This window comes from Zymoseptoria tritici, chromosome 20 (assembly GCF_000219625.1).
Source record: "Zymoseptoria tritici IPO323 chromosome 20, whole genome shotgun sequence".
Lineage (NCBI taxonomy): Eukaryota > Fungi > Ascomycota > Dothideomycetes > Mycosphaerellales > Mycosphaerellaceae > Zymoseptoria > Zymoseptoria tritici.
This window is the reverse complement of record NC_018199.1, coordinates 297,439-437,731: the sequence shown is the minus strand read 5'-3', so window position 1 is coordinate 437,731 and position 140,293 is coordinate 297,439. Positions and strand designations below refer to the sequence as shown.

General features: G+C 50.2%; 21 protein-coding genes across 21 annotated transcripts; 11 read left to right on the top strand and 10 right to left on the bottom strand.

Moving 5' to 3' along the window:
* Positions 1–3,060: 3,060 nt before the first annotated feature.
* Positions 3,061–3,891, bottom strand: MYCGRDRAFT_98069 (uncharacterized protein; the record flags this gene model as incomplete). Its single annotated transcript, XM_003846895.1, has 3 exons — positions 3,061–3,098; positions 3,160–3,660; positions 3,720–3,891. 3 exons carry the CDS (start codon positions 3,889–3,891, stop codon positions 3,061–3,063), a joined length of 711 nt encoding a protein of 236 aa, XP_003846943.1.
* Positions 3,892–26,076: 22,185 nt separating this feature from the next.
* Positions 26,077–26,655, bottom strand: MYCGRDRAFT_83270 (uncharacterized protein; the record flags this gene model as incomplete). Its single annotated transcript, XM_003846894.1, has 1 exon — positions 26,077–26,655. A coding segment is annotated over one exon (160 nt), but the record flags the coding sequence as incomplete, so codon positions are not given.
* Positions 26,656–35,610: 8,955 nt separating this feature from the next.
* On the top strand, positions 35,611–37,645 carry MYCGRDRAFT_98067 (uncharacterized protein; the record flags this gene model as incomplete). Its single annotated transcript, XM_003846899.1, has 6 exons — positions 35,611–35,626; positions 35,690–35,853; positions 35,963–35,968; positions 36,026–36,076; positions 36,420–36,529; positions 37,273–37,645. 6 exons carry the CDS (start codon positions 35,611–35,613, stop codon positions 37,643–37,645), a joined length of 720 nt encoding a protein of 239 aa, XP_003846947.1.
* A 331-nt stretch (positions 37,646–37,976) lies between these two features.
* MYCGRDRAFT_111803 (uncharacterized protein) lies at positions 37,977–39,482 on the top strand (the record flags this gene model as incomplete). The annotated part of the gene is made up of 1 exon (XM_003846900.1): positions 37,977–39,482. One exon carries the CDS (start codon positions 38,289–38,291, stop codon positions 39,480–39,482), a length of 1,194 nt encoding a protein of 397 aa, XP_003846948.1.
* A 982-nt stretch (positions 39,483–40,464) lies between these two features.
* MYCGRDRAFT_98065 (uncharacterized protein) lies at positions 40,465–41,702 on the bottom strand (the record flags this gene model as incomplete). The annotated part of the gene is made up of 4 exons (XM_003846893.1): positions 40,465–40,924; positions 40,981–41,037; positions 41,091–41,606; positions 41,665–41,702. The coding sequence occupies 4 exons, from the start codon at positions 41,700–41,702 to the stop codon at positions 40,465–40,467; spliced, it is 1,071 nt and encodes a 356-aa protein (XP_003846941.1).
* Positions 41,703–49,595: 7,893 nt separating this feature from the next.
* Positions 49,596–51,458, top strand: MYCGRDRAFT_98064 (uncharacterized protein; the record flags this gene model as incomplete). Its single annotated transcript, XM_003846901.1, has 2 exons — positions 49,596–49,857; positions 50,122–51,458. 2 exons carry the CDS (start codon positions 49,596–49,598, stop codon positions 51,456–51,458), a joined length of 1,599 nt encoding a protein of 532 aa, XP_003846949.1.
* A 1,149-nt stretch (positions 51,459–52,607) lies between these two features.
* MYCGRDRAFT_98063 (uncharacterized protein) lies at positions 52,608–53,330 on the bottom strand (the record flags this gene model as incomplete). The annotated part of the gene is made up of 2 exons (XM_003846892.1): positions 52,608–52,623; positions 52,825–53,330. The coding sequence occupies 2 exons, from the start codon at positions 53,328–53,330 to the stop codon at positions 52,608–52,610; spliced, it is 522 nt and encodes a 173-aa protein (XP_003846940.1).
* Positions 53,331–53,624: 294 nt separating this feature from the next.
* On the top strand, positions 53,625–59,166 carry MYCGRDRAFT_98062 (uncharacterized protein; the record flags this gene model as incomplete). The annotated part of the gene is made up of 10 exons (XM_003846902.1): positions 53,625–53,631; positions 53,693–54,051; positions 54,225–54,435; positions 54,569–55,221; positions 55,524–55,601; positions 56,242–56,395; positions 57,177–57,229; positions 57,320–58,302; positions 58,401–58,402; positions 58,922–59,166. The coding sequence occupies 10 exons, from the start codon at positions 53,625–53,627 to the stop codon at positions 59,164–59,166; spliced, it is 2,745 nt and encodes a 914-aa protein (XP_003846950.1).
* Positions 59,167–71,166: 12,000 nt separating this feature from the next.
* On the top strand, positions 71,167–71,570 carry MYCGRDRAFT_106705 (uncharacterized protein; the record flags this gene model as incomplete). The annotated part of the gene is made up of 1 exon (XM_003846903.1): positions 71,167–71,570. The coding sequence occupies one exon, from the start codon at positions 71,189–71,191 to the stop codon at positions 71,357–71,359; it is 171 nt and encodes a 56-aa protein (XP_003846951.1).
* Positions 71,571–71,847: 277 nt separating this feature from the next.
* On the top strand, positions 71,848–72,705 carry MYCGRDRAFT_98061 (uncharacterized protein; the record flags this gene model as incomplete). Its single annotated transcript, XM_003846904.1, has 1 exon — positions 71,848–72,705. The coding sequence occupies one exon, from the start codon at positions 71,848–71,850 to the stop codon at positions 72,703–72,705; it is 858 nt and encodes a 285-aa protein (XP_003846952.1).
* A 2,148-nt stretch (positions 72,706–74,853) lies between these two features.
* Positions 74,854–75,378, top strand: MYCGRDRAFT_98060 (uncharacterized protein; the record flags this gene model as incomplete). The annotated part of the gene is made up of 2 exons (XM_003846905.1): positions 74,854–74,903; positions 74,973–75,378. 2 exons carry the CDS (start codon positions 74,854–74,856, stop codon positions 75,376–75,378), a joined length of 456 nt encoding a protein of 151 aa, XP_003846953.1.
* Positions 75,379–75,875: 497 nt separating this feature from the next.
* On the bottom strand, positions 75,876–77,057 carry MYCGRDRAFT_98059 (uncharacterized protein; the record flags this gene model as incomplete). The annotated part of the gene is made up of 1 exon (XM_003846891.1): positions 75,876–77,057. One exon carries the CDS (start codon positions 77,055–77,057, stop codon positions 75,876–75,878), a length of 1,182 nt encoding a protein of 393 aa, XP_003846939.1.
* A 6,776-nt stretch (positions 77,058–83,833) lies between these two features.
* Positions 83,834–84,462, top strand: MYCGRDRAFT_98058 (uncharacterized protein; the record flags this gene model as incomplete). Its single annotated transcript, XM_003846906.1, has 3 exons — positions 83,834–83,946; positions 84,117–84,126; positions 84,190–84,462. 3 exons carry the CDS (start codon positions 83,834–83,836, stop codon positions 84,460–84,462), a joined length of 396 nt encoding a protein of 131 aa, XP_003846954.1.
* A 3,779-nt stretch (positions 84,463–88,241) lies between these two features.
* On the bottom strand, positions 88,242–89,714 carry MYCGRDRAFT_98057 (uncharacterized protein; the record flags this gene model as incomplete). The annotated part of the gene is made up of 1 exon (XM_003846890.1): positions 88,242–89,714. One exon carries the CDS (start codon positions 89,712–89,714, stop codon positions 88,242–88,244), a length of 1,473 nt encoding a protein of 490 aa, XP_003846938.1.
* Positions 89,715–90,145: 431 nt separating this feature from the next.
* On the top strand, positions 90,146–91,951 carry MYCGRDRAFT_98056 (uncharacterized protein; the record flags this gene model as incomplete). Its single annotated transcript, XM_003846907.1, has 1 exon — positions 90,146–91,951. One exon carries the CDS (start codon positions 90,146–90,148, stop codon positions 91,949–91,951), a length of 1,806 nt encoding a protein of 601 aa, XP_003846955.1.
* Positions 91,952–92,589: 638 nt separating this feature from the next.
* On the bottom strand, positions 92,590–94,621 carry MYCGRDRAFT_98055 (uncharacterized protein; the record flags this gene model as incomplete). The annotated part of the gene is made up of 3 exons (XM_003846889.1): positions 92,590–93,832; positions 93,909–94,021; positions 94,394–94,621. 3 exons carry the CDS (start codon positions 94,619–94,621, stop codon positions 92,590–92,592), a joined length of 1,584 nt encoding a protein of 527 aa, XP_003846937.1.
* A 737-nt stretch (positions 94,622–95,358) lies between these two features.
* On the bottom strand, positions 95,359–95,772 carry MYCGRDRAFT_98054 (uncharacterized protein; the record flags this gene model as incomplete). Its single annotated transcript, XM_003846888.1, has 1 exon — positions 95,359–95,772. The coding sequence occupies one exon, from the start codon at positions 95,770–95,772 to the stop codon at positions 95,359–95,361; it is 414 nt and encodes a 137-aa protein (XP_003846936.1).
* Positions 95,773–99,216: 3,444 nt separating this feature from the next.
* MYCGRDRAFT_98052 (uncharacterized protein) lies at positions 99,217–99,597 on the top strand (the record flags this gene model as incomplete). Its single annotated transcript, XM_003846908.1, has 1 exon — positions 99,217–99,597. One exon carries the CDS (start codon positions 99,217–99,219, stop codon positions 99,595–99,597), a length of 381 nt encoding a protein of 126 aa, XP_003846956.1.
* A 2,060-nt stretch (positions 99,598–101,657) lies between these two features.
* Positions 101,658–102,902, top strand: MYCGRDRAFT_98051 (uncharacterized protein; the record flags this gene model as incomplete). The annotated part of the gene is made up of 2 exons (XM_003846909.1): positions 101,658–102,202; positions 102,269–102,902. The coding sequence occupies 2 exons, from the start codon at positions 101,658–101,660 to the stop codon at positions 102,900–102,902; spliced, it is 1,179 nt and encodes a 392-aa protein (XP_003846957.1).
* Positions 102,903–104,141: 1,239 nt separating this feature from the next.
* On the bottom strand, positions 104,142–105,242 carry MYCGRDRAFT_98050 (uncharacterized protein; the record flags this gene model as incomplete). Its single annotated transcript, XM_003846887.1, has 3 exons — positions 104,142–104,333; positions 104,624–104,967; positions 105,056–105,242. The coding sequence occupies 3 exons, from the start codon at positions 105,240–105,242 to the stop codon at positions 104,142–104,144; spliced, it is 723 nt and encodes a 240-aa protein (XP_003846935.1).
* A 2,738-nt stretch (positions 105,243–107,980) lies between these two features.
* MYCGRDRAFT_98049 (uncharacterized protein) lies at positions 107,981–109,208 on the bottom strand (the record flags this gene model as incomplete). Its single annotated transcript, XM_003846886.1, has 3 exons — positions 107,981–108,470; positions 108,536–109,102; positions 109,171–109,208. 3 exons carry the CDS (start codon positions 109,206–109,208, stop codon positions 107,981–107,983), a joined length of 1,095 nt encoding a protein of 364 aa, XP_003846934.1.
* Positions 109,209–140,293: the final 31,085 nt, after the last annotated feature.

Genomic DNA, 140,293 nt, shown 5'->3' with positions numbered 1-140,293 from the left:
TCTTCGCTTCTAGGGTAAATATGGAGAGATGATGGTGTTGGTCGATCCACGGGAAAGTTCAAGCGACGTACTTCGGTTTGAACACTGGTCCAGGTGTCTGCTCACGGCGAGGCCGACAGAGACTGGTGAAGCGAGGAAATCATGTGCAGTTGGTGCCACGATGAAGTGAGACGGTGTAGTGCCGATTGTCGTGGCAGTATTAGGTGGTCCGGCCACAGTTGCTGGGACTGGCGGTCGCTGTCGACAGTGACAAGTCCAGCGCCGTGAAAAAGATCTCAGTTGAACGCGATGGGTTCATCGCATCCGTTGATCGTGCCAATACAGAATGATGCGTTTTGTATACCCCCGAAAGTCGTCGTAGCGCCCGGCAATGATCCAGTTGGAGTTTGGGATGAACTCTTGAACGTCTGATCACGATGTGACATGGTCTTGACTCGATCTCCAGCAATGGCACATGCTGTCTTGGACTGCTCGCTGCGCGTTCGCTGCAGCAGCCATGCGAGCTCGATCGGGTTTCCACTGACTTCTGTCTTCTGACTCTTCACGCGATCATGCGCGGCCACCAGTATGGGCGTAAGCTGGGTTTGATCGAGGGTTGCGTGGCGTCAAGCGTGAGGCGTCAAAGACTCTGTGGGACCGTGCGCGATCCTGACGGTTTTTCAGTTGTGTGCTGCGGAGGACGTAGCGTTGCTTTACTGATCGTTGAACGACTGTCGAGCCGGGAACGGCAACTGCAGCGCTGCAGGGCGAGAAGCTGACGGCGAGAAGTTGCTGCGAGACACGAGCGCCTGGTAAGTCGGGAGCTCAGTTCCAGGTTGATGGTGGTCGTGCGTAGGCTGGTGAGCAAGCCGGGGTCGAAGGCGACATCACCAGGGTTGCTGCTTTCTCTGCTAAACGTCAGCTACGTCGGGGTGAGATGCGAAGCAGCGAGAAGGGGATGATTACCATGGCAAACACCAACAAATCTGCAGGTGTGTCTGTCGAAGAGGAAGCCGCGTTTGTTGGGAGCAGGGCCTGCGTTGGAGCAAAAGCTGGTTTTCGTGGTTGTTGATGAAGTCGGTTGTGACATCCTGCTGTTTGTGGTGCCATCCCGGTCTTCTTCGTCCCTTCGTAATTGTAGAGTCCAAGGGGCAGGGCGTGAACATTGTCGATGGTAAATTGCTCGCGGATTGTCCGGGACATCGGCCAGCGCAGCATCGTAGAGGCGGTGTCGTTGACCGATGAGGCCGTAGGAGTGGTGTTGAGGACTTGCGAAAACAACAGGCGGTAGATGGTAGCTCGTTGGCGGGTCGAGGTGGAGCGGGCATGGTAGACCTCTGTGTGAAATAGTTAGTACCAGACAAGCGAGATGATCTCAAGCGGAGATGGGCCAAACCACAGGTGCAGAGAACAGTGAGCTCGAGCTGGCCTGACAGGCTGGTCTCCGCGATGGTCCGGTGAGTGGCGGATCGATGCTCACTACTGTGTCCCGAGTCTGAGGTGTCCCGAGTCGAGACCAGTGTCCAACTGCCGAACTTCACCATACGACAGCTTCTGCTCCGTGAGGAGTGAGTGTATCTGCAAGCTTTTGACGGCGAGCTGGTGCGAAGCGTGGACTGGAGCCTCAAACCAAACGACAGCTAGTGTCTTGCCGCTCCTTTGCAGGGGATGGCATGGTATCGAAGCAGCCGAACTTCACCATACGACGACCTCCCGGAACAAGTGTCCATAAGCGAGAGTTCGCGAGGAGGTGTCTTACTGCGAACAGCATGGTAGGAAGCGTGGGCTTTGTTGACGGTGGGCGGCACCGGTGTCGAAGCTTCATCAACGACCATCTTCAGAGCAACAATCTTCGGTCCACCTGACCGTCATGGCTCCCATGAAGGACGTCTTCCAGCTCGAAGAACTGTTTGATCGAGAAGCAGCCGGACTTCACCATACAACACTCTCCCGGGAATGTACCCATGAGCCAAAGTAGGCGAGGAGATGTCTTACTACTCGGAGAGCAGCATGGTAGGAAGCGTGGGCTTTGTTGACGGTGGGTGGCACCGGTGTCGAGTTTCTCAGCGACCATCTTCAGAGCAACAATCTTCAGTCCACCTGACCGTCATGGCTCCCATGAAGGACGTCTTCCAGCTCAAAAGAACTGTCTGATAGGAAACAGCCGGACTTCACCCAACGACATCGAGGTGTCTTGCTGCTCGGAGAGCCGCACGGGTATGGAAGCATGGGCGTTGTCGTCCGAACGGGTGATGTGGCGGCATCTCGAGGGCGGGTGATGCGGTGGCATCTCGAAGGCGGTCGTGTGGAGGTGGTCGTGGAGATGTGATGGTGCGAAGGTGATCCGATCGTGCGAAGGTGGTCGTCCACGTGTGTGAATGCTCCGGCGAGCTGCAAAGGTTCAGAATGGGTGAAGGGAGTTGCTCGAGCAGACTCGAATGGAAGGCGGAGGTGAGGATTGATGGGTGCATGAATGTGTGATGTGTGATGCGGGATACTGATGAGTTATGTGATGAGGATCAGTGATGGAGGTTGTTGATGAGGATCAGTGATGGAGGTTGTTGATGAGGATCAGTGATGGAGGTTGTTGATGAGGATCAGTGACGGAGGTTGTTGATGAGGCTTGGCTTGGCTTGGAGGAAGGCAGTCGTGATGGAGGCAGTCGCAAAACAAAACAAACCGACGCGTAGCACTCACCTCACATTGCACTCACACAGCTGTGACTTCCCTGTCGACTCGGCTTTCCTTCCGACTGAACAATGCTCCTGAACTGGTCCCTTTCTTCCGATTTCGGGATGATTCTCCCTCTCGCGTCGATTACTACACAAACCAGCGATGTTCCGTTCGTGTCAAGCAGAGTGGAGCGGCCGCGTCCTACAAAGGAAAGTCATAACTGATTGAATTCGTTTGGGTCCAAGCAGAGCAGTTGCTGTTATCTTTCATACGGCAGATCCCAGTGGAAGCCGCCGAATGTCATGCTGCAAGCGTACTCTGCTATATTGGCTTCTCGCCGCCCGTTGTGAATGTCCGCGCGTCACATCACATCTCACATCTCGCATCTCACATGCACATTCCTTCTGTTCACTCTTCCTTGTCAGAATCGCACATCACGCATGTCTCTGGTTCGAGCTGTTAGTCGAGCATGATCGTCTTGAGGCGTCCGATAAGGGATAAACTCACGTTCATGGCGTTCCTTCTTCACCACAGTCCAGCCATTACTCTCCTCGCTATTTGCATCGGTGTACTCGCTATCATCCTCATGCTCTGATGTGTCGCCTCCCTTTTCAGTGGTGTAGTGCGTGCTGTCGACTTGGTCAAGGCGTTTGACGGATGTTGCATCAGCTTGGCGAGTCTTGTAGCTGGCTCCGAAGAAATCCGTTGCGAAAGTGATTTTGAAGTCGATGAAGTCGGTCGATGTCTTTGCCACGCCGGCGCAGGCTTGGCTGAGAGAAGCTTTGCAAGTGGTGAGCCCAGCGCTCAACAGAGCGATCGAGGGAGCAGCGGTTTGTAGGATGAAGTCGATGAAGGGTTTCGAAGTTCGGAGGACGGCAGCTTTGCAGGATGTGAATTCAGCGCTCAAAGACGCCAGTGCGAGCGCAGCGATACGCATGATGAAGTCGGTGGCGGCGTGGACATGAGAGCGGGTCGATGCGGAGAGCGTGCGCACTCGCGTGAAGCACGCTGCAGGTGTCAGTCAGTGTCAGAAGACGCAGAGTGAAGAGGTGAGACGAGATCCATACCCTCGCGAATGTTGGTGTCGGTCATTCCGGCGGCGATCGTGAGCAGGCTCATGACTGTGAGCGAGACACAAAACGCCAGCAAGGCGTCGTGAGTGGGTGGCAGTGGCGGGCATGGCGGAGGTGGCGGCATGCGCGAGACGCAGAAGCTCTGGACGAAGCTTGGGGAGTGCATGGTGGGTGTTGAAAGTCCGGAGACGACTGATGGCGGACGATGATGTTGAGATGGAGGATGAGTCCCGATCTGCGGTGGTGAGCTTGGAGAGTTGGTGACTCCGCACGGAAGGGAAAGAATGGAAGCTGGACGGGAAGCTGGAGGGCAAGAAGGCTAGCGCGCTTGGCACGTATTTCTCAAGAAGTGACGGGATCACCTTGACAGGCTGACGGATATGGGGTTTTGTCATGTGTGAAGTGATGAAGTGAAAGCGTCGGAGATCATGTGTTGGTCGAGAACGAATGGAGTGGACTTACTCCCTTCTTTTCCACCCGTGTCCCGCGCAAGTCGATGCCTTCCAGGAGATTCGCAGCAGCCTCATCCACAAGTCTTCCGCGTATTCGGATTCCGAGAGAACTCTCACCCCAACCGCTTCTTCCCATTTGTCCATGAGCCACATACGAGGTCGCACGAGACCGACTGTGCAGCGATTCGAAGATTCGTGCAGCAGCGCGGTGATGACCAGTACGACGACCAACACCATTGCGCACCGCGAGCACCCCGGAAGAAACCTGCACTTGATTGTGATGAGCTGGATCGCTTTATCTGGCAGACGCGAACCGAGTCGCGAACCGCGAACCGCGAACCACCGATCGTGCGGCCTGGGCTGGCGAGCAACGGGAAATCGAGCAACCGAAGAAACACAACAAGACTGGCCAGCGGTCAAGTTCAAGGCTTCCAATGCATGAACTGAGTGGATTGACGAATGCCTGGAGGATAATGACACACCGGGATATCAGCTGCGAGCAGGAGTCGATTGGACGTCGGGAAAGATGCACGCAACAACGAGATCTGAAGTGAATGATCTCATTTGTACAATACCGTGGAATGCGAGCAAAGACGCACGCTACGGCTCTGCATCCTGTTCGGTTCACCTCACCCCATTCCAAGGCTCCTCAGTGACAATTCCGTGCTCATTCATGCTTCTGCTCGGCCACAATTTGTGAATGCCCACAGGTACGACTACTTTCCGCATAACCCACCTGCAATGTTCCGAAAGATCAGGGAAAAGTACTGGATATCACAAAGTCCCTTCACTTCTTTTCTTCTTCTTCTTCTTCTTCTTGAGAACCATACACTCGTCTCCTTGATCAGAGATCCTTCTTGTCTCTCGGAGTGTGTTTAGCGAGCGCGGCGGTGGCCATGATGGTCAGAACTGGGTCTGAAATGACAATGTAGGGCCAGGCAGTCGTGCTCGTGCTCAGGCGAGAGCTTGTACGAGGGCGCATCGAGCACCGTATGCTACCTCGGCGTGAGTCGGCAGGACGGAGTTCCTGTCACTTGATGAGCGCGGCGAGTGGAACAATGATGTACCGATGAGCGGCGAGGTTGCTGGAGACTGTGACGGCGTTGCAGGCCTCGAGATCTGGCTTCGAGCTGCTGGAAAGCGCGCGGACGGCGGAGCAGAGCATTACCGTGAGGTGAGGTCTGCTCAAGCTGGTGAGTTTTCTTGCTTCGTCGTTCTGGAGATGGTGGTGGGTTAGCCGTGCCATCGTTGTCAGAGGTGGGAAAGCTCTTGTCGATTTCGCTGCTCGACAGCGGTGAGGTGATGACAGCGGTGAGTTGGTGGCAGCGTGGTAGGCTATAGTAGGTGGTCAGTCAGCGGGTTGAGGTCGGCGCCTTCGTGCGTACATGCGCCACGGCATATCGGTATTCTATCGAGAGGCATCCCAGCAGAGATCATAGAGGATGTCGATGATGGATGTTTGCGAGTAACATTTTTCATGCTTAGTAAGCGAGTCTTGCAAGGCACCCGACCTCCCGTCCTGTTAGTCTCAGAAGCACAGACCCTCTTGGCAAGCACTAACCTCTTCGAGCGCCTCGCCTGAGAGGGTCTGAGGGCCTAGTAGCGTTTTTGGGTGATGCTATGTAGCGCCGCGACATCGAAAATTCAAAACTACTTTTATCGCATAATTGAGGTATGTATAAGAAGCTGCATGTCGATCTAATTATACTACTGTAAAAATTATGCTATAATTCCATTGCTGTCGTGCGTAGTAGGGGTATTAGTTTCCAACTAGTATCGTAGCTAGATTCTTATGCCAAAAGCTTAAAATTACTATGCCTGTGTCTATTGCGCCCCTATATCCGTCGCTAGTACTATGTTATTTGTCCGCCATAGCAAGACGCTGCCGCGCGCGTTCCTCCTTAGCCTTAATCGCTGCCGCCCTACTCTGCTAATCCGCTAGGTTCTACTTCGTTAATAGCGGTTAATAAGCTCTTAGTCGTCGGCTAGAGCGACTGCGTACACTCGACTAAGTTGCTACAGTCTCGACATAGGGATGCTATCCCGTATTGCGATAAGTCGACGGCGCTATGCTGCGAGGCGCTAGCCGCGTTATAAACGGGTTGTTAACTTAGGCAGGCTATAGATTCCGGGTCGTCCGCCTAGTATCTCTAGTATTACGTCCGTTATCTAGCCTTATCCCTAGCCTCCCCTCTACGCGCTGTCCTAAACGTAATTCTTGTGTCTTATCTATGTAGTAGTAGTTAGAGCTTCCTATATAGTATCCTAAGCCTCCGTATCGCGACTAATTGCGGTTGTCGGATAGGCGCCGTACTAGAAGATCGTATGCGGATTCGAAGTCTTGTTCTTACGCTATACGCTTGTCCTACCGCTACGCCTAGCGCTCTTCTTCTAAGTAGTTCCGGAAGGCGCGCAACTTTCGTAGACCTTACTTCGGGTGGCGGTTAACACTACGATAGACTAACTAGTCGTCTAAGGAGAAGCATATAGTATCTGGCGAATGTTAGTATAGTTCGGATGTTTGCCTAGGCAGCTAAGGCATGCTTATTAGTCTCGCTTAATAGTTGTTAATGTTAGTGTTCGAGAGAAGTCTTAGGGGCTCTTACGGGGTTGTTTTATATACTATTCGGTCGCCTGGCTACGCGGCGCAACGTTAGCATCTCGTTAGTGAATTCTGTTAGCTACTAATTGCTATTCGTATATAGCTGTCGACTTATCTACGTTGCCGGCCTTTATCTAATAAATAGTTATGCTAAAGTGCTATAAGAATAGCAATCGCCTCGCGTGTTCTATAATCTTACGGCGAACTCTATTGTCATATAGTAATGTTTAATAAAAGGGAGCCTTACGTTTGCTAGAGCACTAGTAAATAAGACAGTTCGGGTTATAAAGGCACTAGGGTTGTATTAAAAAGGACTTAACTATAAGCATGCTTTTAACCTGTAGGGCTATCCTGTTAATAGGTAGAATTAGATAGCGATGTTAGGACTTGTAGTCCACCGCCGTCCGCGTTATGTCTCGTCTCTACTCCTATCTTATATAGGAGTCGCGATGCGTAAAATCTAATGCTCGCTTAGCAATCGCTCTACCCGTAGGGCCATCCTAACGACGGGCTAAGTTCGATGCTGCTCTGCTAAAGTCGTAGCGCGATGCTAGTAAATGTAATAAAAGTACTGAAATCTAAGTCAAAACATCCGCATACTCCGTAGTGCCCTCTTATTATCCGCACCTGTCGCTCCGTTTCTTAGCGGTCGCAGTAGCAACCGCCCTAGCTAGACTCGCGGCGCTTCTACTTTCCTACCTTAGTAGACGTGTTAGTAAGGTCCTAGGTCGTGTCGTCCTTACCGAGATCCTTTATGCGTGTGTCCTAATCCCGAGGCTTGTATGCTCGACGAGCTAGTGCCTCCGCTATACGAGGCTTTACTATACTTAATAGCGCAACTAAGCGGCTACTACGGCTACGGAACCTGTCGAACATCCCTATCGCTCTAGTCCGGGGTTCCGGTTCTACGCTGGGATCCGGGCTGAAACCTAAGCCTAAGTTTATGTCCGAGAAAATACTACCCTTCTTCTTCTTGCTAGGTGTCTTATCTACCTTCGAACTAACTATCCTGCCGTCCTTAAAGGGGGGACGGCTAGACGTCTAGATCCCCTCGAGATCCTTATCTAAGTCCTCCCGTACAAACTCTAGCGAGAGTTAGGAAGTCTTCTTAGAGCGGCGACGACGTCGGCGGCTTACTAGCTAATCGTCTACCTCTATCTCGTCCGCCTGGGGCTGCTAGGTAGTGCTCTATAAGCGGGTAATGCGGCGCTAATTACGCGCGAAGTCTTTAGGCTCCCTCCTTAGTTCCTCTAGCTCCTCCTCTATCCTACTAGTTGTCCTCCGAGGCGTCTTCTTCTTCGGACTTGTAGTCTTTATTCTTAGCCTCGAAATGCCTAATCCTATCGACTAAGCATCTCCAGTATCGGACTTAGATAAGTTCCAGAGCTCTTAATTACGTAGTATCGACCGATACTCCTCTACTCCGTCCTTTAATACGCTCTTAATCCGTCTAACGTATACAGTAGCATCGTCGTTCCGGCTAAAGGTAAAGGGAACGCTTAGTATACCTACTATGCGGTTAGTTACCCGGATAGAGTCGTCTAAGGTAGGATAGGTAACGGAGTCTAGGATACTAGCACTATCGTCGAAGATCTCGCTAATGCGCACTTGCTAGGTAACTCTGTTTAGCAATAACAACGGCTAAGTTTCTTCTCGCTTGCTACCTTTGCTCGCACGCGATACGCGCTTCTTTACCGGGACTATGCTAATGCTGCATAAGTAGTAACTACTATTAAGTAGGCAGTTCGTGTAGGCGCCGCCGAAGAGGAGAGATTTGCTGTCTAGCGCGGGAAACGTAAAGCAGCCGTTAACTAGGCCTTTCGCGTCTGAAGATAGTCCGTATTAGTTACAGCTACGTTAACCTACCTTATCGTCTAGCTCGCCTATTTTATTTGTACCCTTTATAAAGCTAGCTAGGATAGCACTAAGCTTCGTAGCGCTTCCCTATAGGTTAACGTTTATGTCGCTACGCAGACGGTCCTTAATTTCCTACGGGCTAATAAGCCTCGCCTAGCTTGCTAAAGAATCTAGGATAGACTCTAGTTCGCTGTAAGGGCGACTATTTGCATAAGTCGACAGGATAAACTCTCTGCATTTTTGTACCGCCGCTCTATCCTCCTATAATAGAGCCTAGTAAAGCTTTCTAATAAACTCCGCGATGCTCTCCTTCGTATGCTCGACTTGCTTATAGCCGAACTAATACTTCTATAGCTACCTTATAACGGCCTTATACTCCTCCTAGTCTGTTCCGGATAGCGTATTGCCCTAGCTCGCTAGGCGCTCAAGACCGTCGCGGATAATCTTCGCGCGTTTTCCTAGAGTCTCGGACATTTCGGTAGTGCTATAGTCTCGTTAGTCTTTAGATTATAAATCGCGGTAAATGTTAGGAAGTTATGAGCTTACAATAGCTGCTTCTGATAAGGCAGCGTAGTTACGAATAGTAGCCTGCTCGACGCAAGCGGACGATAGCGGATAGTGTAGCGGATAGTGTAATAGATAGTGTAATAGATAATGTAGTAGATAATGTAAGGAAGGCAGAAGGGGAAGGAGGTTAATAAAGGATGGAGAAAGAAGATTAAGAAACGAGGTTAGTAGGGCTATAGATATACGTAGGTTGCCCTCTGTGCAGCCAGTATAATTACCGCTTTCGAGTCGGCTAGTTAGTACGTTAGCTAGCTCGTAAATTCACTACGCGGCCCCTCCTGCGCGTATGACAGCGCGTGATAGGTTTGCTGTCGCGCCTTGTACGTAGGTATTTAGGGAGCACGATATTACTTATCGTCGCGGTTAGGTTACATAGTTTACTAGGCTTACTTTAGCAGTAAGATCTCAGCCGTAAAGTCGGTTATATGGCTTATTAGCCTCGCTCCGGTAGTAAGGACTTAGCAGTAACTTTGGCTATTCTAGTAGTACTAGGAATTATAAGGTGTGCGGTATAGCCGGATCTAAGATTTATTCCGGTCTACGGTTCAGACCTCGTCTTATGGCTCCTCTTATGTTTACAAGCCTCGAGGCTATGTTAGACTCCTTAGTCCGTGTATATATACTAGGCCCGCCTACTTTAGCGTAGGCATAATGTAAGTCCTGGACTCCGGCGTTACAGCAGCTTAGATAATAAGTATAATACGGATGAAGAAGCTGCGCTCCTATTTATGACACTACTAGGTTTACGCAACACCTGAGTAATGTAAGGCGATGGCCAATAGGGATACTAAGGTTTAATTCGAAGAATGTATCTGGCAACTTGCTGTCGACCTGCAGGGCTATCCTAACGACAGGTGCGAACGGACCTTTAATAACGGGCTTGTAGTCTATTGCTGATTAGCATGTCGTGTTAGAGCGACTGCCGTTCGTAAAATCTAAGGCGCAATACGCTAAACAAATGCTAAGAAGCGGTCGCTAGTCCTATAGGGCTATCCTAACGACAGGACGGCAGTATAGCAGCTACGTAGGTAATAAAGCAAAACGCGAATCTAAAATAGCAGTGTAGGCGCTATAAATTAAGCAAGCTCTAGTGTCTTAGTGTAGCTATCTAACTACCGCTTACGGCGGCGATTACTCTTGTCTACTTTGTTGCTCCTACTAGGCCTTATAGTGCCCGTAGGCACGGACTCTATAGTAACGTCTCGGTCCCCTCCGGCGTCGACTATCTCCTCGTCTAAAATTTGTCGCGGCTTGTAGACCCTCCGCCTAGGCGGCTGCGAGGCGCGAGGCTAGGAAGGCTAGGTTACTATGCGACTCTTATTGCGACTGCTTAGCAAGCTGCTAAAGATGTTGCTTATTATTAAAGCTTGCTTCTTCGCTAGCGTAGTCTCCGGCTCGGGGCTGCTAAACAGGTCGGTAAGTGCTAGTTTCTTCCTTCCGGATTTCCGGGCCGAAGGGACGACTAGATCGTCTTTATCTTTAACGTCTATTTCTCCGAAGCTGCCGGGCAAATTCTTTCGATCCGAGCGGCGCCTAGAACGGTCCTCGTCGACAGGAACCCTCCTGCCTTAAGTTAGTCGCTCTAATCTCGTGCTCCTATACTGCTTACGCTCTCGGACCTTAGCCTTCAGTATGCTAAACACTAGTATAGAGTCTTTAGATCCGGATAAGGACACCTGTCTCTCCTCGGCCGCGGCTATCTTAGTTTGGTCTCGAGCTATAGCGGCATTCCTAATAGCAGTCCGACATGCTTCTGTAGTCTTAGCCGCTGCGCTTTCTATCCGACCGACGTAAGCCTCCGTAGTATCGTACTAGCTAAAGACGAATGGAATGTTAAGTGTACCTACTATATAGTCTTCTCGTAGGATAGAGTCGTTCGAAGTAGGATAGCTGACGGCATTTAGGACACTATCTCCGTCGAAGATGTCTGCAATGTTAACTTCGGCTAGGACGCGTCTAAGTAATGCTAATAGCGGATCGTTGCGCCGTCTAGTCGACGTATTAGCCGTGTTTTTAGATGCTAGCCTGTCGTAAACTCGCGATAACTTCCTTCTGCTAATACTGCATCCCTTCTTATTGCCGTCTAGCAGGCAGTTAGTATACGCGCCCGACTAGAGCTTAGACAAACTATCCGGCGCCGGGAATGTGTAGCAGCCTTTAACGAAGCCTTTCTGGTCATCGTATAGACCGCATTAGTCGCAGCCGCATTAACTATCCTTCTCCTCCGGCTCGCCTATGCGCTCGGCACCTACTATAAAGCTAGCTAGGATCGTAGAAAGCGAAGTAGTGCTTGCATACGGGTAGAAATCGTTGCGGCCGCGCATACGCGCAGCGATCTTGTCCCGGGGAATAAGCTTCGCCTAGTCGGCTCGGCTGTCGAGGAGAAGCATAAGTTCGGTGTGCGGTCTGCTAGAGGCGTATAACCTAGGTATAAATCTCTTAAGTAGATCTAGTATAGCACTATCCTCCTATATAAGGACGCTATAAAGCTTAACGATAAACGCTGTTACTTCGAGCTCTAATATCCGTATTTTTGGCTAGCTGAACTAGTTCGCCTATATCTAGATGCATGCCGCGTTGTACTAGTCTTAATTAGTGCCTAGTAGGGCTTCGCCAAAGTCGGCTAGTCGCTAGAGACCCGAGAGGTTTCTGCCGCTCGTAGGAGTGCTTATAGTAAGCTAGTATTCGAGTTCGCGTACGTTCGCGAAGGTAGGTAATAGAAGAGATAGTTAATTAGTAGATAAAGTAGACAAGAGAGTAGATAAGGAAGTGGATAATAAAGTAGAGTCGAGATGTTATTAGTAGATAGAAGAGTTCCGAGTAATAATGTCGATAGGGCGGTAGATATACTAGGAGGCACCTGTGTAGTTAACACAATTAATGCCCGTAAATTTCGGTGAATTAGCTAACGATAGCAGGCGCATAACAGCGCCCTGCTACACCCGGTTTACTCCTGTATAGCACGTAGCGACTAGCGAAGTAACTAACATTACTCTACCTCGCCTTGTTGTAAAAGCTCTAATTCGTATCCGTCTATCGGATCCTAGGATAACATAATAAGTCTAGGTGTTAGGTCGGTCGCTACCGCTCGTTGTAAGTAAGGGTCCGTCCTTAGGTCCGGAAGCTCTATGCTAACAGATAATAAGGGCTAGTCGGCCTGTACAATCTGTTGTCCTTTAACTACTACGTTCTTATTAAAGCGTTCTAGACGGCTAACATTCTTAACTAGAGTTACTAGGTTCTTAACACCTATAGCATATAGGTCTATAGCGTAAAACTAGGCTACTACGTTAGGATCCGGATCGACTTCTTTGGTCTTTAACGTCTCGTCCTAGTATGCCGCTGCGACGGCATGTACCTCTTTAACTAATTTTAGGGACGTGTGCTTTATGTTTGTAGACTCCCCGAAGCTAGCCTCTATAACCTCTCGTAGATAGCTAGTATACGTTGCTAAGAGGGTTGCCTCTTCTAGCTAATTCTCGACGTCGAATGTCCTATTGCGGCGGCTGCTAATAAGAGTCTTTAGGTATCGATTAAGGAACTCGTTTGCCCGGTTAATCTCGAACTAACTATCCTCGGCACCCGCTATGTTTACGAACCCGTTCGCTAGTATCGCTCTTTGCAGCACCGGATCTAACGCCTTAGAATCGGTTAGCTATTTTATCTACAGCATAATAAAAGCATAATTCTTGTAGCTGCGTATATAGAAGATTAGGATACAGCGGTTGACGACTCGACGCAGTAGGCTAATGTCCGCATATTTAATAGCCCGGCTGAGCATATAATACGTCTCGACGATATGTAGGAATCGGACATAGTTTCTCCGCTCTTCGTTTCTATCGATCCGGGCAGCTGCCTTTTTAGTCGCCTTTGCCTTCTTCCCCTGCTGCTTCTTCGAGGAGTACGAATTCTTTGCCTTCTAGGTGTTAGCTTTAATAGCATCGGGTTCTAGGCGACGAGCAGACGGCAAGAACACCTTCTTGTACACCTTTCCGACTAGACCTATAAAGCCGTCGGCTAACAGCGCCTAGATGTAGTTAGATATAACATGCCTCTTAGGAACTACCGGGTCGATTTCTTCGTATACGAATGCTAGCACCCTTGCATTAAAGCTGTCGAGTGTTAGTCGTTCTAGATAGCTATGCGGCGCGTGAAATAATAGACATATCTTCCGCTCTATTATCTCCCGGTGTACCAGGAGTAACGATTTAGCCCGGTAGCCCTCTCTGCTGTTAAAATTGTTCTCGATTGCCTGTATTAGATATATCTTAAGGTAGAAGAGCCTAGGTAATAGCAGTACCTATTATATGCGGTTAAAATCGTCCTTATTCTCCCGGGACTCCTTCAGCTACGTCTGTATGTTGCTTACGGAGAGCTGATCGCCGTATATTAGTAGAATATACCTAGAGGGGTTATACGCACTGCCCGTAAAGTCTTCGACTAGCCGTCGAACACGCAGAACGTCGTCCTTAGCACGTTCTCCGTCCGTAGGTAGTCGATTGCGAGTGCTAGGGGGCTAGTCTCGACTAGTAGGAGGCGGATTCCGTAGCGTGGGGAGGCGGTTCTACGAGGTAGGCGGCTAGTATTGTAAGCTAGGAGGCTAACTCTGTAAGGTAGGCGGCTAGTACTATAAGCTAGGAGGCTAACTCTGCGAGGTAGGCGGCTGATATTGCGAGCTAGGAGGCTAACTCTGCGAGGTAGGCGGCTAGTATTATAAGCTAGGAGGGCAGCTTTGCGAGGTAGGCGGCTGATATTGTAAGCTAGGAGGGCAGCTTTGCGAGGTAGGCGGCTAATGTTGCGAGGAGGGGGGCTAAATTTGTGTGCCGGGACGATAGTTATTAGCTATAGGCGACTAATTTAGAGGAGCGGGCACTTAGGTCTGCCTAGTAGAGGGCTAGGTCTAAGTAGTAGGAGGGCGTTCGTAGCAGTCGAAATTACTAGGGCGGTAGATCTAGTCCGCGTTCTATCCTTTAACGGCCTGTTCGTATAATTCCCTAAGCTTAAGTTGCTCCTCTAGTATATTCTCTATAACGTTATAAGTGCCTTTGGTCGTGCCCTCTTGTTCGTAGATTAGATTTATAGTAGTACTAATAGTTTTCTGCTTTACTATGCGATTAAAAGCCGGGAATTAAGGGAAGCCCTTTACTTTAGTCTAGTCGATGCCGTTAGGGTTAGCTTCGCTACCGGTAGCGGTATCTCTACTAATACTAGGGTCCTAGCTAATATTCTTCTTCTTCTTCGGTTTCTTTTTTAAAACAGAATCGTTAGATTCGACACCGAATGCCTGTGCAACGTCGGCTAGATACACCCTTGCTATAGCGCTTGCGATTAAGTAGAGTAAGATCGCCTTCTGCTAAGCGTCGTGCCGGTTACCCGGGCTATCTAGGATGTCTTGTAGCTAAAGCGGCCTGTCCTCTCGGAATAGTTCTTTCTTTAGGCCTAAGCGTAGCACCTCGATGCTCTTAAACTATTTTGCGGTAGTAATATGTTTTAGGACGTCCCGCCTGCCGAAGCTATGCTAGCCGACGCGGGCAAAGTAGTCTAGGTTGTCGAATATACTATAGGTAAGGTTAGACCGGCCGAATGCCTTAATGCGACTAGCAGCTAGGTCGTGGAGCATCCGGTTGCAACGGTATATACTCTTCGGGTATCCGTATATACCTAGTCTAGCCAGGACCGCAAGAACGCGACGTTTGACACCTTAACTCTACAGGTACACTCCTAACTGCATAGCGAACTAGTTCCCGGATCGAGGATGTCTTATGCGCAGAAGTATACTAGAAATAAGACTAATGCGGCGGAGTATTAACTTAGAGAGATCCTAAGTTGCCGGCAAGCCTAAGAGCTCCTTCACGAGAGCCTAAATAGATAGGACGTACTAACCTATAGCTGCTACCGCGTCTCTGTAATCCAGTTCTTCTGCGGGCAGTTTTCTGTCCTAAGACCCGAATTCCTATATAGACTTAGCAATAGAACCTATACGTGCTAATATTGCTTACCTTCCGTCCCTTTAGATCCTCGAGCTCTTTCGCTAGACTCGTAGCACTTAGCTACTTACTATTAGACATATGTAGTGCGATGCACTCTACTACTTTATCCTCCTACAGAATCCGTGCTAACTTTGCCGCCCTAGTAGCCGCCCGCTCGCCCTAGTTAGGTGTGTTCTATTCTTTCTTAGTCGTTATATAAAGCGTTAGGAAGTCCTCGAACGACAGGTGCTGCCCGCGAATGGTCTGTAGTATAAAGTCTACTTTCTCGCGAGCGGACTTCGAGTCGCTATACTAGTTGTTCCCTCTCTTCCTCCTAGTCGGCTTAGGTTTCGTCTGCTAGCTAGCTTTGGTCGTAGGTGGCGGCGAGCCCTCGGGCGAATTAGATAGCGACTAGGGGGCAGGTAGACGAGGACTACGCATACAGCGAGAACTAGAAGCTAACTATTGTTAATCTATATTGTAAGATATTAATATTAACTTAGCTTAAGATAAGGTCGACGACAGTGTTAACTAATGTTAACTAAGAGCCTAGTAGCTAAAAATACACTTATAACTTAGCATTCTTAGCAAAACAAACTACCTAGCGCCGACTACCTCTTCTCTCTATTTAGCTTATCTACATAACTATTAATCTACCCGAGTCGATGCTGCTAATAAACCCCGTTTACGACCCGCTTCCTACCTCGAGATGTTTCTATAGTTATAGGCGACTAGGCTGCTTCGGAGGATGCTAGAGAAACAGGAGTAGGCGCACGAGAGCCTCGACGATTAGGATCCAATTCTGTGCCGAATCTGCGCACCGGCAAGGCTCGGGCGACAATAGGACTAGAAGCCGCGCTCTTGCCCTTCCGAGAGCCTACCGCCGTAGGGCTAGGAACTGCCGTAGGAGGTAGAGGCTAGGCGCTAGCAGACAGGCCGGGAGCAGGCAGAGGAGGAGCTTTCGCCTTCCCTCGGCGGCGCTTAGAACTAGTAACGACTAAGGAGGTAGGCGATACTAGGGAGGGTGTACGAGCAAGGACCGAACGAGCACTGCTAGTAGTAAAGGCGACAATACGAGGGTCCGGAGCACTAGCAGACCTTACTTCCTAAGAGGCTGCGAAACAATCCCGTTCTCGACTAGAAGAGGCCTCTTCTCGTCGGAGCTGCTAGCGCTAGCGCTCCTCCTAGCGCTCCCTCTCCCGACCCTCGCGCTTAGTCGCAAGCTCCTATAGCCGCTAGGCTTTAATAGACTCCGCGACCTTACGTAGGGTCGACAACTGTAGTGCTAGCATGTCGCACAACTTAGAAGAGACTACGAAGTCGACACCTATATAGAGTCCCTAGATCCGGCTATAGCTAAAATCGGGTAGCGCGTCCTCTACACCGTACGCTTTAGCAAGGTAGTTAACTACATACGAAGGCAGTAGAGACCTAGGAACTCCCGGAAAGACGGCGTTGCTATAGTATAACTAAGCGGCTCCGGACTCCTATTTAATCAGACTATCGCGGATCGACTTAAGGTATAGCTGGGTAATACTTGCCGCCGTACGAGTACCCAGATTAGTCGCCTATTCGAGCACATAATCCGAAGGCAGAGCGGACGCCGGCGAGCAGATATCGCAACAGACACATCCTGCTACTAGCCTAGGTACCTCGGAAAACAACTTAAGTGCCGCAACGCGGCGACAAGACGGTAGAAAGGACGTGCTGCTCGGCGGACAAGCGTTAACAAACTTCTAGACACATCTATCTATCTTGTCGCGCTTCTGCTAATTTGTTAGTTTACCCTTCTTTTTCTTCGACTAGCTAACCTAAAGAGGCTTATCGACATCTGAACTAGCATCTAATAGGTAATCTATGTTAGCGTTAGAGCTCGTAGGCGTTGCGGTATCGTCGTCTGCTTAGCTCTGCTATCTCGTAGGGACCTAAGAGTCCGGCGGCCTTTGCACAACCCGATTACTAAGCATCCACGGATTATGCAGGAACATAAACGAACTAGCTCCCCATTTTCGACTGTCTCGGACTGCGCGGCTAGCACGCTAGATAATAGTACGCATAGTGCCGTTTATAGCTAGTCGGTACTGCACAATACGTTTGATGTTAGGTAAGTTAACCCCTAGGCTAAGCGCCTTAGTAGCTAGAAGGATGCGGATGCGGGAGTTAGGCTTCTAGAACTCTCGGATAACATTTGCCTAAGTCCTCCTTACGGTCCTGCCGTAGTAAGTCCTTACGAGCTAGTGTACTTCGTCCGAACTTAGCTAACTAGGATACCTTACTTAGATATAGGCCCGGAGACTAGTAGCAGCGGCATAGATGCCGGCACGGCTGTTAATAAAGACGACTGTCTTCTCCACGCTCTAAGGTCTGGCAACGCCGTCCGGGCCGACTAGGTCTGCGAGCAGATACCGAAGCGCCCGCTAGTTTATTAGCATCCTGTCCGGAATAGCACAATACCGTATCGATATCTCCGGCCGATCGATCGGATCGCGAATAAGCTAAGTGTTCGGGTCGAACCCGGCCGCCTCCTAACATTTGAGTAGAGTAGACGCATTAAGCGTCGCAGAGCAGCCGTAAAACTTTACCCGCTCGTGAAGTATAGTCCGGAGGTTCTTTAGCTAGGTATACTATTTCCGGAATCCTCCTCCCTTAATGCCCTACTAGTAGACGAGATAAAACTCATCGTAGACGAGTATTCCCAGCCTTTTCCGCATGTCGGTCCTTGTTATAAGCTTCCGGAACTAGGACTGCATAGCTATCTCTAGAGACAACATTAAGTAGGTGCACCTGCTAGAATACAGGAGTTTCTAGTCGTCCGCCGTAGCACTAGCCTTCGTATTATATGTTAGTGCAACTAGCTTACCTCCTATGCCTTCGATCCTTTTAAACTGTTCCCTGCTAATCTAGTTTAAGGGCAAGATTAGGATCGACATCTTGTTGCGGATAATAGGCTACACCTAGAAGACGAGGCTCTTGCCTACGGACGTAGCAGCGATCTAGACAAGATCTCGGTTGTTAAATAGCAGCTAGTAGAGTGCCCGGACCTGCGGCGGGCGAGCGTAGTAGGGAAGGAGGAGTCGCACCGCCTGCTAAACTAAATGCATCTACTAAGCGGTAGTTATAGGTAGCCCGCTGTCGACGGGGACAGGCTCGTCGATCGCCTGGTTAATTGCATTGCGTACCTAAAGAAACGCCTGCCGGCGCGACAGCACAAATAGACTACTAACTATGTCTTTAGGTATCTCGAGGGTTGGCTTGCCGTTAGCGCCTACCGGACTAAGCTAGGTAGAACGTACGGCTTCCGGGTTAGTGTTTTGCCGCTATATATTATGTAGCGCCTAAAGCACGACCTTCTCTATACCTGCGTTGTTAACCTCTACTAGCGTACGCAACAGAGCGGCGGTTATCTTAGCTACCTATTCGCGTCGCCTGGCGAAATAGATCCTTATATCCCCTTTACCTAGGACCTTCTATATAGACAAATCTTCCTCGGACGCCTTAACGGATGCTTGTAGACTACCCTAAAGCCCTTCTGCATCGTCGAAGTTACTAGGTACGTCCAAAAGCCCGCTATTACTACCGTCGTCGTCGCCTAGGCACCTATCGAACTAGTTGAGCAGGGCAGCTATACGCTCGATATCTATATTAGGAGACTACTCTTGCGATCGATTTTCCTTAACGACCGACGTCCCTGTACTGTTCTTATCTTGTCCGGTGCTGCTAGTACTAAAGCTGCTCGAGATATCGCTAGCGTAAGATCGGGGATTAGCGACCTTTAGTTGTCTACAGCGGGCCTTCGGGGGAGCTATTAGAGAATCGGGGACTGTAACTTTGTAGAGGGAGCGCGTGCGGTTCTGGTAGATATAGTTTTGTTAGCATTGGTCGCCAACTGCGACCTCTAATAGAGCTCGCGTCCTACTATATAAACGCGTCGTTAAGATGCGAGGTACGCGAGCTCTATTAGAGGTCGCTACTAAGGAGGTATAGACAAATAGATAGTAGGAGGTTGTTCAGCAGGTCTAGTTATACAAAGTTATAGTGTCCGAAATTTGAATATTATACCTAGTGTCGCTATCGTCGCTACTAGCCGTTATTAATGCTACACTGTATGTTAGTGGTGTTTATATACTAATGCTGCGCTCTATTACGAAAAAAGCGCGTCTAGACCCTCAGACCACCTACAGTAGGGCCAGCTGCTTGCAGCTAATAGGCCCGTTAAGCGAGGTGGTCTGAGCGCCTGAGACTACCGTCCTGTCGCCTTGCATTTTGATCAACGCAATCATCTCCTCTATCTACCTACCTTGGGTATATACCCTACTGTCGTGCGCTCCGTCTACCCAGCTCGCTCCAGCGAAATGGAAGTTCGGCCTATTGCCTGCACACTCCTAACAGCTTTTGTCCGTCCGAGTGCCTGGATTGAACGAGCAGAGCATCTCTCCCACGGAACGCAGAATGTTGCCGACCTTGCCGTAGGCGGACCATAAATATATTCCTCAACGCCTTGCTTCTCGTCCAGATCAAGAGCTTGGAAAACGGGAAAGAACGCGCACCACCAACATACTGCTATTGCTCCCAGCTGAACGAATCGCACACGAGGGCATATACCAACGTGCTCAACAATTATGTTCTTCCCATTCTGAACGAGTGTCAAGCATATCAGTCCAGCAAAATGGCCGGGCCTCAACGATCTTGACTTCGAGAGCGATCGCCCTTGGACGCTTCTGGACTCGATCGTCATGCACCAGCTTCGATGGCTTGTTGCGAGGAGCCGGGGACTCGATGGCATTGAAATCAATCCTGTCAGATCTGACCGAGATGTTGTCAGATCCGACCGAGATGTTGTCAGATCTGACCAGTCGCCAGAACAGAAAGGTCAACATGGTGGCTCCTGCTGGAGGCGTTGGCGGAAAGATCTGGTGCCGACACTCAGAACGAGAAACACCAATGACACCGACGACAACAACAAGTGCTGCTTTTTAGGCCCGTTGCGTTGGTCACTGCTACCAGCATCCCTCGGTTTGCAGCATCATTTGTAGCCGATTTCCGCTCCGCAACGAGCTCCTCGTTCAACGGCATGCCCCCTTTTTCTGCACGATCTATGGCTATGGCACCACTCCGTACACTTGGTGTCAGCCTTCACATGGCGAGATCGTTGCTTTTGTGCATCACAGCCTGATCGACATCCACAAACAAGTCGTTGCGATTGTGTTGGCAGACGCAATAATTAAATGGATTGCCGGGCTCCTCGTCGCGATGGCCGTCACCAATTGGCCAATGCATCTTGCTCTTCCGATTGAGTGAGCGGCTCCGGCTCTGTCGTCTCAAGCCTATTCCTCTCAGGTTTATGCTGTTGTCCAACCTCTCTTGCCGGTGGTCATAATGGCGTCGTGGAAGACTGTTGCTAGATGGCATCAACAGAAAGGTGGTTGCGGCGAGGCGTACTGCCGAGCTCTGTCGTCCACGGCAATGCCCGTGAGTGCTTATCCACCATCTTCAACCATCGCCGACATGGCCAGATGGTTCTCTTTGACTGCTTTTTCGTCACTCTTGCCCTTCGCATAGGTGAAGTATTGCGACACATCATAGCCGTTGTGCTTGTCCACGCCACTTGCCCATCCAGATCGAAACCATCTCAACCTCGATCAAATTCCACCTCTGGCTGACTGCTTGAGTTGTAGAAGCCAAGGACTACCCTGCGAAGATCTCCTCGCTATTTCTGCTGTTGCAACACCTGCTCTCGCTGCCCTCCGGACGAGATAATCCAGGATCAGAAGCAAGTAATCAACTTCAGCCGATCACTCTGGAATCGCGAGGCGGCTCAGACCGAGCCGCTACACGCAGAGAGATTCGTCGCGACCCTGACCCTGAATCTCATCTTTGGAGCCATCTGTGAGAACGGATCGCGATGGACTCCCACGATCTTTTGAACAGGATGGCTACTGGAACGTGCCGCGCCTGGACATGATCGGGCTCTTGATCGTGGATGACACCGCAGCAAGAGCATGTTGCAGCGCGTGAGGGACTACAAGGATATCCTCGCCGACAGGAAGGGCAGTCGAATACATGCGCCGGGCACGCCAACAATGCCTAGACCGACTGGTCGAGTCTGCCAACTCTGACATCAATCGCGGGACCCAACCCTGTCAGCGGCAGCCGTCCCTCGCGCTATATCACGCTCCCAGTCTCACTCATCATTTCATTGGTTATCCAACAATCGACCGGGTATCGATCAAACAACATTCAGCCACTTACCATCATCACTCAACGCACGACGATCGGACGATTACGATCAAGACCTCCACTTCGAATTCAACGACAAGTAAATCCAACGACAAGTCCTAGAACTACGAACATCTCCCTGGATTTCTCACTTCGGTCTCACCACGCCGCTGCTCGATACGAGTCAAACTTGCTCGAGCCACCCGCAATTGTCAAGTGAAGACGCTGCTAACCCGCTCGTGGCCAAAGTAGAAACCGATCGATGGACGTGGGGTTTGGAGGAGAATTTCGGTGAGTGCGCGCAGGACGGCGGAGAGAAAGGTGTGGCTGCGGAAGATCAGTCAGCGGCCGAAGTGTGAGGGAGAGGACGGTATGTGGACGTACGGAAGTGTGATGATAGAGGCGGAGTCGCGAGAGTAAGATTGGTGTAGAGTGTCAGTTTGAGGACGACGAGCTGTTTGTTGGCAAGACTTGGGCTTGGAGGAAAGATCAGGGACATAGCCGCCAACAAGGAACGTCACCGTTCTTGACACCGATCAACACCGAGACCCGGCAGAGACCAACCTTCAGTTCTGCAATTTGCGCAGACAAGACTTCAGAACCATTGGGATGACCGACAGCAAGGCCGGAAGCACCCACCTCAGCGACAATGAAGCAGAATACATCACATCCACGCTGAGAACGCCTTGCACGCCACGACAGTGAATGCGTCACTCCAGGAGGCGATTGCAAGGCACCCGTCCGCTCACAATCTCAGCGCGCTTGCCGCGATAGAACACTAGTGTACAGGATGTAGACCGGAATACTCCACTGTTCCAAGGCGACCAAATCATTGTCATACCTTTCGACCTCTGTCCCTCTTCGGAACGAGAACTCTTCCGGATTCGAGTGCTACGGCTGGTCTATAATGGCCTCCAAGACGTCTTGCCATTGGACCAGGCCATCTCCTTCCCATGTCCATATCACAGTCCGGAAAACACCTACTACACACGACCTGTATCGTGGACGGATACAGCCACAGCTAGTAGGCGACTCCCTTTGAATATCGTCCCCAACGCCATCAATTCGCCCTTCCACACCCCGAAACGAACAAGCGCACGCGAGGCACAGGCCGGCGACCAGCGCGACACGTATAGACAGCATAGACAGCTATTGATCAGGCAATAATTCGTCGATGTGATGAATAAGACAAGCATGTGGACCTGCGGAGGAGGAGGAGAGCGGTGTCGCCGTTGTGCTTCAGGACAAGCCCGAGAAGCCTCTTGGAAAGCGCCTGCCCCGGTCAAATACACACATCACTCTCCGGAACTACCACGACATTCATACCACATATATAGACGTGACGACGGAACCCATAGCGATCAGGAGACACTATTTTCGCCACTGTGCCCGATGCTATGAATGGGCTGTTCTACACTCTCGCTACTACTAGAAGCAACAAGCGCGCGCGAGCACAGGCCGGCGACCAGCGCGACACGTACGGACAGCCACCCAGCAAGAAGCAAGTCTTCGAGCTATACGATGCCGGAGATGAAAATGCGGACCTACGGAGGAGGAGTGGTGTCGCCGTTGTGCTTCAGGACACGCCCGATGAGCCTCTTAGAAAACGCCTTGCCCGGCTACAACCCACGTCCTTTAAGAAGAAGCTCGCAGCCGTGCGTGAAAAGAAGCTATTGCCGCAGGACAAGCCCGACGAGCCTTTTGGAAGACGCCTGCCCCGGTCACGACCCACGTCCTTTGAGAAGAAGCTCGCAGCCGTGCGTGAAAAGAAGCCATTGCCGCAGGACAAGCCCGACGAGCCTTTTGGAAGACGCCTGCCCCGGTCACGACCCACGTCCTTTAAGAAGAAGCTCGCAGCCGTGCGTGAGAAGGAGCCATTGCCGCAGGACAAGCCCGAGGAGCCTCCTGGAAACCGCCTGGCTCGATCAGATCCTACGGCCTTCGAGAAGAAGCTATTTCCGCACAACAAGCCCGAGGAGCCCTTTGGAAACCGCCTGGTCCAGTCGAAGCCATTGCCGCAGGACAAGTCAGAGCAGACCCTTCGGAAGCCGCCGTGCCCGACTACAACCCACGGTCTTTGCAGAAAGCTGGCAGCCGTGCGTAAGAAGGAGCTATTGCCGCAGACGCAGAACGAGCGTACACATAAGCAAGACAATCTGGAATCGATTCCGACAATGACATAGACAGCAAGACGATCTAGAATCCATCCGGCAATAGAACTAGCAGAGACACTGCAAGCGCCAGAGGTGCATATGCCGACATCGATAATGTCTGCGGTTTTAGACGTCGTCGGGTTCTGAATGGTCTTCCGGCTTGGACTAATAAGAAGATTCTTTCCCAAGGCGGTACTCCATTTCTCAATAACCTGCAATGTCGACGGGGAGTCGTGTCGGGACCAAGGGGATACTTTGACGAGCCCTGAGCCGTATACTCCGACGTGTTAATTGGCTCGGGAGGCAAGGCGTAAAAGGAGGCGGCAATAGAGGTAGGAGAAGCACTGCGAGTTCCCGTGCATGCTCACGACGTTGGACGGGCTATGACTTGAGTAAGACAGTCAAACGGCGGCATACGCCTCTGCACCGTTGAGAGGGTGCCGAAAGCGGGACGGAATTCATCTTCAACCACGCTTTACGGGAGAAAGGTACAATTTCCGCAGGCTTGTCAACGACTCGCTCCCACAGTTTGTTACAGATCATTAGCTGACTTCAAAAAGCTTAGCGCTGACATTACCGGATCCAGCAGTTCGAAGTCCGGCTACCTTACGTGTCTCCTTGCGTGAATTCCGGATGCGATGTCTTCAAGACCGATTTCCAAGCAGCTCGTGCCCAATCCCATCTTACGAAGCAGCCTCGCGGGCTGCCTAGTTCTCGAGCTGCAATGGAGCAATCGCAAAGCACGTCGACCTCGCCGGACATGCCATATTGTCTATCGCAGAAAAACAACCTCGGAAGACCTGGGTGATGTCCCAGATAAGTCGCCAATAGTGACGGGAATAGCAAAGAGCGATTCCAAGCATTTGCATTGTGAGTTGCAGAGCTTCGCCTCAAAAAACGGCTAATGTTGACGAATGCCTCCTTGATCTCCTTCCAGGGGGGCTGTTCCCGCGAGCAAGACGATCGAGAAACACCTTAACGTCCGTCTTTGACTTGTCTCGCTCCTCGTAGGCCTTCTTACCTGTAATCTCTCGAGCTGTGCAGATGCATCATCGGCAACGATTGATCCTAGAACTTCACGGGCAGGCTGCTCACGCAATATTCTCTCTACAGCCATCGAAAGACCACGCTCCCATGCATAACTGCAAACCCCTCCGAACAGGTACGCGTTATAGAGAGCATTCAATAGCAAACGGGCATAGTTTTCGGGTAGGGATAAGCCACCCACACCAATATTTCTACTCTTGTACGGGCTTCTCTTGCAGCAGCAGAATAGCCGTTAATCGTTGCTAGGGCGGTAATTTACCCGTGCTCGGTCGAGGTTTACTATTAGGCGAGAGAAGAGAAGTTCTTGTCCCCGTCGATGACCTGCACGCCATGTTCGGAATTCCCTTGGAGCGGATCGTCCCTTGCAGCAGCAGCAAAGCGGTCGTTCATCGTTGCTGGGGCGGCACCTTGCTAGGAGCCTACTCTCGGTCGAGATTTGCGGTTCGGTGAGTGAGAGGAGAGGAGAGAGCTAGCCGTAGTCTAACTTTCCGACTTCGTCCGCTCCATCTCATTACGCAGGCGTTGGAGGACATTGTGCTGTGTCGCATAGTCCTCGGTCGAGATTTGCTGGTGGGTGTACGAAGAGAGCTAGAGATCATTATGCTGTGTCGCGTAAGGTAGTCCTCGGCTGACATTAGCTTTCTGGTCACGAGCGATTGGCGCCGGTGGTAGTTAAGACGGAAGAGATCGTGTTCTACGAGCGTATGTTCTCCGGGTATGCCTGGTCTGGTACTGACTTGATCCATGACTGCGTTCGGAAGTCGTATTGTGGTTTGGATGAAGCCGTCCATGTCTCGTCTGTCGGGACGGGAGTGACGGATCGCTGGCGGTGCTCTGAAGCAGAGACTTTTATCTCGCGGCTTCCTGTCCGGTAACTACGAAGTAGTAGTAGTAGTAGGGGTTAAGAGAGGTAAGAATTGGGAGTCAAGAGACGTGGTGGTCATGGAGAGACGGCGGTGTTGCAGATCTACATCGCCTACTTTCCTAGTCCCCGACCATCGTTTCCTTTATAATTGTCGCCCATCGCATTCGTATTCTATCTCGGTTTACTGCTCCACCGCCTTGCTTCACCGTCTTCTCCGCCCCTTATATGACGGAACAGTCCTCATCGACCTGTTCGCAGGCCAAGCCGGTGCGATACCTGGTGTCCTCAACCATCGCATCGCTGCGCCGAGCAATGTCGACTTGCTCTTGCTGTTCTCCTTCGGCCTGCTCGTCTCGTCCCGAGCCAGCGGTCTTCTTCACTTGCCATCGACATCCTCTTCTTGATCTTCTTCCCGGTGGGAAAGTTCATGTTAAGCTGAATAGTCCGCCGCCGAGGAACCTTAGCCCTGCCTTACGCCGAGTCGCCTCTACGTTATCATCCAAATCCGTAGATAGCAGTTAATCGAATTTAATGGAGGTACGGGGAAGATCGGCAGACATGTTCAGCCGAATCGCGTGGATAATTGTACACGGCGAAAGCCGCTAGTGCACTCCATCTACGCTATATCGCCCTATAACCGCGGAGGGAAATTGGTCGAGGAGGTAGATTAGTCGAGGAGGAGGAGGGAGGTAATGGAGGTAGGACGGCAAGATAGGTGCCCGTTGGTGCTTCTGTAGTAAAGTTTCCGGTATAGAATACTTCTTGACAGTTAAAACTCCATCTCGGGATACCTAGTCTGCGCTATGCTGCCATAGCCGTCGAGAGAGATTGGTCGCGGAGGTGCCGGAGATGGAGTCGAGTTTCCGGTATAGCATGCTTGCTCGACGGCCAGACCTCCATTTCGGGATGCTGCCATGGCCGCTGAATCTTGGTCGAGGAGGAGGTAATAGAGGTAGGACGATATGGAGTTATCAGGGACGTGGATGGGCCGAAAAGCAGGAGAGGTAGCGGGCTGGTCCGTATGTCTGGAAGTAAGGTAGCTGTAACAAAGCTTGCTTCGGACTCAGTGGAGGATATTGGCGGATCAGTAGCAACGTCGACGACGGGATCTTTCGCGTGGCTGTAGGCTTTCGGCATGCTTGCTTTGAAAGCGACGACTGGATTTGGTGCGTCTAGTACGACGTGATCGCCCGATAGTGGTGGTAAATAATGGCAGTCGGGGGCGTGTGAGCATAGGGAGGATTATCGCATCGAGAGACGGGGAGCGTAAAGACGAGCAAGTCCAATCGGAGCGAGCTTTTGCTGGCGATGGAGACCTGATTAGGCTTCCTTATGGCCGAGGCACGAGTCACCAGCTCCCGTCGTCCACTTCCCTTTATGATCAAGCTGGCCGCCTGCTCACCGTCATCGTAGGCGAAAGCCACTGCCCCATGAGCACTGATTCTTCTTCTTTCGCTTCAAACCGTTACCTATGCCGGGCGAATGCGACGGCCTTTGCATGACCCTAATTGTGCTGATGTGACACTGCTCGGCTGTGTACATGTCCTGCTATTTATTCTCCATATCCATGTCTCTCCGTGCCTTCCTCTTTATCTTCATCATCATCCCGTGTCACTTTTTTCCTTCACGACTGATTCCGAATGAGTGTGGTCGATGGTGTGACTGTCAAACTCGGGTCGCATTGGCGTAGCTGTTGGCGTTTAGTGTGTGCGACTAGAGGCTGTTACTGTCGCTCTCTTCGTCGCTCGGTGAAGGTGGGTCAGAGTGCTGCCGGCTGATTGTGTGCGAGAGGGGCTAGCGTTGTCGACTTCAACCTTCTGTGCGGATAGATGAGCGTCCTACCGGCCGATTGTGTGCGAGGAGAGGCTAGCGTTGTCGACTTTATCCTTCTATGCGGATGGATAAGCGTCCTGCCGGCCGAAGGTGCACGACTCTCGACTTCATCATTCGGTGCAAATGAATGTGAGCTAGCCGTATTGCATACCTTACCGAGGAAGAGTGTCGCTGCTGCTGTACTGCGTCAAGGTGGTCGGGTGGAGAATGCGGCTCTGCGGACTCGAGGGCTCCCGTCGCTGATCGTAGCCGCTTAGTCATAACACGTGTGTACCTGGCCCGGGCTTCTCGTTGCATGATGGCGGACAATAATATGCATCCAATGCTCCACCGACGTCGCCATTTGCGGTGTGGCCGCAGGGATTGTAAAAGCGGTCAGCGACTGCATCTTCTCCCCTGAATCTCTGATGAGATCTGAAGGTAACTTGGTCGACAGGATCGCAGTCTACCTTACTCCGCAGCAATCGGCCCTGCTCCCTCAAATTTCCACGCCAAAGTCAAGGTCAGGCTCTTCAGCAACCACTCGCAGTCAGTCAACGCCGCCGCCTTCATGACCGAGCCGAGACATTTTCCACGACGACCGTACGTCCGATGAGATCAACCGCACCCCGACCTCCGACGAGACCGCCCTCGCCAGTCCTACGATCATCGCCCTTTGCCTCGTTGCCCCAATCAACGGCCCTAAAAGCTCACCCGGTTGCCGAATGAAGCTTGAGGGATGGCGACGATTTGGAGACACGATTACGATCGACCGTGAGGAGGAAATCGAGCTCGCGTTGAGAGAGGAAGGAGATTGAGCGCCTTAGAGGCAGGCGGGCGACTGGAGAATGAGCGCGCAGCCCGAGATCTTGGAGAAATTCGCGAGAAAAGGACGAACAACACAAAGATCTTACCCCCATACCACGCCCCGAGCGAGTTAGGCAGAGTGTTTTCTCGAACGACAAGCCCTACCTTCCGTGGAACAGCACTATCATACCAGGCATGAAGCCGAAGCCCACTGCACGAGAAGCATACTGGGACCACACCGCTGGATAGCAGAGATGCGAGCAGTGAGGAAAGGTATTCACGAGTGGAGGTTCTTGCAGGCGGGTCGCAGATTATGAGACTATAATGTTTCGAGACCTCCTCGCTTCCCGCCAAAACCTGCGCTCCCTTGCTTTTACGTCGTTCCACGCGCCTCGATGGAATTGGATGCGCCGTGCGAGTTACACGTCATCATTGGCAACTTCAACGTCTCCCTCCACAACACACGCACTGCAGTTTTCTTCTCTGCGAGTTCTCACAGCTCTCTTTGCCATACTACAATTCTCCTGAGAATCCTCCTCTGCTCGATTCGATCGGATCCGCCTTGGCTGTCCAGTGGCCTCGGCTTCTCTAACAGGTTTCCTAAAATCTACACCGAGGATGGAGAGGACTCAGCACGCTCAGGCGAGCCCTCTCAAAGATCCATATGGGACCAACAACATGTCCGGGCCGTATCTATCGAGCGCGTACGTGGAGCGGTGGGCAGACGGAGTGTTCTGCCTTGCTGTCGTTGATGTCTTCGACGGCGATACCTCACCGCTCCTGTTGGAGGATTTCCCGCGGCCTCCAACAGCAGATCCTGGCAACGTGCACGCCCCTCGCAAAACCTCCCGCGTTCAGCCGAGTCCGCTCAGGGCACCACGCATGACTGGCCCCACTGTCCCTCCGTCCGACCCTACACCTTCGTCGGCCCCCACGCCATCCGCCAATCGTCGACACCGACACCAACAACGTGAGCCTTCTCACCCGACCCTACCAATGTCTATCCCGGTCCCTCGCCCGATCTACCCGCCACAGATCACTACAACAACCCACGATTGCGAAGGTTGCGAAAGCCGCGCAACCTATGGTGGTTGTGACAGAGGTATCGTCACGTCGAACATGGGAGAGACAGCGAGGCGGGTGGAAAGAAGTCCACTAAGCTGACATTTTCTGTATCTGCAGATCGATCGAGTGAACGTGCCCGGATCAGCTACGCACCAGCTGGAAGTACGGGCCGTCCCAGTCAGTTTTGGCCAACCTGTGAACTGGTCATGTCGGAGGAGACTCCAGGTCCGGCTGGACTACAATAGATGTTTTCTGGAATGCGACGAGGTTGGAACAAGTCGAAGACGAGCAGCGTGGGTTGTTGAAGTTGGCTGGAACATTGCCGGAGATGCAGAGGAGTGAGATAGATCTGAGGTCCACATTGGTCTGTGGAGGCCACAGTCCAATTCACGATGACCAGAGTCGAGCAAACCATTCAAACGTCGATCAATTTTGAGCAAACCCATCCCATCTCGAGATGTGCAAAGATGATTCATCAATTAGCGCAGCATTCTCCGCCGAACACAAGTCCGCGTACGAGAACCTACATCTTCGGCAACGCGACGTCTCACATGGAAGAGCCCTGTTCTCTTCGACAGAAGGCAGCCGACTACACAAGTCGAGGTTGTATTATGTTACCTACGCCGTTATCCCCTCGTCACACAACCCAACAGCAACAGTCACAACCACTACGCACGCCTTTAGCAGAATCCGCATTCACCGATCACGACTCCCGTTCGCGGCGACCTGGCACCGAGTGGGCCTTTACTTTGTGGCCAACTACGACCTCTTCGTAAGACTCGAGCACCGTAACGGTACTATTAAGACCCCGTGCAGAGCGCCGTTTCCGATATCCCTCGCTCGCACCGATTCATCGAGTGGCCGCGCGGATCCACCCTCGTCTACCTTCACTAACCGCTAACAGCGCCAAGCACGACCTCGTCATGAGTCTCGAGCACCTGACGTTCCGCTCACAGCGCCACCAAGACTCCGTACGGTCGTTTACGACATTCCTTCGCATTCGGGTCACCGGCAGCCAGCGTTAAACTTCGCACTGACTTCTCGAGCGTCGGCGTGGGTTCGATTACCCTTGCTAACCGCCAACGGCGTCACCAAGACTCCGTATAGAGCGCCAGCCAACGGAAACACGACATGCCTCGCACAACCGGCAACAGTGCCAGTGCCAGCGATGAACTTCGTACCGATTTCTCGCGGCGCGCAATCGACTATCCTTACTACCCGTCAACAGCGCCATTACGACCCTATGCAGAGCGCCATCGGGACCCCAGCACGCCGCGACGGTCATGACTACTATCATGAATTCCCTCCCGGCGAACTTGAAACCGGTTTCGCGAGCGCCAGCGCGCATTCGCCTACCCAAACCAACCGCCAACAGCGTCTTGATGGCGTTCGCCAGGAAGACTATGCACAGTCAAAGGACGGAAACGGACATACGATAAATCGAAACAGGAAGCGTAAGTGAAAAGCGCAAGAAGAAAGCGAAGAGAGATACGTCCGGTTTATTCGTCCTACGAAAGAGACTACGTCGAGAAGTGCTGGCAAGAAGAGTAGCATTCTGGAGGTTTGCATACCGCAGCGGACAGATAGTCCCATCCATTTCTCGTCGATCTCTCTCGATTGCTGGCTTGACTGTTCACCGTACTGTAGCGGCCGGCGTCACTTCCGTAGAGACCGGGGATATTACCGAACTCTATGGACGCTGTTACAGAGCAGTACGACAGCTTGGCCGTGGCCTTACGAATGCAATGTAATGACTGGCGATGCAGAAACCGCTCCATAAGCCGAGGGCGATATGCAGAGCCTGTCTAAGGAGCCTCTACAAGAATCAGGACTTTGTAGAGTTTCCGGTCATTCAACAACATCCGCCGGATTTGCCAGACTCACTACCTGCCTGCAAGGTTTCGGACTGAACCGCCCAGGTCTCTTCTGAAGCAACGAGTGGAAGAGACTCTCGAGCGCTCCAGCCGTCGCGCAAGCCAAAGCAACACTTTGACGGCCTTGCAACAAAAGCATGCGATATCTACACATTGCCGCGCCGCATACTCGGAGCCCTCTGCCGCGGCTTACAGCAAACGAGCCCTCTGCTGTCCCTGTCCCTCAATCCAAGGAAGAAGCATTAGCAGACCCGCATGGCACATGATAGCGTTGCGACCAAGAGGTGAATACACACAAGAACAATCAACCGTACCTGGCAGGACGTTCTGCGGGGGGTCAACACGGGACGGTAAAAACGAATGTGTTGCGCGGCGCGTTGGGGTCTTTGCAAGTCAAGACTCATGCACGCAATGAATATTAGCCGCTTCATGCTTGATGGGCGTTGAAGAAAGGCTGCATACAACGCGAAGGCGTGGACCCACACGGATACATATGCATATCCGTTGTCAAGTCAATGACACCGAGAGCTCTCTTCGTCATGGCCACGGAGCAGGATCCAAAAAATGTAATCAATACGACATCAATTCTACGTTCCTCTAGAGCGCTGATGAATACGTTGAGATGCCTCATGAATGATGAACATAGCAATCTGCCCAAGAATCGCGCTCCATCGTCTTGGGTACAAGGCCGTAAAGGCCGACCAAAAACACCAGACGCCTTCTAAGAACTACGCCGACTTCTTCTCTACCGCCTGCTTCATCCCTTCCTTACACTTTGCAAGCGCTTCCAACTTCTGTCTCGACTTCTCAATCTCCGGGCTTAGCTCGTGCACAAGTTCATGCGCTCCTCAAGGCTACCCGCTATGCATAACTAAACGCGTGACAATCTTAGACCCTGACCTTGCCTACATGTCTCTCCTCATATTAGAGCGAGGAGAAGGAGAGTGTACAAAGGGAGAAAGCATTTTATTCGGGTGCTGAGTAGCCGGAGGAGAGGTACTGTGCTGTTTTGGTTGTCGTACCATGGCTGCTACTCTTAAGATAACGATGTCAACCTCAGCGCCCAGTCCGAAGCTTTTCGGCTAGCTTGTTCCCTTATCGTTGAACTCCCGGCGCAGGTTCTCCTGCAACTCCGCTATGCCGCCGGCTAAGGTAAAACATAAGCGTATGCCAGGAAGTGCAGAGGGTCGAGAGTGCACATCTGCTAAGCGCGACGAGGACGCCGATACTGCTCCCATACGCAAAAGCCGTGTGGGGTGTAGAGGTACCTAAAGTAGGGGCGGAGGGTGTAGGCCGAGATGGAAGCTGGCGCCGCTGCGGAGCAGCTGCTTAGCGACCACGAGCACTGTATGCTTGCGCGGATTTTTTTTAAAAGGTCGACCCAGAATGCACGATCACCGAGAACTTGAACGGCTCCATACGCAGCCCTCTAAATACCGTAAGGGCCGTCGTGGTACCGATCAGAATGGTAGCGGAGGGCTCAGGTCTCGTCTTGTCCTGAATACGCCAAACCAGATGTCTCGGTTGAAGCATCGGTGCAGAGTCTGAAGGAGGAACACAAAAGCCCGGCGAAGAGCATAGCCCAACTGTCGTGTTCGTCGTCGTCTTCGTTGGCGGCTCCGTCTTGATTGATGTCGACGGCTCCGTCCTGGGAGGACATCCTGAGACATAGTCAGCACATGAAACGAAGGCAGCGCGCCGGTCAATGTACCGTCTTCGACATAGATGTCTGCTCCATGATCGCGTACTGGAGAAGCAAGAATCTAATTGTCAAAGACGTGGTGGAAGTGAAGTGATGTGCTAAAAAAGGTGAGAGGGCGTACAGCTAAAGGTGGGATAATTTTAGAGTGCAAACGGTATCGGTAAAGCATATCTCACGAGCTTTCGGAAGGGGCGCATGAAAAGAACGAGAGGTAGGATTGAAAATGTGAGGTGATAGGATACGAGCAGCAAAACACATGCCCTTAACTTGGGTATTCGGGTATTCCGAGAGCAATTCGTCGAAATGGAGAATCTCGTGCCCAAGCTTGACAATTCTCCGTGTTCGCTGCTCGCTCGTGCGGCGTGCAGGCCATCGGTGGCAGTAGGCGGAAGGGACAGGGAGACAGGGAGGAGGGCCGTCGCGGTGGACGATGTACACATCTCGACTGTAAAAAGAGTCTGTCGACACCAGTACGTACGTAGCACTCTAACAATGCACGCTGCATTCGCCCAGTGTCAGCCGCGCTCTCCAGTTCCTTCAAAGAGCTAAAGTCGAAACGCGGACAGTGTAGGTAGCCTTCAGCGACTCCAGTTCCGCCCTGTGTGGTCGGTGGTTTGCCAGACATACTCCTGGTGATTGGAATGCACGCTCCACACCGGGAGGTATGCTGAAAAGTACGAGGGTGCTGGGCAGCGAGCAATCTCTGTGTGTCAAGAGTTCAGAGTTCGCCAGAGATTTTCAAGTCCCATCCCGAGCGCGTGATGAAGGATCACAGCAGCAGGTAAAGCCCGAGGAGGACCTTCTGTGGCTGCCGCCGTCGGATGCAGTCCAATGTTGTCCTAGCCCGGCCAGCTCGGCAGTATAGAGGGGTATGAGCTGGGGAGATCAGCGCCTCAACGACAAGCTGCCGCTTTGTGGCCTCCAATCAAGGACGCTGAACTGTCGAGATTGATGTACGAGCGCTCTCAGCACCTCTGCTATCGTATGCTTCCAAGACTTCGATGATGATGTCCGCGGTCGGCACCCTTAGTAGGCCATTAACGCTGGCGAAGACGTGTCAGATCCTACGCTGGGGCAGAGTGTGCAAAAATGCCGAGTTCAAGCAATTTCTATGCTCTTTGCCCTGCGTCCTTGGCCAGGTCTCCGTTCTTCGTGCGATCTTGTTGAGTTTCTCCACGCCACTATGGGAGAACGGAGAGCGATTGATCGAAGGGCGTGGCTGTTGAGGATGTGGTTACGCAAGACCTGAGGTTGAAAAGGGTCAGTCGTGGCCATGAGTTCGCTGATTAGCGTTCTTACCACGGATGCAACCTACCCGCGTTGGGAAGAATCCATTGGCTTTTCCATCCCTCTACTTGGTGGTGATGAGAGCAAGCATCGCAATGAAGCATACACAAGCAACTTAAAGCGTAGTACAGCCTAGGCAGTGTTCTTTGCCGGCACAAATGAATGTGTCTAATCGACGACAGACTGTCGTGTACGGAGCTGTTTCGTCATTTGCAAGCCGCTGTGTCGCTCGTGCTCGAAATGCTGGCGCAAGGACCGACTCGGCTGACTGTAATTATAGCAGCCCTGAGATCTGACCTCAGCTTTGTGTCGGTCTTCGCTTGAAGCGTGAGTAGGTTTATGGCAAGATCGTATCGAGGGCGGAGCGTCTTATGAAGTGTGATACTGTCCTCTATTTGGTCGTATGTTGTGCGCTTCTCGTCGAAGCCTGACGCATGAAAGTCTGCAGGAAGTGTGCCGGTGACGACAAGGGTGATCTCGACGGAAAGGTATTGCAACAGCTCGTGGCGGTGAAGTCACGCAGATCTCGAACTTGGTGCACTTAGCAGAGACGCCACTGCGAAGAGATGACATAAGTGCGAGGAGTACGCTCGAGGTTAGTCTTAGATGAGACACCGGGGTGTCGGAAGCCAAAGGACAACCCATAGCGAGTTTGACTTGGACATTGTGACACCTCTTAAGCTGCATTAGCAGACGCTGCTTGAAGCTAAGCGGACAGCGATGTTCCTGACGGTCCGAGTTAGCGTGCATGGCAGTCGTAGAGGCATCGCGGGTGGCGTATGACAGAGCAGCTGCGTTGCTGCCGACGGTCCCGCGGGTGTAGGTCGAGCTGCTGGGAGGATGGTGCTCGGCCTGGACATTAAGTAGGCCCGACGCACAACGATCGCCCCGACACGTGGCTCATCGCCATCGCAGAGCATGGTGCCGATAAAGGCGGCTTGAAGGGTCCTCGATGCAGCGTCGATAATGCTCGATGAGAGTTTGCTCTCCGAGGTCTTTAGTGTTGATCACTACCTCCAGGAGCGCTTGCTCTGCCGTCGTCGTTCCGGCCGCATGTTCTTCCTCGACTCCGTCCTCTGGGCTTCCAATCCTGCCATCGATTAGCTGTGAGTAGAGTCGTTTGCTTCTCATCGTCAGTGAGCTTCAACTCATAACATCGCAAGTTGGCGCCACAGGTTTGTATAGCGCCAACCTCGCCCTTCGAACTGCAAGCTTCGAAACGGCACATCATCGCACCCACACGCCTTCACGAGTGACTCATACGCGGCCCTCAAGACATCCGCATCGTCGGCACTCCTCCTACGTCTGGTGTACGGACTGGACACGCACTCGATGACGGAAGCAGCCTCGTACCGTTTCTGTAGCAAAAGAGTGATCGTAGCTGTACATCTTCTTGCGTAGCTGCATGATTTGTCAATAACCCCCAAAACGTGATTTCTTACCGATCCGACCACGATGAGGCAAGAAGACTACGTAAAAGTAGGCGGAGCGCAATCGGGGGGAGAGAAGGTAAAGCAGGTAGTATATCACCTCGGAAACAGAAGTGTAAGGGAAAAGAGACAACTTGCCTCTTGTCGGAGACTCTGACAAAACCAACCATCAACACCAACATGGTCCACGAACGAGGTAAGCATTCGATCCTGGCACGTTTGTTCATTCGACCGACGAATTGCTAACACAACCTCTTAGTCGCACCAAGCAGCGCACAGCGCAAAACCTGTATGAAACGTCAGCTATCGTTTGTCGCACGGGACGTCCCTCTGACAGTTGTGCTTACGCAGCTCAAACTCTTTATCAAAAGCCGAGCGAAAGCGCTCGTAAGCAGCGCGCCTCCGAAGACTCGGTCGCCGCCGGTATGTTTTCCGTTCAAGCAAGCAAGGCAGCGTTGAAAGTTTCTGACGTACGTTTGACCTAGACTACGCCAAAGCAATGTGCGAAGCACAGCTGCTGCGCGAGACGCAGCAAATGGTGAGTAAATTTCATGTTGGTCTTGATACAGATCCACGGCTGACAATTGTCTTGTAGACGGACCAGGAGCTCTGCTCCGCCCAACTCCTCCGCGAGTTGGAAGAATCAGTATGTCGGTTCCTGCTCGTTCGTATGCACCCAATCTCTGACACCTGCTTCGTAGCTCAAATAAATCAACAACGACATTTTTCTCTCTCTTCGTGTATACCGTGCATGTCTGTTCAGCCGTCTCCCTCGTGACAGTTTCCGCAATAATCTTCGTACCGTCTCTCGCCGGTTATCGTTCCAAGGATGGCCTTTCCGTGAGTTAGCTAGACCTCGGCGGCGGAGATGGCGGTGTAGATGTTGGAGCAGGTAGATCCGCAAGACACGGCTCGGACAATGCGAACCGGAGCTTGGTGGGATATGGCCAGAGTGGCGGCGGAGGAGTAATCGACTATCGTAGTCCCAGACCGAGTCTGTCGCCGGGAAGGGTGAAAAATGGGTGGTGTTGAAGGTGAAGCCACGCCCTGGATCGAGGAAGCTGGCGGAGATGCCTCCATCTCGCAGCGCAGCCTATTCGTGAGTGATACGGTGGAGAGACCGGTGACTGTCTATCGACTGCGACTGTCTTTACTGAAGGAGTTTCCCTAACTGCGGAGATGGCTATCGCACAATAGGGCACTCCAGAAAAGCGCACTTCGTATCCCGTACCGGTTGTCAACGTATACATATGCCGCATCATTTCCTTCTGTTGATGGGTAGAGAGAGGATGCATATCCGGGTGTCGCAAGGGAGTGCTCCGGTAATCTTCGACACCTCGACGCAAGACAGTCAAGCAACCATCGTTGTTTTCGGCACCAGCAGCAGAGATAGTAATTAGCCAGTTGTGAAGGAGGTCTCTGGCCGGAGGGCTGATCAACTGCGAGCCGGTTGCTGTCGAGGCTGATTGAGCGAAGATTTCTGTCGATTATACGTCGCTTGGGGACACATTCGTGGTGGACGAGTCCGACATGTCGCGCTTGAGGCTCTCCTGCGTGTCGGCGGCGGTGTGGTGCGGATTTGCTGTGGCGTTTGTAAGGACAATCTGAGCGCAGTGTTAGTACGGATGAGAGCGTTGAATGCGCGTGTTCGGACAACAAGCATACGAATCGCGACGACTCGGAATGCTCGGGCTTGCCGAAAGAATGGAAGTGGGAAGCATGTTGATGTTGCTGGCTTCACCTTCACCTTCCTCGACGTGGCTTCACCTTCACCTTCCTCGACGTGGGCGTCAGAACTTGACGCTGCCTCACCACATGACTGCTCAGTGCCCTTTGCAATAGGTGTGTGTTGGAACGTGTTTTCACCGGAGAGCATGAGATCTTCAAGATCCTCGGTCGAGTCGTTGAGATGGCCGAAAGAAGTGATGGGAGAAACGTCGTTGACAGTGGGTTTCTCTTTATCGTGGCCCTATGGGAGCTCAAACCTATTCGTGCCATATCCCCGGGACCGCTCGAGATGATCTTCCTGAGCCAGTCCTTGAAGCTGGCCGTAGGCGTGTTGTTGGAGCTCCAATTCCTGCGACTCATCCTCCTGTGCCTTTTCGAGCATATTGCCATTGCCATCCTCACTGTATTCTACACCTTCGTCCTCGCCCTTGGCTTCCACCTTGCGCCGCTTGCATTCCCATCTCTCCTCGTGGCCTGCGCGCCTTGAGGGCTATCTGCATGGTTTGTTTGCGACGGCTCCGCCTCGACAAGATCTTCCAGTTCCAGCTTTTGCACCTTCCCGGCCGAGATCGCTTCTGAGACGGCGCGTGATGGCCGCCAATAGATGGACGCTGTATTCTGATGAGGTCGTTGTCGGCGGTGGAGAGTCAGCATCTGTGAGTGTGTCGCACACCTCGCTGCAGTCGTCCATCTTCTTCCGAATTCTTTTTTCCCGAGTACCTCAGGTTGAATGCGGGAGCACCCGCTGGAATATGACGTACTTCCAAAACCTACACCTTCACTCCCGTCCCTTGATAAGTCCACCGCGCGAAAGCAGCACGAGGAGGAAGGGGAGGCGGGATTCGAGCATGGAAGAGGAGGACGGCGACGACGATGCACGGTGGTGGATCGGAGGGAACTTGTATGGCGATCCGGTATGAAGGACAGCATCTCCCAACCCGGATCGTCTCCCGCCTTCCATCACCATTCAATTCACCACGATCAACAATCACCGAAAACCCGTCTTGGAAGCTTCGGTGGAGCCGTCTTCCTTTGTTCACACGCGGCTCGACCTGGTCGCAGAGGAGGTGAGCCAACTTGATCGATGGCAGTCTCACTTCCCATCATCATAGGCGTTTCCTTCCATCGTAATGGCCGACCCATCCGACATTCCACCACGATACCGCAGCTGGCGAGAAGAGCTCAACACACGAGAGATGGAGCTGGAAACTTGGCATTCTGAGCTTGACGAGCGGCAACGGAGATGTGACTTGGACAAGAGAAGTTTGCACCTTCAACTCCTCGAACAGGCCGAGCTCGCTGCCGACCTGACCGCTAGGGAAGAGTTCTTGAATATGCAGACGGCAGAATTGGGAAAGCAGCAAGAATACGTTCGACAAGAGCAGCGCGCCCTAAGCAAGGCGCAGGATCTGCTGTTTCACGAGAGAGGTTCTCTGGCTGAGCAAGACAGGATGCTTGCGAGACAGCAGGTAGAGATTAATCGTCGCGCAACGGATCTGGACAAACGGCAAAGGTCAACGGAGACGTTGATGGTACGATTGAGGGAGGACGAGAAGCTTGTTCAAGAAGGTATTGCAGAACTCCGAGGACTTGAGCGGGAGGTTGCTGAGCGCACAGCCGCTTGTGCGCGCCGGGAAGCAGATGTCCACCAGGCTCAAGCGGACGCTCGACAGTTTCTCCAGAGATCGCGATCCGAGTTGGCTAGAGTCGAAGCGAGGGACATGGCCGAGGATGCCCAGAGTCGAAGTTCTGCTGGATGGCGAAGCCCTGCTAGCTCGGAGGAGCAGGGTTGGGACAGTTCGGAGGAGTCCAGCGAGGTCGGCTCTTTTCGCCGTCCTCGCAACCTGGCCCGGGAGATGCCACCGAGTGAAGCGAGCGACTCGCCGCATGGGCCGCTTGTCCGCATTACGGGTACGCCTGAGAACGAGGAGGACCCTGCCGATGGCTCCGATGCCTACGAATCCGATGATCGATGCCCAAAGGACACTCCATCCCGCTTTGTAACTGCAGCACAACTTGTCGCGTTGTGGCAGCAGACTCCTCTCCTCATCAACCGCAAGATCCGCCGCAGCAGCATCTGGCCGGCCATGCGACATTGCGCGCGGCACTACCAACGTAGCTGGCGTGTTGACCGGCCAGCTCTGCCGAATACACTCCCTCCCATGCCGGTGGTAGGGAGTAGCATCAACCTTGACGATATGACCGTGGAGACTGAAGAAGCGTTCGATCGGTGGTGGGTCGAGATGGGTCGGGCGGACCAGCAGGATATGGCGGCGGAACGACGGCTCTTGGCGCGGTATGAGGAGATGTGTAAAGCTGGATAAGTGTCGCATTTCACGGAGCTGATGTGGCAAGACTTTGGGGGCAAGTGAAGCCTTCACGAAGGCGAATACGGAGTGGATTGACATGGCACTGACGGAAAAGGTTGGATCATCAGACGGGCCCAAAAGGACGACGAGAGAAGGGAGAGGGAGGGGAGGAGCAGGAACGAAAACTTTCATTCGAACCACTCAACGAGCTTCAACAAAGCTGGAGGATATGCCGGTCTTGATTTATTGCTAAACCAAGTTTCATCCACACTCTTGTTTTTCAACCGTGTGCACATCGGTCGGCGCTCCATGAACACCTTCTCCCTCACACCAAAATGATAGCCTATCCTCCGTCGTCAGCCTCTCCAACTGAAAAACAGAAAAGTCGTCCAGTGCGGTGGTGGTCGTTGGTCTCCTTGTCGACAATATGTCTTGCTGCTCTATGCAGCAATATAAAACGTTCATATCAAGGTGTCGTCAACAAAGATTCTTACTATGACGAGGCTATTGATAGTATGAATATTTTTCGATAGCACCCTTGCGACACCCCCGCGGCGAAGAGCTGCGGTATAGTTCTAGCCCCACTTCCCCGGATTCAGCCCCATATATAGTTCTACTGGACCCTTTTTATAAATCATTTTCTTCATCGCCGTCGTCCTTTATGCACCCTACACTTGAACAATCGTCTATACATACCTTATGAACACTAATAGTTAAACAGGCGCAATGTCTACGCAGTTAAGCAGTGGTGGAAACGGCATAGGTTGAGCGGGATAGTTTAATAGAAGTGTTATTTTCTAACCTATGGCCAGCCATGTTGTCCCAAAATCTGCATTCTGTTTATACCAACAGAAGAAAATGTTGCCAAACCACATTGAGCCGCCGAAACAAAAGCAAAAAAAAAAACAAAAGAAACAAGTTTCAAGCGAGTGGCGAGACCAATAGTCTTCTCCTCCGAACAAGAATCCCAAAATCCCAACACCATCAACCACACCCCTTATACCTTCAATTCCTTTACAGTTTGATGAAGCTGCGCAGTCATCTTGATGCACTCGATTCCTCCCTTCTCCACGGCATCCAGACGATCCTCATGCTCATTGATCTTGTCTTCGTGATCCTTGAGCTTGTCGTCGTGTCCGTTGATCGCGATGGCCGATTGGTGCAAATATTTCTGGTGCATAGCACTGCATTCGAGGAGCTGGGCGACTTTCTCGTTGTATTTGTCCAATATGGATTGAATGGAAGAGTTCATCTCGGCGCGAGATACCCCATTGCCGGTGTCGGTGTCGGTGTCGGTGTCGGTGGAGGTGGCGGGGATGGAATTCTTCTTGGTGACTGGCTTAGTGTAGATGGCGTCGGTGTGGACATTCTGTACATCAACCCTCTTCACACTCTCCTCCTCATTCTCCTCATCAACATAAGATGAACGGTAATTCTGAGTGGCAGATGGCGACGATCTATTCAATGTCAGTGTGTATGCTTAGTGGAGGGGATGGGATTGTAGTAGTCTTACTTCTTCTTCTCCATGGTGGGAGTGTTGATGATTTTTGCGCTCTGGATCTGAGGGAATCTGTAAATCGATATCAGCATACATTCTAGTAATGTGTAGTCAAGTAAACTTACTTGAACAACCCAACATCTTCGACATTGTTGTTAAACACACCCTCCCTCGCCAGCGATGCAATTGTGAGATGAATGGTCTTGTTTGAAGATGGTCGGGTCTCGCCCACGCTCTTGTATTTGGGAATGGAGATGTGGGTATCGACAAATCGCATGACCCTCCTCAGACACTCATGCGCAATGGCCCGGCCAAACGAAATGGGGATGTTGAGTTCGACCATCAGCTCGCGCAGTTGAGAGGGGAGTGGCGGACATTCCTTGGCGACGCCATATTTCTTGGCCCAAGTCCGGATTTGATCTGGAATGGGCGACTTCTTCCAGCTAATAACGCTGGGGCAGCCGTCTTTGGCGGTAGCTTGGCCGGCGAAGAATCCAAGGTTCAAATTGGCGAGAATCGGGAAGTAAAGCTTGGATGGGAGGAGTTGAGGCTCAGGGATTTCGGTGTCTTCAGGAAGGGCTGGGTCGTTGATGATAGCGAAACCCATCTTCCTATAGTAAGGATCGAGGCTTGAATCACACCTAACCAAATGGGGATGTTAGCATTGGGGTTTTTTTGCAGGTCTTGTTGGTGCCGTACCAGGAGAGAGGGACCACGATCTTGCCGTCGAAGCTCATGTTGGAGGAGATGCGTTGTTTGAGATGAGGGACAGGGAAAGATGGCGGAACTCAGGAGTCGAATGAACGTCTGCGATTGAAATGTTTGGACCAGAATCGGAATTGATGTGGCTGTTGTAAAGAGGATAGAGGAAGAAGAGTTGAAGTCAAGGAGATTTTATAGTGAAGTAGCCATGGAAAGAGATCAAGGGTCGTCGATTTCCGGTCGTTCATCTGGGCTCTTCCAGTTGGGGTGGTCCAGTTGGGGTCGTCCATTTGGGGTCGTCCATTTCCGGTCGTTCATCTGGGCTCGTCCAGTTGGGGTCTCAATCCAGGGTCGTTCGTTTGGGCTCGTGCATCTGGGGTCTCAATTTCGGGTCGTTAATTATGTGTGGAAGTTGCAATTGAATGAAGAGATGCGGATCTTTTCGTGTGTAACAATTTTGATCGATCCGTCTGACCTCAACCTCAAGATGCATGTGTCAGGCTGTATTACAACGCGGAGTGTCGTCTCAGAGACCAGCCGCAATTCCCCTTGGTGTCCATGTGTCTTAGTTCGAGCCGATCAGAGCTCTGGCAAGGAGAGCAAGGTGCTCATATCCCACTGATCACCAAACATAGTTTCCCTTTCCATGCAGGCCATCGCCCACGCCGACAATGGTGTCAAGACAATGGTCTCAAGCGCGCGCGAGAGGGACCAGCTCGGAAGAGATCAATGGTGCGGTGCAGGTTGGCCCCCCACGAATTGCAAGTGTAGATGAAGGTGAGTTTGCTGAAGTGTAGTGTAGATGAGTGAGAGTTGGATGAAGGAGATTTGGACGCGTCGATCTGATTGGTTCGGAGCCAAGTTCCGCCAACGTATGAGAACTACACGTGATCAATCCAGAAGGGCTTAGGTTCGGGTTTAAATAGGCTTCATCACACTTTATTAGCAGTCTCGAGTGAGGAGTGTTTCTGCCATGCCTCCTGCGGATGACACGAGCTCTGCCATGGTCTCACATGGATCCATTGAACACGACTGTGGAATGTGAGTATCATACATACATATAAGCGACCTCTCGCACTGTCAATCCTAATGAGGATTCGGTCTCTTCCATGCTGCTTCTTGCGTCCTTAGCTTTCCTGGACCGTTGCCTTGCTGCAGCCCGGTGCTCTCATCCGGTTCATCGTCCAACTCATCAAACAAGAGCAGATCCCAACCGTGTGGAGGTACTCAGCAAGTCATCTTGGATGTTGGAAGTCATGGACAAGGCGAGGGAACCGGAGCTGGGTCGAGTGATCGAGTGATCGAGCACCGGGCAGCTTTGTTTTGGAAAAGAACGCATCCCCGAGAAGGAGGTGGTCTGTTCGAGCCTCACCTTAACCCCGGATCTATCCAAGCAAGCAGTCTCGACATGGACTTACGTTTGCTACACTTTTTCCTTTGTCCCCAAGTATGGTTTTGTAGAATCGCAAGCTTGTTGCTTTCAACTCCTTCCGATTCCGACCACGACACACGATTGCATCTGTCCGTACCTGTTCTCCTCATCACACGATTCCGAGATCGGCTGCGGAGATGGAGACAACGATGGCGGGAACGGCAGCTGCGGGAGGAACACTATCCGACGAGGAGGAGAGGGTTTGCCCGAAATGCCACAATGCCAAACCGGTACAGGATTTCGCGAGCCTGCGCGGCCAGAAGGATAACAAGAGGTGTCGAGCGTGCCAACCCGGTGAGTCCAGCTCTTCTCTCCGCCCATCTCACTCATGAATTATCGCCAAGGTCCGAGCTAATCTTTTCCCGTTCTCCCCAGGTCGTCGAACTTCTCAAAGCGTCCGGAAGGTCTCTTCAGATGCGGGCGTTGTCTCTTCGCCTGCTACAACGCAAGTGGAGGGGGCACACGAGCTGCAGGAGCTACCTACCATCCCTGCAAACGTTTCTCCACAGCGCCGGAGACCTCGTCGTTGCGACGACACCCGCAGGCCCGACGAGGAGAGCATTGTCGCCCAGTTGAACGAGTACATTGCACGTGTTCGTACTCCGGCTCGCGAGGTGGCATATTACGTGCTGGTGTTCGTCGTGGCGGTGGTTCTCTGTTGGAAGTTTCTGTGACGAGGGTTTGAGATGAGACACATCGCCGAATCGTTGCAACATAAACGGGAGAGTGGTCGAGAACGTGGAGGAAGGAGGAGTGATGAGTGGGAAGAGAACAGCGACCGGGTTGGGTGTTAGGGCGTCGATCGAACAGCTATTCGTCAGCAGTCCGCTGCACGAGTCCGGGAAAGAGGGTTCATGCTTTGGAAATTGAGGAATCACACGCTCCGATGCAGTATCTTTCTCGTTGGATTTTGTGATGCACGCTTGTAGCGTTCCCTTTCCCATCGTGGTGGCTGGGCAGCGCCGCAGCGGATCATGGCGATGTGCTAACCGCAAGCTCTGCGCCCGTGGAGCTCGTCCTTTCTGATACCCAATGATCGGCAATGCACAATACAAAGAGCTGGCTTCCAGGACTATTACACTGCATCGATGTGGACGCAACGCTCCCGTCATTGCGGGCGCACTGGAGAGGACCGGCAGGCGTGAGAGAGGCAAGAGCCGAAGGAGCCGAAGGAGCCTGATAGCAGGATTGCTCTGCCATGTAGCGAAGTTTGCGATGTCGGATCCGACGGGATCTGTATCACGCATGCAGATTCGTTCGGTCGATGCCAGGTTTGGGCGCCGTAATTGACACACCCAGTTTGTCCGCGAACGCGAGATAACAGAGCTGGCAAAGAGGACATTTTCCTTCAGATCATGGATCTTAGTTAGAGAGGCACGGTCGATGATGCGGAGACTGAGACCGCGAGCCGTAGGCGAAGACCCGCCATTCGTTCGGCTCCTTTGAGAGCGGCGGCAATGGAGGAGGCGTTTGAGATCTGCTGCTGCGGAAGAGACTGAGTGACCTGCTTGGCTGCCTTTCAGGTAATGGGGAAAGAGTTTGGGCGGTCAAGCAGGAGGCTAAAAAGGAAGACTTGTCCTTCGAATCTCTGAAGGTGACGGTGATGGAGGAGGCGTTTGGGAACGATGTAGCAGTTGTGGAAGGTATAGTTCGAGACAGGCCCAAGCTTGCTAAGAAGATGTTGTCTCGCGGCTGACTGCAAGACGAACGGGGCGTTGGCGTTGACGTGGGCGAGAAGTGTCGAGTTCTTACCTCGATGCACATATTCGGTCGAGGCAGTTCAGGCCTGAGACAAAACGCTCAGGCACCGGCAATGTCGACTGGCGAGCGACGAATGTCAAGGCACATTCCGATTCGGTACGGAAGTCGTGGACGAGAGTGATCCGCTGGCTCATTGCCCCAAGATGCCGGTGAAGCCTGCTGTGTCGGTTACGTCGCCGAGGAAAAAGGAGCCAGAAGTGCAGGACTGGTTCAAGGGCGAGATATGGCAATTGCTTGGGTGGTAGATTCTGTTGAAGGAGGGTACAGTGGTGATGTGGGGAATCGATGGCTTGCGAAGGAGACTCTAACAAACGAAATTGAACCCCCGTCTGTACTCCACTGGCGAATACAGGAAGCCGGCGCAGCATAGAAAGTGAGAGTAGGAGAAGAAGTCCGCCCACCATCGGAAGTTACTCAATCTTCTTGAGAGACGTCTCCTTGGCCACATTCTCGTACGTGCTCCACCACGACATCATCTTTGAAAGGGAGTCCCTCCACGAACTAGCAAGCTTGATTGTTCCGGACCAAAGCAAGCTCTGCAAAGGCCGGCCTTGTGCTAAGCTCTTGATCTTTCAGCGAGCGATCCCAGCGGCCTGGTCAGATGAGTAGAGGTGCCGAGCGAAGATACTGAGCTCTACAATGATGAGAGCGGAGCGTTCGATGGTACCGGATGTACAATCTTGCAGACGTTCGCGTGGACTTGTCGGCACCAGCGAGTTTCAGCCGGTCAGGGCATTCGTTCCAGCCATCACCTATCACAGTACTGCTGCCGGCAATGATTATAGTCGTCAAGCTGACTGAAAGGAGATCCCAGTCAGGGGTTGAGCCTGTCGCGCTTCACTCGACCATGCTGGGCCTGGAACCGGATTGGTTGGATCAGCATCGTCAAGGCTAGTAGGTGTGATCTCAGAGCCACTCGCGGTGCAATCATAGGAGCTGCAGCGCCCTGATATCCTCCGCGCCTCACAAAACGTCTCCTGACTTTCGATTCGCTCTCCAAAGCTGACAATTCATCACCCACCTGTTACTTGTTGGATGTTTCCTGTGGACGCTCGTTGAAACATACCGATCTCGTCAGCGCTCGTCGTCTTCTCTCCATTCTTGTGTACTCTCTTCATTCCTCCGGTCTGCTTGTTGAGACTCTTCAATGCCGCTTCCTTGGCTTCCACGACCTTTCCCATTTCAAATCGTCGGCCAGGTCCTCGGCATCGGCGTACACGGCTTCTCATTGCGCTGGCTGAGCTTCGTTTCGGCGAAATTGCTGTAGCTTAACGCCGGTTTGCATGTGCTCGCATATTCCTCTTGTCTCTGGTATTGAGTAGCACGACATGTCCACCAACGTCGTCTTGCAGTTCGACCTGGCGAGATGTTCATCTCAGTGGTGTTCAACTCCTACGAGTACTCTGCTGTGATATTCGCCTGGATCCGCATCTTCCTCTTCGCCTTCGTCGCCCTTCTTAGCTACCTGTTCTCGAATTCTCCGGCCCAGCGTACTTCTTTGAGGTCTGTCTGTGCGAAGCTGTGTGTTGTGTCGGGAGCGATATAGACAGAGGGTCCGATTGCAGAAGCTCCGGAACGTGTAGTCAAACGGCGATGGTGAAGGCTGCTGGCGGCAGTAGTCGTCGTCTCAAGGATTTTTCTTCTCGGCGGAGAAACGGTCGGGGTTTGGTGACGATGCAGTGGACAATTGCAATGAGAAGCGTGTGGGCAAATCCGAGCATGCGGTCGGGGTTGAATGTTCACGATTTTGGTGCTCGGAGCGGTCCCGTTCGATAGTGTCCTCGTCAAAGGGTAACTCGAGTGCACCAATCTGGTAGGCTCCTTCGGCTGTAGTTCTAGCCAGGCGCTAGACTTATTTAAGCCAGTGCAGCCGGCGAGAACCCCGCTCTGCGGAATTGCCATACTGCAACTTACGGTACACGTAAAAGTCACTTACCTTAGGTTGCAATGTTGTTATTCCCCACTTCACCACCACACCCGCGACACTTCTCGACGACAACTGTCGACAAATCCAGGATCCCTCTTCCCTCCCCGTCCCGTTTTCGACTCTGATGTCCCACTTGGAACATCTCCGCCTGGTCCGACGACGCTAAGAAAACACGCTTCCTGTCGAGCAACGAGCAAGCGACGACGGTCCCGACACCACTTTTCGCGACAGCGATCGTGCCTGGGCGGCCTCGGAGCGAACAGCAAGATCGGTATCTGCTACCAGTAACCGCAAAACGTGACAAACGGCGGCCTCGCCAAGGTCAACCGCCCCGTGTGCAATTGCGTCTTCTCCAACGCCACTGCCATTGCTCAGGCCTGGTCCATTCTCCCACAAGTTCGACCTCATGTGCAGCAAGTCCACAAGTTCAACCTCATGGACAGCAAGGGCGCTGTCATTCACTAATACTCTGTCGGTGAGGGTGTAGAGGAGAGCGAGTTCTCCGGGACTCGCGAGGACTTGGCTGCGCTCGAGTCCGATCACGAGGAGGTTGGAGTGCTACAACGCCTATGACACCGCGTAGCTAATATCAGCATAGAAAGCTATGCAACGCCCAACAAAGCAACATCCAGAGAGCCTCCCACTACACCGAACGAACGATTCAGTCGCAATTCAAGGCACCAAATCGAGCATGCATGGAAAAGAGGACAGCATCAGCACATACACGCGAATTGAGCGGAGATCAAATTTCATACCGGGCTGTACATCACGAGTGACCTCGGTGGCTTTCTGAAAGAGGCGAGTTCGTTAAGTCATATCTGTTTGGCCATGGAGGATATCCCTGCCCTCGACATAAAGTCTGGAATTCGTGCAGATCTCTCTGCTCGAAGGCGCAAGTTGTCCACGTTTACCGATCTCGAATCGAGAAGTCAGCGCTGACATACTCGATTCTGCCGTGTCAAAACTTCCCAGGCACAGTTTCTTCTATGCGATACCTAGCAGATGCTTAGCTCATTCTCCGAATAGCAAAGTAAGTTTTGTACCTCAATCTTCGACTCTGAAGCTCAGGTATGTATGCATAACTATCTGCATGGCGTGGAAGTTCTCCTGCCATCCCGAATCCTACCCCTGACCCTGACTTTGACTTTGCCCTTTACATTGCCCGTCACATTGCCTTTATCACCAACGATTCCCGCCTTCTTTCCTTTAGAATTCCTTTTCTTTTCTCACCTACATCACCACCCCGTTACTTACTCACTGGTGGACGATGCAAGACTTCTCCCCTACCTCATTCCGATCACATTCAGCCGCCGCAGCCCACAACCCACACAGCCTCGCCTTCCACGATCCTACCAGTAGCCTTACTTAGTGAGTGCCAACACCAGGCTTTTCGACAGCCGGATAGATACGCAGATAGATCGAGACCGACGGCTCGCTTCCAACCGACCGTCAACCCGCACTCGCCAGCACGCACCATTGGCACCAACACAATCATCTCATTGCTGAGAAAGTGTTACTCTGCACCAGCCGATCAGACAGCACGACGGAAGACGTCGCCACCTCAGCAAGTCCTTCGTCCAAACCCCTCCCTTGCACGACGCAATTCCGAACGCCGCTACCGGACTTCGACCGGGAGGACCAGTGCAGGTACAAGAGTCCCCTCATTGAAAAGCTCTTACCTAACACGAAGCCATTGGAGCTCCCGACTCGATGGTGTACCGCCCGCTTAGCGACTTCAGCCTTTGGCCCGACCTACCAAAGACTGAAATTCCGAAGAGAGATCCAGCTCAGTTGAGGACGAGAGGTGAGCATTGTGGCCGGGATATTGGAAGCCATTTCTCCCACTTCCCTTGCACCCATCCGTTCCAAGCCGATGTTGGGCTTCAAGGACGCACTCGACCAGTTGGGGCGGGTCGTCTGCGTGCGACGTCTATTGAAGGGCAGAAGATAGGTTTGGGAAACCCGAAGACATACAGCCTAACATGATCATCGCTTTGCCTGGAAAGGTCCAACATGACCATGAAGCCGTCGAAGACGTTAGACGAGATGGCTATCGCGAAGCCCACCGACACTGGGTCGACTGCCAACAAATCTGCTATCAATCGGAACGAGTAATCGAAAGCCCTTTCCGACTACTCGCCTGCTTACGCCCAGGTTTGAGCAGACGAACTGAAAGGCTACAGAGGCGACGACGAAGGCGAAGACGTCCTACTTCGGGAATTCGACAGCGTCATCACCCTGCGCTTTGTACATATCGCTCGTCGCTATTACCGAGTGGGTTGCTCATACCAATTGGATAGCTCAGTAAGGCCTTTGGACTGGCTCAGACAGGTCGGCAACGTGCACCCAGAGCCGAGCGCGGAAAAGTCATTCACACTGACAGTGCATGAAAATGGAGTTGCTTTTGAACAAGGAGTTCGCCGCGCAACTTGCACACCTCGACAAGAAGTTCAACCTCCAAACGGCGGTGGCGGCGGCGCATGATGTGGACTTTGGACTGGAGTGCACCCGGAAAAGGAAGCGCTAGGACTCTGGCACAAGGTTCGACACGTGCTTCCTATTTTCATTGTCAACGAGACTCGTGCTGATAGCTTTTCGCATGGCAGCATTCGACTGCTAGAGACCATGCTCAGATGTCTCCAGAGCAGTACTCCGACTGCACCCCGTGACAGTTTACTATAATCCTTCGGAATGTATCGTGCCGACGTACTTGTTAGCATTCCACAACGCTAGCTAGTTTTCGTCTATGCAGGCAAAGGTAGGGTTCCGTGTTTGTCGTGCTTCTTCTCCTTCGTTGGTAGTAAGAACATGGCACGAACGAGAGCAATGGTCGCGGCCGCGGCGCGGACCACCAACGGGGAGAATACTTCGCCTCCTCCATCAAGTCATGGCAGCTCCTCATTCTCACCATCCTCGACGTCCACATCAACATATACTTCTTCATCTTTCTCGTCATCGTCGGGATCAGATCCTGACGACGAGAACGATCCCGCCGACGAGGACGATCCCGACGACGAGGACGATCCCGACGACGAGGACGATCCCGACGACGACGGCAGGGGTGAGAGAGGTGCGTGTTTCTGCTGCTGTATCATAATCGGTGTAGTTGCAATCATCTGCCTCATCTTCTCCATCTTCGTCATCTGGCACGCTGGTCTGCTTTTTCTACCCTCTGGACCTGCGACGGCTCCTCGGGTTTCGCCATCACAAATCTGGTCCCCGCCCTGTGCATACCTTCCGACCGTGGACAAGCTGGTCGCCATCTATGCTCGCGCCTCTAACGAGGAACCAAGCCACATCACCCGAGCTGACTTCTTCTTGGTGGACCCCAAAGAGAGCGACGCGATTGAACCTGCCCTCCAAAGCCTCTACGCCCTTGGATCTGCTCACCTTGGGCCGCTCGATTTGAACCTCCGCCGTATTGTTCGCGACACATTTACAGACTTGGATAAGTTGAACGATACGATTGCGGGCCCCTTCTCTCATCGCTCCGTCGCCCTGTGGCCGCACGCTGCGCTGCACAAATTTGATCAATGCAACGAGGCCACTGCATTCGACTGGGCCTCGGTATTCACATTTCTCAAGCGGTACATAGATTGTCAGTTCTTCTACCGCGCTCATCCCCTCGCCTGGGCAGTGGATATGCTCCGCACATGGAACCGCTCGATCGACCACCACCTCCGACGTTACTCCCCCGAAATCCCCCTGGTCGTCCTCTCTACCCATGTTGAACCCCGCCAACGTCTGCTCCATGAAACAGTCTCACAACTCGCACCAATCCTTGATGCGAATCCCTCGTACCTCTCCGACCCTTCCATGACTGCTCTCCTTGTCCACCTCCGCCGCATCGAGTTTCGCCTAATTCTGTACGCCGCCACCCTCACCGTGGCCGCCGCCGAGCTCGAAGGCTACACCTCCTTCCTTACGCACCTCCGCTCCCGGTCCACAAAGGACTTCACATCCAATCTCGCTTCAGACCCAACATCTGAATCCTTCGATCGACTCACTCTCGCCAGCCGCGAAGTCGTGATCCTCCGCCGGATAACTTCCGTCTGGCAACCCGCCATCATCAGCCACTTCCACGAATTTGATCGCCACACGACCCGTGAAATCCGGAGACTCGCCATTCGACGCTTCCAGCTCGAGACGTGGCAGCACTGCGCTCGGCCCTCGAGGCAGCTGGTCCAAGTTTCACCGCATGTCCGCGGCAGCCGAAGCGGAAACGACGATTTCATCGCAGAATGGTACGCGGCGGGCTCCTGGATCCCACCAGCGGTCGACCTAATACATCCCAGGGAGAAGGAGTCATTGTTGGGGTGGCCGGGGGTGCTAGACACTTCAAGGATGAGTTCGAGGACGAGGAAAGAGTGGGAGAAGAAGCGAAGTCGTGGTGGTAGGGAAGAGGGACGAGGGGTGGGTCCGATGGTTGTGCCGGAGGAGTGGAAGGAGAGGAGATGTGTAGCGTTCGAGTGGGCACCGAAGCGGGATCTGGGAGGCAATTGGGTCGGTACGTGGAGCGAGGAGGAGGGAATTTTGGAAGAGAAGCAGGAGGTGGAAGAGAAAGAGGTGAGTAAGAAAAAGAAGCAGGAGGAGGAGAATTGGGAGGAGGAGAATTTGGAGGAGAAAAAGACTATGGTCTGGTGTGACAATTTCAAAGTCGCCTATACGTGAACGCCCAATGGATCGGTAGGTGTTCGCCTTTTCATCTTCCTCCTGTAACCAGAGCACATCCGTCCTGTCAATTTTCCAAGATCAACTCTTCTCGACAAGGCTTCGTGAGACCTATGCATCCATGCTAGTCCTCGCCAACCGGATCCAAGTCAGCGATGAAAAGCTCTAGAGCACTACGCACTCTTCACAAATGCCTCAGGGCTTTCCGCGCAAGACGACCTACTAGCTGCCTACGGTGTAGTAGCGGCCGCGACTCTCCCCAGGCGGTGTATGCAGCGGGCCCAAGTCACGGTGGGGAGGAACTCACATGAATATCCATTGGCTGTTCTGGTTACACGACCGGGCTCAACCCTTATTCTCCGATTCATCATGGTTGCCGACGGACGGGCGAACAAACATCTGGCTGGAAAAAGCACTCGACAAAATCCCGTATACGAGCTGCCAGTGTCCGCTGTAAGGTTTCAATCCCGTCGAGATCAACGCAAAAGTGCATACAGACAGACAGTATGTCCGTTTCAGTTCCCTCGGCTGAGCTTCCCGAGGAACTGCTACTTGCGTTCGGCAAGCTGGCTGAGTCCCACACCGATCAGACCATCGTGCAGGACCGAAAGTCTATCAAATAAGAGAGAGAACAGTCCGTCAAGGGAGAACAGTCCGTCGAGGGAGAACAATCCGTCGAGGGAGAACAATCCGTCAAGCGAGAACAACAATCCGCCTCGCAAACCTCATCCACCCCCACCGAGATTCTCGACCACACCCTCGATACCCTCATCCATCACTCCTCCAGCCCATTCCTCCGGACCGGATGGTACTTTGCCCACCGCCACGACCTGGATCGTGTGCGCGAGCTCGGATCAACGGAGCTGCGGAATGGGAAGATGGTGCAGGAACTGCGGCTGAAGGATGTTCAGATGTTGCGAGCAGCGGGCGATGGCAGGGTAGATGGAGTAGGCATCGTATACCTGGATGCGGGAGTACAGAGAGAGGTGGATGAGGAGGTGGCATTGGGAGAAGGGGTGGACCTGGAAGAGAGGCGACGCCGGCTGAGAAGCTTGAAGGCGTGACTGACGACTGCCTGTAAAATACGGCAGAAGCGCTCGATCGATGGGTTTGTTTTCTCGCATTCACAGTATTCACGGCATTTCAGGTTCACGGTGTCCAAACACTACGCATCCAACGCAGTTCATGCAATCCTCCTGAATGATCCGAGTACAGTATCTGGAATCTTGAAACGGACACCCCGCCCTCCACACCCAACCAACCAGCAGCTTCGTCTCTTCAGGTCCTTCCTTCAAGCATTTCGTGTATCCTAACCAAACCCTTCCTTCACTGAGACCGGAACAGACTCTTCCAGAGCCCGACATACCAATTCTCATCGCTTCCGCTTCCGCCTCTACGTCCCTTCGTCCCATTACCGTGTGTCGCATCTGCAACCTCTGCAGCGGGCGTTGATCCGGATTTCTCGACCGGCATCCCTCCAGTAGTATGCTCGGCGCTGGTCTCCCGCCGGTGATTGTTCAACTTCCGGATCTTGTTGGGCCGAGCAGTTGCCGCCGTGTCTCCAGTAGGGAAGTGCGGCGAGGACATGGTGAGTGGAGTCGAGGGTTGTGGGTGTGGTTCTGATTTCGGTCGTTGCGACCTCGGGCGAGAGGACGGAGGTCGACGAGACTGCGTTGGACGTCGAGGCAACGGATCGGGGTGGTGTGGTCGAAACTCCCACGCTCCCGAGGCAGAGAGGTAGAAGTGACTGCTGGAGTCGGAGCGAGGGCGGACGGCGTCGGCGCCATCTTGCAGGAGTTGATCTCGTAGCTGCTGATGCATTTCATGTGTGTGGCGGAGGATGCCGTCGATGGAACGACGGGAGGAGGCCATGGCGGTGGTCGGATGGAGTCGTCGGAAGGGTGGATCATGTTCATGTTCATGTTCATCGGGCAGGGCGGGATCAATGATGCACAGCACCATGCAAACAACAACAAACAAATCCAAGCCTTCCATTGCATTCACTCCATGTTGCACAAGGCGGGGCACGGCGGCTTTGCACAGCACTTTGCACACACACACACACACACCGCCTCACAGCACTTCGTGGAAGGACGAGACATATAAAGTCTGTCCTGCTTCTGGACTTTTCCATCTCTCGACTTGCCAAAGTAAGGTACAACAACAATGGTTGGTTCGTCAAACTCATCCCCTCGCTCCGTGAAATCCCTCTTCAATCGACTGACTTGGAACAGCCGTCAACGTCCCTCTCCATTGGCTTCGTCCAGACACCATTTGCCAACGCTATCGCCTCCAGAACTACGCCATCTTGAACGATCCCAGTCGCACTCTGGATGAGAGCCAGCCCGTTCTTCGAGAATCCTCCAGCTCGGAATGCTATTTCGGAAACCTGACTTTTGGAAGCCTGGCCAGACCAGCTGGTCCTGGACCGATTGCATGGAAAGATCTTCCAGAGCTCTCGAGAGACATTATCGCCTTCTGTAACGCCCGCGAGCTCTGCGAGCAACGCATGCCGAATACCTCCGAATCGATGGATCTCGTCCGAGAGTTTGTAGACTTATCGTTCGGCCGAGAGCCAGCACATTTGGTCCTGGTGTGCATCTACCGATTCATCCGCTCGCACATCCGGGTTCCCATGCAAGCGAATAGACATGTTGGAGCCGATGGCCGGGTTGCCGCCGCTACGATGATGGAGTTCTCCAGAAATGGATATTTTGACGATCCGGCCAACGCCTTGGCCGGACGTTCTTCTCGTTGCATCCCGAGGCGGTCAACAACGATGATCATGTCTGGCCCCACGCGTTTGTCGCCCTGCCCACGCCCACCCACCCCACGCACTCCAACTCTACCTTCCGGATCGGCCTCGAAGCCTCCTCCGGTCTCGCCACTTTCGCCATCGACATCACCATCGACATCACCATCGACATCACCATCGACATCACCATCAAGAGAACTTTCTCCGTACTCCACATCGAGGGTGGGTTCTCCATCCTCGCCATCGGAAGAGCTCTTCATCTCGGCTCCTCCCACGCCACAAGTCTCCAGCCCACCAACTGATCAAGCTCGACCTCAATCCTCCGGACCCGACCCAAATGACCGCAATCTCACAGACCACGAGACCCGCTACGCCACGACTATCAATGAAAAATTGCATCATCAGGTCATCCACCTCATCGACCAAATCCGCAGTTTTCGCGACCACGATATCAGCCGTCTGCACACCATCATATCGGAACTCGAGGTACAGACCGAGGGCAACAGTCCACAAGGGCTGTTTTTGCATCTCAAGAACCATACCCTGCCACGCCTCCACCGCATGTACGAAGATGTCATCCACGCGCGGTCCGCCACGACCATCGACCAGGAAGTCGACGACCTCGTCGACAAAATCCGCAGTTTTCGCGACCACGACGCCAGCCGTCTGAACGCCATCATATCGGAACTCAACGTACAGAGCGAGGGCAACACTCTACAAGGGCTGACTTTGTATGTCAAAAACCATACTCTACCACGCCTGCACCGCATGTATGAAGACGTCGTCCACGAGATCTTGCAGGCCCTGCTCCAGCATGAACAAGAACTGGTCGACCGCCAGTGCGACACAGCGTCCCTGATCGAAGAGATCCGCCGCCAAACGACTTCGACGACGAATCCGAACAGTCTGCATCGGAGGCATGAGCGGCTGGAAGCGGGACACGAGTATTTGAGTCAGTCGTTGGCGAATCTCGTGACGCACGATTCGGAGGAGGAGACGTTTCGAGAGGTGTGATGGATGGAGCTTTTTCGGACCGTAATCAAGGCAGGGCACAATTCGGAGGAGGAGGAGGAGGAGCCATTACGGTAGGCGTCGTGGATACAGCTTTGGGCTGTGGACAGGATTCAACGTTTACGAAATTGCCATGCTTGAGTATGCAGCAGAGACTACGCAAAGGTACTTGCTCGTCCGGTCAGAGAGAGAGAGATGGTTGCAGCATAGCTCTTGTATCACAACTCATACCGTTAAACATCTCCCTTGAGCCGTTCGGCAATCACGCGCCGCAAGAGACGTGATACAACGCAATGTAGCCTCCAATGTCCGTCCTCAAGCTCGTTCACCATGCCCGGCAGGGCCATGACGGAGACTCATCCAGACACGAAGAGGTCGTATGTAGACTCGTAGGGTTGCCCATTACTGTACTCGTGCTTCGGCAAACTTCTTGTGCTGTTGCAGACTGTTTGTAGCTTGTGGCTGGAGGTGGAGGAGAGTTTGCTGCTTCGATCCCTCTCTACGTGGGAAAAATGTCACGGTGGTGGGTAGTGTTTGAGGTATTAGAGTGGAGATGTCTTTGAATAGCAGTGGGAGATGTATTTGTAGTGTGTCTACCCAGTCGAACTGTGATATCTCTTCATCCACTCAATGCGACTTCATCTACTCCGTCATTTTGGCCTTTGTCTCACTAAAGTATCCCAAACATATCCATATTCCACAAACCACCACAAGTATATCCAATTCCCAGTCCTCCTCATTTCTGCATGTGTGTCGATTGTTTGCTGAGGGTGGTCGAAGGGGAGTCCAGAAAACGCAGCTGAGAAGAGTGCGAGGTGAAGTGATGTCGGATGATGATGATGGTGATGGTGTGGCGTAAAGAACGCAGGTGATGTGGTCCTCCTCCTTTCAGTGGTCCGTCTGCCGATAATTAGAACTGATCTGGTGAACGAGGACAGCTGATACACACATTCCGATCGCATCTCTCCAACTCGGCAGCGTTCTTGAGGCCTTCCAATACTTGACTGAACCGCGAAGGACCACGAGTCTGCTTCGCGATTCGGAAGGAAGGCGACGATGGAGGGTGTGGCCGCGACACGAGAAGATGAAGTGTTCTCGTCGCCGAGAAGCGAGGCTTGCGTGGTGCTGGCGGGCAGGTCGGCGTTGATGACATGGTTGGTGGAGTTGACTTGTACGTGCTCGTATGGGTGGGTAGTGATGGCGCTCTGCGAGATGGCTTGCGAGGTTTGGATTGACAGTCAAGGAGGGCGATGGAGAGGAGCACCCGACATGACCATTCAGCATTATGACCGAGCATGGCATGGCCCCAATCGGCGTAGGATATTCCTTCACGACCCCATTCGACCCTGGGTCTCCCTTCATATCCCCAATCGGTCTAGGAACTTCCTTTACGACCCCAATCGACCTCGTGTCTCCAATGATATCCCCAAACGGCATTGAATCTCCCCTCAATCCCCAACCGGTGTCGACCAATCTCGGGTATGCCTCATCGTGCCTTGTTATTATTTTGCCGCACGTCCGTGTACATGCGGATTCCCGTCTTGGATCGACATCGGATGGCGTGTACTGGCATCGCGGCGATGCAGTTGAGTCTCGGGAGCTCCTGGCGAGGCGACGAGGTGGCTGGAAGGGGTTTCAATCTTGCCCTGGAGAGACGGGAAAGTTTTCAGCTTGAAGCCTTAGTCATCCGGCGCGGAGGAAAATCCCGCCATCCCGTCCCGCCTCGTTCGCGTCGATTCCGTATCCGTGGTTCGTGCAGGTTTCGGATACCAGTGCATGAACCGTTCCCCAGTAGATCCCCACCCACCTCGCCGGGATGGATAAGGTGAGTTCAGATTAAGGTACTACCGTAGTAGTCTTAGCAGAAAGGCTCATACACTTCCTCTTTCCCAGTTGGGAAATTCCGCTCATCGTAGAGTTTGGACCATCCAAACTATGCTTGGACCTCACAGCTGGGAGGAAACCACCTCGGAGTGTCGAACGAGACCATGGACCGTCAAAGCGCGTGAGGACGGAGTCTGCTGCTCGTTTGTAGCGCGACCTCAAACGGGACGTGCTCGCTCTCCGAAGTAATGATCCAAGCTCCCGTCGGAAGGGAATCGCCACAAGGACGGATGGGGTCGACGGTGATTGCAATGGTGATGATGGCAATTCTGTCAACACACGCGAGCGCGACGTGACGGAGCGTGTCGCCGCAACGATGCAGCGATATGCACCACCACCTCGTCGTCGACAGTTCGACAACGCATACATCAGCATCGTCGTCGTCGTCGTCTCCCATCGATTGAGAATGTCGTCTCTTACCACATCGGCCGATTCGGAGCTTAACCGGAATTTTCAAGACGAATCGTTCAACTGGTGGAGCGCCAATTTCTCCTCTCTGCCTTCGTTCGACTCTTCGTACACGCTGGACGACGACGCCTGGACGAGTCTGGTACAACAAAGCCCAAGCGCCCCGCCATCGGATGGACACTTCGACCAAGACCTCCCAGACGAATCATTCGACGACTGGTCGAGCGCATGCCTCTCTCTGCCTTCCTCCAACTCCTCATACACGCTGGACGACGACACCGTCTGGACGAGTCTGGTACAAAACTCGCATCTCGTTTCCCACCTGCCATCGTCACCACCGCCCATGATACGAGCGAGCACACTCCCGCCCCTCTCTCCCTTCGTCAACACTCCATCCGGACAAATCCATCCGCCTTCACCGCCGCCGATCGAATGGACCTGCATCAACAACAATAACAATCATGGCCATCCACCCATTGTCCCAGCAGCAGGAGGAACCAGACCATGTGCATCGGAGCCCATCAACAACACCCCGACTCTTCACATCTCCCCCTCAGCGGAAGCTCACCAACAGCCCACCGGTGATGGAACCCAGCATTCTCAATCTCCGGCGGCGGCGGCGGCTCGACATACTCAACCACCACAAGTATGCGAGTTTCACGTCTACACCTCAGCGATGATGGCGAAAGTGTACGACAAGATGTGCCGAGGATCGGCAAATGGGAATTTCGTGTTCCAGAGAGAGCTGGATCGACTGAGGAAGAAGGCCGAGGCAGAGGGATATCTGTGAGAGAGAAAAGGGAAGATGGAAGGTAATGCGTCGGGTGGGGGTTGCCGAGTTGGGGAATCGCCATTTGCCCATGTACGTTGTAATGTGAGTGTAGTAGTAAGTCGATCGGATGTCAAGTCTTGTAAAGTAGCTTTGTATTAGTACTTGTCGCAGGACTCTTCATTGGCGTCTAATCTGCTGAAGTCCGAGAGCTGTCTGTACTGATCCAGACGCGGAGAGTCCCCTCCAAGACGCTGCGGATCCACACCCGCACAGCATTCTTCTTCCTCTTTCTTGCACGCTTTGGCAGCGATCGGCTTGGAACACTCTCCTGCACCAACACCGGCGGAGTAATTGGCCCGCTCTACCGCTGATTCGGGCCAAGACCTGTACGATCCCAAACCGGGTCCACAGCGAAGTTAGCTGGGTCAAGTCGGAGAAGCAGGAGGAGCTTGACCTTCGTTAGAGATGGGGCACGAAGAGAGAGGATGACTGCACCGAGTAGCGTGCCAGAAATAGGGCCGGCGTGTAGATACTTACTTGTCCCCTACTACCGCGACCGGCCCGACCTCCAGCCTCAAACACATTTCCAGGCCTTGAAACTTCGATCCCACGATTCCTCAAACCTTCTTGTAGCCTCTCGCGATTTCGGATCGCAAATCCTCGCACCGCCGGTACCTTCTCTCGCTATCCCGCAGACAGTGCAGTGCTTTGCCCCAATGGCCGATCCAGCCACCATGCCACAACGGATTCCTAGCAATGTTGCACTCTCCTCCATCTCCCCGGGTCGCCGAGAAGTCCGCGTTGAGGGTGTCGGTCTGTCAGCGCCATGGAAGAGATCGAAGCGAGAGGTGATCGCGACGCTGTGTTCGCGGGAGTAGATGTAGGGGCCGATGGAGGTGGTTCGCTCGAGATCGAGCCACCGGCGGCTCGTCGTGACTGATGTTGGACGTTGTTGAAGTCGAGCTTTGGAGGAGGCGATGCAAGAGGAGGATGCTGGTTGGTGCTCCCTACAGGCTGATGTTCGTGCCGACTTCCATCGTCCTTGTACTCCTTTAGTTTGTCAATCTGATAGCTGAGAACTGAGACATGTGTTATCTCAAGTTCGAAAGCATCGCCCATCAGCTTGCCGTAGGAGTGTAGGAAACGATTCTACATCGTTTTCATCGCGGTCTCCAGACTTTGAAGCGATTGAGAAGAATGTCGTGTGCAAGAAACTAGGTTCGCTCTCGTAGAAGACACAACGTTGAGGAATCGTGTTTGACGTTGTTGTCGACGACATTCCAAAAAGTGGTGTCTACACAACCGGGTCGTCTCTGTCGGGGAAGGCGGCTGACACTGGGAAGAGCATAGATGGCAAGACGGAGCGGTCAGCCTTTGCGCGAATGTGTGGGTTTGAGATCGAGTAAGTATCATAATGGAGTGGTGTGGCCGACACAGCACACATCCGACTTGGGTCGGATGAGACACTTTGATCGTGCATAGCCAGCACATGTCGGGACGACTCTCCCAAGACGTCCATGTTCTCGCGCTCTGGAAGTTAGTTAAGGCAACCTCCATGCGATCCAGTCTTGTCTCCCAATGAACGCCGAGGAAAGCAAACTCCTTGTGAGATATTAGCGTCCAGAAGCCCGGCTGGCTTGAGATTGGTGGCGAATGCAATCGAAGACACCTTTCTGCTAGACCTTCGATACCCTCCGTGGGAGACGGGAGAATGAGATGGATTGAACTCTATGCAAGGACAAAGCTGCGGACGGCTCTAGACGATGGCTTCTCCTGGCTCTCGGCCATCGTTTCGCTAGTATTGATGTACTCCTTCTGCCTTTCTGTTCTCTGCGCTTCTTGGCGCTTGCCCACCTTGCCGAACCGTCCAGCCGCTCATGTAGCCTTCGTATTCCGTTCTGTATTTCGTGCCAGCCTTTCCTTAATGTGTGCCGTCTTCTCCTGACGTATCTTGCCCTCACTCGTGGTCGACAGTTCATATCGTGGTCGGATAGGCTCGGTGTGTTCGTGTCTGGACAAATGCGATCGCTCGCGTAAGGTAAGGCTGGAGTGATGGTTGTTGTACCGTTCCGGTCAATCAGATGCTATTTTGACGTGCAGAGTGGTCTCGATGGTTTGTCCTGGGGATGTGGATGGATAGCAGCTGATCGGCAACCAAGACGCAGCGTGAGTAGGAGTAGATGTGTTGTGTGCAAGGAGGAAGTTAGAAGGTCGGGAAAGAAGGTGGCGAGCTGGTCGTCTTCGAAGTCGAGGAAGAAGGCGCGCATACCGCACACGCATGGAGGAGTGGCGGTGTCATTGCGGGAGAGTCGAAGAGGGCGGAGAAGACGGTGGTATGGCGCATTGCGTAGTGGAGATGTGTGCGGAGTGCGGGGAGCATACGGACGACTGGTAGAACAATAGCTGCAACAACTCGAAATAGTATACTCCGGTTAATGCATACGCGATACTTCCACACTACTCGGGAAGCCTTCCCGCGCCTTGTACAATATGTATTTAAGTTAAATTGCTATCGTTAGTGACTAATTCCAATTACGGTCTTATGCATTTTAATCCTTTAGGTATATATTTATATATTACTAGCTATCTTACCTTATATATACCTTACTGCTAGTTTACCGCCGCGTTTACTTCGCAATATGTACAATTACGCGATTACTCTAATCGCTACTTAGATAGCTTAGGTAGCCGCGATAGTTACGCGAAGTATTTATCCCTTACGCTTATTACTTAATAATAATTAACTACCTTAATACCTTTCTCTATCCGCTCTTCCTATTTGTTATTAACAACCTTAACTTATACAATCTATACTCCTAAATTAATAATTATAGTAAGCGTTAAAGTCCTAGCGAAGTACCTTATTAAAGTAGATAACGACTAGTTCTTACGCTTTAACGTAAGCGGAGATAACGTAAGTTACTATAGACTTTCTCTTCCGTATTATTAAATCTAATCTTATATAATATAGTTAGAACGTATAGATTTTATCCTAACTCGTATCTAGCGGGATAATATAATAAAGGTAGATAATAGTAGTCGCGTCCTTATTCGCCCTAAGTAGGAGAAATTAATAGAGAAAATCCTTAACTACTAGAACTACGTCGACGCCTTACTTATATAAAGCCGGTTTATATAATCCTTTTTAACTCTTTTACGACCGCTAATAATTATATAGTAGTATAGAGAACTATACTACCGAGCCTACTAGCGCCGAGGACGAGAGCTTAGAGGGGGACGAATACGACCCCTACTATAGTACCCTAAAACTAGAAGCGTAGAAGAAAAATTCGTAGAGTAATTAGTTATAGACGAAGCCCCTAGGGCCTTTCCTAGTATATTTATATATTCTCTACTTATATAATACCTATAGCTAATCGAGAATTAGGCTTATACGAGCTAGAAGGGCTACCTTAATAGCGTATATAGTAACTATATATAGCTTAGTAATAAGCTTCTTTACTAACATAATACCGAGAATATCGTAGCCGAGAAAGCGCGGGCGGAGGCTAAGTAGAAGAAGCGCGCGTAGTCGAGCGATCGTACGGTACGCGTAGCGAACCGAGGCTAAGTAGAGATCGATATAGGAGTCGAGTTTAAAAGCTTAATATAGGGTAGATTAGAAATAGGTTATACTTAAGAAGTATAAGTTTTAGTAAGCAAAAGCGATATCTTTTCTTTTATATAAGTTACGCCTCGATTAACCGGCGGGAGTTTCTATTTAAGGGCGGACTTCTAAGCTTCTCGAGCTCTTCCGAGATTTTCTTTAGGTATATATTTTATTTCGAAGTCGTTAATTTTATTACTTCGCGTCTTATTCTACGCTTATATAATACGATCTTCTTTATCTTCTTTATATATTAAGATTATATAATCGTTTATAATTACTATATCTTTATTAACTTCCTTCTTTAAAATTCGGGATTCTCCTTAATCTTTCTACTAGGATATATATAAAAGAATAGGAAAATGTCCTATCTATAGTATTGCCGGCCTTTACTATAACTTATATAATGCTGTCTACCTATTCGCCGGCAGTCTAAATATTATTTAGTAGGGTTAGAATCCTTACCTAGGTATTATATACTTATTTATTAAACCTCTAAATTTAATTATATAGACCTTATTATTTAGTTACTTACTTCTCTATTTGCGCTTACTAGAATAACTCTTTATAGTTATAAGCCGCTCGTATACTTGTTTACTACTTTATATACTAGTATATATAGCGATACTAGTTACCTATTCTACCTCCTCTTAGATATTACTTAATATCTTTAATACCCTTCGCTATAACACTTTCCTCCGCTCTATCTATATTCTTAACTTATATAATCTATTCTCCTAAATTAATATCTGCTACGACCTAATAATAGTACCCTAATATATAAAGCTAATATATAGTAATAAGATTAATATAACCGAGGATACTATAAGTTGCTACTAGCTTTCCCTCCTATATTATCGAATCTAACCTTATATAATATAGTTAGTAAAGGTAGGCTATAACCTTAACCCCGAACAGCTCGAAGCTGTACGTAAAAAGATAGGTCGCCTTATCGTAATCTAGTTTTTTAGGGAGGAGAGCGATCGAGCTTTTAGCTTTATAAGCCTCGATAACTATAAGAGTAAGATCGATGCTTTACTTATTTAAAGCCGGTTTGTATAATTCTTTTCTACTCGTTTATAGGCCTTAACTAATAATTATATCTAGCGGTACTATCGTCCTAGACGCGAAGGAATACGAGTAGTATAAGAGTTAGCCGGGACCTTTCGAGGTATGTTTAAGTATTCTATATTTATATAATACCTACGGCTAATCGAGAATTAGTATTATATACGCTAGAAGGGCTACTTTTATAACTATTATAGTAACTATAAGTAGCATAATATAGCTAATTCTTACGAGCTCGATAAGCGATTCGAGCCGGTAAAGGACTTACCTCTACTAGCGCCGGAGAGGATAATAAAGTTAGGACGGAAAGTATAAGCTCCGGTACTAGCGCTAGGTATAGCGGAGGACCTAATAGGATTTACGGTAGTAGAGAGACGGAGAAGGGAAAGGAGCTAGGAAAGGCGTAATTCTACTAGGGTATAATAAGCTCGAGTAATATTATATATTTTTCTTTTCTACTTAATAATTTGTATAAGCGGAGAGTACTACTATAAGAGCCTTCGTACTAAGACTTTAGCCTTTACGTATTTCTTTAAGATTTCTATATTAAATAAATTCGATTTTCGAAAGGTTAAGTAGCGAGCTTTACTATCTATTTTTTACTATAAACTTTTATTATTATATAAGTTAAGATTACCGCTTAATTAGGATTTATATTTTTTCTTAAATTTCTATAATTTGTTTTATAATTCTATATATTAGGTATTTTCGACCTTTTATGTCTATATTTTCCTATAATTACGGCCCCTTACTTAAATAGGATCGGTCTATATTCGTCTTCTTATACTTAAGAAATAACCTAAACCCTAACCTTATAAACTTTTACTTAAAGGTAAGCCTTTAATACGTAATATATATTTATACTTATCGATCGTTTGTTCCGATTAGCTTATAAGTATTATATAAGTTAGGAATAGTTACGAAAGCCCTATATAGTAGTTATAACGGCGCTACGTACTCGCTAAGGTAAGTCGGAATGTTCGGTAGCTAGATTACGAGATTTAGATAAGATCGCCGATAAGATGCCTATAAGATATATAACCTATAGCCGTAATTTTAAGCTTATATAATATCTATTAGTTACTTTTTTGTTATTAAATACTAAAATACGTTAATCTACGTTTAATAACTTACTCCTCCGTAAACTAGGCTATAGGTATCTACGCGTTGTTATTATCGACCCTTGTACGACGAGCCTTCCTTATACTATACGCTAGCGGTATATTGTTAAAAATGTTATTAAAACTGCTTACCGGTATAGGTATACTAACCTAAGAAATACTACGTTTATGTCGCTCTAAATATCCTTATCTACTAGATTAGCTAACCTCGGAATTCTACTATATCTAACAAATTAGTAGCTATCGTATAGTACTTTAAGCTTATATAATATACTTACCTTAGGCTCCCCCTACCCGAAGGTACTAAGACTAGCGTTTAAACTAGTTTCTTCCTACTAGAAATGTTAGTATAATCGAATTTTTAGACTATATTTAAAGTACCTACATTAACTATAGATAGGTCTAAAGGTTCCTCTTTCTCTTGTTTAACGCTAGTATTACTAAGATCCTCGGAAATAGGCTCGGTCTTAGGCTTAGATTTAACCTCTTTTTTAACGGGGGTTTTAAACTATCGAGATTTATCTTTACTCGAGCTTACGTCGTTCTATATCTTTTTACGATGTTAGCTTAGCTTATATAATATATAGAGATACCTAAAACAATTTACCCGTTTAGTTTCTATAGCCTTAGCCTTCGCCTAGGCCTTTCTCTTCTCCTTCTTTATCTCCTTTTTGTCCGAATTTTTAGTCCGTTTCTTAAGTTATATAATTTATTAAGACCCTATAGTATAGGTTACTTAAAGTAAATATATAAATATACTGTCCTTTTTTTCTTATCTCGGCTATCTCTTATAATCTTAAGGATACGAAGGAGTATAGTATTACGCTAAGTTCTAAGGCTTATAGAGACTAGGCCGCCCGCTTTAGTATATTTATTCGTAATATATATCCTCGTATTATCGTTATAGTTGTAGTCGCTTATCTAGCTAAAGCTATAATAGAGGGTTTAAATAAATATATCGATATTAGGGAGTTTAACGTCGGGAAAGTCCTACGCGACTAGCGGATCTTAATTAGATAGGATTAGTATTATATAAATTAGGAAAGCTGTAGGGAAAGGTAGGTCTAGATCTAATCTTAGAGTAGAAGAATTACTTACTCTTTTCCTTCTAATTAAACGACGGTATAGCGTCTATATTATCCTTATCGAGCTCGTAGCGGCTAATAAGGACTTATATAATAAGATGTACGCGTCTCCGGCCCTAATTTAAAGCCGCTAATAGTTCTTATTCGCGTAAGGATAGCGGCCTTCCTCTAGTATCGTAAAGAGGACTAAGGGGTCTAGCGGCATTGTCCCTCTCGACTACTAGCTTCCGAGCCTCCTTCGTAATAGTCGATCTATATAGAATTATACTCGAAAAGTAGTCCCTATAGGAGATTCCTAGTATATCCGTATCTTCCGAGTCGTCCGATAGCTTAACTACTTAAGGCCCTTTAAGCTCTACTAATAGTATCGGAGGTAGGATATCGTCTTATATAATAGTAGTCGAGGCGCTAGGAGGTAGTGCCGGGTTCTATTTATAGTAGTATAGATACTTAGGGAGACTATTATAATACTAAGCGTAGACAATTATAGGTGCACCTAGATAAGAGTATACCTAGGTAGAGCGGTTTTTAGGTAGTATTATAAACGATATAGGCTTATATAATAAAGTACGAACATAACTATAACAAAGGTAGTAGATACTAGACTAGATATATATAATAACTACTATAGTAACTAGGAAAAAAACGGTAAGACTAGCTAGTCGCGGGGAGGCGCGTTCCTACGATTCCGGCGGTATATAATTAATTATATAGGCTCGGAATTAAGTTTTTATTAGGTAAAAAGACTCTTAGAAGTCTATCTAATTACCGGGGAATTTTAGATTCCTCTTACCCTAACATAAAGGATTAGTAGTTTCGACCTTAGCGCGGCTATAATCTTCTATAACAGCAGTTTCTTAGCTTATATAATGCCTTTTCCGTCGGTAGCGCGTTTTAAAAATCGACTTCTCTATATATTAAAAAGTAGACAATAGTAGAATAAAAAGGGTCGAAACGAGCGCCTACCGGGTACCCCTAGTATTTATTAGAGACGTAGGGCTACTACTCGGCTAGCTCGCTACTAGGTTAAGAGCTAACTAAATTACGTTAGTATATATACCTCTTTTAGACTCCTTTATTTCTTAGAAATTAGATTGTCGAATAGCGCCTTTACTAGCTTTAGTTTATACGTTCTTTAACGTCGCGAGCTTATATAATAGCTAATAGGGTATTTAATCGTCTTCGTCTTCCTAGTCCTCTACGTAGGCCTAGTAAAACTCTTCGGGTACCGCCTCCTTATCGACTCTATCGCCTTTAAAGTCTAGCTATACTATATCTCTAAAAAGCTCGTTTAGCTCTAGCAATTAATCCTTATCTTCTATATACTCTTTATATAAGTTAAGAACCTTATTACTTATTAACGTAGGCTTCTACTTCCTACTACCGAGTAGGGCTAGTATCTCCTCTAACGAAGCCTACTTGCCGTCTAATAGTTAATAAAGCCTATAACGTAGCCGAGTATACGCGATCTCGTACTCCTCTTTACCTAGTAATTATATAAAGTTCGCCGGCGCTACTCGCCTACTCGGAAAGCCTTCTCTCCGGAGTATATCCTTATAAAACTTAATCGTTATTTTCGGTAGATACTCGTAAATCTCTATTAGTTAGTCCTATTAGTATAGTCTCTACTTATATAATGCATCGGGGTACTATACTCTAGCCCTTAGTCGTCTCGTTTAAGGCCTTAATATACTCGGTATCGATTAGGTCGCCCTAATTTAGCCTCTATAAGTAATTATATAATACGTAAGAGCGGCTAGGTACTACGTACGGGCGGTTCCGTTACCTATAGATCTTATGTTTATTCTATGTCCGGACGAATCCCTATAGTTACTTTCGAATTATTAGTATATAGATAAATTTTATAGAAATGCGATCTATCTTTAATACCTTACTATACTAGCCTTCTTTTACTAGTCTCTAGAAGTAGTCCTAGGCTCCGTTAGTAATTATATAAGCTTAGAATACCGGAATAAGCAAAGGTAGTAGTATATGCCGTTAATAGGCGGCTAGGCTAGAAGCTATACTAGGCGAAATCTCGACTTACTCCCTATTACCCTAGACCTACTCGGGTTATCTATTACTACTAACTCTTAATCCGTACATTCCGTATACTAGTCCTAAAGTAGAAGCATTCTATAAATATAGTCTCTAGTCCTCTTATACGTAGAGTGTACTAGAAGTGCCCGTCTACTAAGAGAAGTATTTCCTTTCCTTTATCGACTCGGATAAGGTAAGGTATTCTCCTATAGTATATAGTAGCCCGACTATACTAAGCGAGTATAGATACTATTATACGAGACGAGGATCTATAATAGATCTATAGGATATACCTCGTTTCCGTATTAATAGCTACGTAGATTTAGAAGCTAAAATCCTCGAGTTTATAATAAGCGTCTATTAACTAGTAAAAGTCGGGTCTAGGTATAGTATACGTTCTACGGCGGCGCGTAAATAACGAGGTACGATTATATAAGCCGATAGGGTCTAGTTCCTTTATATATTTAAAGAGGCGGTCTCTATACGGCTAGTAAGAGGAGTCTTAATATATATATATCGATTTTACTAGACTAACCGACTAAGTAATAGTATTCGGTCTTCTTTTATCGTAAAATAAGCCTAGAGCAGATTACGACCGTATCCTAAGAGCCGACCCTTATCTAACTCCTCCTTAATTATCCTCTTAAACTCCGCCTCCCGCCGGTCTACCTCGCTCTATTTAAGCCTTCTCTTTATACCGAGCTTCTTCCTTATTTATATAAAGGTAGATAAAGGTATATACTAACCCTCCGCCGCTAGGATATCTATAATTATAGTATCTTTAAGGCATTCCTAGTAGAAAAGAATAGCGATTCGGGTTCGAAGGAGAGGATTATTATACCTATCCTCTACGGATTAAGAGCGTCGCGGGTAAGTACTACCTTCCTTAAGTATTATATAGATTGTCCTTTTAGAGGGTTTACGGTTTAACTCGCTATAGGCCTCCTAGAGGGCGGCTATACTAGCGCCGTCGTTATATAATCGGACTAATTCCTCCTAAAGTTTAGGAGGAATAGTATAAGGCTATCCGCTTAGATTTAGTATAGTAAAGGATTATATAAGAGCGGGTATATAGAGGGAACTATGTTACTATAAGAGAGAACGACTCGAAGGGATAGAGGCAATCTTTACATTTAGGTACAGACTAGGGCTAAATATATATAGTAGTAGCTAGTATACGTAAAAAGTAGTTAATATATAATTATATAAGTTAGGGTAATCCGCATAACATACAGAAGTAACTCTAGAAAACTTAAGAAGGTTACGGCGGTAAGGGAACGAGGGAGTTAATTTAGCATACCCGAGTACGAGTTCTTGTAGCTATTGTTCTACCAGTCGTCCGTAGGAGCAGGAAACCCCGCAGCTTGGCAGCGCGACAACCTCGACTTCGACCCCTGCACCACCTCCCGTCCCGCCCGCCTGTCATGCTCTCCTCTCACCCACCTCATCGTCCCACCTTCTCCATCTCGCCAACAAACTCACCCACCATCTCGCCAACAACCTCACCCACCATCTCGCCAACGACCTTACTCGCCATCTCACCGACGACCTATCGAAGTCTCCCCCGAAATCGGATTTCACACCACTATTGAGCTCCTCGACGATCGCAACTCTCCCGCATCGGAGCTGGCAAGTGGCTCCAAAGACGACGACCGCAACATTCGCCGCGACGATCACAATCGCGAGCACGACTACGACGACGACGAGCAACAAGACCCAGCCAACTCAAACCTTTGGACCCTCCACACCGCAGTCTTCATCGCGGCTCCTTCATCGCGATCCGATCGCCAATTCCTTTTCACCATCCTCCGCATCGACGATGACATACCCGTCACGAGGAACTAAACTCGGGCACGCGTTCCATTCCGAACGACGGCGAAAAGATGCGGGATCAGCTCAGTGCTGGAGATACGATCCGTGAGGGAACTGATATATCATGGACATGGCAGGAAAATGGAGCTGCGGTGGCGGGAGAATTGAATCCGGATGCGGTACAATCACGAGGCATACCCTTCAAATGAAGCTATCTTTGCATCGTTGCGTTCAATGCCATACGTGCTTGTTCCTTAATGAGAAAGATCATGCACACGCTCTGTCTGATGGTGAAGAGGAGGTGCGGAGAAGATGGGCCTGAACCTGTGGGTGAACTGAGGGTTGGGATCGAGATGCTGAGAGGATGACTGGGCAGTTTCAATAGTACCGCGATGGATGGGGAGGACGACGGGGAGACGAAGGCAACGGCTGCTGGGTTGAGCTGAGGAGGAGACGAAGTTGCCTCAAGTGCAAACTCCGGCCAGCGGTACCGGTGCCATCCACCAGACTGCGAAGCAGTGGTACCTCCATACTTCACAGACAAAGTGGACAGCGGGAGCGGGGCAGAGCGGAAACGTGGAAGGGAGGACGAGGACACGTGTTGATGACGCACCCGCGGGTCGATCTGCCGACAACCTTGAACAGTTCTACCCCGATACCTTCCATTGCCTCTCCAGTCCAAGACGTCAGTCTTATCAGCTCCGTGGAACCAAATTCATTGATCTTCCAGTGCCATTGATTGGATCTGCACCGACAGATGAATGATGCGCTGCGGTGGATGGTTATGGAGAAGCGGTTGTTTGACCGATCGAAGGTTGGGAGTAAGTCTCCTCCAGAGTGGTCGCATTAGTGAAGAAGACCGGAAGAAGGTGGTGGCGAGGTCACAAAAGAACTGTGCCACTGAGGTCGCCTTGTCCGGCTGGAGCGCCGAGCGACAATGCTGAGATTCATCTTACACCCTTCCACCCTCCCGCCCTTACGGATCCTCTTGTCCAGCAACCTCTGCGGCGCGACGTCTTACATGTGGCCAGACTTGGCCGGCGCATACTAATTTCGCCGTTCTGGCGGCACTCCTCTCTGCCCTTTGTCCTCTTCCCTGGATGGCGGACCAGCTACCTCTTGCACCATACATCGCCATATCAAATCGCCAGCCAGATACTAAGGCACCGCCTTGCAAGAATCCTTTTCTCCAGCGAATTTCATCCTCAACGTTCTAGCTTCCGAGGAAATCCCGGCCTGTGAAGAGCCCAAGGACGTGGGTTCACCTACGGCGATCCAGCACAGTTGTGTGTTTCCGATACGAGTGGCTTCCCGGGAACGGCCCCTGCGCTCAGCTTACCAAGTTGGCTTCAACCTTGACTGCCAGTTTCTCTCGCCCATCCCTCCATAAACCAACAGTCAATCCAAAGTCAATTCCGCTTGCGGGACGGTGAACAAGGGAAAATTACTCTTTTCAAGGAACGATGTGCTTGACGCTGCCATCAACGACAACTTTCTCATCTATTCATTCGACTCCTGCACCCAGCGTCACATTACGAATAATGAGAAGTCTCCTCCAGACGGTTGGACATGAAGAACAAGCACTTCTGGATGATTTCTCGCTGTATCCAAACGATTCACAGCGTTCCATCTGCTCCTTGTTACAATACGGCAGACCTCTTGCCGACTCGGAAGACCATGTTCCAGCACAGTACACCGCGGCTCCTCCTCGTTCTCCTTCTCCTCCTTGCAATGTGGCAGACCTGCCACCAACCTTGGAAATGCGATGTTCCCAGCACAGCAAACGCTGCTCAAACGAGAACCCATGTTCACGGGCGTTCGCCAAGACGGCAATGAAGCTCGGCCGTCCAACATTCAATGCCCATCCAATCGGTATGTATGGAAAGACCATCTCCCTGCCACATTTCTCTACACCCGTCCGTGGTTCCTCTCCACACCTGTTTCATATCAAACCCCTACGACACAGAACGTTTTCTCCGCCGGCTCGATGCAACTCTAAACGGCGGCGCGTGCTTCTACGATGGCGGCTCAATATTTTGTCCCGCGTTAGTTGGTGTGCAGTCGTTGTCGTGCCGTTGCCACTGCTACCGTGAAAGCCTTTGCATTTGGCAGCGCCCTCTTTGCCTCTATTACCGTCAATGCTACGGACCTCACCAAAGATTGCACAATGCTGGAGTACGGCCATTACTACTATAGCAGCGAGCAGGGAATCAGGTATCTCCCAGTGCCCTCTCCTGCACGGTCGTGTACAACCGGTTCTAAGACGCCTGCTCGATTGGTTCCGGCGGCCCAACCTTCCCCTGGCATACGGGAGCATGGAGACGAGACGGAGATGTGACGCATACGGGCACCTGTACCAGGGCGTCGGGGACCACGCGGTGATGCTGCGGCTCGGCCGTGCCAGTTCATCAGTCTGAGGACAAACAGACCTCCCGGGCACGCAAATGGCCGCCGATCATCCAATGCGGGTTCGGACGCTTCGATTACCAGGTGTTGTGCAGAGACCAATGTACATCCAAACCACAGATTGCATTGCCCAAAGCGAAGTGGTTTCCGTGTTTACGTCGCTTGGAATTTCCACCATTGCCTTTTCGATCCATCTGCAATTCCGCGTCGATTACCCATTTATTTTGACCTTTCTTCGCAATTTCACTTCAATCCCCATTCGGCCATGCTGCCTCTTTTCCTTGTACAGCTCTCTTACACTCTTACTCTCATACTACTAATTGATCGCTTCAGCTCTCCCGGGAACACAACGTTCGTCCTCTTTCGTAAAACCAACAGCCATCCTCCTTCAACCACATCTACACCAACCACCAACTCATCATGTCCGCCTCGGACGCCTCGACCTTACCCACAGACGAGAGCATGCTCAAGCACCTCTCATCTTTGGAGTCCAAGCTCTTACCATATCTCGATGCTGCAAACCCGACCTCTCTAGCCCTCACGCATCTCCTCTACACATACGTGAGAAGAGGCACCTGCGTCTGCTGCAACAAGGTCGCCGGACTCCATCACGCGGTGCGGCCGTCCGTCCCATCGATCCATGCATTCGCAAACCTTTCCATTCGTCAGCTGGCGGTGATGTCGAGACGCAAATTGCTCAGCTTGCTGTGTTCCATCGCGCGGGATTGGATGTGCAGAAAGTGTCTTCGTTCGAAATCGATGCCCATCGAACAGAAGAGCATTGCACTCGGATGGGTGAAGGAAACGAGGCGAGTCATCGCCATGCTGGAGAGGAGAGAGTGTTTGCAGCAAGGGAAGCCATGCGTCCGCCACCCCATTGTCGATTTGACCAACACACCACAACCACGACCGGAAGCCGGTCCATGTATGATTTGTATGGACCCTCTGGATGGCCACCGGAGCGAGAAGGCCTGTTTCCAGTGTGGTATGGCGATCCACAAGGAGTGCTTCCGTCAACACCGCGAATTCGAGGATCTGAATCAGCTCGACGCCCCGACGACCGAACGCGAAACTTTGCATCTTCCATGCATCTTCTGTCGCTGCATTGTAGCTTCAGTACCTCGGAGCGAGGCCGGAAAGACATGGTGGGATCGACGCGTGAGAGCATCCGAGGCCGCCGATCGAGAGTTTGCCAGGACGCAGCAGGAAATGTTGGAGACCGATGAGGGGCTCTGGGGAACGCAACATTCGATCAATGAGGTCTTTGAAGATGAATAGTGGGGTTTTGCAGAGTGTAGTGTTCGAGCAATGAGTTGTCTGGAGTCGAAGATTGAGGAAACGCTCATGGTGGACTGTAACTAATATCGAGTTATCGGTGCCTTGGGAAGAAGACGGTGCATCCCTTTTTGGTCACTTTACTTTCTATTCTTTTCAATCGAGGTCCCTTCATCCGTCAACCTTGGGCATGCTTCTATTGCATCCACCGACATCCCTTATATTGCTCTCGTAAGCGTCGCGTCAACAGCCAAAGCGGGAGCACGAATACCACCTGAAACCAGCTCTGTTCTCTCGTTCCATCTTTCCGTGCTTAGTCGAGTTCCTGGCCTTGATAGTTCCGGAGATGTGCGGCTTGCTGGTCGAATGTGACCAGGTTGGTGGCGGCGTCGAGGGAAACGATGTGACGCAACGACGAAGCCCTCATCGTCATCTCTCACACCTTCCGAGGGCTGTCGTTGTCGGTCAGCACGATTGAGGACATGAGAAAGATGCAACGCCGCGGACTCAGCCGTCGACATGCTGTTGAGGTACGGCGAACGTAGATAATCCGAGGAAAGTCGGTGATTAGAAGAGGAGTCCGTGGAAGTTGGAAGGAAAAAGGTCGATGTCGACGTCGGTGGTGGGAGATGTCGTCGATGCACACACTGTTTCACGATCAGAGGATCGACTGGCTCATGGAGACTGCCTATGTGCCTGATGTTCGACATGATCCGCCGGTTCTACGCTTGGGGAGGAGGTGACGGTTTCGCTAACGCCGACAAGTGGCTTCTGCTTGAAGTGGTCCATGTCGTGAAGCACAGAGTCGTCGGTGTCTTCTCCTTGTGAGGCTGCAGTGTCGTGACGACATTCCTGTACAGGCGGGCCAGAGAGTTCCAATTGGTAGACCTATGGTCGGCTTCGAATTCGCTGGACATGCGTCGAGTCCCATGCCCGGGGGTGAGCGGTAGAGTCCAGTCCACATTGGCAGAACCAATTGTGAATAGTTCTATTGAAAACAAACTCCGCTGCGCTGGTCTCTACTCTCTATTCTACATCTGCGGCCCCACTTGGTACGCCCAGTCTCTCCGCGGTCGAGAGCCCATCAATATGGCGCCATCACCCCCATCGAAGACGAGTCCCTCGTCTCCAATTTCTACACGTATCCAATTCTGCGCACTACGACCTCCTCGCCATGCACGGACTACGCACGGCTCACTTTGCCGCTCCACCAGCAGTCTTCACACTCTACCCGAGGTATCGGCTTGCGTCAGCTCCAATCCTCCGCTGTCGGCGCTTCGACAGACCTGTGGAGGGAGAGCCTGAAACGTGAAGGAGTTTGATACTAACAAGGGCGAGCGGTGAGCGACTGAGTTGGAAGAGCTGGGTATTCTCCAGGGTGATTTGAACGAGGCGGGCCAATGTGGACTGGTACATGCAAGATCTGGAGATGCGTACTGGAGGGTTGGCTTAAGCGTTGGGTCCCACACTTTGCATGATGTACGGCAAAGGAATTGTGAGTCGTCAAGCTGACATGCAACGCGGTTGGGTATTGAAATACCGAGTCGCAGTCGAGGGCAATGGACTTGGGATGAGGTAGCGGGAACCTCTGGAATCTATTTCAAGCTGGATGAACGACTTTCTGAAACATCTGATGCGGTTGTTGATCATGAATAAGTTCCCTTCTTCCACCACTGCTGCCTGCGATTCATCGCCATGGGTTGATCTTCCACTTCCGTCTTCAAGTCATCCGGAGAAGCATCACTCGCTCTCCGCTTCAGAACCACCTCAAGCTTGTCCAGGCCAAACCCTCCGCCTCCGTCATCATTTTCAATCATGCTTCTGGCTGGGTGAGCAACTTCCGGGTGGGGTCGGCGCTGCGATCACTTCGTTGCAAGGAAATTGTGAGGTGCACACTTTTAACGAACCCAAAGCTGGGAGCTGCAGGTCCGTTCACGCTCATGCATGCGGGGTCATGACATGTTTAACTCTGAGGAGTGCAAGTGGGCGTGGGCGTGGGCGCGGGAGTGGGAGTGGGAACCTGCGAGACTGACACTGCGACTGGTGGATGAGGGAGTGGGGAGTAGTGCTGGTGGAGGACACGTTCTGGGTGAGTAGTAGAATCACAGGTGGGCCAAGGTTGACCCGAGTGTGCTGTCCGAACACGACATCATGGGCATGAGCATCTCCGTTGAGCGGTCACGACGATTCCTCCGGTACAAGTAAGTCAACTTGAGTGGCATCCTCCATTCACTGCTGCATACACACACACATCTCACACACCATATCAGCATGCCTGTTCCTGTTCCACCAGCCGAGTTGCCCGAGGAGGTACTGGCCGCTTTCCACCAAATGAGCACCGACTCTCCTACTCACCTCGAATTCCACCCCCAGCGAGAGGCCGACCAGCGATCACCCAGCATCAAGCAGGAAGGACATATCGAGCAAGAAGAACCCACCGAGCAAGAAGAGATTATCGCGCAAGAAGCAAACATCAAGCAAGATCCAGAGCGTTACGACGACGACTACCCATCTCCCACCACCCCTCGTCTATCAATCCTCCGCACCACACCCAAGACGGACCGGCTGGTATCTCGCCACCATGGCCGACCTGGATCGCGCACGAAAAACTCGGGCCAACGAAGCTACCCAATGGCCGGATACGGCTGCTACGAGCGAGTGACATTCACACCATGAGGAGGGCAGGGAATCAACGAGTGCGCGGAATCGCCGCGGTGTTCTTCGATGGAGGGTTTGATGGCAAGGAGACAGAGTCGGAGGGCAGCGCGGAGGTGTATGCATAAGTCGCAATGTGCGGCCAGCGCGAGTGTGGGAGTGATCATTGTATGCGTCGAGTTGGGCGCAAGCTTCTTTAATTGCGAGGGAGGCCCTTCGCAAGATGAAGATTTGGGGATGGTGGGACGAGAGCGTCACATGAGGCTCCATGAATTTGTATGTCATTGGAAAAAAGCAACGACTCTTCGCGCTTCTTGCGTCTCTTGCTTCTCAATCCTTAGGATCCCATTCATTCAAGAAAAAGTTCTCTCGCCCGAAACTCTGATCACTGGCCAATTACCTGGCCCACAACCTCCACCAGGGAGAAAAGATTCGCTGCATGGGCACCTTCAACCACGTCGTACCATGACCTTGCTGAACCCTCTACCGACCTTCCCAAAACTCTTGCGGATCCGGCCTTACGGAGCATCTTCACTGCCATCAGCACCGTCATCTCCCTTTTCACCGCTTACGAGCTTGCTAATAGTCGACTCCGCGTTCGGCTGCTGGAACGGAGTCTGGCGATTCTCGTTGTGACTGGTGAACAGGTTGCCAGGGGAGGAGGGAGTCACGCTCGCGGGAGATTTAAAGGCCACCGACTTGCGTGTGGTTCGCTGCGAGGGTAGCGTGGGGTTGAATAATGGCACTACAGCCCCGGCGGACGGAGTTGTAGTGCGAGCCACCCCTTTGTACCAATCCTCGATGGCGAACACGTTCTTGGATGGAGCCTTGACCTCCATCTCGCTGTAGGCTAGCTGCGATAACTGTGTGCTGGGATACTGATCCAGGCTGCGGTGACCTTGGGTCGTGCTTGGACGGTCGGACTCCATCTTACTTTTGGCTGGCAGCGATGACTTTGTGCTGTAATCTAGGCTCCGGTGACCTTGGGTCATGCTTGGACTGTCGGACTCCATCTTACTTTTGGCTGGCCGCGATGACTTTGTGCTGTAATCCAGGCTCCGGTAACCTTGGGTCGTGCTTGGACGGTCGGACTCCATCTTGCTGTTCGCCGGCCGCGGTAGCATCGGGTAGCTTGGCGAAGGAGCACGAAACAAGCTCGACGGCTCTTCTTTGTGCTGAGCACCCACCTCGCGACTCTCATTCTTATTCAGACGGGACGTTGGCGGAGTGTAGTGAGCAGGTTTGCTCGGCTCACTTCCGAAGACATGCATCTTTTTGGATGATACTTCCCGTGGCGGACTGGATGCAGTTCGATCAAGACCGTTCGTTGGAGTAACATGGGAACTGGTCTTTGTCTCGTCCTCCAGCTCAGCCGTCACCGTGAGATTGGGAAACAGTGCGGTAACAGTTTCAAGGGTGCTGGTCTCTTTGCTTCCTTCAACGGCATCCAACACCTCCTTGTAAAGTCGGGTGTTCTCTTTGGGCTCCTTGCGAGGGCGGCCTTGATCAGTGTCCATGACTTGGCTGGATGTCTTTGTCTCGTCCTCCGGCTCAGCCTTCACCGTGAGATTGGGAAACAGTGCGGAAACAGTCTCAAGGGTACTGGTCTCTTTGCTTCCTTCAATGGCATCCAACAACTCCCTGTAAAGTCGGGTGTGCTCTTTGGGCTCCTTGCGAGCGCGGCCTTGATCGGTGTCCATGACTTGGCTGGATGGCAGAGGATTCCTGGTTCTGACCAAGTATGTCGATTTGCGTTCGGTCGCGAAATTTTGGGAAGCCTCTGTCCTTTGATCGATGTCATGTACGGACGACGGGATGGAAGAAGTCATCCACCACCAAATTCGCGGTCAGGAAAGCGTGTTTGCCTCGCGTTACGAGCATGTATGTATGCTCGTTACACAAAGAAACCAGACGTGGTAGCACCTCGCGTCTCTGCAGGTCCCGGACCCCATCCATCTTCTTCGCGGCTGTTCCAGAAATGTTTGCTCTTCCGGCAGCGGTGTGCTTGCCATGGTTGAAAGGGACGCCTCTAAATGTTCCACCACATCAGTGTCCCTCCATTCCTTCCATCGTCAGACTCAGACTCCAATCAGAAAATCCACCACCATGCAGCCGATGCAGCCGCTTCAGCGACTTGTCAGGAACACTTTCCTGATCTTCCTGGCGGTCGCCATTGTGTTTCTGGCCTGTCGAATGAGTGGTATGGGGAGACCAAGCGAGACCCATCACAGCACGCCTTGTCCTTCTGGCTCCATCACCACCGGTACCTTTTCCCGGGCGCAATGTGCCACGAGCACGGACGAGAGAGGACGCGAGTTTCGAATCTATACGACGGCCTCGGTCGTTAAGCCGGTTTGTGCACGTGAGACGGGAGCTGGACATCAACACCTGAAGAGCGCATAACCCAGGGACAGCATATCGACGGAAGAATGCCAGATGGTTTGCATTGCTGAGAGTGTATGTGTTGTGATGGATGCTCTCGGCGAGAAGGTTGGGAGGGACAGGAACGCTGTCTAGGTACCTTGTCCATTATGGAGCAGTCGGATGAATGGATGTATGGATGGATGGATGGATGGATGGGTTGATGAAGCTGGATCTATCTCATGCCCTGTGGATCAGAACCGTAGTCTCAGAAGCACAGACCACTCTCAGCCAGCGAGCACTAACCTCTTCGAGCGCCTCGCCTGAGAGGGTCTGAGGGCCTAAGCCGGATTTTGGGAGATGCAGCGCAGCACGCGACAGCGCAACAACAACGACCTTTTTCAAAAATCCGGCACTGTAACTTTGTAGAGCCGAGTCTTGCGATTCGAACGGCGTATCGCATAGAAAATTTAAGTGTGTTTTGCGTGCCCTAATAGAGCTCGCATTTTCCTGTTTTTCGCCTAACAAATTAGAATTCCGAAGAATTTGCGCGAGCTCTATTACAGCTTTCGTTTAGCGTCGGATTTAAATAATTAATACACCGTTCGAATCGCAAGACTTAGCTCTACAAAGTTACAGTGCCGGATTTTTAATAACTAGTTTCGTTGTTACGTTCTCGTGTTTGGGGCCGAAACGATGCTGCGCTTTATTAAGGTGTAAATTCTATACTAATGCTGCGCTCTATCTCCCAAATTCGGCGTTCGGACCCTCAGACCATGAACAGTAGGCGTCGAAACCGCGCTAACTGGGCGTGGACTGAGGAACTGAGACTATCAGAACCGCTCTACAGAGTCTTTATTTCTCGTGTTATTTATTCAATATTTGATGTTGATATTGATGGATTTCATTGCAATTTAGAGGGAAATCGTGCAGGTTGACCTCCCCGCTCCCGTACAATCTGCAACACGCCTGGCTTCTCGCAGCAACGAACACCTTCAGGGCGGCTCAACTCCGCTCCTCGTTCTTCGGCCGCCGCCTTCGTACCATCCTTATCATTCACCAAAGCAAGGTCACCGCCTCTATAGTCGACGACAAAACCATCGCCAGAATCCTACAGAGTCCTTCTGGTCACGCCCTCTGGCCTCTCCATAACCACCAAGAGGGACCCTTCGCCTCGCATTTTGCGCCAAGCAGTTCTCGACCATGCTCACAGCCGCATACGGCTACGAAGAGTTGGGAGACGGATATCCATAGAGGCAGAATTGGCCTCGCACGATCTACGACTCGGTCATGGATTGCGTCTTTGAACGGATCGCCGCCACGTGCAGCTGAACTTGAGTCGTGGCCGCAGCAGCTGGAGCTTTTGCGGGTCCGTTCCAACGACGAGCAGGCTCTTGTAACAGGCAGGACAAGCGTGTGCGCCTTCAAAAGCGACTTCACGACCTTTACCACCAGTCTCCATACGACGGCATCCTCGAAAACTGCCGTCAGTGCAGCCATCACCGTCTCGACAGCCGGCAGCAGCACCGCCCTGTGTCCGGCGCCATGGACTTTGCCTTGGCCGATCGTGGCCATGGCCCTTGACCGATCACGGCCATGCTATCCACTGCGTGATCACCCACCGTCCACCACTTGCGTCAAGAGCAAGCGCAAGGGCAAGAGCATGAACAATAAAACCTCCAAACCTCTCATACAATACACCTTTTGCGTCACCTGCGCTGGCTGCGTGCGCCTTCATGCTCCTCACAAGCCTCACCAGCTCTGTGACATGACCTCGACCTCCACACGCTCTACCAGCAACTTCGCCACCCTCAGCGACACACTTGACCAGCTTTTCGGCCCCCTCACCGCCGGAATTGAGGATCTAGGTCTACACACTTGCCATGTACGACCCGCCCCGGATCGAGGTTACTGCGAGCGGCTACCGTCGTTCACCGCTGCTGAATACCTGCAAAGAAGTCCGCGCAGACGCGCTCAAACTCTTGTAAGAGTACCATGTCAGGCTCAACATCATGGCGCATTGACTGACGGCCGTCTCAGCTACAGTATCAACAGCTTCAACGTTCAAGCTCTTCAATTCGACTACTCTGCAATGGCCAAATTCGCCAATGATCTCATTGCCATCTGTACCAGATCAGCTGGGAGGCATATCCTTCGAAGTTCGAAATCAGCTCGACGCTCAAAGAAAGGAGAACCACGCGGCGCGGCACAGGGCCATCTACCGAGCAGTCGCACACATCATGAAGGTATCACAAGAGCAATGCGCGGCTACACCGGCCGAACCTGAGCCTGCTCCTGTCCCGCTGGCGCATCTCGGATACATGGACGCCGAAATGCAAGCTGCGGCCGGCACAGCACAAATACCAGACCCGGCCAAACTTCACACGCCGCTACCGAACCATCCACCGAGCCGCCTACCGAGCCTTTACCACTTTCGACACCCGCAGCCCTAGCCAGCCTTCATGGACCGAGCCAGTCCTCACTGGCCTCTTTCAACCGAGCCAGCCCTTATCAACACTCGTTCTCCCTGCCACCGGCAACGCTAAGCAAGAGCAAGACAACCGCGGTCGTCAAAAACTTCGGCATCGGCCTCTGCGACTACAAGACCAAAGCCATGAGAACCTCGCGCCACCACCACTCGCAACACCTTTGAATTCTCAGCTCGATTGGGTATTGCCCCTTCGCCGATTGCCAAGTCTTTTGGAAGCTACGTCGCCCACGCGCCAGGGATCGCCTCGCCGGCTGCTTTGCCAGCATCGCCGCGACAACATCTTTCACGGCCTCACCGAATTCCGCGCGTGTCTCGACAGCCACGAAGTTACCAGGCGAATCGTCTACCTTCACCGGCCATTGTCCAGCGTAAGTCGCTCTGCGGCGCATCCTTTCACTCGCGACAGTGCACCGATTCTTGATAAGTCCAGACACCAGCAGCTACCACGGAGACACACCACGAGACGGCGATCAACTGGTCCATTGTCGAGACTGAATGTGCTGGTAATGACGCTTAACGGCAAGAAAGACATCAGGAATTGGTCGGCGCGGAAGTCGTGCTCGTCGAGCGCAAACTCGGCGTGCTCCGCTTCTTCTTTGGCAATCTCGGCCTCCTGCTTGATCTCTACGTTGCGAAGCATACTCGTTCAAAGATGCCTCCTCTTCATTACCGATGACCGACTCAGCCGACTAACAACCCACGACCGCCCGGATTCCCACCTTGGTTTTGTTTCCGATCGGCACTGGATTTGTCCGCTCCTGGACGCATTCCATCACTGCTTGTTCCTGAACAGCGAAGAGCTATTAGCGTCTGTCTGTCCTAGATATCGAGGACCCTCTACGACGGCTACGGACCACAAACCTATCCGGTGGAGTTCCACTGCGTGATCGTCCGGCACTTTGTGCAGTGCACTCGGACACTATGTGGATGGTGTAAGAGCGTCAGCCTCACGAAACCCCGCTGGAATTCGAGACACTGTCACATGAAGACCGAACGTCTGGAAGACCATTCCAGGCTACACAAAATTGCCTTCGCCGCTTCCAGTGTTAGTCGCTCCACCGTCGAGATCTCTACTGGCCATCATCTCCATTGGCATGGCCAAAAGCCACCCTTGACTCACCGCGCTCGGCTGGGATTATTCTCCACGGCGCTGGACTCGTCACTGCCAGCAAATCAACGTCCAGTTCCATCAGCTGTGCCGGAGCTGCGATTTTACTATCACCTGCACTGCTTCGTGGTAAGGCGATGTGAAGTGCGCACGACCTGTCCCCATCCGCGGGTCTTCGTGGACCTCGTTGTGGTCTTATCGGTCAAGCCGGACTGTGCCACTCCAACAGCATCGCGGGCTATACGAACAATCGACAGCATTGTGTGCTACCAGTCTTGTACGTGCCAGGCCGCCGTGACTGATTACTCCAGTATGCGCCGCAACGGCCACTAAGATCGTCAGCAAGACCGCGAGCGTTGGCCTCGTCACTGGCGACCGCCCGAACCCGAGATGTATACGCATGCCGCCACAGATCGAACCCGGAAAGCTGGCAGCCGACGTGACAGTGGCTTCAACAACTGCACAAGGACCTGTTTGTTTACCGTCATTGATTCATTCAAACGACACAAGACTGGACACGGAAAATGCATCGGCCGCTGCATTCCGGCGGCATGTCTCCGTACCTGCACGACAGGCGAACACAATGAGGCGAGATGACGAGTGCCCTCCTTCAGGCTCGCTTACGACCATCTCATGTCTTCATCTCTGTCGGAACAGGTTGGTCGGGCTTTGGCGTCGTCCCTACTTTGGCGTCGTGCCTATAACCACTTCTACCCGTCACATGCGTGGGAGACTCTACATTCGAAGGGCACGCTGCTACCTTCTGCACTTCATTGGCCACATCGCCAGCAGCGACGAGCACTCTAAACCATGTCCCGCAAGCCGCTTTTCGAACACATTGGGTACCCTCTCGCTTTCGACCGTCACTGCTGACTATGACTTCGAAAAGAGGCCTCGATTACTGCGTCAAAACATCATCAAGAAGGCTGCTCGGAGCAATACTGCCATACAGCCCAGCATGCCATTCTCTACAATGCTCATTGAGGCTCATTCGTCGCCTGCCGGGCATTGAAGGCCCGAGGCTGCCGATGCGAAGATCCACCGTTGTCGTTGAAAAAGGCTGGAGCATGAGTGAAGGCTCGACTGCCGGCATGTGTCGCCTCATTCACCACACACCGGCGTCTTCTGACATTTCGCTGCTTGATACTACAGACTTCGAGGTCTCGAACCCGTACGACACCACAACGATTGCCATCCTGTAGTCCGGAGGTTTCTCAGCCATATCTACAGTTTCAAGGGCGCCGGTTCGCTCAAGATCCGATTTGCCCGTTGCAAGTATGTCTACACCTCGGGTGCTCTTCCGCAAAGAATGATCCGAGGATTTTCACTGACTTCTTTACTTCGCAGGGCAGCAATGGTTTGGGCTGCGTGGCGTCGAAATCTGACGAGGTCATTATCGGAACTTGACAATGTCCCTCCAACGTTGGCGCCCGAAATCACGCACGGATATGTTCTTGAGGCAAGCAGCGACGGTCGACTCCTTCACCATACCTACCTCTGCTCACGCCTCGCCGCACCTTGCTTGCCTCTATCCCATCGATAGCTTCATGTCCTGCACGTACACGGCTTGAGAGGGCACAACAAGGTCAACGTGACGATGACTATGATAAGAGAGAATAAGATATACCGGGACAATTGTCAACGCAACGCAGAGGATGTTGACGGGCTTGTCATAGGGTTACACGGTCTTTGCACACTGCAGCAGGTCGCTCGAGAAACGATGTGGCCATATTGCAGAGCAGTGCAGGAACACGAGACCAGAACCTTGACGAGCTGAAGGGGAGGTATACGAACCAAACTTGACCAATTGCGCATGAATCTGTGCTCACTCATAAAGCTCACCTTCAGTCCGACCTTCGTCATCAAGCGGACGAAGGCGTCTCGCCCAAGCGATCTCTACTCAGCCAGCCCGCCCTATCCATGTCTCTACTCAGCCAGCTCGCGTTCCTTCGCCATGCGTTTCTTCGCCGTCTGTTCTCTCTCGGGACCTTGACCTGCGCACGTTGTTTCCGCGACCGGCGGACAATGCAAGCGTACCGGCGGCATGGCGTACGCATCCACCAGCCAAGCACTGACTCGGTCTTCGTTGTCGGCGTTGTGCTTTTGGCCTGCTGGTCCACTCCCCCCTCGTCTTTGCCATCTTGTCCGCTTCCCCAAACCACGCCTACCTTCCGCGCCGAAGCCGTCGACTCTTCCGCCTTCGCGATGACCGCCATAAATCCGGTCGCCGTCTCAGCTGCTCAAGTCCACTCCTCTCATCCATCTACATTGTACCATCATTCACAGCCGGCCATATTCAGAAAAAATGCACCGGGCTGCACCAATCAATACCGCAATTCAAAAAATGTTGTGGACGAGAGTCGGCTGTGAGATCTGAAGGCTGATCTGTTACAAATTCTTTGAATGGTTCCATCGTTGAGTTCTTTCCCCTGATCTGCTGCGGGGGGTCGGAGATGGTGAGACTCGAGAGGAAGAAGTCGTGGGAGGTAAAGAATGGACAGCATGGCGTCATAGAAATGAGTTACGGGGAGGAGACGGCCGTCGAAGAAGTTGAGCACGACAAGGCCGCGCAGGCCACCAACCACGACGACGACGACGATGAAGACTCACTTGCACGCCTGGAGAATGCGTACGCCACGCCGGTCCAGCCTCTACACAAGCTAGCCGGCCCAGCAGTTCCCGCTTCCAGGATCATCGACGCAAAGCGACTCCCGCAGCCGTCGTTGATGAGCCCAAGACTCCTGCTCCGATCATTACGACCAAAGTCCAAGTCCCTCCTAAAAAAGCACTCCTCGCCAGAGCAAGCCGGGTATGTCCTCTCTTCCTCGCAGTGCTCTCTCTTGCACGTCTCGCTAACATTTTATCCTCTCAGCCCATCTCCATGACACAGATCTCGAGGCCAAACTCAACCAGGCCCGAACTCTACCTGGCCAAGCTCAAGCAGGCCAAGCAGGAGCTCTACGAGCGACATGAGGCGCTCATCGAGAGTGTTGCTGCGAGGAGGAAGCGGTCGAGAGCAGGTCGACGGCCAAGAGGGAGGAGATGTGTTTTGCTGATGGATGTCGATGGATATTTGAGGGTCTTGCTGTGTGGTAGGTGCGGGGAGCGAGAGGAAGGGTTTTTCGTTTCGGCTGAGGCGGGATAGAGATGGAGATGGAGATGCAGATGGAGACCAAGAAGAAATGTTGAGGACTGAGGAATTTACAGTTCGCGGAAGACTTTCGGACGTTGCTGCGTCGACCTTTCCGTGTTGAGAAGGGGTCTGGTGCAGCGTGTGCGCTCTCGCTCCCAGGACCCGGCATCGCCGCTGCTGCTTCCGGGAACCGACCGCCGTGGTGTATCTTACCGGTGTGGGGAGTGGGCGCTCGAGCAGGCTGATGAACCCAATCGAATGAGACGCCGTCGTCGCGCCGCTTCCAGTCGGATGATGTCGTCACGTCCACGCAGCATTCCCAGCGCCTCGTCCAACCTCCTCCTCCTCGCTTCGAGAAAGGGTTGCTCCGCCCCAACCTCCTCCTTATCCTCATTCGCCCTTCCTCTTATCTTGCAGGAGAGCAGGGAAACGATGTGCTTGCGGAGAAGCGCCGCCGTCCAAGGCCGTGGTCAAAATTGACGGAACTTCAGGTGTTGCATCAATCCTTGCCTCTAGCCTCATGCTCGAAGCGATGCACGATGAGGTTTGGGCATGCGTCCGCATGAGGGATGAGCCCACTCTCTTTCGCCCTGGAAACGAAGCGCTGTAGTCGGTTCGCGCGATGTAGAGAAGAAAAAATCCATGGCTTAGCAAGCACGTTCGGAGAGAGACTGGACACGTGGCGGAGGAAGCAAGCTAGCGGGGATAACGCCTACATACTAATAGAAAAGGCTACGGTATGCGCTTGTTTGACGCAGCGTATCTGGCCGCTCGGAGAGAGACATCCAAGGGCGGTCGGGTTTGACAGTGCTCGACCAGCGGTCAATGTCACTCACCACGTGGCTGTTCGGAGCAAAAACTTAACGGCGGGCAGTGCTTATCCGAACGTCGGGCAATCAAAGAGGTCTGAAGAGAGCTGGAATTCCCCGAGAATCCGAGGAAAGCTGACGCCCGACTCCGCCTCTCAGGGGGAATGACAGTCCTCCGGGAAGTGAGAGATTCAAATGTCCAGGAGCTGTGGGCCGTTCAGTCAGTCGAAGGAGTCTGGAAAATCCGGGAGCTCGACCTCGGAATGGTGGACCTTTTGTACAAATATCAGACAAGCATTACCGAGGAAGCAGTCGCGGGCTCACTTGACAGTGCCCCGAGACGAATGATGGATTGCCGCGGTCATCGAATCTCGGCGTTGGAGTCGATAAAACAGCTCGTCTTGGTTCTTGATGCTAAAGGAAGGCGATAGTGACGCTTCCCCGCCGGATTGTCCTCGTTCTTGGCTCTGAAGTGGAAGACCTATGCTACTTAGCAAAAAGATGTGATGCGCTCGTACACACAAGCTCGTGATCTGGGTGATCTCAATTAGTAGTGGAACGATCTGAACCAAGTTGAACTTACGAAAGCTTCGTCGTTGGGCTGGATATTGCTCGCGTGCGAGCCACTCCGTGTCGATCAGCGAGACTTGATGGGAAGAAGAAGCCAACAGGCACAGCCGGAGAGTGATGAACTTGTGTATAACGGCTATTAAAGGGCTAATCTCGGACAAATAGGGGCGGTACGTAGCGAGTGAAGCGGCTGCTGCAGTGACAGTCAACCCGGACAGAGGAAGGTCCAAGTACCACCACACAAGAGGTGCCGGGTCGCGTAAGGGAGTTGACTTGCAAATCATGGCATAAGACGCTTAAGAGGGGCACAGCAAGAAGAGGCTTTACCATGAGATTGCCTGAAGACGGCAAAATCAAGGCATCTCTCTCACTCGTTGATGCTTCGCTCGACTCTCCATCTTGTTGGAAACGAATTGACTACGTTCTCAGCCCGTAGGGACCTGAATCCCACGTCGGCGAGAAGGGATGCAGACAGCAGATTTGCAAGCCTGGAGTGCTCTGCTCAATGTGGCCAGGTCGTCATCGCACCATCGATACCCGCAGCTCTGCTGGAAGTTCACGGAAGTATTGCGCCGGCGAATTCGATGTGCAGATCCTCGCCGGATGGTTTTCCTTGACTTTCCACCCTCCTCTCTCAAGCTTCACCAAGTCGGCCTCGGAAAGATTGGAGCTTTTCTTTCGGGGCAAATGGAAACCTCTACATGATTGAGCTCTTGACTTAAAGTCTTGGACGGCGGAGTCAGCCGGCAGAGACGGCTGTTTCGTCGAGGTGGTACCAAGCCGGGGCAAAGAATGTTTAGTCGTGGTGGTAATGCGACGGGATACAAGTCTCCGAGTCCGCGGGCGACCTAGCTGGGCCTTCTACGATTGCTGGTGTGGCCGGCGGTGTGGTCGGGGTTGCTGTGTTGGAGTGGAGTTAAAGGCGGTAGAGGCAAGGCTGAGGGCAGGAAGGCGGGAGTGGTGACGGGATGCGATTGATATGTTCGATGTCCTGTATCAGCTTCTCATCTTTTGCAAGGTGCCCCCGCATGCGCTGCGCTTGGAGTTGTAGGTTTCCAGCGCCGTAATATCTCTGCTCGGACTGCAAGGTCGACACCGAAGCTGCCATTATTATAGTAGCAGCTGATGTCGTCCTGCTCGCGGTCTGGGCAACCCGGAAGAAAGCGAAGATGTCCGCGTGTGCTGCCATGAAAGAAGAGGCGAGTGGTTTGGTGCGGCTGTCGAAGAAGAAGCTGGACCTTTGTCAGGCCGGGGCGCTTCTCGAGCAATGTCGTTGTCGGTAGGCCCTATTTGCTGTTCTGTAGCCGCAACGTTCTGCCTCTGAGCTGTACGCCTCAATTTTCAGTCCAGGGGGGGCCAAACACACGGAACACCGCCTCGGCAAATTGCGCACAATTCGACCCGCTTGCTTGCGACCCTCGCGATGGCTCGATGTCTCTCAGATGCAGTAATCAGCTCGCCTTGCACCAGGCCAGACCGCAATAGCAACGGAAGGAGCCGGCGGCGCTTCCGCAACGTCCTCCTTCTCCGGCTCGCCCTGGTCGTTTGTGTTCACGCTGTCCTTCCATTTTTGAAAGAAAAAAAGAAACTCCTCTCGCGTCCGCGCCATGCCGAACCCCAGCTCTCCAATCCTTCTTCCCTGCCGGATCCTGTGATCACAACCGCGATTACCATTCCGCCTCGCTCTCCGTCCTGACCTCTCCTGTCATCGCGGTTTGTTCGTCCAGCGCGGGTCATGCTTCTCCGCCAGCGATCACGTTCCAACAGCAGCCCCACTTATCTTCCCGATCGACAGGCGACTTGAAGCGTATCTGGGACACGGCGTGTGGGGCAGCTTGAGGGAACTCCGGAGGGTGGACTGTCCGCAGTCGGACGGAGTAGGGCCGTTCCATGGCACCATCGAAGGCTGACAAGCAAGGTACCTAGCTAGGCTGCAACAACTGCATGACCAGGTGATTGAAGAAGCATTCTGTGAGGGGATCATTTTTCAATTTGCTTGATGTATCTCGAGCTGAACTTGCCGCGACGCACCGCCTCCTCGTGCTTACATCGTACCACGCCGGGCGGGTTGTATTTGGCCCACGACACAGTTTTCCTACGCCCTGCCTAGCAGCCCGCGGATTCTCCACCTCGCCTGATCATTCTCCGTGCCCTCTCCCGATCCCTTGCTGCTTCTTCCCCATGTCCTCACCCACCAGTACCCGCCGTTCGGTTTCGGGCAGAGCGCCGTCGAGCTCATCGTCGGAATTCAAACAGGCTCTGGTGTCGGTGTCGGTGTCGTCGTCGTCGTCGTCATATCGCGGCTTGCTCTCGTATGTGCTCCACTTCTTGGTAGAATATCAGCGGACCGATCACTTGTCAACAAGATGGTCGCAGATCAAATAGGCCAGGCGAGAAAATGAACAAGACCCTCTAGCGGCTCCGCCATCGTTTGCGACCTCGATGCTCTGCTTCCCACTCGTCTTCTGAGCCTTCGCAGACTTCCCTTCTTCGTTTCGAGCCGAATAGGTCATTGTCTGGCTCGCAAGCCGTCATGCCCACCTCACGGCGGCGCAGGCGTAGTAAGTGATCCGCCTCATCATCAACATCTTCCTGATCATCGACGTCGTTCTCCTCATCATCAAAGTCGTTCTCCCCATTAGCGTTAATCTCATCGACTCCCAAGCTGCCATCATCGCACTCGGCCCCTGACTCTTCACTGGTGAAAGCATTGTCGTATGTGACGGGTTCCGCCATAGCCTCCACCGTCTCCACGGCCTCTCCAGCCTCGGACAGCCACCTGCCGATCCCCGAATCGAAGCTCTGCACGTCTTTGACACCGTCATCGCTGCGCATACGCTTCGATGGATTACTGCTGGCTTTCCGGGGACTGCGACTGCTCCGCAACCGTCCCTGATCGCGGCAGTACGGGTCCAGATCATCGGCGCAGAACTCGGAAGACCGCGCACCGTCGCGGACGACCACATTCCGCGTGACGTGCTTCTGGAGGAACGGCTGGAGCTTCGGAAAGATGTCCCAAGCGAAGCGTGCGAAGAGGTACTCCCGCTGGACACCGGCGAGTGGGTGTAAGCCGCGGTGGTGGTACAGACCGTACAGCACGGGCGACCAGGCGTTGAGATGGACAGCCCATGCGAAGCCACCGCCAGCGTCGGCTTTGGGAACGATGCTCAGTCGCATGGAATCCCAAAGGGTGTGAATGTCCTGGCGCAGGAGCACCATGTTCTCTTCCGCGTTGACAATCTCTTCGCCTCGCTTCGAGCTGTCCGGCGCATAGCGCTCCATGCCGTTCGTACCGAACCACGTCTTTTCCGCCGCGGGCAGAATGTGGGCGCTCTCGACGGGCACGTCGTGTTTCGTGAGGCGGCAGGTGACGTCTCGCGCGCGCGCGCCCGCAGCTGAGAAGGGTGCCGGTGCGATGGGCGCGGCCCGCCATGCGGTGGGAAGGCGATCGTGAGGGAAATGCCAGTGAGCGAAGTTCGGGACCACGGCGTAGGGCGGCGTGAAGTCGGGGGTGGGACGAGGGGTAACATCGGCAGGGCAAGTAGCGGAGGACAGGTGAAAGTAGTAGTCGCCGGCGGGGAGGAGACTTTCAAAGGGCGGTGCGGCGTATTCGTCGGCGGCGGGGAGATGGCGGGAGGTGGTCAGCTGGCCGTCGAAGCGGTTGTTCGCAATGATGGCGCAGGCGGTGTGAACGAGACCGTACTGTATGCCCGGCGCATCCGCGGTGCCGTCGGTCGCGGGCAGCGTGAGCAAGACGTTGTTGCTTTCGTCGTCCGGATAGCCGGGATGTCGAATGATAAGATATGCCCGCCGGGACCCGGGACTAGATTGCACCACGTCGAGTGCCGGGAGCACTTGAACCACTGGAGCAGCAGCGGCGTTCATGTTCGAAGTGTGAGGTGTCCGAAAGCGAGGATCGAGGATCGAGGATACAGGAAACGCAGGGCGCAGGGTACCTTAACCCCACAGCCCCACCGCTCTGCGCCAATTATGTGCAAGCCCCCGAAGTGGATTAGCGCTGCCAAGTAGTTCCATGATCTGTGCAGCATCAGATTCAGCCGCATCCATCACATCCATCATCCAACCTCACCCCAATCGGAACTGGCAATCTCCAACGATGCCCCAAATGGATTCTCATTCTCCTTTATTATTAGGGGAACAAATCACCATGGCGGCTGGAGGGGCAGGCCTCTTGCTCTTAACCTCTCCTATCATCCTTCCTCCTCTTCGACTCTCCTACACCACCATCCACATTCCACGTCCACCATCTACACTACCGCCGCTCTTCCACAACATCCCTCAACTCCGCCGCCGTCATGGGACGCGGCGACTATCAAAAGGTCTTGCCCATCCTCAAAACCCACCTCGATAAGCTCCGGCTCGACAACATTGGCTCCATCACCCCACTCCAACTCAACCGGTTATACCGCACTCTGGGATGGGAGTCGAAAGACATGCGAGATGAGCGGATCGGGAAGAAGAATCTGTTGAAGTGGATACGGAACAACATTGCCGACATGGATGTTGAAAAGGGAGCCAGGGTCGGGTGGGACGCCAAGCTGGAGGAGAGCATGAGATTACGAGAGGCCGAGCTCAATAATCAGGCTGATGAGGATGAGGATGAGGATGAGGATGAACATGAGGATGAGAACGAGGATGAACCTGTGGATGTGCATGCCAATGCTGGAACCCATACTCGGCATGGATCAACCTGTGACTACCTCACTCCTGGATGGAAGCCGTCAACTGCCAACATGTCTCGGCTTCGTGACATTCTCGACACTCACTCCATTTCCTTTCCCTCCTCTGCCAAGAAAGCCGCTCTGGTTGAACTGGTCACCATTCACGTCTTGCCAAATGCTTCCAAGAGTCGTGCCTACAATGGGAGAGTTACCCGCAGCAGTCAAAAAATGCAAACCACAACGGACGGCACTGGAGACGGACATTGCTCCATTTTGCCCAAGGATGAGGACAAGAGTGAGAAGCAAAAGCAAAAGAAGAATCTTCCGAAACAAAAGAGTCAGTCCACAGTTGAGATTGTTGATCTCAGTGATCACTGTGGTTACCCATCCCCGACCAACGAGGATGTCATGGAGGATATGCAGCACCACAACACGTTTTCTCAGCATACGAGTCTTTTCCATGACAACGACAACAACAACAACTCTTCTCCGGACGACATTACCGTACCTCCTGGGCCCATCTGCCATCGCTGCAACAACAGTCCTCCGGACCACAACACCGCCCTACAGACCGTCAACCTCCAAGTTGAGCTGAGGCGCACCATCGACGAGCGAGATCAATTACTTCAAACGTTACTCTCGTCTCGAGATGTCTTTGCCATGCTCGAAGCGGCCAAGACAGACTTGCAAGCCCAGCTCGAGGTCACCTCAACCCAAGCGCACAATACAATCAGTCAGCTTCACCAGGAGAAGACGCAGCTGGAGTCCACCCTCCAGGATAGCCTGTCGGAGAAGACGCAGCTGGAATCCACCCTCCAGAATAGCCTGTCGGAGAAGACGCAGCTGGAATCCACCCTCCAGAATAGCCTGTCGGAGAAGAAGCATCTGCAAACACAACACGCTCTGGAAATGGTCCAGCTTCGTTCGAAACAGCAACATCTCCAATCCAAGACGCAGGAGGACCCACTTCTCCGTGTACAACAGTCCAAGCATGCTCCATCCAGAATGACAGGCGATGATTCTTTGCTGGATCAAGTCACCACACCTCGTCGTCACCCAAAGCTGTTCTTGAATTCGGAGAGTGATGTGTCCTCCTCGATGGTTTCACTGCACAAACTCCTCACTACAGTCCTTCAAGATGCTTGCGACGGACACTTCTGGAAGTGTTTGGATGGACTTGGACGAGCTGTCGCGTCGGTGTCCCAAATGGGTCTCAAGCAGCAGCAGCAGCAGCAGCATCTTCCACCAGTCCAGATACCATCGATGCTCGGGCGGGAGGAGCAGGGCGAGGAGGAGCAGAGCGAGGAGGAGGAGAAGGACGCAGAGGTGAAAATCGAGGAGAAGAAAGACGAGGAGGAGGAGGAAGAAGAGGAGGAGGAGGAGGAGGGCAAGAACTCTGGGGTCGCTTTGTGCGGGGATAATAATGAGTGGAGTATCTGAGCTGGGTTTAATTGATCGATCGCACGCGGACACTTGGCTGAACATGGTTTCTTTCAAAGCAAACGCCGGTCCCAGTCGATGATGGGTGGAAGGGGAAGATGTTGTGTACGTTATCTACCTCCCGGTACTCTCGAGAGCTGCTCTTATATCCTTCCAAGCACACATGAATTACCTTACTCTTTTGTTCCTTGTTCCTCCTGAATCCCACTCCGCTTGGAGAGCGTACGGGTAGGTCTTTTTTTTCATCCCCGCCTGACGTGGGGGTCGCTTCGACTCCTTCCTCCTCCTCCTCCTTCGTCCACCAATGACCAATCCGACACTTATGGCCATTGTTCGTTCCTCTGGGTTTGGATTAAGACTGATCGAGGGTTGCGCCGACTGGGCGAATTGGGGGATCAAATGTGCGCCAACGAAATGCTCTCTGGGACTTGCATTCATGCATATATCCTGCTGTTGCAGAAAAATTTCCAATCAAAAATCCCATTCGTTTTCTTTTTAACATGTCATGCCAATCCATCATCAATCCATCAAAAAAAAAATCCATTTCTTTCATTCGTGTCAATGCCAATCATCATCAATCATCAAAAAGAAAACCATGGTTCATTCGTGCCCGTCCGTCCATCAACCAACCAAGACATTCATTCCCAGACACTCATCGCTTTGCATCGCGTCCACGCCCAAATATCCATGCCCTTCCTCCTAGTCGCCGCATTCCAGCCCTCCTCCTCCTCGCCGTTCCAGCTCGTGTTGCTGCTCGCCGAGATATCGAACCTCCGGCCCCGACTCCCGAGCACGCCAGCCTCGGCCGCTTTTCTCTCCCGCCTTAACAAATCGTCATGGTCATCTCTCATTTTCTGCGACGGGATTCTCACTCCCCTCACGGGATCGCGAATCAGCCACTGCACGCAAGCGAGGGCGTCGTTCAACGACACGCGCACGGCGATGTGGTCGAGGGGGTGGACCGGCGCGGCGAGCTTTGTGTCGTCGTCGGCGGAAAAGAAGTCCTTGTCGAGGAGGGAGTTGTAGTCGATGGCTTGGGCTTCGGAGATGCCCAGCTCGCGCTGCGCTTGTTCGATTTGGTGGTCTAGAAAGGGCGCGTTGGGGTGATCTGGTTTGGGGTGTTCGGGCAGAGGACGGAGGAGAGGCTTGACCACCGAAGAAGAGCTGTGGTTCGAGCTGGTGGGGAGGCCGCCGTCGAAGGCCACGACTGGTGGTTGTTCTTCTTCCTGCATGTGTGGCTCTCGCTGCGCCGTTGCGATGGGAGGGACGTCGCACTGTTCGGGTAGACGACGGAGAGAACAACGGGCGGGTGGGGTGACGTGCTCCAGGTTGGTGGGAATTTCCGCGCGCCAGGTGTCGATGTCGCGGGCGAAGTTGGGAAGGATGTGAACGCGGAGAGACCGGCGCTGTGGAGGGGCTGGGGGATGAATGCTCTGGACCAAGTCGATGGTGAGAGGGTCGTAGAAGAAACAACGAAGCCCGATGTAGAGTTTGAAAAATCGTGTGGGAGCATAGTTGACCATGTGAGAAGCATTGAATTCGCAGGGAGTGGAGAAGGGGTTGTCGAGAAGATAGTGGGAACCGTAGGTGAGGCGCGAGGAGATGATGTCGTGCGTCTTGGTCGTAGCGGCAAGCCAGGAGTTGTAGTGTGGCAGAACGATGTTGGCGTAGGTGTGGAGCGATAGGGCACTGGCGTCACGGTAGACTTGCAGTGGCGCAATGAATTCCCGTTGGAGTTTCGCGTTGGGTGGTGAGGGTATATCATCGGAGAAATGTCCACATTGGACCCACCGCATGTCGACGGGGAGTTTGCTGGGTGTGGGAGAGATTCTTCGCAAAGCGCGGTCGGAACGGCAGAATTGCTCCTCGTCGACTGGTAGTCTGCGAATGTGAGTGCATGGTCTGTGCGATGTCGACACGAAATGGGCGTGGTTGAATGGAGGACAATGAGACTCACGGAATCTGTTGCAGTGCACGATAGCTGACCCAGAGGGCCGCGGCCAATGAATCATCCCGCCCCTTTGTAGCGCCTAGGTAGGCGCGCTGGGTGAAGTCGAAGATTCTCCCATCCTGCCAATCATTGATTAATGAGTATGTGAGAGACGCATGTGCGATCGAACTCGATTGCACTCACGGCTGGCATGAGATGAAGCGGACAATGCCCTTCCATACCCTCGTGGTCCTGCAACGGCGTCATGGAATTTCCCACCAGCAGCGCCTCTTCAACGAGTGGCATTACAATCCAAGGCACAACGCCAGCAACCAACACGAAGAGGAGAGCATCCCATTTGGTGGGCAATCGCGCGCATATGATTAAGAAGATGGTGATGGGCAGGGTGTGAACAAGAGAAAGAGGAATGAGCAAAGGGAAGAAACGGAGTGCGGTCGTAGCGAGGCCACATAGTCGTTGTCGTCCGTATCGCCGATCCAATAAAGGCTCACGAGCCCGAATGCCAACTCGAGGAAGAAGCGGATGACGGGGATCTGGTCGAGGACAGTATAGTGAAGGAAGCCGACAACCAAGATGATGGTTGCGGTAAGTAGGCTGTGTCTTGACCAGAGGTGTGTGAAATCCATCGCTGTTGCTGTTTTTGCGGTTGTTGTCAAAGCGAGAGAGAAAGGAAGAGAGAGAGAAAGGAAGAGAGGACAGAAGAGATACGTTTGCTTCATGTCGTGCAAACGGACTTTATCGAAGTAAGTACTGACCGTACGCTCGGTGAAGCCATGACTAAGTATGTTAGTGCCTCAGGCATCAACAAGCATCAATACATTTCTCCGACTTTTCTCGTCTCACCGCCGGGTACATCAACGCAGGCCTTGAGACTCGTGGGGTTGAGAGCCCGCCGAGAAGAAAATGTCTGCTGTGAACGAAGCGATGCGGTCGGAGGTCGACAACCTCCATATCGCCAAAACTTTGCGACACGCAACTGCTGGGAATACCAACGATCAAGACCAGGTGAAATACCAAATAGCCGTGGCGGCTGATCGTGTCGTTCCCTGATGCATCCACACCATTCCTCGACCAGTTTCCGAGCAGGCTGTGGGTAAATTGGAGTCCTGTCTGAGGGCAGGATCTTGCTCGACTCGCTCGTCGGGGAATCCTCACAGTGGTCATGCAGACGAATGCCTTTGAAGCTAGTGCAGGGGATGTCGTAGATGATGTAGTTGACCTTGTCACCAAACCGAAATCCCGTATTGGCGGCCTCTGTTTTTGGGGTCCATGCTGCGTTTGACACGGCAGAGAAAAAGAGAAGACAAGTCTCGCCGGAGTGAAATCATCCATATTTCAGGGAAGAGGCATTTTGAGGTTTCATGTAGCGCACCATTTACACCTATCCCTCCCTGCACGTCTCCCGTCTGTACCACCATCAGCCAGCGCCTCGCCGAGTATTCCGTCTTCAGCAACCTCATTGGTGTTGGCGTTCTCCTTTTCGGCGTCCATGTCCCAGTCGATCGTGCTCGTATAGTAAGTCTTCGGCTTTGTAGACCGTCGAGAAGGTGCCTTCGCCAATGCGGTGAACCAGGCGATATCGTTGGCTGATGTTCTGAAAGGTCTGCTCGGATTGGTCCATGTCATGTAGCACGGAGTCGTCAATTTCTTCTTCTTCCTCTTCGTCGTGGTCCATGTCATGTAGCACGGAGTCGTCAATGTCTTCTTCCTCCTCGTCGTCAGACATGGTACCACCGCTTTCGTCCAATGGTCCCCGGCTCTCTTCCATTTCTTCGGTATCGTCCTCTGTGTTGTTGTTCTCGCGGTACCTCATGCCTTCGTCTTCGTGCACCACCACAGCCTCGTGTGAGCACCCGGTGGATAGCGCCATGATTGCCGAGGGGAATCTCACTTCTGTTCGTTCAGACCGTCACATGCGGATGTCAATGTTGTGAATTGCTGTGACAGGGGAGATGTTTTGGGCTGTTTTTGCAAGGCCAGGACGGGCGGTGTCATCCGTGAAATTGCATATGTCATGCTCATGTGAGTGGGTTGAACGCGAGGCGTGGTTGCTGCCATCATGAAGGCTTCAGATGTGATCCAGGATGCGGCGGACCACGAAGAGGGTAATGGCGAGCGAACGCATGTGATAGATTGACTCGCGGCGGACGATCCACTGTCTTGCAACCCTCCTTGTGAACACCACTGCCGTGATTGGCAGCCGCCCAAGAGCTGTAGAACTCGAACTTTCGCAAGAGGAAGAGGATCAATGTCTCCAGGATGCTGCAACGCCACCGGAACGAGGTGGCTCCCGCAAGCTTGAGTAAAGAGGCGTGTAGTATTGACCATCAATAGTATCTGATGACACATTCTGTTGTGGCGCCACCGTGTCGGAGAGTGGGAATGCATCGACACCATTATCGAAGGGAGTCCAGCTCCGCTGGACTGCACTCATCGCTGCGACGTTCGACTCCGACGAAGCACGCTCAGAGTCGAGCCTGCCATGTTTCTGCTGGCTTGCCGCGAGCGGTACATTGCTCTGCTGGGCTGAAGGCTCTTTGAGTGTGTTTGCTCCCGATAGTCCTTCATTCGAGGGCTGCGGTGGTGCGATGGAGCGGGAAAAAGTAAAAAGCCCAAGCCAGTGCGCCCAGAGATCAGGCGTGTTTGTAGGAATGCTCTTCCAGGCTTGTATCTCCCGTTCTTGTCGATCTCGATGTCCAGACTCACTTCACCCACATTGCTCTTGATCCCGACCGCCCGACACTCACAAGCATCAATGTCGAAGTTGGCAGTGAAGTGGGAGACCGGATGTTGGATTGCCCGCCTTTATCGTATTGGAGGCTGATTGTGAGGTGCGTGAGAGATACCGTCGTCGTCGCTCCGAACGCTGCTTTCGGAGTGTTGTGGGAATGGTGCCAGTGTCTGGATAACGCTTCCACCATGCCACCAGTGCTTGCGATTTGTACGGGTTCTCTTCTCTTCACATCCTCGTGGATGGCCCCACCATTGGCTGTGCTGATCCTTCTGCCGCCCCGATCATACCAGCTATTGCACGACGTTCATCCATCATCTCCGCTGCAAACTGCCGTAGAGATCCTGCGTGCAACGGCAGCTGCGTATTGATGAAGAACAACGTGGCGTATGTGTCCGGACGTCGACCTCGAGGTGTTGTGGGTAGTGGAGGCGTGCGGGTTGAAGGCCGCCGAGAGTGGGCGATGTGGAGCATTCCCGTGCGGAAGGAGATGGTGGTGGAGGCATACGGGCGCCGTGAAGGTCACGTCACGTCACCTTGGCGCCCGCCGTCCCGCCCGTCCGTTCCGTCCCTTCCCGTCCCATCGATGGTCCATCTCAGACTTCAAAGTCCAAAGTCTGCTTCATCACTGACAACCACCTGCACCTCACCTCACCTGCACCTCACCTCACCTCACCTCACCTCACCTCAGTACAGATTCGGTACTGGGAACAATACGGAATTTGTGTCAAATGAAACCAAATTACCGCTTCAAGACATATCACCAGAGGGGAAATGAGACTGCACGGCTCGCGACGGGAGACTGTCCAAAAGAGGCTGTTTTTCGTTTGTTCTGCCATCGAAACAGCCCTGGATCATGTCGGATGGAGCACAGCGTTTGGTGTTGGTAGGTGACGCGATGTTGCAAGCACCTAACCAGTACACTCCCGCCATCTCTTTCGTCTTTCCTTCTGCTACACTTTCCGCCATCTCTTTCGTTCTGCTGCACTTTTCGCCATCTCTTTCCTTCTGCTACTCGCGATGCAACATTCTCATCACTTCCACAGCCGCAGAATAAGGAAAATGAACACAAAGATCAATCGACGTGACTCACTGGTCAACGGTCCTGAAGACTCCACCCGCTCATCATCGCAATCTTCCAATCGAAAGTGCGAATATTCACGTCTTCTCGACGATCCTTTCGTGGCCATGCTGCTGAACTACCCTCGCCAGCTCGGCGTACCCACCAACACGACTCCAGACGTACGGCACACTTCTCAGTCTCCTCAGTCTCCTCAGTCTCCTCTGCTCCCGCCATTCGGCTATCAAGCTGGTCCGCCCATGGACATCACTCCAGTCTCCAGACTCACACCACCTCCTCGGCTGTGGCAGACGACGCAGCCACCATCAACGCCGATCGCTGCACCACGAAGCAGCAGCAGCATCCGCATCACACCACCACCTCGGCCGTGGCAGACGACGCAGCCACCATCAACGCCGATCGCCGCACCACGAAGCAGCAGCAGCATTCGCAACCCTCCCGCACGAGGACCACAGCGTTCCACGGCGAGCTGGACCCTACCTCTGGAGCCTGTGAGCCCGACACTCCGCCTAGGTTCAACAGAGACTCCCCCGCGCCACCCGCTCTTCGACAACGCGGATTCGCCTCCTGCTCATCAGACTAGTTCGCATCAGCATTCCACGGCGAGATGGACCCTACCTCTGGAGCCCGTGAGCCCGACACTCCGCCCGCGTTCAACAGAGACTCGCCCGCGGCACCCGCTCTTCGACAACGCGGATTCGCCTCCTCCTTATCAGACTCGTTCCCATCAGCATTCCACGGCGAGCTGGACCCTACCTCTGGAGCCCGTGAGCCCGACACTCCGCCTAGGTTCAGCAGAGACTCCTCCGCCCCACCCGCTCTTCGACCCGCTCTTCGACAACGCGGATTCGCCTCCTCCTCATCAGACTACTTCGCATCAGCCTTCGAGCAACACCAACCGTCAATACACATTTGTCGTCGTCAGCCAGGAGATTATGGAGGAAGTATGTCAGAAGGTCACGGGCGGGAGGATGAATTATTCTGCCATGGATCTGTCCAACGCAATCGACGAGGCGGGTATTCGATGCACCACCGATGGGAATCCTCGGGGATAGATGTCAGCACAAGCGGGAAAAAGGCCACATTTCATGGTGGTGCATGAATCATGGCACAGGAAGAAAAGAGGCGGGCTGCGGTTGCATCTCTGGGCATCTCTGGTCTTGGAATGTATGATGAGGGAGGGATATGTGAGATTGAAGAGTAGTAATTCGCGTGGCGTTCTACCGTGGAATCGAAAGCAGGAGACATGACAGCCGTGGTGGGTGGGTACAACATGATTGCTTCAACTTTCAGACATCGCCTTTCGCAAGCTTGAAATTCTCTTTCTTCACAATTTCACCTCCTACCGACGACAGAGCCGGTATGCAGGATGCCGTTCATGCCGTCCAAGTCTTGGACGTAGGTCGGTTTGCTATGCTACACGACATCTTCCCATCCTCCATCTCCCGCCCTTTTCCTTCACTTCCATCATCACTCTCATTCCTCATATCACCGCAAACGCAATGGCCGCATTTCTGGGCCATCTGTTCAACGTTCTGGGTTTCGCCGCGCTTGTTTCCCTTCACCACACCATGCGCACACGATACCCAGACCACCAACTGCCCCAATTCTTCGTCGAGATCACCTGCGCTGTTGTGGCCATGCTCATTCAGGTCATGTTGCCCAAAGGGAACCGCTTCGCCAACTGGCTGTGGCAGTTCATCCTCGTTCTCCGCTGGTGGCCACTCATGCTTCCACCCATCCTCTTGTCTCCTGTCAACAAATTCCTCCTCACTCTCGCCTGTCACTACACCAATGGCTGGCCGAGATGGTGGATGTACCCGCTCATCCTCAGATTCTCCTTTCCGCTGCATGTCTTTTTCGCGCCAGTGACGGAAGAATAGCTGTTGCCAACGACGCGAGTGAACTCTACGCATTGTCCCGACTATCTACCCCCCGAGGCAAGTACAATCCAAATCAAGAAGACTGCCCAGGATCCAACTCACTCATACAGCATCATCCTGTTACAGGGCCGTGATGAATCTCTGGCCCTCGCTCTGTACGTGAGCTATCGTACGCTGCAACACTTCCCGTAAGTCGTTGTCCATGACAGCTTCAAATTCTTATTTCGTAACCTTACTGACGACTCGAAATCAAAGTCGAACGGTCCTGGAAGAAGAATTCTGCAACGTTGTGCTCGCGCTCGACACCATCTCTCCCTACTCGACACTCTCCGACGACGACATCCTCGTGGAACAAGTCCGAGTACTAATCCCATGTCCTCCTCCGACTCAGAGCTCCTCCTCCTCCTCTACTACTACCCCACCACTCCCCGCGAGGCTTCTTAAAGACTACATTATACCACTCCAAGCCCATCGTAACGCCTTGGCCACATCGATCTCCACCTACACTGGCACCACTCGGCCCATCCACGACGAATGGCTCTCATATTCAGAACATCATCCACAACACCCTCTCCTTGCCCGAACACCTGTACCCTCCCCTCCACAACGCCCTCTCCACACCCTGCGACCTCCCCGCCCCGCCCGCCCCTCCAACTCCTCATTTGTCATCGGGTTTCCGCTGCGCAGTCTTCTCCCCGTCGACCACCCGATAGGTCTAGAGAAACCACAACGGCGCCATCTAGTCCGAAGAGAAGGAAATCTACACCTCGACCCCGGCCTATCCCCCATCCCCCCACTTCTGGGCCCTGCGCACTCACGTCCTCCCCAACTACTCCCACGACCTGGATCCAGACCTGGCGCACTACTCTACCCGCGAGCTTTCCCGACATCTTCCTGACCCCCGACGGCCATCTCGCGCATACCGAGCGATGAAGAGAAACCTCCTCGAACTTGGCGTTACTTTTGAAAAAGCGGTTGTATACAATGACTTGATGAACAACTTCTTCACCGATACCCTTGAGGCCGGAGGAGCTCGCCGATCACCGAAGTCCCAACAAATTTGTAGGTGAAGACGTGGTCAAATCCTTGGGAGTGTCTGGAGCATCTGACATGGTTTGCAAGAATCCCCTCTTCCCGCTGGGGGAAAAGACACGTGGGCGCTGTTGATTCGGGAGGGGACATTGGCGAACATGGTCGTGTTGCAATCGGGGGTGGTTGACTTTGGGCGGGACTACAAAGGTGGTTGGAGAGGTGGAAAGGAAGGGGCTCGGGGACTTGGTTGGATTGGGAGGCTTGGAGGGAAATGGCGGACTGGTGTCGGAAGTTGGTCAAGGCGGTGGCGAAGGGTGACCGGGACCTGACAAGCGGATGAATGGGGCGGGACATCGGACGGGCATGGTGAGGTCAGGACAGGGCTGGGCTGGTTGGTATGGGAGATGTTCAAAGGATAATTTGCGGGTAGAGAATGGTGAATGGTGAATTGCGTTGGATTCAGATGTCAAGGCTCAATAGCACGGCACGATTCGCAAAATGTGCTTCAAGTTTGGAAACGCCCGCCCTTCTCCTTCGAAGTGAAGTCTCGAATGGAGCCGAACTGGGAGGCGTTTAGGATGTTGGATGGTGAGGGATGATGAGGATTCGGGAAGGACTGGATGATTTGGGATATCGCTGGACCCATTGTGAATCGATTCGGGGATGTGTTTCGGATGAGAGGCTTGGTGTTTCCCGTGTTTGTCGAATTTGATCGAATGGGGATGGACATGGTTCCCATACAACCGAGTTTGTCCAATCGACTAACCTGTCCCGCATCCATCTTCTCTTTTCCGACGGGAGGAGACGGATTCGGTCTGGTCGATGAACGACCTCCCAAATGGACCTCCCCAAATGGACAATATTATCTCGCTCCATGCTATATCGTATCCCAAGGTATCGTATTTAGTGACCTCTTAACCCACCACCACCATCCTACATCCTACATTCCATCACAAGTAATTCGTCACTCCTCTTCGGCTCCTCGTGCACTCGTTTTCTCCCCTCGCACGCCTCATCGCTTGCGAATCATGGTCTTCCAAGGCAAGATCACGATTCCCCTCAGCTGGTGCGATGCATCCACCCTCTCCTCCAAACATCGCACTCTCGGCTACGCCATCATCAACGATCCCAGCGGCGACGACCATCTCCTAGAACCCCAGCTCCTCCCCTCCAAGCTCTACCACCCTATCCTCGCCAACCTCAACCTGGGCTTCTACGCCGGCCAAGCCACCACCCGCGACGGCTGTCCCTCCGTCGTCGACTGGAAGACCGCCTCGAAGCTCACGGCCGCCATCCGCGCCTGGGCGGCTACGCACCACGTCGCCAAGGAGTGTTCGCCGCTCCCCGCGCAGCTCTACGAGTTGATGAGCACCCTGGACGTTCCCGTGGCGTTCGGCGCCGCCATCGTGTCGGATGTGTTGGTCCGCGTGTTGCGCTTCGTCTCCAACCACGTGTCGGTGCCGGCGCTGAAGGATGTGGGGAGGGACCGCCCGGGTCTGACCAAGACGGTCAATCTCACCGTCGCGATGTTGGCGCGGATGGGGTCCTTTGATCACCCGGCCTCCATTCCCACGTATGTGTCATCATTCCATCGGTCCGTCTCGCCCCGAAACATGTACTAACAGCATCCATCACACAGAGCTTCGACGTACAAGTCCGTCGCCATTGCCATTCCTCCTCCTCGTTTGGTTACTCCTACTCCTGAGTCTCGCCACACCACCTCCACGACCGCGCTATACATGGAAGAGGTGGAGGAGGAGGTGGAGGTGGAGCACCACTCGTGTAGAGCAGATGAGCGTAAGCGTAGTGATCTCGAGAACGCGTACACCACGAACGCAAGCATGAGCCGCTCGTCTTCCTCCGCCTCGCCCTCCACCTCCTCCAAGACTGTTCCATCCAGCCACGTCCACTCCAACGACGACGTCTCGAAAAAGCAGCCCGACACCCACATGCACCACCACTCCACCGCCAAACCGACAACACACGCCGCCACCAACACGACTACCGTCAAATCCAAGCCATCATCGACGACCAAGAACATGCCCATCAACAGCACGGAGGAGGACGTGCACTCGGTCGTGGCCGCCCTCGTGGCGAAATACAACCATGCGCTCCCCACCCTCTACCGCAGCGTCGAGCAACACCAGAAGCACCTGCACCTGCACGCCTCGGCCATCAACCACGCCGAGCGGAACTTGGAACATTTGAGCCGGCGGGTGAACGTGGTGGAGGGAACGCGGAGCTTCAGGTCGGACAGTCGGTGGCCGAGTTAACGGCTGGTTCGAGGGGATCGTGAAGCGGAATGAGGGGACCAAGAGGACGAGTGGGTTTGGGATGGTGGATTGGGAGTGTGGAGGGATTTTCCATTTGATTTTTTTCCATTTGTCTTTCTTTCGTTGTTACTCGGGGTAGGGAATGGAATGGATGGACTGTTCGGAGGGAAGTGAAGATTGGGTGTAAATACATGCAAATGAACTTCAACCTTTAGGGTTTCTTTCTCGTCTCTCTCCTTCTCTCTCTCTCCTCACCGTTGATCACTTCGACCGCAGCTGGTGATATTTACCATTGTCTCTCTCGCTACAACGTCTGTCTGATGAGAGAAGAAAGCCATTGAACACCAACGGGAGGAGAGGTTTTTGCTTCCTGCCCAGACGTTCCGCCCTCACCGCTCCTCGCGTTCCAGCCAGTCAGTCAAGCTTGTCAGCACAACAGACATCCCCACCCACACCACTGCGAAGGCAAACATGGCGGATACAACGAAACGGGCGTACTCGGAGCACCGAGGGCACAAGCCGCGGTGACTAAACCGACGGCAGCCGGCTGGTAGTTTGTTGGACATCGCGTCGAAGACCTTGTCGCCGGAGGTCCGGATGAACACTGTCCTTTCCATCCTGCTGTCAAGTCCTCATCGTCACGGTCTTCGACTTCGACAACTGCGACAGGCATGGCAATCGCATGGCAATCACATGGCGATCGCAATCGCATGGAGTGGTCTTGCAAGCATAGGTCTATCGTGCCGACGACCCGACCCGACGTGCAAATCGGGGCATGATCTTCTTCTTCGCCGCGGGGGAGCGATCCTCCGATCCTCCCTCGCCAATGCCATCGCATTTCGAAATTGGAATTTCCCGTCTCTTCCCATCCCGCCGATCAATCAATCAATCAATCAATCAATCAATCAATCAATCCGTCCTCCGCTCGTCCATCTTCCCACCGACGCACGTTTCCGCCGCCGAATCACTGCCACAACTCCCCCGAATCGCACTGCGCGCCGTCTATTCGCCATGTGGACCCCTCCTCCCTCTCCCGTGCGACCGGCGGCCTCGAGTGGTGTGCAAGAAGGAAAAGAAGGAGAGTCTGGTCGTGGGAATCGCGTGGACTCGAAGCAGGTCTGTGGATGAATTTGGAGGGCAGATACACGGCAAGCATGGTGCTGCGATTGGCGGAAGAGTCGGTCAATGGGAGAGCAGCAGTGAGGAGGAGGATCAGGTGGGGAAGAGACGACGACACAGTCATCTTGATATCATGCCGGAGTTTGGAACAGTCATGCTGGTCGAGCTGACTCTCGTATGGGAGGGAGACTCGATGGCTCTGAACAACTCGTTCGTTCCTCGTTCGTTCTCGGCCGGGCAGTGAAGACCTCGCACCACCACTAGGTCCAGCTCGTCGTCGTCAACGACCTCACCGAGGATAGGAAGAGCCGCCTGGTGGTCGCGTGTTATGCATGGTGAGGACGAAGTTTGTGAGTCGAACATGGAAGAGCAATTGTTTAAAGTCCACCGGACGCTACCTCCCCTTCCGCGCCATCTCGTCCTTTACACACTATCTCGTCCTTTACACACCATCCCGTCCTTCACACACCATCCCGTCCTTCACACACCATCTCTTCCTTCACACACCATCTCTTCCTTCACACACCATCTCTTCCTTCACACACCATCTCTTCCTTCACACACCATCCCGTCCTTTACACACTATCTCTTCCTTCACACACGCCTCGCCTTTTCCACCACAGCGCACCTAGCGCCGACACGACCGCGACCAAGATGTACACCCCCGGCTCGGAGACAGCGGAAAGAGTCAGCGTGGTCGGCTTCGTGACTCCGTCCTCCTTCTCTTCCCCTGCCTCCACTGCCTCCCCTTCCTTTTCCGCTGCCTCCACTGCCTCCCCTTCCTCTCCCGCTCCTTCTCCCGCCTCATCTCCCACAGCATCCACGAGAGAAGACCGACGCCGACCAACTCCCTTCGCTCGCTGCCGTCCCACTCTCTCCAGCGAAGGCGAAGTCTCCTCTCCAACCCCGCCGTGAACGTCGTGGTGGCCAAGGCGTCGAGACGAAGCTGTTCAAATCGACAAGACAATGGAGATTAGTTTGTGTGGGACGAGAAGCGTAGGAATACAGGAGGGGATGGGATGACAAACGCTGACAGGATCGACAGTACGTGTTCAGGGGTTTGAGGCCTGCTGCTTTCCCTCCTCCCACGGGCGATTTGCGTTCAAAGTGCGCTCGGGGCTTGGTCTGTTCGCATTTCGGGCAGAAGATTCGTGCGGGAGGAGGGGAGGAGGATGAGTTGTTGTTGTTGTTGGCGGTGGACATTGCGTTGTAGCTGGCCATGTTGTCGGTGGTGGTGTTGGACTGAAGGTAGAGGACGAGGACGGAAGAAGCAGGAGGAGGAGGAGGAAGAGCAGGGACTACACGCCGGATATCTTCTCGGGCATTCACAAGTGTTTGCACATAATATCAACGCATTTGATTGTTTGATTAATGGTGATGCAAACGAGATTAGTCCAGTCCATTCGCCATCAGGTTCTGGAAGGACGGAGGCCAGAAAGACCGGAAGGACGTCGTTTGCGCTGGAGAGAGTGGGCAGAAAAATGATCGGGTAGTTGTAGTGGCCGGTGGGCTGAATATGCAAGAGAATCCTCCACGCCTGGAGGACTTCATCGCCGAAACGATCATCATCCGCCTCCTCCACCACCACAACGCCGCGCGATCAGCGGTGACGCTCCTCCACCGTCAAAGACCCCCTTCCTCGACCTGCTTGCGGCGACTTTTCAGTAACTGCTATTATTCATCGCCGCTCTATTTCGAGGACGGGAGGTGGTTAGTGCAACGGCGGATGCGAATGCCGACGAGTCCGCGGCGGAGCCTTATAATGTGGAGTTGGAAGAGATGCACGGAGTGAGAAGAGGAGGTGGAAATGAAATGAAACTCAAGAGATGGAAGTCGACGGAGAAGAGGAGGTTAATGTCGGAGGTCGACGACGCGCTGGAGTTTTGACGAGCCGTTGAACTGGCGCGAAGCCAAGGCGATGCCAGTCGCTTCGACAAGGAGCTCTCGCAACAACCAAGAGGGTTCCACCCAGAACGCGCTGACTGGATTCGACTTCTTGGATCGACTCCATTGGCATTGCGCACGCCATGGAATTATTCCAAAAACCCCGGTCGTACTATCCGTACCTACGCACTCTACATCCGCTTGGAGGCGGTGCCTTTACTGCAAGCTAGCGAGAACACCCATGCAGTGGGTTTGATCAATCGGCTGGTCATCTTCCTTTGCGATTATGGTTGTTCAGGGCCCTTGCAGTGGCAGTTCGTCCTTTCATCTTAAGCGTTCACTTTTCTCAAAGTTTTCACTCTTCTCAAGTTTTCACTCTTCTCAAGTTTTCACTCTTCTTAAGTTTTCATTCTTCTTAAGTTTTCACTCTTCTCAAGCCTGCACTCTTCTCAATCGTCTACTCATCTCAATCGTCCACTCTTCTCAAAGCCTGCACTCTCCCCAAAGCCTGCACTCTTCCAAACCGTGCACTCTCGTCAGTCGCGAGTCTCTTTGATCGTCCAGCTGTCCAAGCGTCTACTCTCCTCAATCGTCCAGTCTCTCCAATCGTGCAATGCCCAAATACAACAGCACCTCACTACGCTAGCCCTCGTCTCTACAACCGCCCTCTCTTCTCTCGACATCATCGGGAGTCCCGTTGTAGTCGCAAAGTCCGGTCCTACTCGACCTCTTGCTCCTCCGCACGAGCTCTTACGATGTGTATATGTATAGCAAGACAAAATACTAGCTAGCCGACACGCTGCGGAACAGCAGGGTAGGACTCTCTCTCTCTCTCTCTCTTGGCTACTACCCTAATTCCCTGGACATGTAGCCGTCGTAAGCTAGACCAGCCGGATCCGCTCCATGACGGCCTTTCTCCCTCCTCCGCTCCGCAGCCGCGGACAAAACCGTCTAAGGGTTGCTTCGCTATCGTGGCGCTAGGGTTGCATTGGTCGCCAACCCACCTGCCTGCTACCCGCTGTCTTGCTTGCATCTTCGACTATCGTCTCTAACCGTCAAAGCGGATTGGTCGGACTCCGCGGCTAAATCGTCATCTACAGAAGTACGCTTAACCTTGAGAAGATGAATCTCTTCCAGACATTAAGCCGACCGACTCTTCCAGAAAACTCTCCTCTCACCATTCTTCAACCCGCCAGGGTTGTCTATTGATGTTTTCCGGATTGAAACCCTCTTGGATCTCCGAGAAAGAAAAAAAAAACACCTCCGAACAGGTCTTCTCCACCCACCCGCCCGCCCGCCGCCTCTGTTGGATCCGGATTTGAGAATGGGGCTGCTGGAGGCTCGGCGCTCGTGAATTCCACATGACACCTGATCCACGGCGGCATCGGATCTCACATGGACCCTTCTGGACTGGTTCGGGATGATTCTCGTCATTAATGGTCAAGAGGTCGGAGGCCCAGGCCGGTCCAGCAATGTGTGGATTGGAGAACAATCCCTGGCTCCGCTGGTGAGGGGGAAGCATCGGGATGGGGTGGAATTTCTTCTGAAATTGTTTGTTGGAGTAGGCGACGGTAGATATTTGCCGTAAGGGTGGGGTTTTGGGAGCGGAGAGTTGGTGGCAGGCCGTATCGTTTTCGTGATGGTGGAAGACGAGGAGGAGTTCGATGCCGTTGCTGGGAGGGGGGGAGGAGAGACATGTAGAGTCGGTATTCCAAGTTTGTGGAGCCGGAATTTTCTTCCTTGCCGATTTTCGTTCGAGTTCTTCTCTCCTATGCTTCTTGGACACATGATTACCGACTCTCGCGGATCCCAACACTATGAGAAAGAAGAAAAGGGGAAACAAATTCGACATGGTCAAATGTATATTATGTATGTATGATATAACATTCCTCCAAGACATAAAAAAGAACATCAGGTTCTAACACCATAACTGACAGACACACAAAAGAAACCCCCCCCCCAAAGGTCGGTAGCGAGCGACAATTCCCCGTTCCCTTCATCCTTTTTTTCCCTTTCATTTCCCTTCCCCAAACATTTAATCACTCACACCAATCCATCCACCAGCCCGCCTCAACTCACCCTCTCCCCGTCATCCCATTCCTCAACTCGCTCACGCTCTCGCCGAGGTACGTGGCCGACTTCTCCACATTGTTCAAGCGCTGGCCGTGGTGCTTCTCAACGTGATACAGGCGCGAGTCGTGGTGCTCGAGCTCGGCTTCGTTCTTGTTGATGAGGTCGCCGTAGGCGTGGAGGTACTGGCGGTCTTGCTGGACGCTCTGCATGATCAGGGCCAGGAGCTTCTGGATCTCGGAGTGGGTGAAGGGGGGCGTGGTGGTGGGGGGAGAGAGTGGAGGGGCGGTGGTGGAGTGTGCAGGGGCGGATGGCTTCATCTTCTTCGACGCGGCGGCGGTGGTGGTGGTGGTAGTGTGGCGTGGAGGGGCGGGCGCCTCCTCCTCGTCGCTCACGTCCTCGGAGGACACGGAGGACACGAACGGGGTGTACTCCTCGTCCTCCTCCTCCTCGCCGTCATTCATCACACTCCCTTCAGGCGGGGGAGTGACGAGTCTGGGGGTCATGAGGGTTAGATTCTGTACTCGGCATGGACATGATGGTGGTGGTAGGTAACTTACCTGGAAACGGTGGCGACTTCTGCGGCGGCGGTAGTGGTAGCAGGACCAGTCGAAGAAGAAGAAGAAAAGGAAGAGCGACTATAATCAAAGACGCCCTCCCTAGCCAACAAAGCGACGGTGTGATTGACCGTCGTCAGCTGTCCCGCCCGACCCTGACCTACGGCGGCCAACTTCGGGTCCGAGACGTGGGCGTAGACAAAGCGCAGCACGCGCAGCAAGACGTCGTGCACTACCGCCTGGCCGAACTGTAAAGGGATGCGGAGCGTCGTGACGAGGGCTCGAAGCTGCGAGGGGAGAGGGGAGCACTCCTTGGCTACACCGTACTTCTTGGCCCAGGCGCGAATGGCGGCCGCAACGTCGGGGGCGTCGTTCCAGTTGAGTTTGCTCGGGCAGCCGTCTTTAGCTGTAGCTTGGCCGGCGTAGTATCCGATGGTCAGGTTGGCGAGGATGGGGTAGTAGAGTTTGGAGTCGAGAAGTTGCGGCGAGGCGTCGGAGAAGGGGGTGGGGTCGTTGATAATGGCGTAGCCGAGTTTGTGGTGGTAGGAGTCGATGGAGAAGCTGTGGCACCTGTAGAAAAGAAGAGGGTAAGAGGGTTTGCAGAAGGGGTTGGGGGATAGGTTGGATGTATGTCGTACCAGTCCAGAGGGACGATGATCTTGCCTTGGATGGTCATGGTAGCGATGGTTTTGGAGAAGGAGGAGGTGATGGTGGTGGTGTTAATGTGATGATGTCGACGATGGAAGTAGCTGAAGAAGTAGTAGGAAGGGATGCAGAGTGAAGAGTTGAAGCAGGTTTGAACAGCCGGCTTGATATATCTGTAAAGGCCAGATGAGTGGTGCATTCGGGGCCATTTGGGGTTGACCGCTTTGGGCAAAGAAGGAGATGAGATTGATGGATTGGATTGACCATGTCCATTTCAAGCCGTTGCAATCCCGCACGTTGGCCATTTTCGGGTGAAGACGAAGTTAAGAATCTCCATCCCATCGAGCCGGATACGGCCATGTTTGATCGACATGGCCATCTCGAGCGTTTGACACCGGATTCGGTGTTTCCAGCTCCCGTGCGCGTCGTTTGCGCGAGTAACAGATCTACGGCCTCGTGCTGGGAGCTGCGCTTGAGAAATCCACCGTCTTCGGAGGGCGACGGATCGGTCTGCCTCTGCTGGTTACTGGAGGGGTCGACGATATAGAGGCAGCCTTAATAGGAGCCGGTGCAGATTCCTTAGAAGTGAGGATCACGCTATGAACGGATTACGTAATGCAACATCGAAATTCTAAGAACGTCGAGGTCTATAATATTAAGGGCCCGTTTAGTAAACTTTTTTTAGTTATATAGCAATGCCCTTAGATGTCCTAGATATCTCTTAGTCGTATAACGTTATAGAGAAAGTAGCTAGTAAAGACATTTATATAAGATCGATATAAGGTTAAAATAATATACTATAAGGATATTATACCGGATTAAGTATTAAGGCACTATATAGAATTTAAGCCTTATATTAGCTCTACGTTACCTATATAGGTATACTAAGCTAAATCTTATATATATCTAAAATAGTATAGTAGGTAGGATTAACTACTACTAACTAGCGGTATTATAGTAGATATAGTATAAGGGTAATAAGTATATAAAGGGCGTATATAGGCTAAACGATAAATAAGGTAACGAGGTAGTAGTCCGAGATATAGGTATATACTAATAGATTATTAAAAAAAGAATAAAAGAAGAGAGATAAAGGTAGCGACTATATATACTAATACCCGAGGTTTAGCCGGCGACAAAAAAAGCCCTATAGTATTAATATTTCCTCCCCTACTTATATATATCTAGATATAGATATAAATAGTTAAGTAGTATTATATTATAGTAGCTTAGTATAGTAGTAGGGTATAAAAACCTTAGTAACTTAGTAGAGCGGCGGTAATAGTAGTAATATTAGTCTACTAGTAGAGCGGTAACTTAGTATACGATTACTCCTATCGTATATACTATAGTATATTAATATATCGTAGTATATTAATAGGTCGTAACTCTTACTCTTACTCCTACTCTTAGTCTTACTTTTAGATAAGCCTTATAGCGCTAGCTCTATTACTAAGTAGCTACTATAGTAGATTAAAAGGGCTAATAGTCTCGTCTTTAGTATATCTTACTATTCCTATATAATATATCCTTCTTTAGTATACCTATATACTTCTTAGTACCGAGTAATAAGTAAGCGCTCGAGAGTAGAAATAAGGAGTAGGCTCTACTCCGGGATATTCTTATTTTCCTATAAGTACCGCCCTTATATAATACTAGTACCGATACCGGTACCTAAAGATTAAGAGCTCGCGATCGCCGTTATACTAGTAAGAGATACTAAGAATTAAGAGCTTATAATTACTAGTACTATATAAAGAATCTAAAGATTAAGTATTAAGTATTTAATAGCCGGTTTCTTAGGGTATTCTATATACTCTTATCTAGTAAGTCGTATAAGTAAGAGCTAGTTCCTTATGTATTTCTTAGGCCTTACGCGTAAGTAAGAGCTATATTACGTATAAATACGCGCTCGTATCTTAAGTCCTTAAATTCCTAAATAAGTTATAATATAAGTAACTATACGCCTAGTGTCCTTATATTCTTATGAAGTCCTTAAATATACTATATTCTAAGTCTTTATATAAAATATACTATAGATTCGGCGTATATCTAGGTTTCTATAAATAAACTATATTATTAAGAATTAATATATATCTAGTATACCGTATATAAGCTACGCTATAGATTTAGTATATATCTAAGTTTCCTTAATAGATTACCTCGTACTCTATAGTAGTATACTATAGTACGAGAGTATACTATAGTACGAGTAAGTATACGTAGGCTACTTTTAGAGTAGAGGTAGACTATAACCTTACCTATTGTTATAGGGCTTTTGTCGTCGCTAGCTAAACCTCGGGTATCGGCCTATATAGTCGCTACCCTTGTTTCTCTTCCTTTCTTCCTTCTTTATCTACGTACCTACGTATCTATCTATCTATCGGTATATATATATATCTCGGACTACCTCGTTACCTTATTTAGCCTATATACGCCCCTCTATATACTTACTACCCTCGCTATACCTACTACGATGCCGCTAGTTAGTAGTAGTCGATTCTACCTACTATACTATATATAAACTATACTATAAGCAGATATACGTTTAGGTTTCCTTAACTTTAGGTACTTCCTCTTACCTATATTAATAGTCTATAGTACGAGTAAGTATATAACTACTATTAGTATAAGAGGAACCGTAAATATTATATAAACTACGCTATCGAGATTTAGCGTACGTTTAGGTGTTCTTAAATAAGCTATAATTCGAGTAACTATATATTAAGTACCTTATATAAACCGCGCTATAGATTCGGCGCGCGCTTAGGTTCTAGGAGCCGTAAGTTATACTATATCTCCGAGTCTTAAATAAACCGTACTATAGATTCGATACGCGTTTAGTATTATACCTTATATAAACTATATTATAAGTAAGTATACGTTTAGGTACTATTGTAGGGCAAATAGTGCTAAACATAGTTTACGGTATAGCGTAGTTTTAGGTCTTAGCGATGTGTAGTAGTCGGATTCTTCCTTTTTTTAAGGATCTAACAACAACATTACCGGTCGTCGGTAGCACTTAATGCACTTTATAGCTACTACTTATTTCTTAATATAATTCTACGCTCGATACCGCGCCCTTAGGCAATTATGTACTTACCTCTTAGTGCCTTAGGTTAGTAGTAGTCGATTCTAACTACTATAGTACCTAGTAACCGTAAGTCTTATACCTCGAGTCTTATACCTTAAGTCTTAATATTAAGTAAGGTATCCGTATATAAGGTATCTATTTTTATTATCGCTAAGAGTCGATACGCCGCGTACGTTAGGTATCTATATATAAGGTATTATAAGAAGAATAAGAATAGTTAGACCTTACTCTTTAATAATGCTACGTAGTAGGTAGTAGTTTATAGAGTAATAAAGATATTTAACGCCGGATAATAATATATAAGTAAGTAGCCTCTAGCTCGGCTAGTAATACTAAGGATCTTAGTACTAACTATAATATCTATACTAAAGGTTATAGTACTAATAGCCTTATTAGCTCTACTAGCTCTATTAGCCGTAATAGTACTAGCTAAGTAGATAATACTAAAAAGTAGTATCTTTAATAAGTAGACCTTTAAGCTTCTAGTCGTAGACCCTATAGAGAGGTCCCTTAATATTATAGTTAATACTAACGTAATTAGTATAGAAGTTATAAATAGTATCGCTTAATAGAAGAAGCGTAATACTACTTAGTAAGCCTTTAGTATTCTAGTAGTTATTACTAGATATAGAAATTAATAAGTCTCCGCTATATATAATATTAGATATACGTTAATTCTTTAGCGTAGCTTAAACTACGTAAGAGTAGATTAAGAACTTTAGTAAAGTATTAAGACCGGTGTTGTAGGGCAAATAGTGCTAAACATAGTTTATAGTATAGCGTAGTTTTAGGTCTTAGCGATATATAGTAGTCGGATTCTTCCTTTTTTTAAGGATCGGACAACAACATTACCGGTCGTCGGTAGCACTTAATGCACTTTATAGCTACTACTTATTTCTTAATATAATTCTACGCTTAATACCGCGCCCTTAGGTAATTATGCACTTACCTCTTAGTACCTTAGGTTAGTAGTAGTCGATTCTACCTACTATATTTTCTAGTAGACGATGTAAGACTCTTTACGGCTCCTTTATACGAAGGAAAGGGCATACTCGGTAAGTGCATAAGTCGTCTATATTATATATAATAGTTATAGGAAAACTCGGATCTACGGACGTACCCCTTAAGGACTCGGATATATAGTACTAAGAAAGATACGCGGTATATAGAAGCTTTACTCGTACCGAAGACGGTAGTCGTATACTCGTTCGTACTATAGGCTGTTAATAGGGCGAAGTAGAAGCACTTAAATTAAGGAAACCTAAGCGTATGCCGAATCTATAGCATAGCTTATATAAGGTTACTAGAAACATAGCACATTTAAGAATACTAGGCGCATAGTTACTCGTATTATAGCTTATTTAAGGCTTAAGGAAACCTAAATGTACACCCGCTCGTAGTATAGTTTATATAAGGCTTATAGTTTACCTCTACTCTAAAGACGGTATATATATACCTACTCGTACTATAGTGCGCTAATATAGAGTACGAGGTAATCTCTTAATGTTTAAGGTTACGGTTACTAAACGTATAGTCGCTCGAATTATAGTTTATTTAAAGTTAAGGCTTAAGGACACCTCTAATTTAAAGACGGTGTACGTACACCTACTCGTACTATAGTATATTACTATAAATTGTAAGGTATAGACGGACGTATGCTCGTACGTAGTATAGTCTACTCGAGATTAAGGAATTAAGGAAACCTAAATACGTACCGAATCTATAGCACGGTTTATATATTATTACTATTACTAGAAAACCTAAATATACGTCTACTCGTAGCGTAGTTTATATATAGCTTAAGAATTATAGGAATTACGGATTAATAGTATACCTCGAAGATACGAAGAAACTAGATAAAATCTAACTAGAATTACTAGATACCTAGAGCGTAGGCATACTAAAAACCCTAAAAACTAGATGCCTCGCGATCGATACAACACTTCTTCTCTAAGGAACCGGCGACTATAATTGTCGATTCCTATACTCCTCTAATACTTTCCGGCAATCTCTTATTACTATATATTTTACTAGTAAGATTACTACTCGATCTATAAAACCTCGTTTACTATTAAGGATCGAGTAGTCTAAGGGCCTAACTTAGTAAGGATATCGCTGTTCCGAGCCGGCTCTTAATATTACGGTTTATAGATTACCCTCCGAGTAGGGAACGTACCGACTATATTAAAGAATCTTATAGAACCGAGCATTCGTACTTAAATACCTCCTTATATATATCCGACATTTCGAGGAATTATCGCCTTCTATACTAATTAGTTAACGATACCTTAGCTCCCTTATTTCGTAGTTTATACTCCCCTCTTGTTTTAAACCTTACTAACACTAATCGCTATATCTTTAGGTAATACTAGCGACCCTACTAAGGCTACGGCTTCTTCTACTACTCGTACTAAAGCTAGCCCTTCCTGAAGTAAGGATAGCTCGGAGTCTTCTTAAGGTACTAATCCGACTATACCTAGCTAAGACGGCCTAGATTCGACTAAGCTTACTAAAGGGATTAGTTATAACTAGGTTATACGTAAACCGAAGAGCGACGTTATACTCTCGGACTCTACCGATAGGCTAGAGGTTACCTTCGAGAGTAGTAATATAGCCGACTATATACGTAAGCCTATAGCTACCGGAAGACGTAATACCGTAGCACTATTCGTTCGTCTTACCCCTTTAATACTAATGCCCGGAAGCACCGACGCTCCCCTCTTTAACGGTACCGATATAACTACCTTCTTCGAGAATATCGAAGACCTCTTTAAGAACTACTACGATCTGTCTAAACTACCGGATTATAAGAAGATCCGTAAGACTATTAAGTACTATATCCCTACGCTACGTTCGTAGTTTAAGTTATTCGACGCCTTTATTAATAGCGACTAGTTAGCGTTTAAAATAGAGGCCCTTCTTACTTAGCGCTAGTTTAACTCTACGGCTAGAACTAAGGACCGGTCGTTTCTCGAACAGCTAGTAGCTCGACAATCTAGTCGTTACGAGACTACTAGTAACGAGGAGCTTCTTACATTCTATAGACACTTTAAAGCGATTGCTAGATGTCTATAACTAAACTAGCTTAATAATGTCTCTTATATAAAGATGTTCTTTAAGGGACTTCTAGCCCGAGTTTCTCGCTCTATTTATAGTCGCCTCGGTATTAACCTCCGTAATCCTACTACGTATACTAACTTTAGTACTATCTATAAGGCGGTTTTTACTAAGATTAAGGGTAAAGCTAGATTTGAGGAACTTAGCGGCGATATAGAAGATAGCGTTACGGCTAGTCTTATTAGGGCATAAGAAATGTAGAAGCCGGTACCTATAGTAGAGCGTAGCTCGCATTCCCTATTTAGTCTATAGCGGTAATAGGAGCATAAACCGAGTGCCGCGATTAATAAGCTTAATCGACGTATACGGGATCTTAAGATCCTTCGATCTTAGACTTAGTCTATATAGTAACCTTAAGTGCCCGTAAATCCCCTAATTAACGTACCTACTTACCGCGCCCCTATAGAAGACCTTAGTTTCTAGAGTTATGTATATACGAACGCCGGTTTACTACCCCCTTAGCTTAGCCCTCCGGTACCCTATCGCAATAGTATAGGAAGTGCTAGCGCGAATAGGTATAGAAGTAGTAGAGCCGGAACTAACCGTAACGAACTTATACGCTAAGGTCGTTGCCTTAACTATAGAATGCCTAGTTATATAGCCTATAACTACTATTTTATAAACTTCTTTCTTAACTAGGGTTAGGCGCACTAAGATGCCGCCTACTACTAGTATACTAGAAAGCCTAGTAATCCGAACAAGAGACTACTATAGTTCCGAGGGATTAATTAGTAGCCGAGACTCTAGCTAATGCTACCGAAGCTAGAAGACGTATATAATATAAGGATTCCTTAGCTAGCATCCTTTAACTTCCCTACTATAGAGAGATCTTAGAGCTCTCGTAATATAAGCTAGATTAGTAGTCCGATTACTAGTGCTCGTAAACTCGGCTAGAAGCCTATTAGAACACTTAAGTATAGCCGCCCTTCTAAGCTAGATCCGGATACGGTTTCTTTAGCACCCCCGGTACCCGCGCCTACGACTAGCTCTAATGTAACCCCGGTTAGTAGCCGCTAAGGACAGACTTCGAGCTCCTACTTTAATAACATCCTCTATATTAAAGAAGATAGGTGCCCTGTTCTAGTACCGGTTTATAATACCGAGGTTCTAGTAAATGCTACGGTAGTCCCTAAGAAGGCGAACCTAGTAGTCGGTAGTATCTTAAAACTACGTAATAAGAACTACCGCGTACTAAAAGAGCGAGTTATCGTAGACTAGTCTACGGCTAAGATTAAGACTCTAAAGTCTTATACCGTAGATGTAGTTCGTTCTTAGTCTATACTACCTACTAATAGCTAAACGATCTAAGGAACGAACTCGCTATTATCCGTTCGCTTCTCGGAACCGCCGGTAGAATCTATCGAGCGAGATTCTTAGCGCTAACTAGCTACTAAAGACTATATAGAAGACGTAGACTTAGATACCGAAGTTAGGCTAGTAAACCCTCTAAAGGAGCTAGCTAAGAAGAGAAGGACCCCTCCTAAAACTTAGCGAGTAGACAACTATATCCGCGATAGGTTAGATAGTAACGAAGTACTAGTTAAGCGGATATAGAAGGCTCCGGTATCCCTTCTATTTAGCGAGCTTCTTAGACTATCTAAGTTAATATCGTAGAAGCTCTTCGGTCGTATATAAAATACTCTAGTATTTATAAACAAGCTAAGAGGCGGGCCGGTAGGTCTACTACTATCCGATAACGTAGTAAAACTAAACTTCGTTTAAGGGGATAATAAGGTCGAAGAGATACTAAGGGATAGCTTTACTATAGAAGTCCGCTCCGGTATACTATAATTTATAACGATAGCGTTTCGAGCCGACCTTATAGAAGAAGGTATAATACCTCTTTCCGACCTATACGAGGATCTAGCTAAAGCCCGGTTTATATTTAACGACTACGATTATATAACTATACCGTCGCTAAGAGTCTCGGCTATAATCGGCGATTTTAATTATAAGGAGCCTACCGCGGTAATTAATAAAGGCTCCGAGTCTTATATTATATCTACCGCGGTAGCTCGCCGTACCGGTGTCCTAATCGGTATAGGAATTAAAGTCTTAATAAAGACGGCTTCTAGTATTCTACCTTTCCTTAGCCTATCTACTAGTATACGGGTATCGGTTTACGGTATTACGGTTTACGTTCCCTTCTTAGTTATAGACTCGAATGTACCGACTCTTCTTAGGCGACCGTAGTATTATCGGGTCCGCCTAACTTTAACTAACTACGATAATAGATCTTAGTAGGGTACGATTATAGCTATAAACGGTCGTACGATTAATTTTATTAGAGTTTAACTATACGGTCTAACGTACCGAGTCCTTATACCTACTAGCGCTTTAGGAAAAGCCGAGTTAAGCCGCTAACTACCTCCTCGCTACTTAGTAGTCTATTAAGGGTCCTACTTCGAGCGATCTAGTATATATTTCCGGAAGAGTTAAGTATAAAAAGGACTTCGAGTCGAGAATCCGTATTTAGTAGACGAGGTCAAAATAAAGCGGGTTATCCCGAAAGTTCGGCCGCTCCCGAAAATCTTAGCGCCCCGGGTTACCCCTAGAGTTAGGCTAGGGAAACTTCGGAAGAAAACTTAGTAAATTTACTTATTCCCGAAACTAGCTAATATCGCGATGTTTAGCCTTACCTTATGTCGATACTAAGCCCTAGCTCCCTTCTATTCGAGCTTAATAGTACCGACAATAAATATAATAAGCTACTCGAGCTCGCGGCTACCGCTTACTACCTCCGCTACTATAAAGAAAGAAAGAGATCGCTATACGAGGGGAGGAATTCGTAGTTTTCCGAATTTTCTATCTACTACTATATACTATATAAGAGGAAAGCGAACAAAGTTAAGCTAGTAGAAGCTTTAGTTTATAATACGAAGAGCGTTACTAATAAGGTAGGGAATTAGAAAGAAGCTAGCCTTAAGTTCGAAGCATCCTTACCGCGGTCGGATCGCTAGTAGGACAACAAATACCTAATTTAGAAGTTCTCCGAGCTTAAGAGGGGGACGAGATTAACACCGGAAAGAATTAAGACACTAAATATTAGGATAGAGCTATTTAATAAAGAGCGTAAGCTTTTTATAGAATGCCTATATAATAGGGAGGCTGCACTTTCCTTCGATTTCTCTAAATACGGCCGCCTTAAACCCTCGGTCGTACCGCTATAATAAATACGAACTATGCCTTATGTTCCCTAGCAATTAAAGGACTTCTATATTACTTATAGCCTTCGAGATATAGTATCTAAGATAATTAAGAAGCGACTAGATCGCGGAACCCTCGAACCCTACTATAGAGCATATAAGAATCCTTAGTTCTTAGTTAGTAAGAAGGATCTTAACGAGAAAGGACAAAAGTAGTACCGGCTTATTAATACGGTAATAGAAATTAACCGAGTTACTCTTAAAGACGTATATATGCCCCCGGATACTAATAGATTTTCTATAGACTTTACAGGCCTTTAAGTTATAATACTAATTAACCTTTTCTCTAGCTACGACTAAATCCTACTAGACGAACGAGACCGAGATTTAACTAGATTCGATACGCCGATCGGCTACTTCCGCTAGACTAGCATTCTAATAGGAGCTACGAACTCGGTAGTATAGTTTTAGCGAATTATATACCGAGTTCTTAAGGATTATATGTTCTACGCGGCTCGACCGTATCTAGATAATGTTAGTATTAAAGGCCCTCGGTCTCGGTATAATAATAAAGAGGCTAAACCTAGTATTCGTCGATTCGTACTCGAGTACATTTAGAACCTTAACGGGGTTCTTACGGACATAGAAAGAGTAGGGCTAACTATTAATCTAAGTAAGACATTCTAGTTCTCGACTAGTATAAACATTATTAGCTACGTCTACGACTCGGCTAGTCGCTACCCGGACACCGCTAAGGTTATTAAGATTACCGAGTAGGGACTACCTATAGATACTACCGAAGCCCGCTTATTTATTAGAGTTATAGTATATTTCCGAATCTAGATTCCGGACTTCGCTATTCTGTCTCGCCCTATCTACGTAGTAGCTAAGCCGGGTAGTATCTTCGTCTAGACGCCGCTCGAATAGTATACGATAGATTAGCTTAAGGAGGTACTTGTTACGGCACCGGCCCTTATTACGATCGATTACATTAACGGAGGGACTATAATCGTAGTAGTAGATACATCTAGTCTTAGCTAGGGAGTAGTACTTATATAGGTAGTAAAGGGCAACGACCGCTATAAGCATCCGGTTCGATTTAAAAGTAGTTTATAGACTAAGGAAGAAGCTAAATACGATGCTAGTAAGCGAGAGTGTCGTAGTGTACTCTATACTCTTAAGAAGCTTAAAGTATATATGTTCGGTGTTTACTTCGTACTAGAAGTAGATACGAACACGCTAGTTTACTAACTTAATATGCCGGCGAACGATCTTCCGACCTTAGTTACGGCTCGATAGATTACTTAGATTCGGCTCTTCGACTTTATAGTTAAGTATATGCCTAGCCGAAAGCATAGCGCCGCTAATAGCCTTTTACGGAAACCTTAGACTCCGTCTAATACCGCGGATAAGGAATATAATATAGACCCGGATAATATGATTAACCGTAACTTCTTTTAGGTATAGGTATATGCCGGTAATATTAATATTAAGGACATTATAGAAGGCGAGCTATCCGAATTCTACTAGAAGATTACGTACTACCTAGCTACACTTTTATAACTACCCTCGGTAGATCTAATAGAGTTCTATGCCCTTAAGAAGAAGTTAAGGCGGTATCTTATTCGCGATAGGATTCTGTACCGCTAAAAGTATATTAATGCGCCGCTAGCTCGAGTAATCGATAATAAGGATAAGCGTAAGACTATACTTTTGTACTACTATAATTTCCTAGATACCGGTTACCGCGGTCGCGAAGTAGTATTCTATAAGCTCTCTAGTAGGTACTTCTAGAAGGGCATATATAAGGACGTATTACGATATATTAAAGGGTGCCCGTAGTATAACCTACGTAGTACGAGTAACTACGTAAATGCTCTACTATATATACCTAATCCGGAGCCTAGTACGATCTAGGCGATTAATACTATAAATGTCGACTTAACTATAAGTATTATTATAGTAAGGGAGCTAGTTAGCGGCTTCCCGGAGGCGCGCATTATAAACAAAAGTAAGCTTATTAGTACAAATAGTATTAGCTCTACTATAATTACTAGCTTTATATATAAGATACTCTTTTGTAGGTATAGTATTATAAAATTAATCCGGCTTAATAGTAGCCGTAAGAACTTCGGTAAGGTGCTTACTCTACTTATATAAATAGATATACGACTTAGTCGCGTATCGCCCTATTACCCTTAAGGAAATAGAATAGTAGAGCGAGGGTACCTAAATATACTCGATATTCTTACTAAGTATACGAACGGAACTATAAAAGGATAGCGCCGGTATTTCTATACCGCGCTATAGGCTAATCGATCTACTATTCGAAGAACTACCGGCTATATACCTTCTAAACTCTAGTATTCCTTTAATATTATCCTTCCGGTAGAGCTTAAGTTTTAGACTTAGAATACTACGGCTTAGAACAATATTCGTACGGAAGAAGATCTTATCGCCCTACGTACCGAGCAGATCCTTATAAGGGAAACAAATATTAAGGAAGCCCGCCTTCGTAGCCTACGGCTTCGAGAGCTTACTAAGGAATACTAGGATAATACCTATAATACCGACGATATACTAATCCCTCTTAGTACTACTATTCTTATACGCCGCGGAGAAAGAAAGTTAACTACGGAAAAGCTATTATTCCGATAGAAGGGACTATATTATATATACTTATACCTAGAAGCTACGTCGACGTATAAGATTAAGGAATTTACTAGCGCCGTTCTTACTACGACCTTTCCGCGCCGAATACTTCGCTCTATACCTAAGTAGGATTCTATACGCGTATTACTACCGGAAGTCGGATCTACTATACCTCTAGAGGACGAGCTTAAAGAAGGGTATAATCTAAGCGACGAAGACGATAGTCTACTACCGTCCCCGTAGGTATAACTACCTAACCTAGCCTTACTAGACGTATCGTAGTACGAGCGCTTCGTATAATAGCCTTTAGGGGGGGGAAGAGTACGCGGCGTTATTTACTCGACCTCGTTATTTATATCTATACTAAGTATACTAATATAGATCGCCTAAAGTAGTAAAGTAAGCTCTTTTCGCCTATAATATCGCCGTCCCCGCTACTAATTATCTACCGCCGGTACTACTAAATAGGAAATAAAGTTTAAGGGGCGCCTATACTACTACCCTTACCCGACTATAATAAATGCCGGTTTAAACGACATCTATAACATTATAGCCTAAGATAGGGCGTACCTCCGTATAAGAAGTTAATTAGCCGATTAGTCGCTATCCTACGGACCTACCGATACTACTAAATATAGGACTAAGGTATAGAAGCCTCTACGCCGGGATATATTTAAATTTAAGAAAAGCGCCTATTCTCTATACTAAGCTCGCGACACCGGTACCCGTACTACCTTTACTTAAGCTACCTCCGAGCTAGACTCCGAGGAGCCTTCTTCTTCCGGCTACTTAGACTTAGACTACCCGGTAATACTAACTAATTTAGCACCGACGGTACTAAATTCCTAGATTCCTATAATAGCCTATACTACTATATCGCGCATTCCGATGTCTTTAAATCTCTTCTATATATAGCGGAAGCTTATACCTTCTCCGCCCTCGCCGGACACTAGTATATTAAGGTATAAGGATAGGTTATATACCTAGTCGACGGCTATTACTAAGTTATCGTAATTAGGCTCTTTACTAGCTAGCGCCTAGCGATAAACCTTATAGAATGTCTCGAATTCGTTATAAGTCGCGATAATACCGGCGTTAGTCTATGTTCGTATCCGATTAGCGCGCTAATAATAAGCCTACTCTCTACTACCGTAAATGCTTACGTTAAAGAACTCCTAAAGCCGTCCGTCGTATATAGTAGTAAACTCGCACTACTAATACTAGGTAGTACTACGCGCTTCTTCCTACTCCGAGAGGCCGGGAGGCGGTCCGGTCTACGCCTATAGGTTCTCGACCGAGTAGAGTAGCTTAATAAGCGGAATTATCGCTACTAGAATACTACTATTAATTATAAGGCGTAGTAAGGAAGAAGAGGAGAAAGAATAGTAAGTAGTAAAGCTTTTTAGGGGCTTAGCTACGCTTCTAGAATAATTATAAGTAGTTTCTAATAATTAGAAGCAATTTACCTCTAATAGAAGGTTTATAAACATCTAGAATTTATAAAAGGTGTAGTTAAGAATAGAGTAGTAGTATAAATTACTTTAGAACAGACTCGATTCGATACTCTCTTAGAAGGAGGAGATTCTACGTATCCTTATACCTCGAGTTCCTCCTTTGCCTCTTCTCCGGTCGTATTAATTATATAGGCGTAATCTAGCTTAAACGAGCTTAAAAGGCCTTAGTAGGGGTATATATACCGCTAAGGTAGGGGATTAGATGCCGATTGTCGGTATTCGGCGGAGGTAGATATAATATAGCCCCCCTCCTTACGTAGAGCGTCGCGCTCTAAACGGGTTTACCTCGAGTAAATTCTTTTTAGTGTTTACTAAGTTTAATAGCCTAAGGCCTTAATCGGGGTCTACCGCGGCTTTAAAACCTAGGCTCGGATCCCTCGAATTCTTCTCTTCTTTAACAACCTTATGTAGACTTAGTAAGTATAACTTAACCCTATCCGATAGCTAAATAGGTCTAAAAGTACCCCCCTAAGGGGCATTTGTAGCCTATATAGTACTAACGTAGCGTTTAGTTCCCTTCTAGCCCTATCTTCTACCGGACGACCGCGAATTTTATCGAAAAACCGCTATTCTTACTAAACGACCCTATCCGCGACCGAACGAGCCTATTATAACGTAACCCGCCTCTATCGCGACCTAACGTAAGCAATTCGCCGCTAACGGCATCTTTAAGGGCAATCCGTACGTTAACTACCTTAGTAAGCCCTTAAATAAGGCCGATTTAGCCTAGTTCTACCTCTTTACGCGCGAGTCGCCGGACAAGTAGGTAACTAATAATAAGGACGAATATTACCTAAAGTATTATAATTGCTCTAACCGCGATTGTTTCTAGGTATATATACGGGGTTAAAAGGGGGCTTTCGGGGGCTAATATAGTTAAAAGATACCGGAACTAGTTAAAGGCGACATTACGAGGGCTAATACGCTCTATAAGGCCGCTATTACCGCCGATAGTACCGAAGCGATAGCTATAGCGGCTTATTCGGCCTATAAGGCGATCTACGTACGCATTTAGGGGTATATATAGTTAGTTCGGGTCTGTTTAGCTCCGTTAACCCCCTTTTAGGCGCTTTAACTCCTTTACTAGTACTAACGGCCTCTATCTATACTAAGGTAAGGCCGAATTCGACTAGAAGGAACCGCTTATACTTAGAAAGCGCGAGAAGTTGCTCGCTAAGGAGGCTATAAAGCGAAAGAGGGAGCTTATTAGTATTTAGATCCCTTCTTACCTAAAAGTGCCCTACTAACCCTAATAGGGTAAAGAAGTGCCTAACACCCCCCGTAAGCGACTTATTCTAGCCTAAGGAACTACCGAGGACCGCCTAAGGTGTCGCGTTCGGGCCCTTTCGGCCGCTCTAGATACTATCTATACCCGTACGGGCGCTAAGAAGGGCTCGAAGGCCTCCGTTATAGAGGGAGTGCTCCGTCCGACCGAGTACGACCTCTCTAGGGACCTTAAGCCTAAGGAATAAGTATATAAGCGCTTTTTCGTATTTCTTTTGTCTCTTTTAGCCTCTTTTAGGCCTATTTTAGGACTAATAGGCGCGGTAACGCCCGGGTTATTTCTTTTTACTACGACTTAGCGACTTATAGATTAGATAGAATTAAAATAACTTTACTATGCTCGATTGTCTCTCGTTGTATAATAATGTCGTCCTTAGGGGCCCGTTTAGCCCCTAATTTCCCCCCCTAGGGATTTTACTAGATTCGTAAAATTCTTCTAAGGTAGAGAAAATTTTTAGGTAACTAGGAACCGGACTAAGGAGTCTATGTAGTATTAGCTAGTGTCTTTTAGGCCTTAATAGTAACTAATAACGCGTTTATATATCTATCGTACTAGTCTACCGTCCTTAGTACCTCCTATATGTTACGGCTTAATGAGAGGAAGGCGTAATTCTAATAATTCGGTAAAAAGATAAGTTTATATACGAAGTTATAAAAGAAGTCGTAAGGACTCGAAGATATATAGAAGTTGTAGCCTTAGGCTCTATCCCCGCGGGGACTCGGAGGTAGGCCGTAACACTACCCCCCCCCCTTTAAGGTACGAGGTCTCGCGAGCATAAGGTGCGTTATAAGTATTAGTAAATGTCCCGTATACGAGTTAGTATCGTAGCGGCGGTAATTACGGTGTTTTAGGCACGAGTAGCGTAGATATAGGACTTGCGGAAACGACTCGTACGGAGGCTAAAAACTCCGAATCTAGTATTAAACGTTAGACTAATAAGAGCGCGAGAAACTCCTCGAGTTTCTACGCTAAGGTAAGGCGACACGAGCGCACTTAATCCTACGGTCTAGCCGTGTCCGGTTATTAAGCATAATGCGGTAACAATTATTATTTATAGAGCCTAGAAGTAGGCTCGCGTTGCTCTATATTAACTAACGCAACTATTAGGCGCACTCGTACGGCCTTAGCTAACTGCTCGTATCGACCGTTACGGAAGCGCCTACTATAGTTCCTTATTAAGGATTATAGACTATCGCCGGCGAGAACTAACTCGTTAGGCTTCTAGTCTTATAGCGGTTTGAAGGCGACTTAAATAGACAACTTAGGGTAATTGTAATAAAAGTCTACTAGTGCGGCTGCACTATGCTTAACGATGTGTTTAGCGGGTTCCTATATAGCCTCTAAACGTAGGTATCCTTTCTATTAAATTAAGTACTACTAGACGACAGACCTAGCTACGGACTTCTTACTCTTACTCTTTCGACCTACAACCTTTTAACTACGTATATTAAGGACGGCCTCTACTTCGTATTCTTCGTACTCCGATACGCTACCGTCGTAAAGAGCGATAGCCGGAGGTAGAGGTAGTGCGGCCTGCCCGGGCAAAGGATCGTTAGGGACGTAACGGAGTAAGGAGTTATTAAAGATGTTGTCGATCTTTATAGTACGTAGTAGTTTAAGGCGACAAGCTCTAGGCATTACCTTAATAACTTCGTATAGCCCGAGAAGTTTATAATCGAGGGATATCGAGGGGCGCTAAGTCTTAATATTCTTCCTATTAATTCGTACTATATCTCCGACGGAGAAAGTTAACCTAATGTTACGGTAGAGGTTTAAAGCGTTAGCTTGTCTTACGGTAGCTAAACGGAGTTGCTAGCGGAGGTGTTCGTATAGTTAGCGTATATCGTATACGAATAAGTTAGCTTACTTAGTAGACATCCTCTATCGGTGTAGTAGTAATAGTATGTCGAGTTCGGTGTCGATTTCGGTAAACCGTAGATTTTAGCTAGTGTTCGCGAAGAAGGGTAAGATACCGGTCGACTCTAAGACGTAGTTGTTAGTAGCGAACTCGGCTATTAGTAACTAGTTAACCTAGTCGTTTTACCGATATAACACAAAACTTCGTAGGTAGGTTTCTATACTCTTGTTCGTGTTTTCTAACTATCTATCTGTTTTAGGGTAATAGGATAATAATAGTTTCCGTAAGATACCGAGCATCTTATATAACCGCGTCTAGAAGGCTAATATAAACTGTAAGGGACTGGCGCCCTTTCTATAATACGTGGCGCGACCCCGTACTTTGTCTTAGTAGCCTACATCCTTTTCTGCGCTTACCGCGAGGTTTTGGGTTGCTTCCTTATCGAACTTGCTGTATCTAACACAGACTCTAAACTCTCGTGTATACATTGTTCACTAGTAACATTAAGTTCGATCTACTCGATACAACTCCTACTATAAACGATATAATGGACAACGGCGTAAATCCTTCGGGATCCGGTAACGTTAATCCGGAGGAGCCGAGTGTACCCGATCTACAAACGTTCCTCTAGCAACTGCATGCACGTTAAAATACAATGTAGGTAGAGCTAGAACATTAGCGGAACGCTATTAATCGGGCGGAAGCCGGGCGGAATGCACCGTAGCCGGTAGCCGAGACTAGAGGAGCCCTAGTAGATCTAGCGGCCCCTTCTATAAACGACCTAATTCGAGCACTAACTTAGGCGATTTCCGGTCGACCGGCCGCGGGCGACGACTTAAAACCCTCGGGCCCTAAGGGTTAGAAGCCGGCAGCCTAGGACGGGAAGTCGAGTACTTTCCGAGACTATCTGCTACGGCTAAGAAGCTCCTTTCGAGTGCGTGCCGGCCTTAAACTAACGCTCCCCGACCCGTACTACTAGGACGCTATCTACGACACCCTCCCTTATAAGGAGAGATCTCGTATACGTTATTTCTAGGAGTCGGGAGGAGCGAACGAAGTACGGGACCCCGAGGCTTTCTTTACGCGACTCGAAGAGGTCTTCGGCGATAGTAGAGAGGCCTTAAACGCACTAGAAGAGCTTACAAACCTCCGGCATAAACTTAGTTAGCTATAGTACGACTACTAGCTAAGATTTGACGATCTCCTACTTAGTGCCGGCGGAGCGAGCTAGAAAGACGAGGTCTAGATTAGATACCTAAAACATACCTTTTCGAACCCCGCAAGGACACATACTGCCTCTATCGTAAACATTAAGGACTATAACGATTATATAGAGGAGGTCGAGCGGGTAATAACTAATCTAGAGGCTACTAACTAGTTTAAGGCTGCTAACAAAAAGTGGAAAGAGAAGAACAAGGACACCGTTTCTTCTATACCGGTAACCGCGCGCCCTTAGGGTAGGAGCACCTCGAGAGCACGGGTAGACGCCGATAGAGATACTGTTATAACCCCGGCCTAGACGAGCGGGAATCGCTTAAGAAGCTAAGGAAGTCGGAATAGTAACGCTAGAGGGAAGTAGAGAGCAAAGTAGGTCGACGACGTAGAAAGAGAGCGACGCTAACAGAAGAGACTCTACTTCCGCTATAGAGCGGACGGACACCGCAGACGCGAATGTCCCTACACCGTAGCAACGCTACCCGCTAGAATAAACGTAGTCCGCGCGGGACCGGTTCTAGAGGACGATAAAGAGGAGTCGGATTCTATAGAGACGGGAAAAGACTAACTCCTTCCCGAAGTACTAGGGTAGGAGACGGTGTAGCCGTAGCAATAACAGTAGGCTAGGAGGCGTTTAAAAGTAGGATAAACGGTACCCTAATCTATAGCGACGTAGTCCTAGAAGAAACCTTCGGGACCTTCGCCCTAATCGACGAAGGATGTTAATACTACGCTACTATTAACGGAGACCTAGCTAAAGGCCTCGGGCTTAGCTTAGTTAGCGATAAGAAGAGAGGCGTTAAGGGCGCTACTACGTCTATGCGTAACTCGCAGATTAAGGGAGTCGTCGCGTTCCGGATAGGAGTAAGCGGATACACCTAGTTAGTATATACTTACGTCGTGCCTAACTTAGCCTTCCCTCTAATCCTCGGGAACCCCTAGAAGGCGCATAATAAGATCCGGACTGCACTAGAGGAACACCGGTTCTACTATAGTATCGCTAACAAATAGGTAGAAGAAGGGAGGAACTATAAGGAGATTAAGGACTCTAGCAGCTTTGTAGCGGCTACTACAGCTTTAGTCGAGGACGTTAAGAAGACCCTTTAGGATGCTAAGAGGTTTACAACCCTCGCTATAGCGACGGTTTAGGATATCTAGAAGTCCTTAGAAGTAAAGGAGCCCCTAATAGATAGGTAGCTTAAGAGTAGGCTCCCCCTAGAGCTTTACGACATACTGCCGCTGTTTAGGACGCGGGAGGCCGACAAGCTTGCTCCTTATAGAGGGGATCTAGACTATAAGATCGCTCTCCGGCCGAATGCCGATAGTTTACTACCCCGATTGCCTTAGGGCCCCTTATACGGCATGTCTAAGGACGAACTCCTAGTCCTAAGAAAAGTTATCGATGCCCTACTAAAAAAGGGATATATCCGGCTAAGTTCCTCGGAGGCTGTAGTACCGGTGCTTTTCGCTCGTAAACCGGGAGGAGGACTACGTTTCTGCTATAACTATCGAGCGCTAAACGCCCTAACGAAGCATAATAGGTACCTACTCCTATTAGTTCCGGAGACCTTAAGGAACCTTACGGGCTTACGATAGCTTACGAAGGTCGACGTTATAGCCGCCTTCTATTACATTCGTATAGCGGCCGGCGAAGAGTACAAGACAGCCTTCCGTACTAGATTTAGTCTGTTCGAGTAGTTAGTATACCCGTTCGGTCTATCCGGGGCACTAGCTACTTTCTAGCGGTTTATTAACAATTTGTTACGGGAATATCTAGACGACTTTACTTTAGTATATAGTAATAATGTAATTATCTACTCCGATAGTACGCTCGAGGATTACTACTAGAAGGTTCGTATAGTCCTCCAGGCCCTTTAGGATAGGGGCCTATACCTAGACCTAGGAAAGTGCGCTTTCGCATAGAAGACCGTTAAGTACCTAGGGTTTATCGTTTATGCCGATAGAAAAGGCGTAGGACCCGACCCTAAGAAGATTTAAGCAGTAGAAGACTAGAAGGCACTACAAACGTAAAAGGAGGTTCGAAGGTTCCTAGGTTTTGCTAACTACTATAGGATATTTATCCCTAACTACTCTAAGATCGCCGCTCCCTTAACCGCGCTTACCGGGAAGGGAACGCCGTTCTCCTAGGGAGAACGTAAGGAGAAGGCATTCTAGAGGTTAAAGGGGAAGTATTGTAGGGCTCTAGTGCTTATATACTAGGACCTAAGGCTTCCTACGTTCCTAGAGACGGATTGTAGCGGGTTCGCGATTAGAGGCGCGCTCCTATAGGAAGCGAACGGGGTCCTAAAGCTAGTAGGCTTCTTTTTATAGAAGCTTAACAAGGCCGAGATTAACTACGACATTTATAACAAGGAGATGTTAGCGGTAGTGTCCTACCTAAAATTCTAGGCACCCGAGCTAAAGACGTGTAGTCCCTTTACTATTTAGACGGACTATAAGAACCTAGAGTACTTTATAACGAAGAGGCAGCTAAGTAAGAGGCAGATTCGATAGTTTAAGACCGTTGCCTTGTTCTAGTTTAAACTCGTATACCGACTAGGGACCGAAGCGATTATGCCGGACGTACTTTCTCGTAGGGAGTAGGACACTCTAGGCGAGGACGACAAGATGTTACAGTTTAGGAGGTTCCTAGAACCTAATCTAGCCCCGGATTAGCCGGCGGCCGGAGGGGAAAGGGAGGTAGTAGCTAATAACCTGTCGGCTACGTCTATCTAACTCTACTACCTATAAGCTATACTAATGTAGCTAGTAGCTTTAGAGCCGAATTCCGATAGTAAGGACGCGGCTGTAGCGGGACCCTTTTAGGACAGCGAGTTAAATAAACTATAGGGTCTAACTTTAAAAAAGGACACCTAGTATTAGACAGTAATCCGCGCCGTTAAGGACGGATCCCGGGCTATTCTACCGGATCTAAAGGTTAAAATCTAGATTAGGGATTGTAGCATCGACGAGAAGGGCCGCTTAAGGCATCGCGGCAGGTTATAGGTTCCTAGAGCAGCGGTTACGTCGGAGGCCGAATATAAGTCGGCGGACACTAAGATTCTACAAAACGATAAACTCCGCACTAAGATTATTTAGTCCGTATATAACTCCCCGGTCTACGGCTACCCCGGGCGGGACTCTACGGCCTTTATACTAGGGAGAAACTTCTACTAGCCCCTATAGTTACGTTTGTTTGTTTGTTTGTTTGTTTGTTTGTTCCATTTACGTCCTTTTAGAGTCTATGACTATGTAGGACGGCCTTGCAAGCAAGGCAGTAGATCTATTTACAATCAAAATTCTTTTAATATTCTTTAACCTTAGGGGAAACCCCGTGCCTAAGGCAATGCTAAAGGACTTTAAACAAATGCAAGACAAAGGAAATTAACGAGTGTCGTTGTCTACAGCTAGGGCTGCAGAATTTTCGCGCTAAGCTTTTTGTAGAATTTTCAGCGGATCCTCCCGCTTCGCACGCTGCGAATTCGAAATGTAGTGCAAAAGTAGTGCAAAATGCCGTACAAAAGCAGTACAAAAGCAGCTGTCTAACTTGCTGCCTTCTCTTATCCTTAATATGCCTTTGTAGAACTGTATGCTGCTTCCAAACGTATACAGCTACGCAGGTTAATCGCAGAGTTGTAGATTCTACCGAGTTCTAGCTCTTTAAAGTGCATATATGCTTCCTTTCGAGGGCGACGACGTCTCTAGGGACATACGATTTCGATTCGGATTTCGAGGAGGTGCGCGTATAGGATAGAGTAGACTACTTCTTCTCGTTCGTAGAGGGCTGTTCGTTCGAATCGTGCCGTTGTTCTGTTATAGCTTGTATTTCGAGGCGGATTTCGAGAAGGATTTCGGGCAGATTTCGAGAGGTTTTCGAGGAGGTTTCTTCCAGACTGTCTTGGTTTCCCTTCCGAGGAAGGTACTTACAACGGCCACCACGTGAAGGTGCAGTCTGTTCGGCCGTCCCTATAGTTACGTTATATTAGGAGATTTTTAAGAAACTACGATTACTACGGAAGGAACAAGGTATAGAGAGAGCACAAACACAGACTCCTACGCCCTCTACTAGTTCCCGATCGCTTCTTCTAGGAGATCTCTATAGATTTTATAACCGACCTCCCTAAGTCTAAGGGGAACCGTTACCTATAGGTTATTAAAGACCGTTTAAGCAAGTCCGTCGTTTTGGAGGCAATGCCTAGTATAAAAGCGGAGGAGTGCGCCGAGAGATTCCTAGACTGCTAGGTAAGATATTATAGGCTGCCGAGCGCGATTACGAGCGATAGGGGGACGAACTAGACGAGCACATTCTAGAAAACACTCTACCGGTTAGTCGGAGTATAGCAGCGACTAAGCTTAGCTTACTACCCTTAAACCGACGGAGGCCTAGAGAGACTAAACTAGGACGTCTAAGCCTATCTAAGGAACTACATTAATTACGAGCAGTCCGACTAGAAACGCTAGCTCTCTACGGCCTAATTAGCGCTAAACGCCCGTTACTATTCGGGGTTAGGAATAAGCCCCTTCTTCGTAGTTTACGGATACGAAGCCCCGTCTCCCGTGCCCTTAGAGCCGGACAACGAGGAGCCCTCTACGCTAGCCGTAGCCTAGAGAGCCTCGAAGTTCGTAGAGAAAATAAAGGGAATTATAGACCTATGCTAGGTAAGTATAGCGGACGCTACCTAAAAGTAGGAGGAGGCCGCTAACAGGAAGCGCACCGCGGCGCTAATATACCGGAAGGGCGACAAGATGTAGCTGGATTTAAGGAATTATCGTACTAATCGCCCTAAGGAAAGCCTAGATTACAAGAATACGAAGTACACGGTTAATAAGGTCTTGTCGCCGGTTTCTATCCGTTTAGCTAGGATCCCTAGCAACATTTATCCGGTCTTCTATTTAGATCTGCTAAGACTAGCGAGCGACGACCCTCTCCTAGGCTAGGTCTCCGACGATTACTAGCCGGATCTAGTATTAATTAAGTCGCACGAGGAATAGGATGTAGAAGAACTACTATGTACGAGGACAGCACTAAAGAATAGAGGAGGGGGAAGGGAGGTCCTAGTTAAATAGACCGGCTACTACGATCTAACGTAGGAGCCCTTAGACAACCTAGCGGATACCGTCGCTATAGATAACTTCGAGCAAAGATTTAGAAATGCTAAAGTTAATAATAGGCTAAAAGAGAAGTACATTAAGAAGAGGAAAAAGAGAGCAGTTACCGACAAGAAGTAACCGGACGTACAAGGAGAACGAGAGGTTGCGCAAGAATTTTTATTTTATAAATTGCTTTTTAGAGTAGCAATTGTACTACTATGTTCTATACCGGGAACCGACCGAGAACGAGCGGAAGTAGCTATCTACGAGGAGCGACGCCTACCTAATACGAGAGTAGTAGGAATGCTACTAGGACTAAGGAGCGGTTAGCAGGTTATAGCGAACGGAGACCGGCGAAGTACTTATGTTTGTCCTTACTACGCGACAACCTCCTCTATAGAACGAGTAATCTCCGAGGCTACCGGACTGTTTCGAGCGGTTAGCGGGGCTTTTCGATCGGAGATAATAAGAGAACCTACGTAGAGAGCAAACCTGCTACCTATAGTAGCTTTAGGGCTTTCTAAGCCTTAAGAGTAGCACCCAAACTATTATAAGCCTTATTACTATAGTCTAATTAGCCGACGGTTTTCGAGCGGAGGCCGGCGATACTTACGCTACCTACTAAGTTCCTACGCGGGTCTAAACGTAGGCGACATAGGCGAATTAAGGACTAGGCGGTTAGCGGCGACTTTCAAGCGGAGCCCGGTTATAACTTATAGTTTAGCGCAATTCTTACGCTTAGAGTAACAGCTCCTACACGCGCGCGAACGGCCTGTCTAGGTTTGTTAGCGGGGTCCGGCGGAAAGTAGGCGGGATACATTATATACTACCGGTAGGACGTAGTCGATTCCGCTTTTAGCGCATAGCTCGCAATAGATAACGGCACGCGGCTAGTTCTAAGCAGGAGCCGCTAGAGGAGGAGCGGTAGCGGGCGCCGGCGGGTTGTTAGCGGGCGCCGGCGGGTTGTTAGCGGCTGGCGGGAAGGTAAGGGCGGGACCCGGGTTATTGTTCTAAGGATTGTTATTATTGCCGAAAATAGACATTATCTGCGACTCCGTTAGAAAAGCACCGGGGTCCTAGATAAAAGCGAAGGACTCGAACCCTTAACCTTTAGGTTGAAAACTTACCTTAACGGTTTAGTAATACTAGCGGTAGAAAAGAGGGGGGGGCAGGGTATTTATACGTAGCCCTAGGCTCTAAGGGCGTGTTTTCCGTATATTGTTACTTTCTCGATAATACTAGAAAGGTAACGAGATAGAGTAAAGTACAGCGGGCTTATTATGTCGGGATCCGACAGTTTTCGCCCGGACATACGACGATACTAAGAAAAGAGCGGACAATAGGAGTGAATTTTAGCTAATTAGACGATTGTAGTAGGTCTAAAGGAGGAGGGTAAATAGTCCGCTGCTTTTATGTCGGTTGCCGACGACTTTTCCGCGCACCGAGAGGAGGGGGGTATTGTAAGGGACTAGCGCCCTTTCTATAATACGTAGCGCGACCCCGTACTTTGTCTTAGTAGCCTACATCCTTTTCTGCGCTTACCGCGAGGTTTTGGGTTGCTTCCTTATCGAACTTGCTATATCTAACACAGACTCTAAACTCTCGTATATATATTGTTTACCCGTAACATAAACTAAGGGCCTCTGTCCGAGATTAGGGTTAATAGTAAGCCGTGCCTTAACTATACGTAACGAAGGAACATTCGCGCGTAGTAGTCGGCTTCTATTAAAAGGATAGGGATAAGATAGCGTTCCTTTGTTATGCGGTTAGTAACTATTATAACATTCCGGTAGGTTGCGCCGTCGGCGTAGCTCTTACTAGCTAGAAGATCTACGACGAAGTCTACGGTAATGTTAGTCTATAGCTTAGCCGGTGCCTCTAAGGACCGAAGAAGGGATTAGTAAGGAAGATTGCTCGGCTTGTCGTTCTTATAGGAGCAGTTTCTAATGTATCGGCTAATCGACCGCGCTATACGCGGCTAGAAGTAATAGCGGTTAACGAGTTCGAACGTTTTAGCTTATCCTAGGTATCCGGCGGAAGGCGTGTCGTAGAGTAATCTAATTACGCGCGTACGTAAAGATCTAGTTTGGCGCTCGTTGTTATCCTTACTAGGAACGAAGACACTCTATAATCCGTAGGCATTGCGTACGTAGAGTATGCCGTTTTCGATTCTAACGTCTTCTCTCTCGCGCTTTAGCCGTTTTAGCAATGTCGGAGTAACGCCTCGAGCGATTTCCGAAATAGCGGTACGGAGTTTACTAGCGTCTCCTTAATAGGCCGCGGCTATCTCCTATACTAGAGTAGCCGTTATAACGGAGGCGGCTAGGAGGCTAGATAGGTTTAGTTAGCGGCCGGCGAGATGCTTTAGTTAAAGGATAGTTTAGTACTAGTGCTAAAGCCGCGGATCGTCTAGTAATACTAGAAGGTCTTAGGGTAAACGCGTAAGAGCGTCTACCTTACTATTGTTTTTTCCTACAACAAACGATATAGTAAAGTTAAATTAAGAGAGAAACTTAGCCTACCGCGCCTATCGTTAGTTAAGGACCTTTGTAGACATAAAGTGTTCTAGGTTCTTATAATTAGAGAGAACCTTTACTAGTTCGCTATTATCGGAGGCTAGCTCTAGTCGCTACTCCTTAAATGCTTTTATAATAGCTATTAGTTCTTTATCGTAGATGTCGTAGTTATATTCGGTAGGGGACATCTTCTTAGAGAGAAACGCTACGGGTCTAATTATACTATTAACGCCGCGCTATAAGAGGATAGCGGCGGTAACAAAGTTAGAGGCATCGGTTTTAAGGATCGTTTCTAGCCCTAGTATAAAATAGGCTAGGATAGGGGCCTTAGTAAAGCGACTTTTAAGGTCTTCGAAAGCCTTCTAATAGGCGTCGCTCTATACAAAAGGAAGGTATCGCGACGCTAAAGGTAGCGGTTTCTTATCGGGGTCTCGGTTAGGATCGAGTAGCTCTATACGCGTTAGAGCGGTTAGTAGAGCGGCTACCTTCGAGAACTTCTTAACGAATCGTCGGTAGAAGTTAGCAAATCCGAGGAACGACTAAACGTCTTTTATAGAGGTAGGGGTTTCCTATACGAGTACGGTAGCGACCTTTTCTAGATCTATACGAATACCTTTACGGCTAATAATTAACCCGAGGTATTTAGTCTCCGTAACGTAGAACTCTAATCTGCCGATATTAATCGGTAATCTAGCCTTATTTAGCCGCGCGATTACCTTACGGACGTACTCTTCGCGTTCTTTAAGCGTATCGCTAAACACGAGGACGTCGTTAAGGTAAGCGGAGTAGAAGTCGTCGAGGTACTCGCGTAGAGCGTAGTTAATAGCTAATTAAAAGGTGCTAGGTGCGTTATATAGTCTAAAGGGCATAGCTAGACATTCGTATTGTCCGTAGCGCGTAGTAAACGCTATTTTGTATTCGTAGCCGGCGGCGATCCGAATGCGGTTAAAGGCGGTAATAATATCTAGCTTTATAAAGTACTTTTTTCTACCGAGTCGCGCTAGGGTGTCTTATACGAGTAGTATAGGGTATCTGTTCTTAACGGTAAGAGTATTAAGAGCTCGGTAGTCGATGTAGATACGTAACCTACTACCGGGTTTACGGACAATAATAACTAGAGTAGCGGCTTCGGAGGTAGACTTTCGAATTATACCCTTAGCTACTATATTATCGACCTATTTCTTTAGGGCGTCTTCTTCGGGGCCAGATAGTCGATAAGGCTTACGGAAGGGTAACGTTACACTATCTTTTAGATAAATCTAGTAGTCGACATCTAGTCAGTGCTAGGAGAGGGTGTCGGCCTCCTTACGTAAGAAGGCATAAAGTTAATCGTAGTAAACAGCTAGAAGTTTAGCTAACACGTTAGCGTCGCTAGTTTAGTTGCCGGCTATAAACTTTTCGTAGTCTTTAACCGTTATAGCGGAAGCTAAAAGTTTTAGTATTAATTTCGTTACTAAGCCTAACTATACCTAGCACGCGAAGACTTTAGCGTTAGGACGGTAGCTTATTAGCTCTATTGCGCGCGCGCTAAGTTAGAGCAATTCTATATACGCACCGCTGTTAACGTGTTCGATGCCTATAACTAGTAAAAAGGGTTCCGCTATAGGACAGAGTAGGGGAGCGATCTTTAGAGGCGTAGGATATCGAGGGTAGAAGTTAAGGGGCTTAGCGTAGGCTTAGTTAATTAATTAAGAGCTAATAATGTCTCCCTTTTAGTAACGCGCGGTGCGGTGTTCGGCGACGAACGCGACACGACCGGTGCTCTAATATATATAAGGCTCGTGCCGCGCGAACTAAGGTAGTCTAAGCACGACCTCGTATTAGAGATCTACTATAAACATTAATAACTGCTCGTAGTAGCTAGCGATCTAGAGATCGACTAGCGCGCACTACGTAATACGCTTAGCGGTTAGTATACTATTAGCTATGCCGAGCGAGCGAGATCTAGCTAGATCGAAGGTCGGAAACTTGTTTGCTACGACCGCGGAGTAGCTAATAAAGTTAGCGTTAGCTCTAGGATCTAGATATACTTTCGCCTTATAGCGAGAGAGGTACGTAAGTAACACAACGTACGGTTCGATAATCGGATCTAGTGTTTCTTCGTAATAAAGCGAATCGTATAACGACGCCGCGGAGGCCGTTAGCTAGTAAACGCTAATAGTATCGAGTCCGCCTACTTCCTAGCTAAAGCGGCGGACTTCTCGTTTCCCTAATCTTTATTAGAGCTAAGCTCCTTAATGCGTACGGAGTTAGCTTATAGTCGGAGTCTATAAGCTTTGTCCTAGGGTCGGTGTCTAACTTCCCTATAGCGGAAGCATCGATTCTTAGCCTTAAGCCTCTCTCGGTCGGCGTTAGTAAGCCGTAGAAGGTTAAGGTTAGGTTTTACCGTAACCGTAGTAGAGACTAAGGTAGCTAACGGTGTCGATGCCTTTAATGTACCTCTACGCTTCAAGCCGCGGTCCTTATTGTTGTCGGTAAATCTAGCTCGAGGATAGTCGTAGTCGTAATCTTCTATATCGATATCGTAGATCTCGTACTACTTAATAAGAGCGGCGGGACTTCCGAACACTTAACCGAGAAGGCTATTACGGAAGCGCTTATTTAGTCGTTTCCTTAACTCGTAGAGCTCGGTAGTTAGTTACTAGGGGATATACGTACGGAGTAGGACGTATTTGCGATAGAAGTCCGCGAACTTCTTACCGTCCTTCTACTTTAGGTATGTTATCTCGGATTAGGCTTTGCCGATGCGGTTAACCTCGGTATATGTCTCGTACATCTAGGTAAATATGTCCTTAAGCGATAGGAAGTAGAGCGAGGTCGGGGTCTCGACTATGTTATCGAGCGTAGAGGGGACTCGCGGCTCTAGCATTTCCTATACGATACTACTAGTACGTCCGTAAACGAAGGCTAGGGAGTTAGGAACTATACGAAACCTAGTAGCGTTAAGCTTAGTCTCTATTGTATAGAGCTAGCGAGGGTAGGAAGGGCTTTTATTATCCTTACGGTTAGTAAAGATGTCGGGTAATAGAACGCTCCTCTCGGACTTATAAGCGACTCGAAGCTTATTATCGTAGTTAGTAAGCTAGCTAGCGGCGGTTTTATAGGTAGCCGGTATGTTACCGCGAGTAGAGTATCGATTAGGGATTAGTAACCTAGAGCGGCGGTCGCGCTCTCGGCGGTCGTTAGCGTCCGACTTATTAGAGCTATTATTAGGGAAGCCCGCGGGCTAGCCTAGTCGACGTATTAGTAGTTTCGGCGGTAGAGCTATATTACCGCGGTTGCTAGGGCCTAGAAGGTTAGCTCTACGTTCGATAGAGCGAGACCTTAATAACTTACGACCTCTGCTAGTAGAGGTAGAGAAGGTAATAGGGCCTTTTCCTTTCGCTCGGTAAAGCTATTACTCGAGGGTCGCCTAAGTAGCTTAGCTCTCTTCGGCTTAAAGGAGGTAGGTATTAACTTCCTATTTAGAGCGGCGGAGATCCTCCTCTAGGTTTTTAACCGTCTTATAGAGTTTGTCGGCCTAACTCTTATACTTAATAGCTCTGCGAGTCTAGGTGCGCTTATCGCTATTAATAGCATCTTCGAGCTTACGGATACGAGCGAGTAATTGCTCGTATTCGGTAACTTAAAGCTCGAGGCGTTCCTTAAGGAGAGCGTAGCTATCGTAAGCGATATTACTAGTCTAATAGGCGACAGTAAGCGTATTGTAGATGCTCGACACTAGCTAGTATACGAGGATAGGGTTACGAGCTACGAGAGTCTTAAACCGCTTAACATCTATGTTAGCTATAGTGCTAAGGGTAACGACGGTTGTCTTAATATTGCCGTTCTTATCCGGAAGTTTAATGCTAACGCTGTCTACGCTATTACTAGCGTTTTTGAAGATGTCCTTGCTCTAAAAGAAGGCGCTAAGGTTAAAGACGTCTACGTTTTGCTCTAGGGCACTAGCTTTTTAACGCTTATTAAGCTTAGCCTAACGCTTATTAAAGCGCTGCTTCGGTATTAACTTAAGGTTATCTAAGTTATCTTCTTAAGTTTAAGTCTCTTTGTCGAATACATCTATATCTTTCTCGAAGTCCTTAGGGAGAGTAGAGCGGCGAAGGCGAGCAGGGCGGCGTTTCTATAGTAACTACTACTCGCGTTGCTCCTCGTACTCGCTATCGGACGGGTAGTCGTTCGCGTAAGCTATCTTAGATAGTACGTAGGGAGTTTAAAGAGGTAATGTCGTCGGCGATAGTAATTCGAGAGAAGGGGCGCGATCGTATAGATAAGCGTAGAACAGGGGGTTTAAAGAGTAAGTGCACTAGTAGCGTAGAAGCTGTCGGTAGATATTAGGGAACTAAGAGGCCGGAAGGTTTTAGCGAACGTCTACGAGAAGGAAGGATCGGAAGCGACAAATTCGATAGGTAAATTTAGGAGCGTAGGGCATATAAGGCTAGTTTAAGTGCGTAGAGGGAAGTCTAGAGGGGTTTCTTATATATAGCTCTTTCTTAGCGGCAAGGGCGCTTCGTAATTTCTTGCATTCTCGTACTAGGGTAGATTGCGCCGTAAGCTCGCGTAGCGCTTGCGCTATATAGTTATACTATATATATTAAGGAATGTTAGTTCTCGTACTAAGGTAGCATAGGAATGTATACGTTAGCGCTAGCGGTAAGCGCGATATTCGACTCCGTAGAGGTAGAGTTTATTAGGGTCGAGAGTATGTCCGTATAGATTAGAGGTAGCGCCGTAGCGCTTCGGTGTCGGTATCGGTGTCGGTGTCGGTATCGTATACGCCGCGGCGCTCGGTGTTAGTATCGGTGTCTAGTTAGGGAATATAGTCGTCCTAAAGGGTACTAAGATTAACTCGGAAGTACGTATAGTATAGCCCTTAGTAGTCTACTAAGGCGCTTTATAGCAATATCGCGATATTGCTCTATAGCTACGTTGTCGATCCGCGTAGGAGACCTACGTAGCTAGCCTATTAATAAGAAACGTTACAAGGTTTCTAGCGGACTCGCTGCGTCCAAGTATGTGCACGAGGTAGAGCTAGTAAGCTAATATATTGGCCCGTTTCTAGGTTACCTAATAGGTAGGCGTTTTAGCCGATTGGAAAGAGCGGTTGAATCTAGCTTTAAATGTCGCGGGTTCAATTCCTTCTCTTTTTGCCCTGTCGAATCGTACTGTCCTAACCTTTGTAGATTACGACGGTACGACGGGGCAAAAAGAGAAGGAATTGAACCCGCGACCTTTCGATTACGACGGTTGCGACGTTGCGACAATGCGACAATGCGACGATGCGACAATGCGATGCCTCTTTTTTTCTTCTGCCGCAGAAGCACGGTAAGGGAGCTTACCTTGCCCGAGGTAACAATGCGACATTGCGACGGTGCGAGAATGCGACGGTGCGAGAATGCGACGATACGAGAGAATGCGAGAATGCGACGATGCGAGGGACCAATTAAAAGTAAGCTTTGATGGACCCCTCTTTTTGTTAGGAAAACCAATCAAAACAGACCTTTGAAAGATCCCTGTCGGTGGAAGAAGACGGCTGCAGTCTTTTATAAAATGGCACTCGTACCTCGTGCAATAACATGTTAGGGGTATATAAATGTATTACGGCTTAATAAAAGAAAGGCGTAATTCTAA